Consider the following 144,179-nt stretch of genomic DNA (forward strand, 5'->3'; position numbering starts at 1 on the left):
GCAGGAATGTTAGAAGTAGATGGAATAACAACTTTCCTGGGAGCAGGTATGGGAATCGGTTTTGTTAAGTTAGCTTTATTCACAGTTGGCCCTCCTTTAGTAATTATGGGTTTAGTTATTGATGACGTAGTAGATGGGGATAGAGAAGCAGGATTGGTCAATACCCCACCCGAGGTACTGGTGGTGTCCTGTGACTTTAGTGACAGTATATTGTTTGTATTTTCCAATTCCTTCAAGAGGCGATCTGCTCTAACTTGGTCCAAGATAATTGACCCCTTCCTTTTTGTTTCCCCAGTCTTGACCAGATTGTCTAATCTGTCCAGTCTTTTAAAAATATTATTAAACTAACTGATCATTTGCTTTTCAATCCGGTTAAAAATAGTGTCGACTATAGTTTCTATTATGTTCCCATTCTGTCTAGATAGATTGTAGTTATCACCCATTAATGCTGTTTGGGTCCATATAGTTTTAAAATTCCCGCACTGGTGAGTGGTAGATGCATCAGAAGTACTGCCCATATCAGCGGAATCTTTATCCTCTGTAAGGACAGTTTGTGCCCCTGTGGGTTTATTTTTATTCCACAGACTTTGCGGTGTCGGCTGGTTTTTGTGGAATAGGGGCTGTTTCCTTTTATTAGCACATTGCTTAGTTGTGCCTCTTTTGCGTTTTGCCCTTCCCGTTTTGTTACAACTAGAGTTGGTGTTGTCCAGAGTAATAACATCATCCTGCGAAGCAGTTATGGTGGTAGAAACATTTTCTGTCTGGAGGGAAACTGGAGATGTCACTGTCCGTATGGATTTAGGTATTGCTACCGCTGATGCTGTGGAAGCGGAATCTTGTGCTATATAAGTGACAGTATTTTCATCATCCATAATAGTGGGCACATCAACAAAGGGATGTGATGATTTTACCACTAGAATTTCCGGGTTTATGTGAACGTCTCCATTAGGACAGCTAGTGATACTTGTGAAAGACGTTTTATTATAAGTGGAATGGGAACCCATGGAAAACCTTCTCTCAGTCTCCACTATTTCATTAAAAGCAGAGTCTATCATTGACTCAAAGGAAGTGATGAGGGAGACAGAAGTGTCAATAGCCTTATTTTCAGCATCAGTGATATTACTCTCACTCATTTTGTACTCCAAAGTTAATTCTCACCTTTAATACAGAAGTCAGATATTAGAGGGGTGGCCCGCCCGTCCACTGCAGTCCACTGACGGCCACAGACGGCCCGCCCTTTGCCCGGGCTTTGCTCCGGGCGTCCCGCTCGCGTCCTGCGACGCGGGGGTTCCCGGTCTTTATGGAGGCGTTGGCGCTCTCTGGGCGCGAGCCGCGTCACGCTACACGCGCCGCCGCGAGGCCTGCCGGGATTTGTGGTCTCCCGGAGCGGCGGCGCGGAGTCCGGTGCCTTAGGACTCTTGGCGGTGGCGGCGATGTTTCCTGAGTCTCCCTGGTGCTGTGTCAGCCCTCAACTGACTCTCGGCGGTGGCGGCAAAGGTCAGTGCTTCCCCCCGCTCTGCCGGGGTTCCCGGTCTTTATGGAGGCGTTGGCGCTCTCTGGGCGCGAGCCGCGTCACGCTACACGCGCCGCCGCGAGGCCTGCCGGGATTTGTGGTCTCCCGGAGCGGCGGCGCGGAGTCCGGTGCCTTAGGACTCTTGGCGGTGGCGGCGATGTTTCCTGAGTCTCCCTGGTGCTGTGTCAGCCCTCAACTGACTCTCGGCGGTGGCGGCAAAGGTCAGTGCTTCCCCCCGCTCTGCCGGGGTTCCCGGTCTTTATGGAGGCGTTGGCGCTCTCTGGGCGCGAGCCGCGTCACGCTACACGCGCCGCCGCGAGGCCTGCCGGGATTTGTGGTCTCCCGGAGCGGCGGCGCGGAGTCCGGTGCCTTAGGACTCTTGGCGGTGGCGGCGATGTTTCCTGAGTCTCCCTGGTGCTGTGTCAGCCCTCAACTGACTCTCGGCGGTGGCGGCAAAGGTCAGTGCTTCCCCCCGCTCTGCCGGGGTTCCCGGTCTTTATGGAGGCGTTGGCGCTCTCTGGTCGCGAGCCGCGTCACGCTACACGCGCCACCGCGAGGCCTGCCGGGATTTGTGGTCTCCCGGAGCGGCGGCGCGGAGTCCGGTGCCTTAGGACTCTTGGCGGTGGCGGCGATGTTTCCTGAGTCTCCCTGGTGCTGTGTCAGCCCTCAACTGACTCTCGGCGGTGGCGGCAAAGGTCAGTGCTTCCCCCCGCTCTGCCGGGGTTCCCGGTCTTTATGGAGGCGTTGGCGCTCTCTGGGCGTGAGCCGCGTCACGCTACACGCGCCGCCGCGAGGCCTGCCGGGATTTGTGGTCTCCCGGAGCAGCGGCGCGGAGTCCGGTGCCTTAGGACTCTTGGCGGTGGCGGCGATGTTTCCTGAGTCTCCCTGGTGCTGTGTCAGCCCTCAACTGACTCTCGGCGGTGGCGGCAAAGGTCAGTGCTTCCCCCCGCTCTGCCGGGGTTCCCGGTCTTTATGGAGGCGTTGGCGCTCTCTGGGCGCGAGCCGCGTCACGCTACACGCGCCGCCGCGAGGCCTGCCGGGATTTGTGGTCTCCCGGAGCGGCGGCGCGGAGTCCGGTGCCTTAGGACTCTTGGCGGTGGCGGCGATGTTTCCTGAGTCTCCCTGGTGCTGTGTCAGCCCTCAACTGACTCTCGGCGGTGGCGGCAAAGGTCAGTGCTTCCCCCCGCTCTGCCGGGGTTCCCGGTCTTTATGGAGGCGTTGGTGCTCTCTGGGCGCGAGCCGCGTCACGCTACACGCGCCGCCGCGAGGCCTGCCGGGATTTGTGGTCTCCCGGAGCGGCGGCGCGGAGTCCGGTGCCTTAGGACTCTTGGCGGTGGCGGCGATGTTTCCTGAGTCTCCCTGGTGCTGTGTCAGCCCTCAACTGACTCTCGGCGGTGGCGGCAAATGTCAGTGCTTCCCCCCGCTCTGCCGGGGTTCCCGGTCTTTATGGAGGCGTTGGCGCTCTCTGGGCGCGAGCCGCGTCACGCTACACGCGCCGCCGCGAGGCCTGCCGGGATTTGTGGTCTCCCGGAGCGGCGGCGCGGAGTCCGGTGCCTTAGGACTCTTGGCGGTGGCGGCGATGTTTCCTGAGTCTCCCTGGTGCTGTGTCAGCCCTCAACTGACTCTCGGCGGTGGCGGCAAAGGTCAGTGCTTCCCCCCGCTCTGCCGGGGTTCCCGGTCTTTATGGAGGCGTTGGCGCTCTCTGGGCGCGAGCCGCGTCACGCTACACGCGCCGCCGCGAGGCCTGCCGGGATTTGTGGTCTCCCGGAGCGGCGGCGCGGAGTCCGGTGCCTTAGGACTCTTGGCGGTGGCGGCGATGTTTCCTGAGTCTCCCTGGTGCTGTGTCAGCCCTCAACTGACTCTCGGCGGTGGCGGCAAAGGTCAGTGCTTCCCCCCGCTCTGCCGGGGTTCCCGGTCTTTATGGAGGCGTTGGCGCTCTCTGGGCGCGAGCCGCGTCACGCTACACGCGCCGCCGCGAGGCCTGCCGGGATTTGTGGTCTCCCGGAGCGGCGGCGCGGAGTCCGGTGCCTTAGGACTCTTGGCGGTGGCGGCGATGTTTCCTGAGTCTCCCTGGTGCTGTGTCAGCCCTCAACTGACTCTCGGCGGTGGCGGCAAAGGTCAGTGCTTCCCCCCGCTCTGCCGGGGTTCCCGGTCTTTATGGAGGCATTGGCGCTCTCTGGGCGCGAGCCGCGTCACGCTACACGCGCCGCCGCGAGGCCTGCCGGGATTTGTGGTCTCCCGGAGCGGCGGCGCGGAGTCCGGTGCCTTAGGACTCTTGGCGGTGGCGGCGATGTTTCCTGAGTCTCCCTGGTGCTGTGTCAGCCCTCAACTGACTCTCGGCGGTGGCGGCAAAGGTCAGTGCTTCCCCCCGCTCTGCCGGGGTTCCCGGTCTTTATGGAGGCGTTGGCGCTCTCTGGGCGCGAGCCGCGTCACGCTACACGCGCCGCCGCGAGGCCTGCCGGGATTTGTGGTCTCCCGGAGCGGCGGCGCGGAGTCCGGTGCCTTAGGACTCTTGGCGGTGGCGGCGATGTTTCCTGAGTCTCCCTGGTGCTGTGTCAGCCCTCAACTGACTCTCGGCGGTGGCGGCAAAAGTCAGTGCTTCCCTCATCAAACCTCCTGTGCTGCTGTGTATACACTATTCTTCATGTGGATGTATGGCTATTTCCTCATCGATGTTGTGGCCCCCTAGGTAACAAGTTCATAGTTCTATGATGTATCTGGATTCACATTTCCTGAGTTGTAGTACCCTGTTGCTCTGGTATTGATAGTCACTTGCTCAATTGCAAAGTACTTCAACTTCGAACTGCCTGAGAAGTGATGTGTCTCAAAATGTCATGCTATTGGGTAATGTTGATCATTGTTAGTAATTGCCCTCATGTGTTCAAGAACCCTCTTTATTGCCATGAGTGTGGTGCTCCCTACATATCGGCGATTGCAAGGGCTTTTGATCACATATATACCAAATGAGGAGCTACAAGTTAGGAATTGCTAGATATATCTAGTGCTGTTGTTGATAGTATTGAGGAACTCCTTTTTCATGCCGCTGCTGCGGCAAGCTTTGAAGTGGCCACAAGGAAAAAGCCCTGCAAGTTTATACCTTGGTTGTTCTTACTGGTAGTAATGCCACTGTGTACTAATATGTCTCTCAGACTACATTCCCTTCCTGTAAATGATTCTAGGTCTCTTGGGGATAGAGTTGCCAATAATGGGGTCTATAGTGAACATGTCCCAATTCTTGGACAGAATTTTCTGGATGTCTTTGGAATTACCGTTGAAGGTATGACCCTGGTAACAGACTCATTGTCTTTGTCACTGCTGTTAATACTGTTGTTCTCTAGTGTTGTGGTTCTGCTAACCCCTTTCCCTTTCTTCACAGTTTGGCGGAGTACCCAACCAGGGTAACCTCTTTCCACAAACCTGGCTAGCATGTCATCTTGTTCAGAGAGGAAAGCCCCCTCAGTACTACAGTTCTGTTTAGCTCTCAGGTGTTCCCCACAGGGGATGCTCCACTTGAGGTTGTCGGGGTGACTACTCATGGCATGTAGTAGGCTGTTACCCACAGTAGCTTTTCTGAACAGCCTTGTGTGTATTTCATTTTTAAGAATTTTGACCTTGACATCTAGGAATTCTACTGAGATGTTGCTTATGTTTCTGGTCAGTGTGAGATTGAGATTGTTCTGATTCAATCTTTAAATGAAGTTAGTCACTTCTCTTTCAGTGCCATCCCAGATATCAAACAGGTGTACCTGAGCCATAGAATGACCTGTATGAAATCCTTACTAAAGTTGGTGTCCTTTCTGAACACCTCCTCAGGTTCCCAAAGCTTGGAGCGAAGCATGTCTTCATCGAGGTTCCCAGGATTTCTTTATATATATTGCCATCAAACATGAAGAAATTATTGTTGAGACAGTAACCTATCAACCCTAATATCATATGTGTATGCTCCATGTGCTGTATGGATCACCTAGACTAATATTTGGTGCAAGCATCAATGCCTAGCTCATGTTGGATGATCGTGTACAGGGAGTTCACAACCATGGTAACCAGCAGGAGGTTACATTGCCACTGTATATCCTGAATTCCACTAGGAAATCTTTGGTGCCCTCACGTAAGAAGGTAACGTGAGGGCCTGGTCCCTAAGGAAATGATCCACATACCTTGAGACATTCTCGAGAGAGCTCCCTCTGGATGATACATTGGGTATTAGCATGGGTGAACAGGGTACTCCCTAAAATACTTTCAGGTCTAGAGGAGGGAGTGGCAAACCAACAGCAAGAAATGGGGGGCCTCTATTCTGACCTATATTTCTTTACACATGAGCATTAAAGTTTTTTCAAAATTACATGCAGGATGCTACAAGAAACATGAATTCATTCACTAGTATTTGTGTTTTATTTCTTTCATTTCTTTTCCATTATTTTCATAACAGTTTAGTTTAGTTTTTTCTCATTTTTTAGTGATTATTTTATCAAATTTACAATACAGTGACATGGTAACATATGTACAAATCAGTTTAAAATGCAAGGTTAAATCATGTCTTGACAGAAACCCCTAAACATTACATATGAGGTTACTCTCACTAATACCAACATTCATACATACTCAATCTTTTATACTGATTGTCCTGGCATTACTGACACAACAAACAACAATGGAAAAAGTGAAAAACAAATAATATGTCCTATAATAGACTCCTCAAGATGTTGCTACAACCCGTAGTCTTTAAGTCTTTCTTTTTATTGTGAGGGTTTATAGTCTTTTGTGATGCTTTCCTTTCTTTCTCCAAGGTTTGATTTAATTTTTGTGTGAGGGTCTCTGGTGCGTACGGCCTACGTACGTTTCGGTGATGTCATTACTTTGCTACACCTTCTTCAGGGCCAACATGAAACTGGACAACAGACAGGTGCATACATACTATTAAAACCAGGGGGTTCTCATTATCTGTAATAAGAGCATATGTACCATGATTAGTTTCTGAGCATCTACGAATCAATGCATAATTCGAATGTTTAAATGAACTTAACATGCCATGGGCTAACTTGTGCCAAAGTCAAAAAGTTAGTCGGTGGAAAAAGTACACTAAGCAGCTAAGTACCTTAATTCCCAGAATAAGAGAAAGACTTGTGAAAGTATAGGGAAAGTCCTGTAAGTCCAAGAATTTTTTAAAAATTGGTAGGATAAGAATAATTTGCCTCCATGCTTGCCTGCTAGCGTGTGTATACATGCATGACATGCGGGGTGTTCTAGTGTATACCATCTAAAGGTGAGTCTAAGTGAGTAATAGCTACCTGTGTCTTTGATGAGACTTTCTAGACATTTATAGAGGGATAGTACAGCTGGGCGCTTGTATTCCGGTTCTATGAACGGATATTTAATTCTACAGGTGGGACGCAAACAAACCAGATGAGTTACTTTGCATGTTATTCAATATTTGGATATGGGACTATACGCGACTAGGTTTTTACCTACGAGCTGTTGGTCCACGTTATGCATCTGTGTTTTAAATATTTGGCTGTAACGCTTTCTGTGGCTCCAACCGGTCGGTCGGTACTACTTAGTAGACCTGAAACGAAAATGGAGTCCAGGATCTATCTCGGGTATAGGATAGTGTTCATTGTTTTTTAAGGTAACAAAGAAGGCATGGTGAGTTGGAGCCTATGCATACCACTATGAAGGTATCAAGTGCCATATGGTAAGGTTAACAGAGGGAGGTGTTAATGTTATTAATATCTCTCTGGTGATATATAACAACCATTACCTACTGTTTTTATTCAAATGCTAAATGTGACCATTTAGGTATTTCTATCTTCCTCTTCTGTGATGCGTCTTGCTACTCCTATTGTATACGGACTTATGTTTACTTGTGGCTACAGCTCTCTACACATATGTCTAAGCTATATGGTGGGGTTTCCTAACACCTATTTTTCCTTTCCTGACGCGGTGGTCTAGCTTTATCTCTCACGTGCTTGTATAGCGTATGTCTGTCTACGTGTGGCAGCGCTATGTAATTACGGATTTCTTGCTGGTTAGATATGTAAAAGAGGGCAGGAGTCGGCTAGCTGGCTCGTGGCGGACGGACTCAGTGCATCTGCCGCAGCAGGTCGAACACGCTAACCAAGTAAAAGGAGAGCTTTAGGGGAAGTCGCTTACCTATGAACAAAGATTCGCTCGTCTCCTGGGGGGCGCCTCCGGCCGATGTCTCTGCCACTGACATCCGGCAGCGTTACGTCGTTTGTTTTTATAGCGGTAACTGTGTTTAATTGCTCACAGCCGGAAAAAATGCTGTGGGTGAGTTGAACCGGTCCTATACGTGAACATAGAAATGGGACTCTACTTGAACATAGTAGATAGACACAGAAAAGGGACTCATCAGTGTATGTTATGGGATATTGTAATATGGCGCTCACTGCCTATTGTGTCGACCGCAACTGATTATCAATCTTATTTCTGATGTTTAAGTTGCGAGTTGTTTGTGAGGAGAAACTAATGCCATAATGTTCTCTATTAAAAAAGTGTCCACTAAATTTATTGTGTTGTTTATCGTATTGAGGAATCTGTCAACTACTAATCACTTTATGAAGGGGTGATCAAGAATGATGTTCAATTAATAATCCGTCATGCACAATATCAAGAAGGGGGGATAAAGGATGGCATTCAATTAATAATCCGTCATGCACAATAACAAGAAGTCGTGCGTATTGTCTCTACATAGTGAGACTATGGGAGATGTGGCCAACATGGGCTTTCAAGATAGGTGAGTAATACATACGCTTCTTGTGGGTATGAAAAAATGCCTCATAGGTTGGAAATAATGCCAAAAGATCTAGTCTTATGAATATAGATGTTCTTATTGTTAGCCATGTTCTAAAGAGGTGGACAGAAGTTTTCTCAGCGTATTAGCACAGAAGTTCTCGGTATAATAACACTACTACCAGTTAGACTAGCTATGGGATTCAATCCAGAGGTGTTAAAGCTAGTCTGTGATTATCCAACAGATTTCTTCATTGTGTCCATGACAAACCGTGTCAAGATGGTATATCCAGAAGGTTTCTCGTTGTTTCCTGAATTTTGTCATGTCTTTGCCTGGAGTGTACTGTACTCGTTCGAGAATGTGCCAGCGCATGTTTTTTCTGTATGGCGATATTGGATGTAATGCGTTACCATGGGGGCATTAGTTTTTCTGGTTCTGACCGCTGATTTATGCTCTGAGAGCCTCACTAGAAATTCTCTGGCTGTCTCTCCTATGTAACCTAAACTGCAGGGACATAAGATGAGGTAGATTACATTGGAGGTTTTGCAATTTGTCATTTCTTTAAACTGGCCAGTTTTATTTCTGTAAGACCATGAGTTACCAGAGATGACTTGATCACAAGCATGGCAGGTGCCACATTTATGGTTCCCTTTAGGTAATGGCTTGCCATCAATGGTCCGTTGAGATGATTTGTGTTTTTGTTTCGCCCTGCTGTGGACTAATTTGTCTCTGAGGTTGGGGTTCCTCCTGAACGCGATCAGAGGCTTTCTCCACTCTGTCACGTGATCATGGGTGTTTAAAATTTTCCAATTTTTATTTATAATCTGTCTGATTTTATTGTTGAGAGTAGTGTGATTCAGGACACAGACCAAATTTTGGTTTGAGGCTTTAGCTGTTTGATTTAGGAGGGCATCCCTGTTATAGTATTTCGCTCTTTTGAGTGATTGGCGAACCAATCTTCTGGGGTAACCTCGTTCCAATAAGCTAGCTTGAAGCTTATTGGCATGTGTCATGAAATCTTTGATGTTGGTACAATTTCTCTTTATTCTTAGAAACTCCCCTGGCATATACTGGAGGTTCCTGGTGAGCTAGTTGGCCCCCAGGGACCCCCAGTATTCAAGGGGAATCAGTTCTCCCTCTGCAAACATGCCAGGGGCCTGTGTTGCAGAGAGGTGTAATGAGGCCACGCCCCTTTTTACACCTCTCTGCAACGCAGCTCCCTGGCACATACTGGAGGTTCCTGATGGGCTAGTTGGCCTCCAGGGACCCCAGTATGCAAGGAGACTTAATCCCCCAACTTAGAACGCACTACAGGGTGCGTTTGCACAGTGGTGAAGGTAGGGGGCAGGGCTTGAGGTGATATCTGTGCAAACATGCCCTGTGGCGCGTTTTAAGTTGGGGAATGAATTCCTCTTCAATCCAGAGGTTCCCTAGGGGCCAACTAGTCCAACAGGTACCTCCATTAAGTGCCACAGAGCTGCGTTGCAGCGTGTTGTAAAACGTAGGCGTGCCCTCTGAACACCTGTCTGCAACACAGCTCCCTTGTGCATACTGGAGATACCTGGTGGGCTAGTTGGCTCACAGGGGACCTCAGGATTGAAGAGGAATTAATTCCCCAATCTAAAACGCGCCACAGGGCATGTTTGCACACATGTCACCTCAGGCCCCACCCCCTTCCTTCACTATTGAGCACAATATTCCTCTAAAATCAGCGGAACTACGAATTCCGATGTACTCACCTGTTATCACAGGAGACGTCAGTGCTGCATCTTTGAGCCCAGTGCGGACCCTGAAGAGTAAATCTAAGCGTACTTACCAGTAACTTGTATTTCCTTTCATAGGAATCTATTGTGTGGTTTTCACCAGAAAAGTTTCTAAGTATCTATTTTTGAAATGTACAAATGTTCCTCTACAATCAGCCCAACAACGAATTCCGATTTACTCACCTGTTATCAGGAGAGACCTCAGTGCTGCATCTTTCAGCCCACTACTGATCCTGAAAAATAATTCTAACCATACTTACAGTAACTTGAATATCCTTTAAGCATGGGCGGAAAATCCGTTCCGCTCGCGGATTTTGCGGATTGTCGGTAAATTCGCAATCCGCGAACTCTCGTGAATTTACCGAAAATCCGGAAATTCGCACGCAGCGGATGTTTTTGCTTGGTGATACAATATTGCGGCGTGCGGCGTTCACTTACCGTCATTCAGCGTTTGCCGAGTTGTTTTTCTCGATATTTTGCGAGTGCTGCACCATTTTGGATCTTGCTGCGGGATCCCGTGGGAGTTTGGCGATGTATCGCGAGAGTTCGCAATTGCGAACATGTAGATGCGGCGGGCGGCAACAATCTTGCATTCGTGACATTACAAAATTTGCAATTCTGCAGAAGAAATCCACCAGCAACAGCATAAACCTTCTGAAAATGATGATTTTTATCAGAATAACTCCTCAGGTTGACATTTGCCTGCACTTTTTTGGATTTGAAGCCTTTTTGACTTTCTTTGGATCACTTTTGGATTAGAAATCAACTTTCACAAGTAAGTTTGTTTGGGGCATCACAGTTGCTGTTCTGCAGAAAAACGAGTTTTGCAAAACTGAAAGCACTCAGCAGGTGCAAAAGTTCACTCATCATTAGTAACCATTCCCTGTAGTGCTTCCTGAGGGGCCCCTCCAGAGTTCAGTGTCCTACGTTTGTTTGGGGCATTACAGTTGCTGTTCTGCAGAAAAACGAGTTTTGCAAAACTGAAAGCACTCAGCAGGTGCAAAAGTTCAAACTCATCATTGGTAACCATTCCCTGTAGTGCTTCCTGAGGGGCCCCTCCAGAGTTCAGTTGCCTACTTGCAACTATTCTATGACCCTGCTCTGACCCTCACAGCAGGCTCATAGAATAGCTACAAGTAGGCCACAAAGGTCCTGGGAAAAAAAATTGCACTGCAACAGAAAGCAAATTACAGATAAGGAAGCAGGTGCCAGACAGGAACTTTAAATTCAGTGACACATTAATCAACCCCAAATTAATTCATGTCAGCTGAAGCAGGGCAGGTGTGCTTGCTTTTCCCCCCATAATCTACAGTGATGAATCGGAGGGTGGCAGTGATGTACCAGAGGGTGGCATGGGTGAATCAGTGGGTGGCAGTGGTGAAACAGAGGGTGCTGTGAACCTGTGATGATGAACCAGACATAGAAACAACAAAGTCGCGACCGCTGCGACTTCGCAAATACGCAAATTCGCGAATGCCAAATTCGCAAAATTCGCCCATGCTTAATTTCCTTCCATAGGCTAACATAGACTGGTTTCACTTGAAATTCTTTTAAGTGTGGAGATTTGGAACTTTAAAAAATTCCTTAAAAGTCAGCCGAACTACGAATTCCGATTTACTAACCTGTTATCAGGAGAGACATCAGTGCTGCATCTTTCAGCCCACTACTGATCCTGAAAACTATTTCTAATCGTCGTTACAGTAACTTGAATTTCCTTCCATAGGCTAACATTGACTGGTTTCACTCAGAAATTCTTCTAAGTGTGGAATTTTGGAACCTAAAGAAATTCGTCAAAAATCAGTCGAACTATGAATTCCAATTTACCCACCTGTTATCAGGAGATACCTCAGTGCTGCATCTTTCAGCTCACTACTATTCCTGAAAAGTAAATTTACCTGTACTTTCCTGTAACTTGAATTTCCTTCCATAGGATATCATTGCCTGCTATATAAAATATATATACATTAAAAAAATATTAAATAAAAAAAATTACAATTTCAATATTTTTAAAAACTTTTTTTCAATTTATATTAAAAATATGTAATGTAATTTAAAAAATAAAATATCTAAAAATAAATATTGTAAAACAATGTAGTAAATTAGTATAAAAAAATATAACAATCAATACATTTAAAAATTATCATTTACAAAACCTTTGAAATTCACTGAAAAAACCATAAGTCTCAGCCACGTTATAGTTAAAAATTAGCATTTAAAAAACCTTACAAATTGACTGAAAAAACCATAGGTTTCACACACGTTATAGTTATGAATTAGAATTTAAAAAACCTTAGAAATTCACTGAAAAAACCATAGGTTTCACACAGGTTATAGTTAAAAATTAGCATTTAAAAAAACCTTAGAAATTCACTGAAAAAACCATAGGTTTCACACACCTTATAGTTAAAAATTAGCATTTAATAAACCTTAGAAAGTCACTGAAAAAACTATAGATTTCACACATGTTATAGTTAGCTGGACATTTCACTCATACAAAACCATTGAAATTTCCCTGTTATAGTTAGTTTAGTTAACTATAACTCGCGCGCTCGCAATGCACTGCTGATGACGCCACATATTACATCACTCATGACATGGTCAGTGACATCACTCATGACATCACTCATGACATCTCAAATGACATCACTGATGACATCACTGATTACATCATCCTTGTGAAAGAGTGGCAGACCTCCTCTCACCCTAATATAACCTTTGATACACACATTCAAAAATAGAAAATAAAATTTTCCAAAAAATGGAGATACCAATACCAGTTTCAACAACCTATTCAGTAATTCCAACATCTAGAGCTGGTGACCACAGCTGAAAGAGATGGTCTTATCACTAAACAGGAGGCAGATTTTCTGACTAAGTCTGAAGGAAGAACACCCTATTTTTATACCCTTCCGAAAACCCATAAGAATAGGATAGCGGCCCCCGGAAGACCAATCGTGTCAGGGATTGGGTCTTTGTTAGAACTCCTGTCAAAATATTGTGATTTTTTCCTGAGACCGGTGGTGCAAAGTACCAGTACATACATTAAAGACACCAAGAGTCTGTTAAGTATGCTCCAAACAGTTACCTTGCCAGAAGGTCCATGCTTTCTAGTATCATTAGACATTGAAAGTCTATACACCTGTATACCACAGGATGCTACCATCAAGGTGTTAACTGATGTCCTGGAACAATCAGCATGGAATTATACCACCACTCAAATCTTTGTGGTAGACTGTGCTACTTTGACACTGCAACAATATTTGTTTGAGTACCAAGGCAAAATTTATCTCCAGGCCACAGGTGGAAAAGCACATTTGCCCAGAGTGTGGCCGGTTTATACGTCTTCAATTTTGAGTGTAGACATATTCTTTCACAGTCCAACCCCTTCGCATCGAATGTGACCATGTGGCAGAGGTACATCGATGATGTGCTGGTTATATGGAAGGGGACTGAGGATGCTCTTGTCTCGTTTTTTGATTGGATCAATACATGCGACCCACATCTAAAGTTCACCCATGAGCACGATAGAGAAAAAAAATCATCTTTCTGGATGTGACCATCTCCAAAGTAGGTAGCCAACTACGGACCAAGACTTATCACCAGCCTACAGCTAAGAACAACCTCCTACAATTTTCAAGTTTTCATCTACGCCCCTTAAGGGAGAATCTCCCTTTTGGGCAATACCTACGTCTTCGACGAAATTTTAGTGAGCTGGCTGACTTCAAGGACCAAGCCCGCGACCTGACTGACAAACTGCATCGCAGAGGATATCCAAACCAGCTGCTCAATAAGAGCTGTAAAAGGGCTAAGAATCAACACAGGGAGGCCCGGCTGGAGGAATATCCGAAAGAACCACTTGAAAGTACGCCATTAACGTGCGTTACTACTTACAATTCTATTATCAACTCTGTAAGTAAGTGTATTAACAAACATTGGAAGATCCTCAAAAGAAACCAACATGATTGGGAAAAGCCTCTTTTTGCCTACAAGCGGGTAAGATGTCTGAAGGACTGTTTGGGTACATACACGTCCCAGAAACCACCCTGTAGTGGAAATTCGCACAGTTCTGAACACATGGGGCCTCCCCCGTCACGGGTCATTACCCTTGTGGGGGGTGTAGTATATGCCACAGAACCACTGGTACAAAGTCTTTGAGCTTAGAACCAGGGAAGAAATGGTAATACAGCGGAGCCACACAAATTGTAACTCTAGCAATGTTGTGTACTTAATCATCTGTCCCTGTGAACTCAAATACGTAGGCATGACTACAAGACGGGTCAAACAACGTATCTGCGAACATCGCAGTAATATAAGATGTCAGAAGAACACCACGAAGTTGATGGCTCATTTTCTGCAACATAATCATACGCCTAATGACATGAGGTGGACCATTATAGAACAACTGAATGTGCACAGCAGACCAAAAGGAGGCATATTTGAAATGGAGCAACGGTGGATTTACTGTCTTTCTACGCATCGTCTAGGGCTTAATGATGATATCCCTTGGGGTTCAGCAATGAGAACATAGGGCCGTCTATATATTCATCTAATGGGTTAACAGAACTGTTTCGAGTCCATTGACATGGGATCCCCATTTTTAGATCTATCATTTAGTTACTATTGAGTGAGGAACTACCACCAAGTCCGTTTTTTGTGATACCAAATCCCTACCGTTATGACTTTGTAGGTAGGCTTGACTATACTACCATGATTTCAACTACGAGGTAGTCTTACACCTGACTAAAATGATATTTTGAATGACAAATATGTGGGATAGCTCATTAACTTTTGGGGCTGTTTTTCCCCTTTTTTCTAACTCCCTTTGTTCTAAAACCTGTTAAAATCATCCTGGGTCTACTATCATACTAATTCCAGTTATAATATACACCAATGGGTGTTCGCGCGATCAATAGTGCAAACATTCTTAATAAGATCATTGAATGAACCCTCCATTCCATCTTTATTACGAGATGAGTTTCTTTGTATTATTTGTCACTTGAATTCTTGACAATGGTTAACACTTAATTGACCAGTTAAATACTTCGCTTCGTGCTTTGTTGTCATTTACGGGAGAATAAACAAAGTTATATCGCAATGGAAATGGAAAAAAAACCTGTAAGGAGCTGGGCCCTTTTAAACAATACACGCTGCCGTTGAGTGACGGCAATTGCGTAAAAGCCGGCTCCATGACGGCGACCACTTGACCCGAGATTGAGGCATATTTGCTTCCGCGTTAGACCCCTGTACCATCGTTCGGGCCGCGGAAGTGCATTTAGTAAGTTGCCTGTGGGGAGCCGCCGAGGAAGAAGTAAGCCTTTTACTTTTATTTCTGCCTTTAAAATTACAAGCCATTACAGGGACGATTATTGTAACATCACTAGCGATTGCGGTGATTGTAATTCGGAATAACAATGTCAAAAATGTTGTTCTCTGATGTCTGTTTGAATATACGTTTTTTCTTTCAGAGCTGTAGGCCTTGGAAATTAATATATGACGTCAGCCCGCATAAAAATATCCTGCATACCATCATCCCGCAAAAATCATCTCGCAAGTACCATTAGTCCGCAAACTAAGAGATCGCAAACTTTTAAAACGAATATACCTTTAGCACGCATGCCTTTAAAATGAAAAGGCATGCATGTTAAAGGTATACTTGTTGTAAAAGTAGTAAAAGTAAGTAACAGTACCCTACCCTACCCTACCTTACACTATACTCTAATGTAGTACCCCTGCACCACCCACCCTTGACACACAGTCCATTACCTACATTTACACTATCCAGCACGACCCCCCAACACTACCATAAAGCCCTTTACTACCCTACACAAACACTACAACACTACAATACTACCCTAAACCACTACACCCCAGCATGACCCTACACTACGCAAACAATACAACACTACACTAAACCCTAAAACACTTCACTCAGCATGACCCTACACTTCGCAAATACTACAACACTACCCTAAACCACTATACCCCAGCATGACCCTACACTACACAAACATTACAACACTACCCTAAACCCTAAAACACTACCCCCTGCATGACCCTACACTACACAAACACTACAACACTACCCTAAACCCTAAAATACTACCCCCAGCATAACCCTACACTACACAAACACTACAACACTACCCTAAACCCTAAAACACTACACCCCAGCATGACCCTACACTACACAAACACTACAACACTACCATAACTCCTATAACACTTTCCCCAGCACGACCCTACACTAAACAACCACCACAGCTCTACACTACACTAACACAACACTACACTACACAATCACTACCCCAGCACGACCCCACCCCTATAAAATTAACCCAAACCCACTTACCTCTCTCATCGTCATGGTTTACAATGCAAATGCATTTACCATACATGCCTTTACAACGTATTTGGTTGTAAAGGCATGCGTGATAAAAGCACATGCGTTGTAAAAAAATGCGGGATAATTGTATGCGGGGTCAATGACCTTGCGGCATCATAGTATGCGGCCTGAAAGTCTGCGGGATTAAAAATGCGGGATAATGGCTGCAAACCCTTGGAAATTCTGAGACCACCTTCACCGGGTAAAACCGAGAGTTTACCTCTACATGCACAGACATCCCCAAGGTTAGGGTACGCCTTAGGGTGCATATACCGCCTGGGGAGTTCCTATTTTTTAAAAAAAAATTGGGTCCTGATGAAAGCTTTGTTGAGCTAGTGATTAAAAGCAGAAACATGTCGACCTATACATTCCACAGGATACTTTTGGCTCAAATTTATAGCCAGTAGTGTCCGAATCACTTGTTTTTAATGATCGTGGTCTGACTCTACATTAAAGTTGCTTTGGAGTTCAGTCCGCAATCTTTAAATCCACTTATCCCTCTGAGCACCGCCTAACACGTCCTTTACATACCAGCTCTGCTGTAACTCGGGCGTGGAAGCACACCAAGAGGACATTCGGTCTCCTTGGTGGAACCCTATGATGAAGCATGTCATCAACTATGTTGATGAGTGAGGGTTCTACTTTTTAACAAAAGTTGCTTTTCATTCAGCCATATACCCTGATATTGTGTACTTCCTTTTCTCCTTTGCTCTTTATCTTTATATATTTGGAAACTATATATCCGATCAAGACCAACCTGGGTTGGTTTCTCTTTTATATTTCTCGTCACTCCTTTGTTGTTCTAGAGTTAATAATTGGGGAATAGGAGTGTCCTTTATCCCTACCTCTCTTGTTGTTTGAATATGCATCATTTATCTATACAGCATGTGTATATGAGGAGCAAGTCTAGCTTGGTGCTCTTTACGCCAAAAGAAATCAGTTACTTTGCCTTGAGAAGGATTTGTTGTGTTGCAGATGAAAGATATCATAGCTTGAAAACTGTGGTTAAAATATCTGCAAACATTAGCTGAATCCAAGGTGCAAAGTTCTCCAGCTGTCTTCACTTTGATGTACTTAATATTTGTCTTTGCTTCTCTCAAAAATTCAAGCAGGTCATCCCACGCATACTCCACACAACTGAGCATCATAAACCAAGTAAGTGTACCTTAGTTTCTCAACATGATTTCAGATCACCATGTCAACGATATCAATACTTTTGGTGCCACGTTAGCCAGCCATCAAATTATTCAAGCTGTATTCCAACTTTTATCCTTTCCATGAACTTTGTCAGCAGACTCCTTTGCAGAAAGGTTTTGAAGATGTATTCCTGTCTTTAGTATATGGTTTACAGCATATGAAAGCCCAGACAAGTCACCCTCAAACAGTATATGTATGGATTACACTGGCAAAATCTAGGATCCTCTGAATAGAATCTGGTTGACTGGTATTCAGCTGCTAGCATCTGTATGGGACGGTCATCATAGTGACCACCCTCTCCAGTGAGAAACAGTTGCGGAAAACAGCGACCCTTTAAACATTTCTGCTACATACTAATGGGAGCTCCTCTTGCTTGCTTCATTTGAAACAGATCAATAGCATCACCAAAAATGTCTTTAGAATGCAGAGGATGGATGCTATAGTGTTCATAAAGTTCTTCTGATCTCAGTCGATCCACCTTTTCGATCTGACCACTCAGCTGCAATGTTTTATCCCCCATGTGTGTTGTATCTTGAACAATATAAACATCTGTAAAATAAACATTATTTTGTATCAGATATATTGTTGCTTTTTTACTTATTAACATCCACTAACTCTTTTCATATTTTTTTGCTCTTAATATGGACACAATTTACTAAAATAACAAGTGGATCAGCAAAATCTGTCAGTACCCTTATAGTTTCAATATATAGTGGTGTAATGGCAAGTACACAACTCTACCTTTGAAACCTTTCTGTAGTTCTGTTGACGGTAATAGCTTGGAAAGGATGCATACAATGTAAAATAACTGATTTGTAAACCTTTAAATCTCAAAGTTCTTGTGGAATTGAAACTAATTCTAGCTTGTTATGTACCGTTGTAGTTGACATTTTATTACCCTCTACCTTATCATAGCATTACTTACAAATAATTTGCAGTGTGGACAAATAAAGCTGTTCCTCTACAAATAAGTAAGCAGCAAATTCTTGCCACTTATCTCTGTTCTCATCTTCAATTTTTGTATACACAACAACATTGTGAGTTTGGCTTTTCTAGTGAGTGTGTCGACAACATACACATACAGTTTGTTTTTTCTGAAGAATCTGTGTTAAACTTCCTAATCTTTTCTGTAATATTATCAAAACTAATACCTGTGTCCTCTTCCTCTGCACCTGCACATACCAACCCAAACCCACTTACCTCTCTCATCATCGTGGTTTACAATGCAAATGCATTTACCATACATGCCTTTAAAACGTATTTCGTTGCAAAAGCATGCGTGATAAAAGCACATGCGTTGTAAAAAAATGCGGGATAATGGTATGCGGGGTCAATGACCTTGCGGCATCATAGTATGCAGCCTGAAAGTCTGCGGGATTAAAAATGCGGGATACTGGCTGCAAACCCCTGGAAATTCTACGACCACCTTCACCGGGTAAAACCGTGAGTTTACCTCTACATGCACAGACATCCCCAAGGTTAGGGTACGCCTTAGGGTGCATATACCGCCTGGGGAGTTCCTCTTTTTAAAAGAAATTTGGGTCCTGATGAAAGCTTTGTTGAGCTAGTGATTAAAAGCAGAAACATGTCGACCTATACATTCCACAGGATACTTTTGCCTCAAATTTATAGCCAGTAGTGTCCGAATCACTTGTTTTTAATGATCGTGGTCTGACTCTACATTAAAGTTGCTTTGGAGTTTACTCCGCCATCTTTAAATCCACTTATCCCTCTGAGCAACACCTTACACGTCCTTTACATACCAGCTCCTCTGTAACTCGGGCGTGGAAGCACACCAAGAGGACATTCGGTCTCCTTGGTGGAACCCTATGATGAAGCATGTCATCAACTATGTTGATGAGTGAGGGTTCTACTTTTTAACAAAAGTTGCTTTTCATTCAGCCATATACCCTGATATTGTGTTCTTCCTTTTCTCCTTTGCTCTTTATCTTTATATATTTGGAAACTATATATCCGATCAAGATCATCCTGGGTTGGTTTCTCTTTTATATTTCTCGTCACTCCTTTGTTGTTCTAGAGTTAATAATTGGGGAATAGGAGTGTCCTTTATCCCTACCTCTCTTGTTGTTTGAATATGTATCATTTATCTATACAGCATGTGTATATGAGGAGCAAGTCTAGCTTGGTACTCTTTACGCCAAAAGAAATCAGTTACTTTGCCATGAGAAGGATTTGTTGTGTTGCAGATGAAAGATATCATAGCTTGAAAACTGTGGTTAAAATATCTGCAAACATTAGCTGAATCCAAGGTGCAAAGTTCTCCATCTGTCTTCACTTTGATGTACTTAATATTTGTCTTTGCTTCTCTCAAAAATTCAAGAAGGTCATCCCACGCATACTCCACACAACTGAGCATCATAAACCAAGTAAGTGTACCTAGGTTTCTCAACATCATTTCAGATCACCATGTCAACGATACCAATACTTTTGGTGCCACGTTAGCCAGCCATCATATTATTCAAGCTGTATTCCAACTTTTATCCTTTCCATGAACTTTGTCAGCAAACTCATTTGCAGAAAGGTTTTGAAGATGTATTCCTGTCTTTAGTATATGGTTTACAGCATATGAAAGCCCAGACAAGTCACCCTCAAACAGTATATGTATGGATTACACTGGCAAAATCTAGGATCCTCTGAATAGAATCTGGTTGACTGGTATTCAGCTGCTGGCATCTGTATGGGACGGTCATCATAGTGACCACCCTCTCCAGTGAGAAACAGTTGCGGAAAACAGCGACCCTTTAAACATTTCTGCTACATACTAAGGGGAGCTCCTCTTGCTTGCTTCATTTGAAACAGATCCATATCATCACCAAAAATGTCTTTAGAATGCAGAGGATGGATGCTATAGTGTTCATAAAGTTCTTCTGATCTCAGTCGATCCACCTTTTTGATCTGACCACTCAGCTGCAATGTTTTATCCCCCATGTGTGTTGTATCTTGAACAATATAAACATCTGTAAAATAAACATTATTTTGTATCAGATATATTGTTGCTTTTTTACTTATTAACATCCACTAACTCTTTTCATATTTTTTTGCTCTTAATATGGAGACAATTTATTAAAATAACAAGTGGATCAGCAAAATCTGTCAGTACCCTTATAGTTTCAATATATAGTGGTGTAATGGCAAGTACACAACTCTACCTTTGAAACCTTTCTGTAGTTCTGTTGACGGTAATAGCTTGGAAAGGATGCATACAATGTAAAATAACTGATTTGTAAACCTTTAAATCTCAAAGTTCTTGTGGAATTGAAACTAATTCTAGCTTGTTATGTACCGTTGTAGTTGACATTTTATTACCCTCTACCTTATCATAGCATTACTTACAAATAATTTGCAGTGTGGACAAATAAAGCTGTTCCTCTACAAATAAGTAAGCAGCAAATTCTTGCCACTTATCTCTGTTCTCATCTTCAATTTTTGAATACACAACAACATTGTGAGTTTGGCTTTTCTAGTGAGTGTGTCGACAACATACACATACAGTTTGTTTTTTCTGAAGAATCTGTGTTAAACTTCCTAATCTTTTCTGTAATATTATCAAAACTAATACCTGTGTCCTCTTCCTCTGCACCTGCACATACCAACTCCTCATTTTCTTTGAACTCCTCTTCAGGACTAAAGAAATGAAACAGAACACCTTCACGAATTGTTTCTACCTCTGTTACTGCACCATGCAAAAGAGCTCTATTAATTTCTCCTAAACGTAGGGGAGGAGATTTCACATAGTGAAGCCTCCTAACTAAATATAGCATTTGAGAGTGGTGATGAGCTAAAATTGTAAACTAAGGAAAGGTGCTTTGGCACTCTTTGATAAACTTTCCAGTGAATGTCCCTATAAATGTGTATACTTCCTTACTTTGCATGGTTCTAATCCTTTCAAAATACCAATATTCTGTTTCAGACTTTTGGAGGAAAATATACGAAGGAAAGCTCTCAATACACCAATTGATTCCTGCCGAACACTGCAAATACTGCTACAGTTCCATTTTTACACATGGGCCTGTCTACACCTCCCCTGTACCTTTTCAGCTATCACTTCTTCAATATTCCTTAGTAGCATCTCCTCTTTTACAATGGGAGTACCATCTTTCATTTCATAATATTGTCGCTCCTCCCCTCCTGTGAAAAGCTCATGGGGCTATAGTTTGGTAACATTAGTCTATGTAAACTCTGCTACATGTTTTTTCTTTAATTTGTTTTATTGAGCATTTCACCAGACATCGCAAGATGATTCTTTCCCGCATAGAGACAAAAAAAGGGGCAAAAAGAGCTATAGACATTGCTTCGAATGCTATGAATACCAACCATTAAGCGTTTGTGTTTTATGTTTAATGTGGTTATGTCTTGTAATGTACTGTACATGACAATCAAGGACAGCACGGCACCCACTTGAATCATAAGCTGTCGTGCACATGAGAAAAATATATCACTGAGTAGACCTCCCACGAGTTTGGTGATGTGGTCTTATAATTGTAATATCACTGTAATTAATCCTGTTTTTCTATCCTTTCAGAACTAACTCATATGATCATACCAATTGGGTATTGTATCGGTGCATGTTTTTTATATTCACTAAAATCTGCAAAATTGAGCAGGCAAACCACAAGGTTGTTTTCTAAAATAGAGTGGTACAGGGATCACTTTTTGAGTCTGAATAGCTGCCAGGGGGATGGATTCAAAACATGTAGACTAGGGAGGAGTAGCCTATTGTAGCATACAAACCTTTACTCCCCATTTTTATTAATACTAGCTATAGGGAGTATTACAATTTTGTTTCCACTCAACCAGGTATTTTTTAATCCCACTATATTCACTCAGACCTTTCCACTCTCACATCACACATAGTATCACTTCACTAATAAGTGCTCCCACGTTGTCGTCGGTCATAGCACGCCCTGTCCCGCAGCGGGTGGGACGAACCCGATGATGAAGCATGCTACTAAGGGACCTTTTGGTGAGCGAGGGTTATTTTAGCAAAACAGTGTGTTTTTTCCTATACAGACTTAGGAAAACTGACCAGCTTTCTCAAATACTAAAGAAAGAAGGATAGTACCAATCCTGTAGCTAAGGGTGGACTTTGTTTGTTTTTTCATAACCACTACCTATTGAACCTCTTCACTCCTTTTTCTTGTTTATATCTGTTCTTTTCCTCATAGACAATTATTATCCAGTGTTCTCATTCTGCTCAGAATCAAAAAAAATAGCTTCCTCTTCAGGGCAAATGCCTTATAAACTACAGCAACAACATGTGCCTTTTGTTCTACTGCTTCTCTTCTCCTTTAACACTGCTTCATAGTTCAGATGAGATTCTGAATTACCCTCTTCGAAACATTTTGACTATTTAATTTAAACTGTCTCTGTCTTCTTGTTAAACTATCTGCTTTCTAACATGATTTCTTACTCTTTATGTCACTCACATTTTGTCCTTTCTTAAGCTGATTTGAAACTTTGCTTTGTATTTCTTTGCTTTTGCTCACTTTGCAGTTTTCAACATATTATTTAAAAAAACTTTTTTGTTTTCTTACCACCAGCGCTTATCCCTTTCACCACAGTCTCTGTATTTTGCCCTTTTGTTTTTCACATGTGAGGAGATAGAATCCTTTCTTCTGTTTCTTTCTTCTTTGGTTTTTAATGCCATTGTAATTATCTTGTTTTATGTGGAAGTAAATATCTGCAAAGAGAAAAAACTAATTAGGAAACTTATGTTTTCTTTACCTACTATTAAGTTGCATTTTTAAAGCATTTAACTGACAACTTAAACAGTTATATTACAATGGTATAGCCACTCTACCATCATTAATTTTCATGTTTACATCTGTGTGTCTCTGCCTGTGTTAGCCTATCCATCAGTGTGTGTTTTTCAGTTCCTACCATATGCATCACTGTAATTCGGGGTGTCTGAGCATAAGTGCCAGTGTGTGTTAGAGAGTCTCATTGTATGCATAAATGACTGCGTGTGATACTGTATGGAGAAGTGTGTGAGTGAGTCTGTCAGTATATGTATAAGTGTTACTGTCTGTCATTAGTGTGTGCCGGTGTGTTTCAGTGTCTGAATAAGTGTATGTGTGGTCATGTCACTACATGCCTCAGGGTATACGTGGGCATGATTGTGTATAAATACACTTTGTGCCAGGTTGTAACAGTCTATCCTTAAGTCTGTACCTGAGTGTGTTAGTGTCTGCACAAGTGTGTCCCTATGTGTCTCACTGCATGCATCTACCTGGGTATGTCAGTATATGCATAACTGTCTTCCTGTATACATCAGTTTGTGTTGGGTGTCTTAGTTTATACATGAGTGTGTGCTTCGGTGTATTAGTGTATGCATCAGTGCGTACCTTTGTGTGCTACTATATACATTATAGTGTATCTGAGTATGTCAATGTATGCACCAGTCTATGTCCACCTAAGGCCTACCTTAGAGGTGACTTATATGTAGAAAAAACAGAGTTTATGGCTTAGCAAGGTATTTCAAATGCCTACTCGACCTAGCGTTAAGTGTGCACACACGGAGTGTGCAGTAGCAGGCCTGAAACTTCTTTAAAAGGCTAGTTGTCTACATGGGTGAAGAGCACTATCACTACTTCAGTACACATCTAAATAAATATAGTGGTCCTTCTCTGGGTGTGTCTCTGCACGTTTAAATGACTATTTTGTTAGGTGACAAGCTGTCTTAGTATCTCTATGGGATTCAATGTCTGTATATAACTGCATGTATGGATTACTTAGTAGCTGCATTACTGAGTTTTGGGGGTTTTAACTCTATGTGTAAATGGGTCTCTCACTGCTGGATAGACAAGTGCTGTATTGGGATGTGACTGAATGTGTAAGCGCCTCTGTCTGACTGAGTGGGTGAGTGACTCTATGCTTTTCAGAATATGTTTGTGAGTTGCAGTATGGGTGGGACCCAGGATGTTTAGCTGGGCATATGGATCTGTAAACGTGTGATCTGTGTCCACCTAAGGTTACCAGTTTAGCTGCAGAAACAATGCCACCATCCTGACTGAGATATTACACTAGATGTTACGCCAAATGTGTGATTCAGGCATCTTCTCCACGTTGTGGAAGAAAGTCTTGGTGCTGCCTATTCTCATAAAGCACGCAGTTGGAAAGCAATTATTGCCCAATCTCCTGTCTCCCCTTACCAGCTAAACTAACTGAGAAAGTGCTGAATAGGCAATTGGGCAAATACATTCAGACCAATAACTGTCTACACTCTACTCAGTTCAGTCTCTGTGCTGAGTATAGCCGGAGGCGGCCCTTATCAATGCCTCTGTGAAGATTAGGAATGTTCTAAACCAAGGCGGAAGGGCCGCCCTTATTCTGCTTTATCTATCAGCAGCCTTTGATACAGTCAATTTTGGGCTGCTGGTGGATCACTTGAGAGGGACAGAGGTGTCAGGAACGGCCTGGAAATTGTTGAACTCTTTTCTGAAAAACCGGGAACAAATAGTCATTTTGGGGGACATCTCCTTCTCTGCCTTCTCTATTCCTTGTGGGGTCCCGCAGGGATCGTCGCACATCCTGACACTTTTAATGTATAAGTTAAACCACTTGTGGAGCTCGTAAAATCCTTATATTTTTTCTTAACATCATATGCAGATGACACTCAAATTGTTGTGTCTCTGGGTCCAGGGGACTCAGGAAGTGACTACATATTCAATGATTGCATGCAGGAAGTGTTATTTTATTAGCTCACTAACATTTTCTGATCAAGCCAATGCAGTTACATCATCAGAATATTATACACTCAAGTTGTTGAAAAGGATTTTGCCATTTATTCCTGCCCATTTGCAGAAACGCGCTGCTACCTTGTTGAAGTCAAAGATTGATTACTGAAATGGACTATATCTTGATGCTTGTCAGCATGTTTTAAACAAGTTGCAAGTAATGCAAAACTCAGCAGCCTGGCTCTTGTTCAAAATTCCCAAATTCAGTCCATCTCTGGATTGTGAAGACTTGCATGGTAAATGAACATGTGGTAACAAGGTGGTTGTTGTTTTGCCCGTGTTGTAAAGTCATGCCTGGTAAAAGCCTGCGTGGTTCCATCATACAACTCAACCCTACTCTTCCATCCATTCTGTCTGTCAAAGTCTTCTGTCTCCAGTCCTCTATGTGGCTCCTCACTTTCTCTCCTTAATTCTCACTACTCCCTATCTTTGAATACTCTCTTGGTTTCTATTCACTCTGCTCCACCTGTATTTGACTTACAGGAAACGACTGAACGAAGATCGGCTGACTGTAGCAGAGTGGGAACAATATTTCTGGACCCATGTAGAATTGTATTTTTCATATTGCATTGTGTTATTTGGTGTTTCTTTCTTGTAAGGTGTCACACTATGATATATCGCTCAATAAATCAGTACGTATTATATAATACCCAGTCCAATTTACAATGGGGGAAGTATATATACATACGTGGGGTCAGATTTGCTATTCTATCTCCAGTCCCCCTTACAGTGGGAAAAGGGCAATGCGAATATATTGAGATGGGATCAGATTTCATATTGTAACTCCAATCTAACAATAAATGTACAATGTGTATTTATTTTGGTTTGGGGCAGATTTACTATTGAAAATGCCAGCCACAAACACTGGAAAAAAGTGCATGAACCGGGGCCCATATCTAGATGGCTCTGCACAGACCTGAGCACCTATCATTTTGAGCTTGATGTGTCTAAAGATCAAATATATAGCTCATAATTTCTCTAGTTAAGGCAATAGCTTGAAATACAATAAATTGGAAAATGTAAGCAGGTATTTCCTCTCGCTTTTTTCACTTGCACTGTCTAAAGTTCATGCATTAACTCAGAGAAATTTCAAGTAATATTTTTTAACTTTAGACATCTCACACGTAGAAAGACATGCACAAAAATCACTCTGTGCGATATGTGGTGGTGAATGTAATCATATTTATAGCATTAAAAAATACATTACATTATTTCTAGGAAGCATTTGAGAGTGTACCGTAAATTCCATCTCTTCCAAAGCTATTTTGATAGCCTTTCAATAAAACACATACAAAGGGGTTAGCTTTCTATACAATTAATGGAAAGATTGTATTTATAATCATTATAAATACCAAACAAACAGTGCAGTACAGATTGTGAAATCAAAAGATAAAAAGTTATGACGCAATACATATTGTGCAACCATACGTCATACACAGGCCAGTGGGATCTCGCGGGCCATTCCAGTCCCACCATTTATTTCGTTCAATGGTGTGTAGTCTGTGTGAGTCTCCCAGAGTCCTAAATGTGTCCAGAGGTTTACAGTCCAAGCCATCCCAGTCACAACATATTCTCAACTACAAAAAGGAGAGCTAGTATATTATGTTTGCAGTTCAGGTGCAGTGACTATCTGGGTCTCAAACCCCTCTCCCTTACAGCTTTGTGGGAGTTGCATTCAATCGGGCCACTAAGAAGAAAGGACATCATTCAACACATTATGTGTGGGCGCCAGTCTTCCTTCTGCAAAAAGAATGACCTAAGTGTGTTCCATATCCTTGTGCCCCGAGGTGGCGGGTTGGAGTCTTGTGTATATTTCTTACTGCTCATTACAGACACGAAAGTCTTGAAATTAATCTTTCTTAAGAAGGTTTCATGGCCAACCACAACATATGACTACTCTGCTCCAGGCCAAATACAATACTATGGCGATAAATCTTCTGACAGAGTTGTGTGGAAGTTTATCATACCCACTAGCAGACTAAGGGCCCGATGTAGGTCGGCCGGTAACGGCCGAAAATCGGTATTTTCGGCCGTTACCGATCGGTAAATAGGCGAATGGTATGTAGGGGGCATTATTTTACCGATGCGGTAAAATTACCGATTCGGTAATTTTACCGAATCGGTAAAATAAGTAATCGGTAAATTTACCGATTCAGAGCCACCCATATGTAGCTGGGACTCTTCAGAGTCCCAGGAGCCTTAACGAATCGGTATTTTACCATCAAATCCAATTTGATGGTAAAATACCGATTCCGGTGTGCATGCACATGTGTGCATGCACACCTATGCCATGTGACAGGCAGACCTGCCCTTAGGGCAGGTATGCCTGCCACATGGCACCCGTGCCTGTTTTGGGGGTGCCAGAGGGTGTCAAAGTGACACCCCCTGCACCCTTGTGTGAATCGGTATTTACCGATTCGGTAAATACCGAATCGGTAATGCCCATTCATTCCTATGGGCTTCAAAGCCCATAGGAATGAATGGGCATTACCGATTCGGTATTTACCGAATCGGTAAATACCGAATTCATCCGATTCGGTATTCCAGCACATCTGGAATACCTACATGTCAGACCCATAGATTTACCGATTTTAAATTACCGAATCGGTACAATTCGGTAATTTAAAATCGGTAAATCTTTCCTACCTACATCTAGCCCTAGGTTCCTGTGAGCAACCATTTGTGATATGCAATTGAAGACCTGTCACCAGTACTCTGATACTGGAGCACAGGTCCAAGCCATAACTAAGACATTGACATGTTCTCCAGCATACCTTGCTCAGGTCTATTTTAGTTTGTTTTTCTGGGGTATAGTTTGTTTTTCTGGGGTATAGTAGTCTCAACACAGATATTTATAGTGAAGAAACTAGTGTCTATGATTAGGAGGAATAGGCATAGTTTGCAGTCAGCAATATTACCACATCTTATCTGAGATCGATTCCCAAGTCTGTGTCAAACTGCCCCTACTTTTCTTAAGTTCGAGATATGGTTGCACAGCCTAGAGATCAATCTGGTATTGTCGTGGGATCTTTTAACTTTAGTTAATGGCATGCGCTTCTGTGATTTGGCTGGGAACCCAGCATCCCATATCAGGCCATCTACCACAGCCTGCAAAATGGGAAGGTGTCTAAAATGGAGACCCTTCCTCATGACAAGAGCTAGTCTAGTCTAATGAATTCACCTTCAATATGTCATTTCCGCCAGGCCAACCTTGGAGAGTGTATCCATCACTCTGTGTTCTCTTCTCAGTGGTAATGTAGGATTATTGGCCAATGGCAATGAAGGTTATCATAGGAATGGCAATCCTGCGCTTATGAGTTCTGAAGATACACACAGGGGTGTGGCCACTGAACATATCTCCTTTCTAGTTTGGGGTACGCCCATGTTCATTATGATCAGTGAGAATTACAGATTGGTCCCTCTCAAGAACAAGGTAGGGGATTTTTGGTTCAGGATGATACCAGTAGGGGTGGTAATGACCCTGTGCCACAACATAATAAGCATCCAAATCTAGCACCTGAAAGCGTCATGTCCCACAAGGAAGAACTAGAGATTCCCAACTTATTTTAGGCTGCTTCTCAGACCATATTAACCTAATTAGTTGGAATCTCAGTATATCAAAAAACAGTTCTGCTTAATGGTATGAGGATATACCATATAGCTAAAGAGGAGATGGGTTGTGGACTCCCCCTTCCAGCCGTCACCTACCCAGACGGACCTTGGGCAGATTTTCCCCTCATCTCAACGTCCTATCTTCCTCCTACCCCTTTACTCTATCCCCTTACCCTTCCTTACTCCTTTCACCTTGTCCTCTATGTTCTTTAAATACTTTTCTTGATACTTATGTAACTTTTAACTGATGTAAATTGCAACATTATTGTCCCTCATGTAAAGCGCTCTGATTCCATCAGGTCTAGCCAGCGCTATGTAATAACTCATTAATTAAATTTGATCCCATGTAGTACTCTTTCTCTCTTTGTCTACCTCCCTAGCTCCTAGCTCCTTTCCACTCTCCCCTGAATCTCTCACCTTGCCTGCTAGACTGCCTAGCCCCCTGTCCTTTGTGCCCATTGACTAAGCACTCCTTCTTCCCTTGTTGGGGAAAGATCCAATATCTATATTCTGGCGTCTCAGCGTACCCGCTGAGAGAATCCACTGCGCCAAGGGAGCCACTCACAGCTGAGGTATGGTATGGCACCCCTTGCCAAAGCACTCCCTCTCCCCTTTTTGGGGAAGGGTCCAGTATGTAGGCCTTGGAGTCTCAGACACCCCTCTGAGAGAGTCCAGTGTGTAAAGGGAGCCTCCCGCAACAGAGATTGGAAAGTGATACCACTTCCCCTGGGATCACAGCTTACTGGACTTTGGACGTTGCTTTAACTCATCTACCAGTTTGTGTCCCCGTCGCCCTTCCCCTCCTCTTTCCATGCGGTGTCCTTCACCCTCCCCTCCTCTTTCCCATCTTCATTACCTGTCTACTTCCCCTGCTCCTTCCACACTCCCCTGAATCTTTCCCCTTGCCTGATTTTCCCCTTACGTATTTGTGCATATTGTTTATCTTGACCTTACAAGTAACTATGTTGCCATGCTCTAATAACTGTGTAACCTTTGTAACGATGTAACCTGTAACTATCATCTGATGCACATGTAAAGCGCTCTGATACCTCCGAGTCTAGCCAGCGCTATATTAAACCTTTAAAACAACCAAAACAAAACAAAGGGATACAGAAACCTGTAGGGCAATCATCTTTATGGGTGCTAATTTGCCCAACATGGGCAGGCAAAGTCAGATTCAGGCGTTGATATCCTATGTCATTCTCTCAATGGCTAGAACATATTTCAGCTGGAGAAGTTCCCTTGTGTCTCGGTGCAATTCCAACCCCAAACATCTAACTGAGTGTTCCACTCAATGGACCAGGAACTCCATCACAGGCCTTTGTGTGCAATCGGTAAATGGGAATAACTGAGCCTCTTCCCAGTTTACAGTCATTCCAGAAAATCTGCAGAACCTTATCACCTCTCTAATTAGAGGTGAACGGTTTTCCCCATGGTCCCTGACAAACAGATGAATATCATCAAAGTATATGGCATGAAAAACATGTCCCACATGGAAGATCAGGCCCCTGGGAACATGATGTTCTTGCACATGTCTGGCAAGCGGTTTTATAGCTAATATACAAAGCAGGTGGGAAAACATGCACTCCTGTCTTGTTTCCCTGACTATCTCAAAAGCTTGCAAAGTTATCCCATTAGTGCACACTCCTGCCACTGGTTTTGTGTACAAGAGCATCAGGAGCTTAAGGAAAGAGTCTAACCTACCAAATTGAGCCAGTGTGGGCCTTAATACAGGGAGCTGAATGCATTTGCGCGTCAAAGAAGCATAATAGAAAAGACCATCCATAAGTTGAGCACCATTGATGTATGTAGGACAAAGCCCAGTTATTATTTTTATTATTTAAGAATTTGTAAAGTGCGACACCTACTCCACAGAGCGTTACATAACTAAGTTGCAACTATGATCCCTAAATAACAGAGCTTTTAAAAAGCCGAACCAAAGGGCTAGGTTTTAAGCAGTCTCCTAAAGATCAGAATGTCCCTGGAAGAACGGGGCTGAACTAGGGGGGCATTCCGCTCCCTGACAGCCAGATAGGAGAGGAGCTACCCCCCCACTTTTTGCATCTGTAATGAGGAATTACTACCAGCAAGGAGTTGGATGACCAAAGAGACCGAGCTGGTTGGTAAGGTTTGAATCTGTTTGACAAATACTGAGGGGCTTTGTGGAAAAAATCTATCTCTGTGTGCCAGGACCAGATCTTTGATTCTCACACATTCTTTTATAGACAACCAGTGTCGTTCCTTTAAGCCTGGTTGAATGTGGGTTCTCCTGAGGAGGTGTGGTCAGAGCCTGGAAGCAACATTATACACCAGCTGTAATCTATCTCCAGGAGATAGCAAGATAGGGCCCTGTAGAGAGATTTTGTATAATCCAGCCTTGAGGTAATCAAGGATCACTGTTTTCTGCTGCAGGAGCGGGAGGAGGTAGAGGAGCTTTTTAAACATTTTTAGAAGCCCATATTAGGTGCCTACTACCGCCACCACCTGGGGGGGGGGGGGGGCGATTGAAGCAGTAGTATCGAATTTTACCACAAGATTACGCGCTACTGTGGTAGGGGGAGGTGGTAGGTAGACATCCTTGTGCCAATGGTCATTGTCCCAGCTGGGCGCGAGGACACCAAAGAGGAGAAGTTCTGTCTTGTTTGTATTACATTGGAGGACACTATCGCGCATCCACTGAAATACAGAAGTCAGGCAGGCCTGAAAGCTAGGCAGTGCATTAGGTGAATATCTGTCAAAGGTGAGGAGCAGTTGTGTATTGTTTGCTTAAGAAATTGCTTGTATTCCAAAAGATTCTATTATGGGTGCCAAAGGGGTCTTATACACATTAAACAATGTGTGGCTTAGTGCAGATCCTCGAAGGACACCATAGATCAGTGGTTTAGGATCAGAGGCAGATGGGGTCATCCAGACTGACATGGACCTGTCTGGTAAAAAGGAACGCAGCCATGCCGAAGCAGAACCACAGAGACCTATGACTTCAAGGCAGTGCAGGAGACAGGGACAAAAGCTGCAGATTACACTAGAGATACTAGCATTTCCATCAGCCTGGATACTCTATTCACCAATACCTTAGCAAGGATCTTGCTACTGAGGTTTAGTAATGTAAAAGGTTCATAGGAAGTGCACCTGCTGGGGTCTTTGCAGGGCTTAGGAAGTACTATTATAATAGCCTCTCACATCGAGGGTTGTTAAATCCTTCTACCAAGGGCTTCCTCAAAAACCTTAAGCAAGTGGGATGCTAAAATATGCTTGAAGGCTTTATACAATTTACCAGGAAAGCCATCAGAGCCAGGAGCCTTCCCTCCCACCAGTTCCTCTGTGACTCATTTAACCTAATCTAGAGTTATGGGTTCCTTCAGAAATAATGTATAGCAATTGTCAAGCCATACTAAGCTTATGTCATCAATATAACTTTCTATATGTTTAGCCTGCTCCGTGATATGCTGTGTGAACAGGTGTTTATAAAAGTCAACAAGTTGTAGGACAATGTCCTCGCTAGCAGAGACTGTTCTGCCAAGCTTGGTAGTGAACTCTACAATGTATCTACATTGATGATCCTACTATAGCAACCATGCCAACATTTTGCCTAGTCACGCACCTTTGACAAACTGTCTGGATGAGTATATTGTCCCAGATGCACCACCTCTCTATCCACCAAATCTCAATATATCTGTAGGAGGGAATGATTTGCTTTTATAAACTGTGTCTGGGATATCAAGATTGTCCATTTTCCAGCTTCATAGCTTCTGGATCTAGGTTTGAAAGCTTGTAACGTATGTCTGTCAAAATACTTGAATATGTAGCAATGTCTACAACCTTAGTATAGGCCTTCAAGACTTCCTTTAGCTTTAGATTCTACTGACGTCTCATTTAGTTGAAAGTATTCAACTATGGCTGTCTGGAGATCCTTTTTAAATATCGGATCTAGAAGGGCTTTGGTGGGAAACCTCCACTGTGAAATTTACAAAATAGGTGGTGGCACTCACAGTGACAAAAACACTGGGGAGTCGTCCAATAGTAGGCGGAATTTGTACAACATGTCCTTTACCCATGTATATATATTTCAAGTAAGGAGTCAGTTATATGAGCTATACTCATCATAGATTTATGCAGGAATGAGTAAAAATAGAACTCAAAATAGATTTTCTCTTGCTGCATACAACTAGGCTAAACTTGACAATTATTAGTTAATCTAGGACTATCTTGGATTGTGATTTGTAAGTGTTGGTGCCATTGGATCTGTCCGGGGTCGTGTTCATGACCAGGTTAAATTCCCTTACCCGGATCAGGGTTTCCACCTCAATGTTTCTTAATAGGGCATATAGTCTTCAAGAAATGCCTGTGGTGTCTACGCTGGGCGCGTATGCATACACTAGTATGGTTACCATATAGTGAGGCATACCTGTTAGTGTGATGCATTGCCTGTTTATTGGCTAATCAAGCTGAAGTCTATGTGACCTCATATAAGGATACAAACTTCCCTATAATATGACATGAATGAGGAGCAACACCTGTGTATGCCCCACTTCCTAGCAAGCATGGTTGCATTTGTTGGGGATAGGTGCTTCTCTTGCAATATTGCCAGGCGTATTTTGTGTCTATCTAAATTTACATTCACTCTCCTAATTTTCTGTGTAGAGTTTAGTCCCTGGTCATTCCAAGTAGAAAATGTCAATGTTTTATCAACTATTGTAAGGATATGAATAAACTCGATTTTTCTTATCATCATTGTAATTGAAAGCTGCCGCATGCGCACTCACATGTACTGTAGCTTGCACCTCACAACATATAGGATCTCTTTGAAACATTTATTCGACCTCCTTTTTACACCAGATTACCAAACTTCCAGTGCCATGGTTCTTATCCAATAAATCCACAAAACATAAGTGAGACTATACTATTGAAAGATGCCTAAAGGCACACTGTGACAGCAGTCTACCCCTCTTACATACAAATAAGTATAACACAGAGGCACAAAAGAATCAACATTTGTTAGTCACCTTGCAGTCAATGCCCTAACCAAGCTCGAGGAGTACATGATTTTGTGTGTATTATGTAGTTCTATCACCTCAGATGAGTAAGCCATCACAACTCGATCATTGTAATTTGTATGTTCCAAGTCAAGATCAGAATAAGCGAACCATTTCAGTTTACAGACATCTCCTCCACACTGCTGACACTGCCTATGTTCCTCGTGGACATTACAATTCTGTTGTGGTTCATTTGAATTGAGGTATCTCCTAAAGGTCTTTGGGGCTTTGGATGCGGATGAAAAGAGTGGATCTTGTCTTCCAGTTCAAAATGAAGTCTTGCTGGGTATCACATCTCATACTTACACAGTGGGTGCGCAAGGTCAGTTTCAAGTGCAATCATGAAATCTGGATAAATGGAGATCTCTGCACCCTCTTACTTCAGTGGTCCATGTTCATGAGCCAATCATGGACATTAGGTATCCACGTGATGCTAGACCATAGGGAAGGCCCAGGTGAAGGTCTGGGGCCCTGAACCAGTGTGCATGAAAATGACTCCTTTCCAAAGAGCATTATAAGGGACAACTCTATGTACACATCAGATTTTCCCATGTTGGTGCACACTGACATTCCCAAAATACTTACTGAGTTATGGGGGAGCATGCCGTGAGGTCCTCATTCCTTGCCGTGATTGCACTGACCATTTTTTCAAACTTGACCATTTTCCTGGTGGCTGTCTTGGAGCTTCCAGATCTTCAGCATGCTCTTCTGCCTATTGACCTTTTCCGGTAGTCAGGTGAGGCATGATTTAACGGAATCAATTTTTTGATCAATGGATGTCAGGCTTGTTTTAAAATCCGATAAGATCATGTCTACGCTGCTGCTCTGTCCAGGGATCCCCACTTCATTCCTCCCCATTTTCATGGCAGGTGAGGGAGATTGCTAGCACAGAGCCCTGTGATGATCAAATGCCGACTTGCTTTGTTTGGGGTCTATCTTGCCAATTTAAAAAAAAGAGGGAAGGGCACAGCCACCCTTTAGAATACTGTGCTCACCCTATTATGGCTGCTCAAATGACACTGGGACACGAGGACCAAAGATCCCAGCCTGATGTGCCCTCTTGGTTGACCTGCAATGATACATATATGGCATACTTTGCACCAAGCTCACTGTGCATTAGAGATAGTCTTGCATTTTGAGTAGCAATTATGTCCCAAAAAAGGAAGTCTTTTAAATGATATGCCTGTGTTGTCAACTTCAAGAAGTTCACTAAGCAGTATGTGGCCATCTTGGCTGCTTGGTAGACCACACCCATCTAAATCTTGACATAATGAAGGAAATACATAGATTTTTGCAGTACTCATTGACAAATGTTCTGATTGTCAATGACCTTCTCCCACAGTTTGGGGTCACTGCCCATGCACAGATGCCTCCAAAGAGGCAATGACCATTGAAAAAACATTTACCTTCTGCTTGTTGCGGTTGTTCCTTCCATTTTTCATGATCAGTTGAGGATATTCTATTTTGCAATGCCCACTCAGGAGACTAAGATCACAACCCACAACTGAAATAAAGATTAAGATGACCACTATTATATTTCACGCTGGAGAAAACCCTTCACCCTGTCACTTCCCATCCTAGAAAGGAAGTTACTCAAATGCTTGGTTTAACATTGCAAAGGGTCTAGTCTGCTCAAACACAAAGCAGAATATGACTTAATTTATGCGAACAAGAAGACCAAAGGGACAGAGGTCACCTCAATTAATTCAGTGATCAATGTGAAACAACAAAGGAACATAAAGGCCTACATACATTTTGTGTAAATTCTGTTGGAAAATATTTTAATGTACAAATATTGTATCTTCCATACGTAGCCACGACACATGCAGACTGCAATATTTAATACAAATATTTTTTAAGATTGAAATCTCATTAAATAAAAAAAGTCTACAAAACACAGTACTCCTGTTTAACCAAAAGCTATATGTTTAATATTGATGCATACAAAAAGTCAGAGGGAACCTGCCACCATAGAACAAGGTATGCCTCTGATACCCTTCTCTTTGCAGCAAGTGAAGGGATATAAGTTGCTGCAGTGAGGTGACCATATAAGCCAGCTAGAAGAATGTTCCATGCAGAGGAGAAGGCGGCGGGGAAGGGTCAGTTTCTACGTTTCTGGACTGGTATAAGTGCAGCAAAGACAGCACTGTTTCCCTTCTGTGCTGACAATGCTACCAACTGTCAGCAGACCTCCCTTTAAATCTGGAAAGCATGCTTTGTCTCTTTACAGCATTTGTTCTAGGAATATGTATGACATCAGTGTTGTAAGATAAGCAGGAAAAGAAGATCTTAGTGACATCATTACAAGATATACTGGGAATAGCAGAGGGTCAGAATGTCTTCTTCTGATCACTTTGATTTCACTTTCATTCTCAAAAAAACCAGGAAAGTGGTACTCAAAGTTGTTCGATGTGCCCTAAACGGTATGTTCCAATCTAAGCATTTGTCGAAGATCAGACAATCGAATATTAAAATGTAGGGAGCTAAACACTCCACCCCACTGCTTTTATTTACTGGTAACCCATTGATTTTCTGCATGCTCTGTTAGAACCTGAAAAACTGAGCTTAGAGACATAATTAAGAAGAACTGAAAAGAGTGGGACTGACTGAGTTACTGTTCTTATGTAAGGCATATCCCTAAAAGAGCAAATACAGTCTTCTTTGCCAAAAGCCACCGAATACACACCTGGCACTTAATCAAATGTTAACCAAATCACATTTAATGATAACATTTCATCCATAAAGCAACTTGTGGTTTAAAACCTGGACTCCTGTATCTGGATAGTGGCAGAGGCTTGTTGCATGGCCTCTTAAACTCCACCCTGCTCTTCTAAGGGCATCCTAGAAGCAGCAGCACAACTCATCCAGAGCCTGAAGAAATGTGACATCCCGCTCATATTGATGAAATTCCACCAGCTCCCCTTTATATGAAAAGCCATCACAAACAGCACCCCGCATATCTGGCTAAAACAGTCACCATCTCCTGAGGTTTTTGTAACAAACACAGGCAGAATAACATCAGACTAGAGGAAAAGAACTGCCAAAAATAAATAACAAGGCTGAGGACCTTCCAGTACCACCCTAACCCTGCTTTAATTTAGGAAATCACTGGAGATGCAGCCCTTGAAAGATCATAGCATCGCAGTGCAGTACCAATCTATTTCAGTTCCCACAACCCAGCTCACTTGTTAACTTTCAACTCTGTGCACTGTTGACCTTTGGTAATATACACACTATAGTCATACCACATTTATACATTCCTACATAAAGTATGTCACTTCTGTACAGCACAGCAATACAGTGACAATTCAGTACAAAGATGATGAAGGTTTCCTGTGACATGAATAAAAAGAATGAAAGAACTTCTAAAAATGCATTCTGCAAACACAAGCAGCATAAAAGTTTTAGAATTATGCCAACATGCAGCCTGCCTCTCTCAACTGGGAAACATTAAAGACTCTTTAAAGATACTTTGTTTGCCTCAGCTATTTCTCATATAAATATTTAATATTTCTCTCCAAATTATATACTTAAGCTAAATAGACATTATTATGTACATACATGGTTCTTGCATGCATGTCCGTGGATGTAAATTTAAGGAAAATTCCTGCCAACATAAAGGCAATCTAAAGCATTCCACAACACTGTTTACCTAGTTTTGTCACTCCCTGTGCCTTTCCTGCTGTATATCAAAATGGCAATAGTGTGAAAGTTTACCCTTATAATTCCACATTAAACAATATTCCTCAGCATCAGTACCCACTTTGAGCATTTTCAAGTGGCGGAAATCTTCGGCCATACAAACATGGGTTCTGAGGGCTGGTGGTGAATGTGTGGAGTGTTCAATTGCAATCTTAGTGACCTCCCACATCTAACACTAAAATCCAATTTTAACCCAACAAACTTAGAGACAGGTGTCTTCCCAATTCAAAGCTGAACTTTCAGCAATCAGATGATAGTTTGGCATTCTCTTTCCCAGCTTTGAAGAGAACCTCAAACGTTATATGTAAATGCCAGCAGACCTGTCAAGCAGAATGTGACAATCGAGCTGGTTGTTACACTCTATGATAAAAATGATGCCCATGGCCCCACCCTAGTGGTTACTCTAAACCAGTTCTGGGGAGCTCTTGCTTCCATTGGAGTTGGTGCCTTGCTGACTGGAAGGACAAAGGGGGAGGCAGCCGTAGATGTGAGCTGCATCTTGCTGTGACAGAGGAGATCTTTTCTAAGTGCGGCAATGGTCTGGGTACAGATGCAGGCCATCCTGTCATGGGAACGGCACCACCTCTCCGCAACCAAAGCCCATTTACCCTGTTTGTGAAGCATTTAACTCTTCACCACATGGGAGCCATCAAGCTATCAGGTGACAGTTGAATACTTACAGAAAGGCACCAGAGTCTTTAGGTAGGCAAATCTAAATATTCTACAGTATCTTTTCTGTACTAGATGAAATTGAAAATTTCTCAAGTGTTTACCAATCTGAAATGAGCATTATAAAACGTTATAATGTAATCCAGCATTTCCCTATGGAAGCAGTGAGCCTTTGTTAATGTGAAAATAGCTTTTAGGCTTTTTTACTTTGAGGACACGTGTAATATTACACTTCTTAAATGCTCTACTTCTAATTACCATGCATCCTACCCTATTGTCAATAGGGCCTTCTTTGAGGTGACATTGATATTTAAAATAAAAAACAGTTTAGACCTGGCAAAAGCGGTTATTTTGATAGGTCGAATTGGCAGTTTACAATTGCAGAGCCAGGCTCCAGTGGTAGGCCTGACGACATGCTTTACTCTGCCACTGCAGTGGTAGGCACAACAGGTGTTGTATCCCACTTTTGACATTTAATTTATGCCCATGGGTACACTTACTGCCAAATATTAGGGATTTATAGGTAAATTAAATTAGGCAATTAGGTGTATAGCAATTTTAATCTGTTGAAAGGAGGTGTACAAGTACTTTACATCTGGTTAGCAGGGGGAAAGTGCATAGAGTTCTAAAGCCTGCAAAAATATAATTAATCAAAAAGCCAAAGAAAATTCAGGGTGACACTGCAGAAAGGTTCAATTTCTATCACCTTCTCTATATATTGTCTTGTAAACATAAAAGCGACAATGTCTAATGCAAAGATTCTATTATTAGTGAAAGAAGATTCTGATTCTTATTTTCAATGCAAACCATTCTTTCAATGTCATTCAAATATTTTGATCCTATATTTACATCATACCAACCTTCAAAGGCTCAGATATACTCCCATTGCACAAAATCCATTACTCAGTATATTATCCCAGTTTTTCACTAACGAAAAAGGATCTTACAATCAGTCCAAAACTTATTACTGATAATGCATAGCTTAACATGGTATTCCATTGCACAAGTAATACTTAAGCACATGCAAGGGTTCTAAATATCAAGTCAACAAGAAAAATGTGCTTTATTTACAGATTAGAATTATAGCATCTTGAGACGGTTTCAGCAAACAAATTGCATGCATTGATCTTTGTCCTGTGTAATATCATGTCGCGAAAAAAGTTATTTTTTAATGTCTTTACAAAGGGAAACATCCTTTACAACAAAACTTTTACAACACAGTGCTTTTACAACGCAGCTTTTACAACAAAAACCATTACAACGCATTGCACTGGGGGGTGCTCTAGGATAGGGAATAGTTTTAATTTACTATCCAACACCTTCCCTACTATCCACGGGGACTGGAGTTGGAATAGTAAATTAAACTATTCACTATCCAGCACACCAAAGCGCTATGCGTTGTAAAAGCATGCGTTGTAAAAACTGCGTTGTAACAGTATGCGTGGTAAAAGCATGCGTTGTAATGTCATACATCCCTTTACAAATCAATTAAAATAGGTATGTTGTCAAATGTGTCAGGTCTGCAAGCATATTTTTGTCTTCAGCCTGCTTTTCGAGGAAGAGACATAATCACACTTTGAAAAATACATTTTAAAGTGCTATTGTAAAATATAATGTGGTAAGTATCCGGGCCATTACATTAATGGATCAACATCAGAAACCTATTAAGTGCATAGTCTTCTTGTGATTGGTTTGTGATTTTCAGGAACAAAATAGGCTCCGATTATGAGTGCGATAACGTTTTCTGACCCCTGTGCAAAACCAAGTTTGCAGAAGGTCAGGAATTCTGAGTTGAGAGGAGTCTAGCTCTCTGAGTTATTACTGGGTATGATAAAAACCACAACCTGCGGACAAACCTATCATGTTTCAAAAGTGAAAAGAGCATGGTATGTACTGTGACATAAAATATTCCTAAACCAGGATAGTCATGTTTTATCAGGTGCAATATTTTACATTTTCCCTGCAGAGCATTCACAATCATGGCCTTAGGAAAAGACATGGAAAAATTATTAGAAGGTCATTGAACTATTATGTTAAGTAACATCTATACTTTAAAGTGCTATTGTAAAATATAATGTGGTAAGTATCCGGGCCATTACATTAATGGATCAACATCAGAAACCTATTAAGTGCATAGTCTTCTTGTGATTGGTTTGTGATTTTCAGGAACATAATAGGCTCCCATTATGAGTGCGATAACGTTTTCTGACCCCTGTGCAAACCCAAGTTTGCAGAAGGTCAGGAATTCTGAGTTGAGAGAAGTCTAGCTCTCTGAGTTATTACTGGGTATGATAAAAACCACAACCTGCGGACAAACCTATCATGTTTCAAAAGTGAAAAGAGCATGGTATGTACTGTGACATAAAATATTCCTAAACCAGGATAGTCATGTTTTATCAGGTGCAATAATTTAAATTTTCCCTCCAGAGCATTCACAATCATGGCCTTAGGAATAGACGTGGAAAGATTATTAGAAGGTCATTGAACTATTATGTTAAGTAACATCTATACTTGTTATTATCCTAAAACTTTAAGGGGCTTCCATACCTGCTCCTTGGGCCCAAGGTACGTCACTTTTTTCCATATTACAAGTGACACACTGGCAGTTCAAGGGGCTTATAACTAAGCCCCTCAGTTTCTCCAAGCTGGAAGATGCTAGTATTAATTCTATTTTAATTGGATTTGAAGAAAATATATTCATTTCAGCATATTAGACTTTTGTAGAACCATTTCATGAAAATCCAGCAAAGGTCTCCCAAATGCTTATTGGCTCTGCAACTATGATATATTTTATATGATTGTAATGTGGCCTTGGAAGAGGATCTTTTCTTGTTTCAGTGGTCGCTTGGTACAGTTGGATCTCTCTGGATGCATTCTCTATTATGTTCACTTTAATAATACAAGGGCTTTAAAGGTGGGTCAGGTTTTTCACCTCCCCACTTTACTTGCTTCAATGTGATCAGTGGGTCATGTGTTTTGTTTACAGTTTATATCAGTATTTTCCATTTCCGGTGACTGAACCATGTCTATTCTTTGTCTAATTACTGGTGTACTCTCAGTGGTAGTTTATTTTCAGAAATCTGTCTGAAAGTGCTGCTGCAGTGATAGAACCTTCTCTGAGTTCATAATGTGGAGATCCCATAAAAAGAGAACATTGGAGCAAGGAAGACCTATCCAACTGCATGGTGAATACTCTCAAATTTCCTAAACGTTCATGGCTTATTGAAGAAAGGTGTGGCTAGGATTTTGGACGATGCTGCCCCCAGGGTACTAAGATGCAGGACTATCACACTCTCAAACACAAAATCCTCAGGGAACATGATTCCGGCACACTACTTGTTCTGAAGCTGCCAGAGTTGCTGAGATACTGAGGCATCATTTCTCTGGGTACATTGAAATCCGCTACCCTCCAAGTGCTCTGTCTGACTTTGGGAGTGCCCCAGTGTTAAAAAATGGATGCTACATTTGCTCATCTTTTTTTATTTTACATTATTTACTTGTAAAGTGCATTAGGAACCCCAGTGAGTCTTCAGGGTCTAACAACAGCTGTGACCAGAAAGCATACAGAGATAATTAGATGTTACTTTTTAAAGAAAAAACAAACTCTTAAGAAATTTCCTAAAAGCCAGATGATTAGCTGAGGAAAAGGAACATGCAGTTCTTGGCAGTCTGAGCTGAAAAAAGCACCCACCTAATGACTCCTTTTTATAGCAAGGGATCAAAAGGATTGCAGCTGAAGAGGACAGAAAAATATTTTTGGTTTGTGTATTTGAAATTTCACATGCAGGTTAAGCTAATTGATGAAATTCCAGTTGAGTAAGACAAACATTTTTTACCAGGTTTCCTTTGCCAGTAGAAAGTCAGTGTAGCTGTCAGGGTAGTTTGACCAGAAAAGGAGAGATATGTATACATATCTGCAGCCCTAGTATTGTGTGTACGGCTCAATTCTGGATCAGCCAAATCCCTTATAACAGACATTTTGACAAGCTCAGATAAGTATACTGCAGTAATCGAGCCTTGACAACACTATTATTTGGAAGACTGTAGGAAAGTCCTTTTTGGACATGGATGGCCCTCACTTTTTGTCAGGTACTGCATCACCGCGCCTACCTAACTGTTAGATACTACAACTCCCATGAACCTTTGCTGGGGGGAAGTATATGGGTGGTGGTGACAGGAAAGAAGTTGCACGTAATTCTGAGTCCGTTTCTGGTTTTGCTTCGTGTTGTGGAAGATCGGGCTGTTAGCGTCGTGCTGTTGCTGCTCGCTGTTGGGAACCTTCCAAGTCTGCACGCCCGCTGTTTGTGAGGTACTGTAAAGAGAGCGCCGCTGGGAGTGTCTTACTCGCGCGCTCTCTCTCCCTTTGTGTTTTGAGTCTTTGTTCCGAGGATACGCATCGGCTGATGCGTGCCGATATCGAGACCTGCTGAGCCGGGTTTCTGTTTATACGGAACTACGCGGCGGCTGCTGCTAGTTACCGTTTAGGTCTTCTTTAGATCTAGAAAGTTTGCCGAGGATGGGGATAAGGATTCTCCCTGTGTGTTTCTTTCTGTAGCTTCAACGACCGGAGTAGTGTGGTGGTCACATCTACCTATTACCGGTGAAAGGAATTGTTTAATCCATAATTAAGTAGAGGAACGTAGTGGTGGTCGCAACCACACGTTACCGTTACTTCAGTAACAAGGAGAAAGTATAAGTGTACACCAACGAGGTTTCTTCTTGGTTTTGGCGAATGTATTACAATCATTAACTGTGAAATGAACAGTACCTGATCGAGTGCCAACAGAGCAATTACTCTACTAACTCTTTTAAGGTTTTTTGAGCTAATGACAAGTGAAATTGCTTAAGAAAAACTTAGAGGAACTTGTCGTTCAAAAGGGGTCAATTTACAAAGTTCAACTCCTCATTATAGGGTGTGTATCCTAAAAGGGTTTTCTTTCTGAGTTGCAAGACTGTTTGGTGTTTCTTGTGATAACCTGTGTGTTTCATTGCAGGAAATTGGACTGGTATTCTTTTATGCAAGTGGAGAAATGTGTACAGCCTCTTAAGGTATTCAGTGTTTTAGCGAGAATTATTGAGAGAGAGTAGTAGTTTGATTGGTGTTCTAAATTCTATGCTCTGTCATTTCAGATCCCTTGTCCCTGCTGACCCCTACCCGTCCCCGGTTTCTTTTCAATATTTATCCCTCACCTGATGGTTCGAACCCCCTGTGTACTACTTCAGGGAGTTGGTAACATCATGAGGTGGACCCCTTTGTTCATCAATCGGATCCTGTGGAGCGGGCCCTGACAGAATTACGTGCCCATGTTAAATGCTCCACCTGATATGATTGTTGGATAAACATGGCTACCCTAGAGGAAGTGTTGCAGGCTCTTGTGTTAGTACAACAGGAGTTGGTAGCCTCTAGAGCAGGAGCTACGGCTTTAAGGGAAAGAGTAGATAGGTTGACTGGCAATCCCTTTGATGCGGCTACTCTTAATCCCAGAATACAAGTTACGGTACCCCCACCTATACCTTTGGCAAGCCCTGAGAGATATTCGGGGGATTCATCTAAGACACAGATTTTCCTTACGCAAATAATGATTAAGCATGGGCGAATTTTGCGAATCTCGCGTTCGCGAATTTTGCGGATTTGCGAACTCGCAATCCGCAAAATCCGCGAATTCTCGCGAATTTTTTTTTTTTTGTGTTTGCGCGGGTTTCTGCCAGTTCGCGAGGGTTTTGTACAATTTCGCAAATTGCGAACCTACCTGTCGGGTCGCAAGTTTCGCGAACTTGTTGTTTCTACGTGTCCAGCCTGTTTGGGACAGTCTTCTTCATCACTGCCACTCTCTGTCACCACTGCCACTCTCTGACTACTCATGCCACCCTCTGGCCCACCCATGCCACCCTCTGTTTCATCACAGCACCCTCTGGTTGTCCAGGCAGTGTACATTATTGTGGCAACGCAAGCACACCTTCCCTGCCTCAAGTGACCTGAATTAATTTGGGGCTGATTAATGTGTCACAGAATATTTTTTTAGCTGGCACCTGCTTCCTTAGTGCTTCCTGATTAGTGATCTTTTGCACTTGCTAAGTGCTTTCATTGTTGCAAAATTAGTTACAACACCTGCCCTGCCCCAACTGACAATAATGAATTAGGGGCTGATTAATGGATTTGAACTTCCAGCCTGGCTCCTGCTTGTCTCCCTTAGCTGTAATTCAGGACCTTTGTGGCATATGTGTAACTATTCTGAGGTTCAGAGCAGGGTCACATAATAGTTGCAACTGGCAACTGAACTCTGGAGGGGCCCCTCAGGAAGCACTACAGGAAATGGCTACTAATGATGAGCCTGAACTTTTGAACCTGGTAAGTAGTTTCAGTTTTGCTAAGGTCGTATTTCTGCAATTTTGCACTTATTCGCGGGGCGCGAAGTTGTACTGGGAAGCCGCGAACTCACGCGAACAGTGCGAGCAGTGCGAGCAAAATCCGCTGCTCGCGGATTTGCGGATTTTGCGGGAGATTCGCGAATCTCGCGGATTGCGAATTTACCGAAAATCCGCAAAATCCGCGAGCGAAACGGATTTTCCGCCCATGCTTAATAATGATGCATTTTTCTTGCAAACCAGCATCTTTTCCCAACCACCATTCAAGGGTAGCGTTTGCCATCTCTTACATGATAGGAGATGCCGCCAGTTGGGCTGTTCCGTTGGTAAGGAGAGATGACGCTATACTTTCGGATTGGGGGGCTTTTAGAGCCGAGTTTGAGAGGGTGTTTGATAGGAGGGCTACTGCATTTAGTGCTGACAAAGAATTGCTTGAGTTAAGACAGGGACGTAATGAACTGATTACCTATTTGACGTCCTTTAACAGGTTGGTGGCAGAGTCATCATGGCCAGAAGAAAAACAGATGTCCATGTACTACCAAGGGCTGCGGGATGGGATGAAAGATGTCATAGCCCAAATAGATCCCCAACCCACTACATGTGCTGGGATGATCAGCCTTTCTTTACCGCTCGATGGCAGGATGTCAGAGAGATCAGGGGACAGGAGAAGATGGGACAGAGGACCTCCTAGGCCAGAGTATATCAGTAAGAAGGGGCCATCGGGAGTAGGGGAAAGCCTTGAACCTATGGAGATAGGAGCTGTGAGGGCACCCTTAACCAGAGAAGAGAGAGAGACCCGCAGAACCCAGGGGCTGTGCATGTATTGCGGGAAGAAAGGTCATTATGTAAGGGAATGTCCTATTAAGCCCAAAACTGCAGGGAGTTGGGTTAAGAAAAGATTAGCTGTCTCTAGTACCGAAATTGACAGAGAAATAAAAGATGACAGGTGTTAGACGGTTTAGTACTCAGACCGGTGGTAGCGATGCCTAGTTCAATGCAGAATTGTTTCAACTCACGATGGCTGTATTCTTCCAATTTCTCCATCTGGAATTTCTCGGTAGATCCGCTTTCTTTGGTTGTCATTGTGGTTTCGTCGTGGGGTGAGCTACTCTCTGTACGATTACGCGTTGATTCGGATCGTGCCGCTGGCCACCAATGTTAGACGGACCTGGAGGGTCGGCCGAGGACAAGGGGAGAGGTCTCCGCGGAGAGCCGTCTCCAGCGATCGTACAGACGAGTAACTTCCCCCCCACAGATGTACACCACACAAAGATAAGGTTTAACGTTCTTTATAAGCAGCCTTTAAGTGCGGTAGAATGGTACAAGGAGGTCTGGACTCAGGGGTCCCCTCGGTTCTAGTCTCTGGGATGGGAAAAGGGGGTAGCGGGACAGTCTTGTTACCAATCTGGTAGATGCGATGATAAGATGGATAGCTGACAATCCTCGAGCTCGGCGTTCTAGATGGTCGGGCCACGGCGGAGCCAGCAGGTCCCGAGATGATCGAAGGTAGCGACGGTCCGCGGCGGCGCCAGCAGGTCCCGGTGAAGGTGGTGGTTACAACGGTCCGCGGCAGCGCCAGCAGGTCCCGACGAGGATGAAGGTTTCAGAAGGTTGCGGCAGCGCCAGCAGGCAAGACAATAGTTCGCAAGGCAGGACTACGGCAGCGCCAGTAGTCCGTCAAGGATGAGTTCTTCACTGCGTCTCTCGACTCCAGGATACAACTGCCTTCCTGCTCTGGAGCTGCCCCAGTTATAGGTCTGGCGCCCTTTGATGTCCGGACCCTCGCACTTGGAGGTCGGGAGGTCCGGGATCAGGGAGTCCAGACACCCAGCAGGGGGGTGGAGCCAGCGCCCGGGGGAGCTGGGGGTGATCGGCACCGGGCAGGGGAGAGCCATCAACACTTCTTTCTCCCATTGATCTGCCAAGTGGGCCGTTCACCTCCTGGGTGGATAGTGGTGCCGGGATGTCGGGGCCTGGCCAGGCCCAGGGTTAGGGTCGATCTGAGGCCACGCGGCCTCGTGGTGCAGTGTCCAAGATGGCGGCGGGGCCGGGCGAGGGAGCCGGTAGTGATTCAGCCCCATGATGCAGAGATGTCCGGGGGCAGGAGTCCCGTATGAGACGGGGTGCGGGTTGCTTCTGTGGGTAACACCTGGAGGGCCGGGGCTCGGGCCCTGTCATGCGGGGAGGGAGCAAGCCCTTCACGTGGCCTGTCCAACAACAGGGGTGACCAAACTCAGTTGAAACTCCCTTCCTTGGTTTGTGAGGTTCTTCAGGATTCCTTATCTCACATCGTATTGTCCATGTGTCTGGAGAGTCAGCGGGTGGTTCATCAGGTGTTGGTGATGATTGACTCAGGGGCCACGGGCAATTTTATCGATAGTGAGTTGGTGACATTACTGAATCTGAAACAGATCCCCAGACAACACCCTGAAGAAGTGTGGGCGGTAGATGGGAAACCCTTGAAATCTGGGTTGATTACAGAACAGACAGAAGAGGTTTTGCTGGTTGCAGAACTGCCAGAAGGGGAACATCGAGACAGTTTGGTCTTAAATATAATTGAGGCCCCACAATATGAGGTTATTCTGAGCATGCCCTGGCTTTCATATCATAACCCCGATATTGATTGGAAGGAGAAAAGGCTAAGGTTCCCATCACCAGAATGTCAAACACATATGACTGTACATCAAGTCACTCAGGCGGGAGAGCTTTCTACTCCTTTTCAGGTGGCTACTGCTGCAGAAAAGGAAGTAACATTACCATATGAATACCAGTCGTTTGCAGATGTCTTTAGCGAACAACTAGCCAACGAGATACCTCCTCATCGTACATATGACTGTTGCATCGATTTGGTTGAAGGAGCTCTGATGCCCACCTGTCGTGTATATGCATTGTCAGTGCCTGAAACCAAGCACCTCAAAGAGTATTTGACTCATTACCAGGCTATAGGCTTTATCCGTCCTTCCAAGTCCCCGGGAGCTTCTCCTTTATTTTTCATAGCTAAAGCAAATGGAGAATTGAGGGCTTGTGTTGATTATAGAATGCTGAACAAAAACACTGTTCATAACAGGTATCCCCTCCCCCTCATTCCTGTGCTGCTAGACCAAGTACGAAAGGCCTGTATTTGTACCAAGTTGGATCTACGGGGTGCATATCACCTAGTGAGAATGAGGGAAGGTGATGAATGGAAGACGGCTTTTAAAACATGTTACGGATTGTTCGAATATACCGTCATGCCTTTTGGACTATGTAACGCCCCGGCAGCATTCCAATACTTTCTAAATGATGTGTTGAGGGACCTGGTAGATATCAGTGTGGTTGTCTATATTGATGATATCCTGATCTATTCCGGTGATGTAGTTATCCATCAAGAACATGTAACACAGGTTCTACAAAGGCTGAGAGAGAACAAATTGTATTGTAAGCTCAGTAAATGCGAGTTTGGTGTGAATACTGTGGAGTTTCTAGGAGCCATGCTCTGTCTTGATGGGTTACAAATGGCTGAACGAAAAGTGCAAGCAGTACAGTCCTGGCCCACACCGAAAACAGTGAAAGACATCCAATGTTTTCTGGGTTTTGCGAACTATTACAGGAGATTCATAGATGGATTTTCGCATATAGCAGCACCTCTTTCTCGTCTTCTTCGAAAAGGGGTGGGGTTTTGCTGGTCGCAGCAAGCCGAAGCTGATTTTGTTCATCTAAAGAGCGCGTTTGTTACCGCGCCCATTTTGGCACACCCACAACCGGAGTTGCCGTATATTGTAGAGGCAGACGCCTCGTATGAGGCAGTAGGGGCTATCTTGTCCCAGAGACATACACAAACAGGACAACTCCACCCTGTGGCGTACCTATCAAAAAAGTCAAGTCAGGCCGAAAGAAATTATACGATAGCGGAAAAAGAACTACTTGCTATTAAAAAGGCCTTCCAGGAATGGAGACAGTACCTTTGGGGGGCCTTGTATCCTGTGACCGTGTTTTCAGACCATCGCAATCTGCAATATATGCGAACAGCTAGACATTTGTCCCAGAGGCAGATGAGGTGGATGCTATGTTTTGCGGAATACAATTTCCTCCTTACTTTCCGTCCAGGCGCAGAAAACAGAAAGGCGGATACTTTGTCCCGCCTAGGGGATACAATGGCGGAAAAGGCTGAACCGCCAATGGAGGCCATTATCGAACCCAACAAGGTGATATGTGTGCTCAATGCGGATGTATTCCTGGAGACAATCAAAGGACAAAAGACCGAGGCGGTTTGGAGGCTGTGGAGTAGCAAAGACACAGGACGATCCTTTGTTCATGGTCTGCCTTTCGTAATGAACAAACTATTCTTGCCTACCATGGAAAGCAGAAAAAAGGCTTTCGAGTGGTGTCACTCTTCGCCCATGTCTGGTCATCAAGGTATAAAGAAAACAGTGCTTTTGGTTCAGAGACAGTTCTGGTGGGATACTCTGTTCAGAGACGTGTCTCTATGGGTGGGTCAATGTGAGGAATGTGCACGTGCAAAGTCCTTACAGTGTCAGAGCAAGGGGAAACTTATGCCTTTACCCACACCAAAGAAGCCATGGCAAAGCATCAGCATGGATTTTATCACAGGGTTGCCTTCTGATCATGGCCTTACAGCTGTGCTAGTGGTGGTGGATAGCCTCACGAAAATGGGTCATTTTATACCATGCAGAAATCTCCCCACGGCTGGTCAAACAGCACAGCTGCTCCTGTCTAACGTTTTCCGTTTCCATGGAATCCCTGAAGTCATTATATCGGACAGGGGTCCTCAGTTCATTGCAAGCTTTTGGAAGTCATGGTGTTTGGCCTTAAACATCAAAGCCTCTTTGTCAACCAGTTTCCATCCCCAGACGGATGGCCAGACTGAACGGCTCAATCAGACTCTGAAAAAATATCTACGTTGCTATGCTGTTGAGGCTCAAGACTCCTGGGTGTCCTTGTTATGGCTGGCTGAATTTGCCTACAATAATGCGTGGCATAGTTCATTGGGGGTGTCTCCCTTTTACGCCAACTATGGATTTGATGCCCGAACACTGCCCATAACCATTCCTGGGGATGTGGGTAATCAGCCTTCTGTATTGAGTCAGGTCCGCCGTTGACATACGATCCAAAAGAAGGTGTCTAAGCATTTGGTCCAAGCTAAACAAGACTACAAAAAATGGGCTGACAAGCATCGAGGTGTGGGACCTGTTTACAGAGTGGGGGACAGAGTGTGGTTGTCCACCAAGAACATCAGGTTTAAACTCTGTTAGGTGTTCCATCCTAGATACATTGGTCCGTATGTTGTTTTGAAACAAGTCAACCCTGTGGCCTATAAACTGAAACTTCCCGCTTCTCTTCGTATCCATCCTGTGTTTCACTGCAGTTTGTTAAAACCGGCTTTGACTGCGCGAAGGCGGGCTCCTCCTCCGGTGCAGTGCGATGATGGTCTGGAGTATGTGGTACGCTGCATAAAGGATTCTAAACGTCGCAGAGGCACGTTGTGGTACTTAGTGGCCTGGAAGGGTTACTCTGCGGAGGACGACTCCTGGGAACCATCCACGAATGTGCATGCTCCTGTTGCTGTCAGATCGTTTCATCGTAGGTTCCCTGCCTAGCCTGGGCCTAGGAGGCGCTAGGTGAGGGGGCATACTGTCAGGTTCTGCATCACCACGCCTACCTAACTGTTAGATACTACAACTCCCATGAACCTTTGCTGGGGGGAAGTATATGGGTGGTGGTGACAGGAAGGAAGTTGCACATAATTCTGAGTCCGTTTTTGGTTTTGCTTCGTGTTGTGGAAGATCGGGCTGTTAGCGTCGTGCTGTTGCTGCTCGCTGTTGGGAACCTTCCAAGTCTGCACGCCCGCTGTTTGTGAGGTACTGTAAAGAGAGCGCCGCTGGGAGTGTCTTACTCGCGCGCTCTCTCTCCCTTTGTGTTTTGAGTCTTTGTTCCGAGGATACGCATCGGCTGATGCGTGCCGATATCGAGACCTGCTGAGCCGGGTTTCTGTTTATACGGAACTACGCGGCGCCTGCTGCTAGTTACCGTTTAGGTCTTCTTTAGATCTAGAAAGTTTGCCGAGGACGGGGATAAGGATTCTCCCTGTGTGTTTCTTTCTGTAGCTTCAACGACCGGAGTAGTGTGGTGGTCATATCTACCTATTACCGGCGAAAGGAATTGTTTAATCCATAATTAAGTAGCGGAACGTAGTGGTGGTCGCAACCACACGTTACCGTTACTTCAGTAACAAGGAGAAAGTATAAGTGTACACCAACGAGGTTTCTTCTCGGTTTTGGCGAATGTATTACAATCATTAACTGTGAAATGAACAGTACCTGATCGAGTGCCAACAGAGCAATTACTCTACTAACTCTTTTAAGGTTTTTTGAGCTAATGACAAGTGAAATTACTTAAGAATAACTAAGAGGAACTTGTCGTTCAAAAGGGGTCAATTTACAAAGTTCAACTCCTCATTATAGGGTGTGTATCCTAAAAGGGTTTTCTTTCTGAGTTGCAAGACTGTTTGGTGTTTCTTATGATAACCTGTGTGATTCATTGCAGGAAATTGGACTGGTATTCTTTTATGCAAGTGGAGGAATGTGTACAGCCTCTTAAGATATTCAGTGTTTTAGCGAGAATTATTGAGAGAGAGTAGTAGTTTGATTGGTGTTCTAAATTCTATGCTCTGTCATTTCAGATCCCTTGTCCCTGCTGACCCCTACCCGTCCCCGGTCTCTTTTCATTATTTATCCCTCACCTGATGGTTCAAACCCCCTGTGTACTACTACAGGGCGTTGGTAACATCAGGAGGTGGACCCCTTTGTTCATCAATCGGATCCTGTGGAGCGGGCCCTGACACTTTTTGCATGATATCTGATGTAATTTCGAACTGCAAGTGAACTGGGTCCCTGCTAATCATTTACCCAGTGCCAGATCTCCTTCCCTAAAGCTGTACCATGATTGGCACACCTGTAAGTCCCTTTGAGATCTCAGTGTCAGTTGATTATCTCATATGGCCAGTTGATTCTTTACAACAGAGACAGAAACAGCTGAGAACTGTTTATTAAACCAGAGATTGTGGGATCAAGCAAGGATGAGAATTTCTGTTATATCCATGTTTAACCTAAGAGAATTTTCTGCTATCCATAAAGCAACTGTGACAAGACAAAAACATCTCATTGACACAGTCCTGTCATGTGGTTACACTAGGCCCGGTTAGGAAACACCATTTTACATGCTCACATTTTTAAGTAGCCTTCTCTACCTGAATGAATGAATGAATAAATTATTTGTATTTATATCGTACAGTTACTTAAAACCATTTCCAATACAACTTACATACAATTTAAAAAGAAAGTTTAAGCAACCATTATAAAAAGAAAAACATTTACATGCAGCACTATCAAAACATAGGAAAAGGGTAAGTCTGTACATTAGTAAATGGCGAGAAACTGCCAGATCAACATTTTTGCAAAATTTCAAATAAGTTCTGAAATGTAATTGTTAAAATGACAGCTTCACCGACTGGTTGGTGGAGACAAATTATTTATTAATCCAAATTGTCTTTCATATTGCCTGGCCCCTCTTCTTCCATAAGCCTAATTTGGAGCTCGGCCATGTATCTCCAAAATCTGGCCAAGTCCGATGGTAGAGTGCAGGAAAAATGTACAGAGACGGCTTCTTTCACTGTTCGAACCCCATTACGCAGCCATATTTGTTTTAAAAGATTCTGACGGGGCTGAAGCATACCGGAACAGCAAAAAATCAAGTGTAGCAGAGATTCATGTTTATAGTTACAGATTCTACATCTGATTTTATGTTCAAGGGACATCCACCCGGGGTTTAATTCTTTGATTTGGAGGGGCACTAGTATGGCCAATATAATGTTTTTGAGTGCTTTCCTTCCCAGAGCTTGATTAAGATAGGGCTGGATTTAATGCCCTATATATGATGTTAGCAGCCCTGGTGGCCCTCTTCCTGTTACATATTCCGCTAGGTCGTTTATGTTGGACAGTTGGAAACATTGTTTATTAATTGCGTTTTTAATGGCCAGATAGTTTATTGACCCTTCCTGCCAATTTTCAATTCCCTAACCCAACATTTCCATCGCTTTTTCCTTATAACCTTGCCACTGGTTGTTTGTCCCTACATAGATTGGCTTCAGCATGCTCTTTAAGCTTCCGGCTGGGGCTGCTAAGACTTGATAGTAGTACTTTGCTTGCGTTCCCAAGCATTCCTTGCTTTGTTGCCTTAGACTGAATTCCAAATGAATTAGGCTATTGCAGGTATATTTGGGAAGTTTAAAAATGCGTTTGTATGCCAGGCATTGTGCTTTGTCCAACATTGCGTCCATTTTGCCTGGAAATGCCTGCTGTGCATAACCCGCAGTTGCCCTAATTTTAGCTTGTTTTACTTTTCTGATAGGGGCTGACGCTGGACTATGCATTACCTCATTTAATTTGCATAGCGAAAAAGTTGTTGACTGTGCTCTGGCCTTCGTTTTGTGCAGATGTAATGTTGCTTTACCTGTTTCACTTAGCCAGCACCCGAGATAGTTTTACAGTCTTGTGGTACTGATGATTTCCTTGTCCACATGCCATTTCAATAAAGCTTTTTAGGAAAATGGCCAAATATTTCGTTTTTGGAGGGTTTACTATAAGTTTGTTATTTTCCTTATACTTATTGAGGGTGTCTAGGCCTCTTTGTAGCCCGATTTTTGTGTGATTCTTTACCACTAAGTTGTCTACATATTGTAATATTTGCAGTTTGCTGGCATTATGAAGCTTCTTGTCCAAATCGGTGGTGTATAAACTAAACAATGTGGGGGCAAGTACACATCCCTGTTTTAATCTGCGGTTTGTCGGGCACTACTTCGTTGTGATGTTTTCTGCTAGCTTCACTTTGATCCAGGTGTTGCTATATAATGAGATATTAGAATTGAGGAGACCTGCTGGGATATGCCAAATACTCAATTTTTCCCAGAGCTTATGTCCAGGTACCCCGTCAAAGGCAGCTGAGTAGTCAACAAAGCATGCAAAGACTGCTTTATTATTTTTGCAGTTTGCTTGCTGGCTTAAATATGACATGGCCACAATGTTATCAGTTGTGGAGCAACCTTTACGAAATCCAGTCTAGTAGTGGGGGAGGATTTAGTTCTCTTTAATCCATCTATTTAGTTCCTTCAGCAAGGTGCTAGCATAGGTTTTTCCTTCAATGTCCAAGAGTGGCAATTCATCTATAATTTGTTGGGTCTGTATTATCCCCTCTCTTGAAAATTGGATGTAAAAAAGACCCTGGCCACAAATCTGGAACGTTTGCTTTCAGTCTACTTTTGATGAACAGTTTAGATAACATTTTTCCACAATAAACTCGATCTTATCTAAAGATAGCTCCTGGGAATCCATTGGGCCCTAGTGCCCCATCTATTCTTATCCTTTTTATTACTTGTTTGACTGCGGTACAGTCTTGATCATTACCAAAGGATTCCACTGGGGTTTCCGCATCTATGTCTGCACTATACGAGGAACAGACCTCGGAGCTTTCAGGGTCTATGGAAACTGCTTTCTCAATATAGATTGAAGCGACGTGTCTCAGCCTATCAACTTCACCTTTCTCCAGGTTTGCAATGAATTGCCAGAGCTGGCATTCTTTATGTGGTTTTGAGAGCTCATGTATTGTTACCCAATCTTTCTCTAATTTATCTTGTTTAAGAGACCATAACAAATCTCTGCGCTTTTGAGATAAGTCTTTACACCTCTCCCTTGTTTCTTGGTTTCCTGCAATTTTTTGTACTCTATTTGCCCTCTTTAGTTTACCTATTATTGTGGTTAGTTTTATGTAGTTTTGTCTGAATCGTGAGGTGTACATTGTAGTACCAAGTAGGCTGACTTTGTGGTCATTAACAAATATAGCTTTTAGAGCTCCAATCCACCTTGTCCAAATTTCCATATTAGGTTGATTTTCCCGGATACTTCTCTTTGCACTCTTGTTTTTCTTTCCAAACGTTAAACCACCTTACTTGGTGCTTATTCCATTTTAGCCTGCTAACTAGTGTGTGTTCTTCAATGCCTGTTGAATGGGATACTACCGCTGCTTGTTCCTGCATTGAAATGCCAAAGTTTAGTTCCACCTGGAATAGTTTGTGGTCACTAGTTTCATGTGTTTTGACTTCAAAGTTGACGATTTTCTGGATGAGCAGGTTGCACAGAAAGATCTAGTCAATTGTGGAACAGTTCTTAAATGTGGCAGTACCAGAGAGCTTAAAGTCCAGACTTTTCCAGGTTTCACTGGCAGATTTTAGGCCATAATTTTTTGGGAAAGAGTTGAAAACCCTTTCAGAGCTGGTTAGACCCAACCTGTCATTCTGATATGTTCCCATGTGGTGCAGATTAAAGTCTCCTACAACTACTTTAGCCAAGAGCACATTAGAGTGCAAGATTTCCTTTAATAGGGTTATGATATTTTCAGTGGCATCCAATTTTTTCTGACCATGTGCGTTTAGGTATAGGTTTATAACTAGGATTGGGGCACTATCTTTTCTATCCCTTTCACCGTCTATTACGTGTGCCTGTAACACATTCGACTCGATTTTTACCCTTTTGACTGTCATCGGTTTTAGATGTTTTACGTAAATCGAGGTACCCCCGAAGGTTTACCAAACCGGTTGTTTTTGGTTGCTAGTTTATGAAAGCCGGCATAGCCTTCGAAGTGTACGTAATCTGTGGCCCAGGTCTCTTGTAGGCATACAATGTCTCCTTCCTGCAGTATTTTTTGTGGCAGTTTCCTATTTAAGTGCTTTACGTATTCCTGCCTCATTCCAAGAGATGATTTTGAGATTGGAAAGTGATTTGTGGTTAATGTAGGGTATGATGGACGTTTCTGATGTTACAGGTTTTATGCTGGGAATCCCTTGTTGATTCCATGGAGTGTCTAATGTGACCACTTGGACATCAGGAATATTGAGTGCCTCCTAGTGACTCTCACCTTATCCTATTGAATTGATCGTTCGTTTGCATTTTGGGTAGCCCATCATCTTTTACAATCCTACTTATGGTCATGTCCTCCTGTCTCCTAACTGATATGGTTAATTTCTTGTAATTTTTGTTCACATGTATTTTTGATGTCCCTCGGAGTATCCCTTGTGAGTACTCTTTACTGTTCATTATACAGTTTGTTGTGTTTGCCGGCTCCTGTAGAATAGATGGGTACTTTTCTTGTTCTGGTGTACTTACACCAATGCCCCAATTTAAAGATATATTTTTCTCTGAGCACAGCTTCAGTCATGTGTTGGTTTAGCCAGGTTACTATGGTGTCTTCTTTACTGATATCGTCATCTTTTGATTCAAATTGATCACAAACTATATCCTCACTTTTTATGTGGGACAGTGAGGGTATGTGTTGACGGAGCCATAGTAAATTTTCCCTGTTCAGTATATCATGTCTCCCCTTTGATATATACTGTGGATGAAGATTTGGTTTAAACCTATTTCTGACGTGGATGGAAGTTGATATTATACCTGACGGAGGTTTGGGGTATGTTGTTTCTTTGTACTGTATCTCGCCTGATGCGTTGTCAAAATTACTAAGCACGTTTTTTTGATTTTTTGATCCTTCTCCCATTGTTTTCTTATGCAACCCATAGTCAGATTTATCCTTCATAGACTCACTTGTTATATGTGCAATTTTCGTTGTTGTACTACCGTTTTCAGTGGGTGTTAAGACCTGAAGCGTTGGTGGATTTGATATAACCTATACCGATCTGTAAGATCATCTTCACCCATAACAGACTCATATGTTATTTGTGCAATTTTCTTTCATCCGTGATGTCATGAGTGATGTCACTGACCATGTCATGAGTGATGTAATATGTGACACCATCAGCAGTGAATTGCGGGCGTGCGAGTTATAGTTAGCTCAACTAACTATAACAGGCGAATTTCTCTGGTGTTATATTAGTCAAATGTTAATTCCTAACTATAATGTCTGTAAAAACCTAAGGTTTTTTCAATGAATCTCAAAGTTTTTTTTAAATGTTAATTTCATATTTTAATGTTTACTTTAAAAATTATGTAATATTTTATATCTTCCCCAAAAAATATGTATATTTTTTTTGAGGGGGGAGAAACCTGCACTCCCATACCGGTAGCGTTCCAAGCTCCATCACCACACATATCCTATCTGCCATTTTGCTAAACTTGTAAATAATGCACATTTCATATCCAACGGGTTCATGACACCACGTCCTGCCTAACATCATATACGCATAAAGTCACCCCAGGTGCTACTTTGGTATCTGACGGGTACGCAGTACCAAGCCACGCATTACGTCATGTACGTATGGGGTCGCGCCCGCTGCGCTTTGTATATGCGATGAGTACACGCTACCAGGCCCTGTGTTACATCACAGACTTATAGTATCACGCCGGGTACGCCATTCCCTTTTTTTTGTCTTAAAAGTATATCTAAAAAACTTTAAACAGTATATGAGAGCACGCGAAAATCTGAATTATTTTAAACATTCATATATTTCTAACTGTAATAAACTTATATTATGATAAATATATTTTGTCAAAATTGAATCGGGTTTGGCCTCCTTGCGTGCTCGGTGCACGATCGCCATGTGACCTTAAAAAAAAGCATTTGATCGGTTCATAACTTTTTCCATTGTAACAGTTGGACGACCCCACCCATTTTACTCATTCTCTCTACAGCGTTTGATGAGAGACACCTCTTCTGCTTAGAGAGATTTTTTGAAAAGTGTTTTCCTCTATACACATATCTTATACTACACACAGCAAGCAACAATCATCTTGATCAATATTCATGCTCTGTACATTAGCCTTCCATGTGTGATTGCCATGCATCTCAAACGTTTCATCAAAAAACAAATACATGTTACACGATGCCCCTGGTGTGTGTGTGTGCACATTATTGTGCTGCCTTTCGGCCTGGGTATTGGTGGCTCTAAGGAGTATCATCAGCCACGGGCAGACTGCACATCCTAGATCACATGTAACAAACAGTAAACAGTAATGTATAGATTTATATAGCTGTACGCTCTGTTGTCAGGCTTTACCAGTATAGTAGTGTGTCATGTGTAAGATTTTCAGATTCACATTTACCGTACATTGCTTGACTGTAATGAGTTATCACTGTGTATGACATAACCTCACTGCTGATCCTCCCTCGATCCGAGCACATTCACGTGTGTGCCCTTTGCGATAGCAACACTTTCAATAAGACCGCACACCATTAACATGCGTGACTGCGCATATCCACAACCTTGACCAAGACATGTAATGTTCACCATTCAATCTTTTCAAACACCATCTCAATAACGATGGTTTCCGCCCTCCCAACACATGCTACACTAATCTAAATTGCACACTCTGTGAGGTCAAAACTACAAAAGAAACACACATAAGTACAATTCCTGGCCAGACAGGAACTGAACAACGCCCAGGTCCCCAGAGTAATTATTCACACCCCTATGCTGGCCTGGCGTACGCAAGCCCAGCCCACTTTGCGTACGTATAAATAGGATAACCACGACACCACACGTCCCTCTTCTTCCACACGACCTCAAATGATATGCCCCATTCACCTCGCATATCACAATGCCCAATAAAAAAAAGAAATGGATCCATGAGGTGTACACCATACTGGCAATCAACATGGGCTCTAAATTGTGAGCCCTACTGCCCGTCGCCTACGAAAGGGTTCCATGAGGTGTACACTCTCCTGCAATCAACACTCCATCTGAATTGTGAGCACTGCTGCCCGTAGTGTTTGCTCACACAACAATGACAGCAGCTAAGCAGAGCGGCCTGGGTGCACAGGGCCTCCAATTGAGTGTGGTGCTGCGGGAGGTGTGGGGTGCTTCAACCTGGCTGCTCAGGTGTGAATAAATGAAATTGTAGTGCGTAATGATGTGATCTCTGAACTCATTCAGTCGCATCTCTGTCTCATTTTAAAGACCTGCTGGACCGTACTGTAGGCCTGAGCCAGAGGGCAGAGCTGCCCTACAGACACCTCTTGAGCACGGTGCTGTGGGAGGGGTGGGATGCATCAGCCAGAGTGTGCATGTGTGAATAAGCAATAGTGCCATGTGTTATGATGTGGTCTCTCACCTCATTCAGTCACATTGGTCTCATTTTAAGGACCTGCTGGACCGTACTGTAGGCCTGAGCCAGCGGGCAGCTCTGCCCTACAGACACATGGCATTGGCTTTTAGGACACTGTAGTGAGCTCCTTACTAAGTGTACATGCACACAGGCTCCCGCCACTGCATTACACACGCACATTATGCTTCTAGCATGTGCTCTGTTCCTTTGTGGGACACCCCCGCGCCGCACGGCCACCAGCTGCTGCGTGTGTTCCCCTCTGCCTGCCTTCTGCCTCGCCGCCGGCCTCGCTGACGCCGTGGTCGCTCCCCTCTGGTTTCCCAGTTGTTTTGCCCTAAATTTGTGCTTGTCTGTTTCTGCCGTCTGCGCGCGTATTTTGCTGTTTTTCCTTGTTTTGCCCTAAATTTGTGCTTGTCTGTTTCTGCCGTCTGCTCGCGTATTTTGCTGTTTTTATTTGTTTTGCCCGTAATTTGTGCTTGTCTGTTTCTGCCGTCTGCTCGCGTATTTTGCTGTTTTTCCTTGTTTTGCCCTAAATTTGTGCTTGTCTGTTTCTGCCGTCTGCTCGCGTATTTTGCTGTTTTTCCTTGTTTTGCCCTAAATTTGTGCTTGTCTGTTTCTGCCGTCTGCTCGCGTATTTTGCTGTTTTTCCTTGTTTTGCCCTAAATTTGTGCTTGTCTGTTTCTGCCGTCTGCTCGCGTATTTTGCTGTTTTTCCTTGTTTTGCCCGTAATTTGTGCTTGTCTGTTTCTGCCGTCTGCTCGCGTATTTTGCCGTTTTTATTTGTTTTGCCCTAAATTTGTGCCTGTTAATTTCTTTGTATCCCCTGTGCCGTGTCCTGTTTCCTTCCTGATTGGCCGCCTACCTCGCCGCCCTCCGCTCTCGCTTCCCGCCACCGACATTGGCCCCGCCCCTTTTTCTCTTCTGTTCCCTCCCCGCTCCCGCCTCCCAGCTGCTCCGCCCACCCGCGCACTTCGCCTTAAATGGCGACCGTGCGGACGCGCAGCGGTCACGCGCAGCGGGCGCGCCGATTGTGCGCCGAAGGCGCGCCAAAGGTAAGCCCGTCTACGCCCGTCCGCGACCGGATCGCGACCAGCGCCAGGACCCCTGGCCCACGAAGACCCCGACCGACCCGCCTGACGTACTCCGCCGCCACCCTCACCGCTCTCAACACCGGCCGACTCCCAGAATGCCATCAAGCCTCTCCACAACGTACCCACGGACCCTTCAGCTGCCACGCCTGCAAGTTCACCTGCATCCGGACCTGCCTCGCACCAGCACCCACCAAGCCGAACACCAGCAGTACCCACCTCAAGTGCATCCTGCTCAACACCCGCTCCATCCACAGACATGCCATCGAACTCTGGAACCTCCTCGACACCACAGCTCCAGACGTTGCCTTCCTCACGGAGACCTGGATGAACGCCTCTTCAGCTCCCGACATCGCCATCGCCATCCCAGAGGGCTACAAGATCGTCCGGAGGGACCGAAACGCCAACCAGATGGGAGGAGGCATCGCCATCATCCACAGGAGCACCATCCGTCTCACGACCAGCACCGACAACTCCCTGACCACCGCCGAACACCTGCATTTCCAGATCCACACCAACCCGAACACCACCCTCAGAGGCACCCTGATCTACCGACCCCCTGGACCACGCACACAATTCAGCGAGGACATCGCCGACTTCGTCAGCCCACATGCCCTCCCCTCCGCTGACTACATCCTCCTGGGAGACCTCAACTTCCATCTGGAGAACAACAACGACCGCAACACCAGCACCCTGCTCGACAACCTCACCAACCTGGGACTCAAGCAACTGGTGTCCACCCCCACCCACCTCGCCGGACACACACTCGACGCTGTCTTCTCATCCAGCAAGGACATCAACTTCAGCCACACCACAGAGCTTCAATGGACGGACCACAGCTGCGTCCACTTCACCTTCAAGAAAACAACGACCCACCACCACCAGCAACAGACCGCCCGCAGAAGCTGGAACAAGATCACAGCAGACCAGCTCGCCACCTCCCTGAGCCAGCACCCTCCTGCCAGCTCAGCGAACCCCAGCCAGGCCGCCGACAACCTCACGAAGTGGATCAGCAACTGCGCGGACGAACTCGCCCCACTGAGGACCCCGCCCAGCAGACCCGGCAGCAAGAAAGCCCCATGGTTCACCGACGAACTCAAGAGCTCCAAGAAGAACTGCCGAGCCCTCGAGAAAGTCTGGAGAAGGGAACCGACACCGGACAACAGGACCTCCTTCAAACTTGCCACCCGGAAACACCACCAGCTGATCCGCGCCGCCAAGAAAACAGCATTCAAGGACCGGTTGGACAACAACGCACACAACTGCAAGGAACTCTTCAACATCGTCAAAGAGCTTTCCAACCCCAGCGCAGGAAACAACGACATCACCCCATCGCAAGACCTCTGCAACTCCCTGGCTTCATACTTCCACAACAAGATCGCGGACATACACAACAGCTTCAACAACCAACCAACGCACACCATGACCGAACAACCACCCCCCACCACCACCCTCCACGCCTGGACCCCGATCAGCACCGAAGACACCATCCGCACGATGAACTCCATCCACTCCGGATCACCGACCGACCCCTGCCCTCACCACGTCTTCAACAAAGCCGACGCTGTCATCGCACCCCACCTGCGAGACATCATCAACACATCCCTCGACACCACCATCTTCCCCGAGAGCTGGAAACACGCCGAACTCAGCGCCCTACTCAAGAAACCAACAGCGGACCCCACCGACCTCAAGAATTACCGCCCCATCTCGCTCCTCCCGTTTCCAGCCAAAGTCATCGAGAAGACCGTCAACAAGCAGATGGCCGCTTTCCTCGAGACGAACGGATCCCTCGACCCCTCACAGTCCGGCTTCCGAGCCAACCACAGCACCGAGACCGCCCTCATCGCCGCCACCGACGACATCCGAGCCCTGATGGACAATGGAGAAACAGCGGCCCTCATCCTCCTAGACCTCTCCGCGGCATTCGACACGGTCTGCCACCGCACCCTAGTACGGCGCCTCAGCAACGTCGGAATCCAGGACAAGGCGCTGGAGTGGATCACCTCCTTCCTCGACGGGAGAACACAGAGAGTCCGCCTACCACCGTACAAGTCAGAGGCCACCGAAGTCATCTGCGGCGTCCCCCAAGGATCATCTCTGAGCCCCACCCTCTTCAACGTCTACATGAGCCCCCTCGCGGCCATCGTACGCAAACACAACCTCAGCATAATCTCCTACGCCGACGACACCCAGCTGATCCTCTCCCTGACCAACGACCCCGCCGCCGCCAGAGCCAACCTGCACGAAGGGATGAAAGAGGTAGCCGAGTGGATGACGACCAGCCGCCTGAAACTGAACTCGGACAAGACGGAGGTCCTCATCCTGGGCTCCTCTCCCTCCGCCTGGGACGACTCCTGGTGGCCTCCCGCCCTGGGCACCGCACCCAAACCGACAGACCATGCACGCAACCTGGGCTTCATCCTGGACTCCTCCCTCTCCATGACCAGGCAAGTCAACAACGTCTCCTCGGCATGCTTCAACATCCTACGCATGCTACGGAAGATCTTCTGGTGGATCCCCACCGAGACCAGGAAGACCGTCACCCAGGCCCTCGTCACCAGCCGACTGGACTACGGCAACGCCCTCTACGCCGGGACCACCGCCAAGCTCCAGAAGAGACTCCAGCGGATCCAGAACGCCTCAGCCAGACTCATCCTCGACATCCCACGAACCAGCCACATCTCCGGACATCTGCGAGACCTTCACTGGCTCCCCGTCAACAAAAGAATCACCTTCCGCCTCCTCACCCACGCACACAAAGCCCTACACGACCAAGGCCCGAGCTACCTCAACAGCCGAGTCAACTTCTACGCTCCCAACCGCCACCTCCGATCAGCCAACCACGCCCTCGCCGCCGTCCCCCGCATCCGAAGAGCGACTACAGGAGGAAGGTCCTTCTCCCACCTGGCCGCCAAGACCTGGAACTCCCTCCCGACCGACCTGCGCCTGACCCAAGACCACCTCTCCTTCAGGAAGAAGCTGAAGACCTGGCTGTTCGAGCAGTAGCGGCTCCCCCCCCCCCAGCGCCTTGAGACCCCACGGGTATGTAGCGCGCTTTATAAGTGTCACTGATTGATTGATTGATTTGTATGTGAACGTTGGTATAACATATAATAATTTGACCTTGTGTATTCTTGTTCACTCCAACTCCTCTTTGAACCACGATTACCACTAACAGTTGGTAGATCGTACTTTAAAAACGAAGGATGCACTCAACTCCTATTTTCTATCAAGCTTGAAATAAACCTTCATTTATCTCCAGACGTTTCCACCTTTAAAATATTTCTCCTTTTTCAGACATTCCATTGATTGCCTCAAGAAGGGCGGACCGGGAGCTGACCCCACAATCATGCCCTGGCATTCTGACACCTTCCATCATGGTATCAAGACACCGCGCACGACCGGAGACCCGGTCTAACGCAGAAATGTACCGCAGACTAGGAGCTCGCACCAACACGTCATGGGACACACCAGTGGTGACAAGTGAACAGTGAAGCCTCGATGTTGAAGACCTACAATTGAGCACAGTGCGGGGGAAGGGGCTGGGGTGCAGCACCCTGGGTGAACAGGTGCATGCAAGCAATTTTCCCGCAGCTAATAATGTAGGACAATATTATCAAAGAACGGAAATAACATTATCACCACTTTAGCAGCAGGAAACTGCTGCTAAAGTGGCGATAAGGGGTTGATAATATGCCCTTGTGAATTCCCAAAGAAGCCCAGGTTCTGGTGTGAACCTGGGCTTCTTTGGGAATTCACAAGGGCATATTATCAACCCCTTATCGCTGCTTTAGAGGCAGTTTCCTGCCACTAAAGTGGTGATAATGCTATCACCCTTCCTTGATAATATGGCCCATAATCTCTGACCTCATGTATTTAATCTTAAGGATTTGCTGAATCACACTCTTTTTCGCGGACCCATCGTCCTAGACAAACGGGTGACGGGAGGGTAAACACTTATGGCTGGGTGCAATAGGCCGACGCTCTGACTGCTCCTCCCTCTCTTCTTTTGACTCTCCCTCCCCTTCTCCCTTCCACCGAGTCCCCCTCCCTTCCATTCTCACTATGGTCCTTTCATTTGGGCTACCTTTCTTTACCTCTTCCACATAGCTCACATACTTATGTTTCATTTTTGTCTTGCAGGTTTTCTACACTGCTTCCACTGGAGTCCAACCCCTGTTTTTTTATTATACTGTTTCTTTTATTAAGGTTACATTTCTATTTATTTGTGTTTTAATAAAGGTTACTTTTTTTTCAATAAATAACTGAATGCATAGGTCTTCTTTTTCTGACAACACTTGTTTATTATTTATTGTGAAAATCATCTGTTTATAGGAGATTTTAAGGACAAAATTATTTAATATTAGAGTGCACCTACCAAACATAATATACCTGACTATTAGGCTAATGAAGCCTGGGTAATTGTACAACTGAAGAGTTCTATGAGTGTATCACTTTATTACACCATAAGTACTGCCCGTTTGATTACAGAACAAATAAGGCACTGCCTAAGACCACCAAGATTTCAGGGACTGCAGAGGCCCACCCTGCATATTTAAATAAAGACCCGGAGTGTGGCGATCCCCGGACTTCAGTTGGACTCGAACCCCCCGAACAATTAGTAAACAATACCCGGGAAGGTGGCGCTCCCCTAGACTGCAAAAGTCTCTGTGCCCTTCAGCGCCTAATTTACATGTGACATTAAGATCCCTAGTCCTACAGAGACCCTTCAATATAATAATTGGATTGGCCACAAAACATTACCCACAAGGGGCCACATTTACAAGAACGGGTGACACCCCGCTTTTTTTGTTGTTGTTCTTTTCTCTCCATTTTACCATCCGCATCTCCTATATTACAGTGATGCGAGGTTTTCCCCCTCTCGCTTCAAGTAGTCGAACAAGTATTTGCTGTCACAAGGGTGGAAGCAATGCACCACCCTCTATTAGCAAACACAAATATCCCGCGAACGCACACCCCGGGACATTGTATGAGCTGCGCCTGAGAGGTCGCCCTCCCTAGGACCATGATGCATTTGTTAGTATAAACGCATGCTAACACTACTTGCACATGTGTAGTACAGCAACCAGAATGTTGTGTAGAAGCAGAGGAAGCACAAAATCTAAAAATATAAATCCTAACAGAAGTCGGATGACATAGTTCAATGAGCCGACGACCCTGGCATGAGTAGAAACAGCTACACGAAGAAAACGGGTCTTAAGCACAACGCAAACAATTTTGAAATATTGGTGAGTGGTGCCTTCTTTTTACCTTCTCCCGCTCGTCGCCAAATTTATGTAGTGAAGAGACAGACAGCAGTGGATCCAATAAGTAGATTTATTACAAGAAAACAAGACACCTGAAATAACCATCAAAAGGAGCAGATTGCAAAACAACCGTCTAATCCAGCACCGTGTACAAAGTCTGCAAGGTTCCCTTCATGACAGCCCTACATTATAACATTACATACTTAGGGCCTTATTTATGAGGCTGTGCATCACTTTTACGCCGCCGGTACCTCACTTTTTGTGACACACCAGCGGCGTAGAAAATGTGCCTTGTTGCACCATATTTACAAAGGGACGCATTTAGGTAGATGCGTCACTTTGTAAATCCATGTGCCACCTTATACCTGCACTAAGTAAAATGTATGCGGGGAGGCGTTCCGACACAAGAAAGGGTTGTAGAAGTGATGCAGTGAAATCCATACGATTTCACTGTGCCACTTCTAGAACAAAATGCGTCAATATCTTAGGCCTGCCTCACGGCAGGCGTAAGACTGACGCAGGCCCTAAACATGGGGCTTTCCCCATGTGAAAGGACACATTGCTGGAGTTGGGTCACTTTTGTGACACACTCCAGCAATGCGTCACTTTTGCGCCATACAGATACCTCAGAAATAATGACGTATCTGTAATGCCTTAAGACATGATGCATCATACAGTAAATATGATGCATCAATCATGTCACAACTACCTATGGTCGACAGAAGGTAGCTATAGTTAGGACCTATTTTCCATAGGAAATACTCAACATTCTATTTGGAATAACTTTGGTGCCGGTTGACGAATCTTCGTGAAATTTTCAAAACTGGTGGAGCGCTTGGGTCCGCTCCTATCCTGAAAGTCTTGGGGTGATTCATGAAGCGGGTGCTGAGAAAAAAGGGGGGTCCTAAAACATGTTTTCCCCATGCAATTTTCCATAGGTACCATTCATCGCGGCTACAGCCCGAACGGCTGAATGGAATTACACCAAATTTGGCAAAGTTGTGATCCTTGGTTCAGACTCATGCCTTTTGCTTATATGGTGTAAATCTGTTCAGTAGTTCCTGAGAAAATTACAATTAAAAGTACATATATATATCTGTGACCATGGTGGATGCGTGGATTATAAGCGCACCGTCCCGATCAAGCGCAGAATGCTGATTGGCTGTCAAGTGGTTATCAACATTCAAAACCAGGAAGTGTTGGCAGCCATTTTGTGCCTCGGTAGAAGCGAGGATCTAGAAATTAGTGGAATAAGTGTTTAAAACGTATAAAGGGGGCAGGTAAGGAATATTTTGACCCTCTAGACCTATTTAGGGGGTCCCACAAGAACCCCTAGGGCTCAAAAAAGATTATTTTTTGGGGGGAAAACGCAGACATGTGTTCTGGGTGCATGGCTCCGCCATGTGCTTGTTTAAAAATTAGCTACCTGGGAAGGATCAATCCTTTGGTCTAAAATATCGCATTTGATGCGGGGGTAGAGAAAAAAGGGGGGTCCTAAAACATATTTTCCCCATGCAATTTTAAATAGGAACCATTCATTGCGGCTACAGCCTGAACGGTTGAATGGAATTATACCAAATTTGGCAAAGAGGTATTCCTCGGTTCAGACTCGTGCATTTTGCTTAAATGGTGTAAATACGTTCCATAGTTTCTGAGAAAATTACAAGTAAAAGTACATATATATTTATGGCCTCAGTGGATGCGCGTATCTTGCACGCACTGTAAACACACCGTCCCGATCACGAGCTGAATGCTAATTGGCTGTCAAGTGGTTGTCAACATTCAAAGCCAGGAAGTGTTGGCAGCCGTTTTGTGCCTCGGTAGAAGCGAGGGTCTAGAGGTTAGTGGAACAAGTGTTCAAAATGTATAAAGGGGGCAGGTAAGCAATATTTTGACCCTCTAGACCTGCTCAGGGGTTCCACAGGGATCCCTAGGGCCCCCCAAATTTTTTTTTTGTTTTGATAAAACTGAGAAATGTGCGCTGGGTGCATGGATCCGCCGTAAAAAAAATAGAAACAAAGCGCTGGCTCCTATGCGTTTTTTAAAAATTAGCTACTTGGGATGGTCAAATCTCAGGGTCCAAAATATTACATTTGATGGTGGTCCAGAGGGGCTGTAGTATGCTGCTCAGCCAGGATGTGTGTAGTTTAGAATGTTGAATACCACAGGGGCCCATAGCCCGGGGACCGCCATTCCTCGGTGCTACAAAATAACTGGGTGAGGGAACTCAAAGGTCCGTCTAAGCCCTGGGGAATACCACCCTCCGGGGCTTTTTATATTTTGGGAGGGGCCACCTGGTCTCCATTCTGGAGCAGTGAAAAGCTTTGGGGAACACTACCCCACAGGAGCTGGACACTGCTGTTTGCTATGGCAGGGCGGGAGTCGAGGTTCTCGCTGTTATATCTGAGGGAATATTAACATGTGCCATTTTTAACAGGAAGATGTTTTTGGAACTCAAAAGCCATGAAGGGCCTGGAGCATATCCTGGATAAAACACTAAAAGATCTTCATAACTGGCAAGGGGCCGAATTAAGTTTCTTTGAGGATTTCATGAAGGAGGTCACTCTAGCCGCAAGAAAATCCAATCTAACCACAAAAAAGACCATACTCCCCAGATCGGGCATCCTCCTAAATAAGGAAATAAATAAGCTGGTGAGGGAACAATATTTGTCCAGATCCCCCGAAATATACCGCAAAATAGTCCTCTTAAAAAGAAGGAGACGCAGGGCCAAGATTAAAATAAAAAAAGAAAAAGAGGATTCTTTATGGATCAATTTGTGTGAGGCCGTAGTTAACGGTCACGCAAGATTATTCTGGTCTCTAATCGGGGAGGGCTGTGGAACAAGAGTCAGTCCCCATCCAACCCCCATATCTGAACAAAGCTGGGTCAATTACATTGCCAATTTATATGCTAGTAATGGGCTGGTGGCCGAGTATTGGGGAATCCTGTAATGATAGCAATTTTCTAATAGATTTCCCTTCTGAAAAAATTATCGAACTGGCCATAAAGTAACTGTGCCCTTCTGGCGCTATGGGGCCAGACGAGCTCCCGGTATCCGTTTTGAAACAGGACTCACTCGTCTGGAGAAAAATTCTTTTTCTCATATTTAAGTTTTGCTTCTTGAGTAAATATGTCCCCTTGTCCTGGAAAGGGAGCATATTGGTCCCATTGTTTAAGAAAGGCGATAGGAATGTACCCGCCAAATCGCCTTGCTCGATGCAATTGGTAAAGCCTTTTCTAAATGTCTCCTATACTTGATTAATGATTGGGTTGATAGGAGTCACATATTACCTTTAGTACAGACAGGTTTTCGTAAGGGACATGGCACTCTGGACAACCTTTCCGCTCTTCAGATAATCTCTGATAAATATGTAAGGGTTCGTGGGGGAAGAGTCTTTGCGGCGTTTATAGATTTCTCCACAGCGTTCGACAAAGTGGATCGGCCCTTGCTGTGGAGAAAATTAGCCGCTCTAGGTATGCCTCTTCTCCTGTTAGATTTGGTTAAGGCTCTTCATTCGGACACATGCTGCCAAGTCCTTCAAGGAGGGGAAAGGGGGTTGTCCCAAGTCATTCCTTCCATCAACGGATTAAAGCAAGGCTGTCTTATGGCTCCCCTGCTTTTTTCCTTGTACATCTCAGATCTCCCTATGTCTTTATCTGCTTGTGATGGTATCGCCCCAATATTGGGGGGTACTGTAATTTCCTTTTTACTATATGCGGACGATATCCTTATATTGGACTTAACGCCCAAAGGGTTAAATAATCGTCCGCACACTCTGCACCTCTTTGCAGAATCCCATTACTTGAAGATAAATGCAGCTAAAAGTAAAATTATGTGTATCTCAGGGAGGAAAAAAAAAAACAAAATATGAGAACTTTGGTTGGTCAGTAGGAGGTCATAAGCTGGAGGTGGTAAAGTCTTATGTCTTCCTGGGGAAAATAATATCTGATAACCTAAGTGACAAGGCCCACATTGATAATAATACCTGGAAGGCCCTCTCTCAGGGTAAAAGCTTGAGTGCATTATACTCTGCCACAGGGAGAAGACATTTATCTTATCTGCTAGAGGTCTTTCGGGCGAAAATCCCGTCATCCCTCTTGTACGGAATCAAAATAGTCGATCTAGGGCAATGGGGTTTTTTACACATTGCAGAAGGGAAAATTCTACGGTTTTTAGCCTCTATTAACACCGCCTGCACAGTGGCATCCCTGAGACTTGAGTTTGGCATCCGTAGTAGTTGGGTGCAGGGCTTGGCAGGGTTAGTGCGTTGGCTAGCCAGTTTAGCTAGAGGGGAAGTGGGGACGCTGAGATACTTAATGAAGACTGAATTTCTGGGCACCCTAAGTGAGTTCTCCTTATTTGTAAAGAACTTCAGAAGGGCTGTTGCCCTTCTACAATTGGAGGAGAGTACGCTTTTTACTTTGTCTGCCAACCAGTTAAAATCACTCTTGAAACAGGCCTCATGGGATCTCAGTTTTAGGTTGGACAGGGAGTCCATTCTTGCAAAGAAGGGAGTCACTCCCCTTACTGATACTTGCGTTTTAAAACATATGCAACCCTATGTCGCCTGGAACCTATCCCACGGCATACAGCGGTTTTGGCTTCTCCTGAGGCAGGATCTGCTACCTTTAAATAATCTTATGGCTAGGTCGTATGGTTGTTCGGCAATCTGTAATTTCTATAATTTGTTTACCCAGGACTGTATACACGTTCTCTTTATATGTCCTGTACTTCAATCATCTCGGCGTAAGTGGCTGAGACAAATATGCTTGAAATTAAACATTCTTACTGCCAACTCCTTTTTACATGCTTTATATAATCCTCCCAGTGAAATGTTCTGTTTTAGCATTTTTAACTTTTTTTTAAAGTTTTTTAGATATTTATTAGAGGGTCTTTATTAACTGTGTTGAGCTGATTGTCTTGTATTTTGGTAAAATGTGTAAATGTCTTTTGCATTTGAACGTGTACTTTGTATTATGTATCTTTTTATGTGGACCTCTTTGGAGTTCCAAAACATAATAAATAAACTTGACTTGGTGTGCCATTTTCCCGCAATTTTAACAAAAAAAGCCAAAAATGCAGTGAAAATTATATTACCCTATTTACTAGTGACGCAACGATGCAATAATGCATGTTAGTAGCCAGTTTGCTAAGGGGTCGCCTAGTATCTCCAATGAGTTGCAAAGTAGGTGTTCTCAGTGGGGAAGGTAAGTTTTTTTACAAGAATATAAAAAGGAAGAGGGAGGTATGACAACAGCATTGTGTTTACAAGGCGGCCCTGGATTTGAGGACCAATAGGAATACTCTCGCTAATTGCGGTTTATGTCGGATCCTAACATGTGTTCTGAAGTAGACTTAAACATGTTTAATATGCGAGGTGGATTGATATGTTAAGTGCACAGTCTTGAATTACCAACGTTTTCACTTGCGAACATTAATTTTTGCTGTAATTCTCGCAATATTGGGGGTATATTTACAAGAACAGCATTAAAATTATCGTCACTTTAGTGTTAGGAAAGTGTTGTTAAATTTGATGTGGTTTCCTGGAAGCGTAAGCGGAGTGGGCTGGACTAAGGTATGCCAGTGCTGCGCGAGGCTGTGAGCCATGATTCCGGAGCTATGGGGGTGGTTCCATCGACAGCTATTTGAGAAATCAACTGATTCGGGTGTACGTCTTGTAGTGCTGACGTCACCCGGGTCTTAAATGCAAATGTGTCATTATATCTGTAAAGTACCACAGCATAGCCAACATGGAAGGTACAGGGTATCACTGACCCTATTTTCATCCATAGATGCACACATAAAAGATGGTGGACAATCGTATTTCTGAGAATATGAATGTTTGTTGTACATTCAGTGGAGAGTTCTAGCTGTAGTAATACAGGTCTATGAAAGCTTTAGGATGTAGTTTTTGGCACATGAAGGGCAGCTAATATATATACGTATGTGGTCATTCAGGTACACTGTCGAACTTGGTGCTGGAAATGAGTGTTCGAGCCTCTGAGTCATGCCCACATCCTGTTATTGAAGAGAAATTACGTAATCTACACCTGCATTAAAATGTACTGTAAATACGGTGCTAATGTAAATTGCTGATATAGTTTTAGGTCGACTTCGCGCTATATAAATATGCACACACTCACTTTTTTCTCCCTAAACACTATTTTCTATTCAAATCTTTTTTAAAGTGTTGGCCCAAATTCTTATTAATATAAGATATAAGAGGGCATGATTTACTTTCAGATAAAGTAGAATAGAAGTGCTATTACAAACACTCCCTCACTACTTCATCTTTCTTTTTTGTTTTTTGTACATTTCTTTTCAATTACTCTTTATGAAAACACTGACAATAATATTTTTTTACATGTTTACTGCTTGCAACAATAAACCTCCAGTTCTTCATGAGTGAAAATAGTTCACAAAACTACACAATATACATACTGATAACCCCATTTTCAAACTAGAAGAAAAATAGCATAACTTGATCATTTTTTTTGATTTGTACATATTTCAAACCTGTTTTTCTGCATCTTTGTAGTATTTTCAATTTGCGACGATAATACATGAACTGTTCTTACGTCATTTTTGTTTCTAAAGTACAATTAAACTTTTACACACTATATTTAGAAAGTATAATAATATACTTGCATTTGAAAAATATATAAAGCATAAACTTATACTATTAATTTACCTCTCTTTAAAATGATTTCCTCCTTCCGTCGACATACATCCAACTCCTTTGGAGAGAGCATAATATTTTATATATTACAATATACATTAAATTTATGTTCCCTCTGAGGAAATGGACGATAAACTGAGGATGAATCAGACAATCATAAACTTTATCTTGCTCGTAGTTTGGTCACCCGTAATTAAATCACAGACTCTAAGGTAATCATCCCACGGGTATGTTTTATATACGTTTTGGTTATTGAAGTCACTATGGAACCAATTTAGTGCTCCTCCCATTTTTGTCATGTTTTTCAGTTGACACGGGCTCACATTTCCACTGTTTAACTTGCACACGTGTTTTTGTAAAAGTGAAACTTGTTAAAGTTTTAGTTTCATTTTATATCCTCATACGTATTTGCTCTTTCTTTTTCTTTTAATTCTTTCTCTCACCTATTATACGAGTAATACAATAAATATCTTTGTATTTATTTCTTAAAACAAGTATATTTATTGGTTACTGTGTGCAGTTTCTGTCCACAGTTTTAATGCACTTCCCCATCCAAAACCCCTATTATCCTTAGGTTTTTTAAAACGTTGCATATATATATTTTTTTCCGAGTATTAATATAAATACATTATTGTTGATGTGCGAGTTCCTTCCCTTATACACAGTTGATTGCCACATCTCTGAACATCTGGAGGTACCTGGTTGGCTATTTGGCCCCCAGGGATCCGCAGGATTGAGGAGGAATTAATTCTCTAACTTAAAACGTGCCACAGGGCGGGTATGCAGACATGTCACCTAAGGCCACATCCACTTCTTTGACCACTGTACCCGCTGCGGGTTTTAAGTTGGGGAATTAATTCTCTTTCAATACTGAGGGTTTCTGAGGGCCAAATAGCCCAATATGTATCTCCAGTAGAGGAGATGCTTTGCAGATAGGTGTTCAGAGGCCACGTCCCTTTTTATACCTCTCTGCAACACAGCTCTGTGGCGCTTATTGTAGGTACCTGGTGGGTACTTTGACCCTAGGGAACCCCTAAAATCAGCTGAACTACGAATTCCGATGTACTCACCTGTTATCAGGAGATACCTCAGTGCTGCATCTTTGAGCCCAGTACTGACCCTGAAAAGTAATTGTAACTGTACTTACCAGTAACTTGAATTTCCTTCATAGGCTAACATTGACTGGTTTCACTTGGAAATTCTTCTAAGTGTGAAGTTTTCGAACTTTAAAATATTCACCTAAAATCATTTGAATAACGAATTCCAATTTACACACCTGTTATCAGGAGAGAACCCAGTGCTGCATCTTGTAGCCCAGCACTGACCCTGAAAAGTAATTCTAAGCGTACTTACCAGTAACTTGTATTTCTTTCCATAGGAATCCACGGTCTGGTTTTCACAAGTAAAGATTCTAAGCGTCGATTTTCACAAACTACAAATATTCCATAAAAATCGCCGGTATAACTTAAACACATTCTTTAACTGTTTACAGGAGATGCACCAGTGCTAGATACAGTATCCACCACTGAGTAAGAAAAAGTAGCGATAACACCACTTACTTACAATATAATATCTAAAAATAAATAGTTTAAAAAAGTGTAGTAAATCAGTTTAAAAAAATAAATATAACAATTAATACATTTAAAAATTGTTATTTACAAAACCTTTGAAATTCTCTGTAAAAAACATAGGTTTCAGACATGTTATAGTTAGGAATTAGCATTTAAAAAATCTTAGAAATTCACTGAAAAAAAAACATAGGTTTTAGGGGTGTTGTAGTTAGCTGGAAATTTCACTCATACAAAACCATTGAAATTCCTTCATTATAGTTAGTTCTGCTAACTATAACGCATGTGCCCGCAATCCACTGCTGATGATGTCACATATTACATCATTCATGACATAGTCAGTGACATCACTGATGACATCGCTGATGACATCACTGATGATATCATCCATGTGACAATTAGATACACCTTATTATACACCAGTATAACCTTTTATCACTCACTGTAAACTAAAGAGTACCATATTTGAATCCATTGACACAGCAATACAAGTATCTAAAAACCCACTCAGTGATTCCTATATCAACACACACATCTAATCAGTTACTTATAGATTCCCTCATATATGCTAACAAAGATCAACAGAACAATATCAGTCATCCTACTCACTTTTGCAAACAATGTATCATATTTACATTTACTCAGCGAAACACATACAAATAACACTTTATTTATTCATATAGATAGTAACTCATACTTAGTGTGTTATGAAATCATTATTACAAATATACAGTTATCTATACAGTTACTCATGCAATCAATGAGTCTTATGTATACTTATTCATATACAAAAACTGTCACATACACTGCGTTTTTTTCTAGTTTGTGGGACATGTACCATTGAAAGATATATTCGCTTATCAACACACCCATAAATATATTCACTCACCAAAACATCTGTTTCCACATGCAGTCTTAACCTCATATACCCACTGAATCAACTATTCGCACATCTTTGGGCAGTCACACACACCCCACCGAACCACACACACATGCACTCTGTCAGTTGTTGTATATAAATAAGTATACATAAGACTCAATGATTGTGTGAGTGACTGTATGGATAACTTTATACTTGTAATAATGATTTTATAATTCACTAAGTATGACTTACTATCTAAATGTATAGATGAAGTTGTGTTTGTATTAGTGTGTAGCTAAGTAAATATGTAAGTATGATCCATTGTTTGCATAAGTGAGTAGGATGACTTCATATGTGAATAGGATGTGTGCTGGTGTGTAATGTCGATTTAGGTGTATAAGTATTTTTGATAGTGTTCTATTGTTCATTGACAGCATGTATGAGTGAATCTACAGGTAAGTGATTAGATGTGTGTATACATCTATGAATCATTGAGTGGGTTTTTAGATACTTGTATTGCTGTAACAATGGATTCAAATATCATATTTTACAAAGAGTGATGAAAGATTTTACTAGTGTATGAAAAGGTGTATGTGATTGTCACGTGGATGATGTCATTAGTGATGTCATCAGTGATGTCATTTGAGATGTCATCAGTGATGTCACTGACCTTGTCATGAATGATGTAATATGTGACATCATCAGCAGTGGATTGCGGGTGCGCGATATATAGTTAGTACAACTAACTATATAGGAGCAATTTCAATGGTTTTGTATGAGTGAAATGTCCAGCTAACTATAACACCTCTAAAACGTATAGTTTTTTGAGTGAATTTTAAAGGTTTTTAAAATGCTAATTCCTAACTATATAAGGCCTGAAACCTATGGTTTTTTCAGTGAATTTCAAAGGTTTTTTAAATGCTAATTCCTAACTATATAAGTCCTGAAACCTATGGTTTTTTCAGTGAATTTGCAAGGTTACACATCTCTGCAACACAGCCCACGTGCATGTTTAAAGAGGGGGAACTAATTCCCATTGCATACTGGGGGCCCCTGGGGGCCCCTGGGGGCCAACTAGCCCACCTGGAACCTCCAGTGTGCACCAGGGGGCTGCATTGCAGAGATGTAATGAGGCTTTGCCCATTGTTACACCTCTCCGCAACGCAGCCCCCTGGCGCGTTTGCAGAGGGGGAACTAATTCCCCTTGCATACTAGGGGTCCATGGGGGCCAACTAGCCCACCAGGAGCCTCCAGTATGTGCCAGGGGGCTGCATTGCAGAGAGGTGTAATGAAGACACACCCTTTTTAACACCTCTCTGCAACGCAGCCCCCGTGCAAGTTTGAAGAGGGGGAACTAAGTCTCCTTGCATACTAGGGGTCCCTGGGGGCCAACTAGCCCACCTGGAACCTCCAGTATGCGCCAGGGAGCTGCATTGCACAGAGTACGGTGGAGTACCCCGATCCCCCCGGGAAGCCATTTTGGGCGGGAGGCGAGTCTCGGCTGGTATGCCCGAAGCGGCGTAGCCGGGGCGCGCCCTTTCACGCCCAAGAGAGGGTTGTCCTAGACACCGACACCGCTAGCCATGCCCCGGAGGCGGATTGGAGGTGGGTCCACGCCCGCCCGAAGAAGGATAAAAGGAGCGACAAGCCAAGGAAGCATCCTCTTGTTCCTGTGCTCTGAAGCTGCACCTCCCCGTTGCACGTGAGCTCGAGACGGAACGAAGAGCCAATTTTGAGAATTTAATTTTCGTGTTTCTTCTTTCAGCGAGTTCGGGCTTCCTGACCTAGGACCTTGAGGAGTATACGTGGACGATGCCTAGCAAGAAGGTCGGAAAGAGGGTCGGGACCGATCAGATGCTGCGTATGCTGATGAAAGACATGGCTGACATGAAGAAGCAGATGGCGGCAATGAATGGTGCGGGGGGGCCAAAGAGAGTCATCGGACCAGCATTGCCGGGAGTGGTCCCTAACGGGAGAGGTAGAAGGGCCAAGAGGGGAGCGTCGGGTGGGGAGGCCCCGGTTCCCGAAGCACCTCCAACGCACCCGGTCACCCCGATCGAGGCCCCGACTCCGGTCCCGAACGCGGGGCAACCAATCCCTGTGGTGGTCACTCCTGCGAACGGGGAGGATATGCCTCCTGAGCTGGCCGCCCAGTTGGCGGCATGGTTGGGCAAGGAGAACGAGGGGGCCACGGCTGAAGAAGCCAGGTCGATAATGAAGCAGTTGCGGCAATCGAAAGATGCTGCGAAGGTACCTTGTCCTTTTGTTTCCCCGCAGACTCCCGTGGAACAACCAGTATCGGGCGTGGGTTCGGCAGGGACTACGGTCACAGCTACCGGTTCAGGTAAGCAGCCATTGCCGATGGCGGTGGAGGGATCGGTTCCTTCAAGGAGGGAAAAAGTTGTTCAGCATATCCCGATTGAGGTAAAAGAAAGGATATGGGCGGATAAATATGTGAACATGTTTTCCTTGTTGACCGATCACTATGAGATTGAGCATGTAAAAAATCAAAAAGAGTTTTTGCATCCTAGTGTATGGCGCGCAAAGATGGCCAGTTTAAGAGTGGACGAATCGATAGGCAATTGGGGCCGAGCGTTTGGAATGTTCACTGCAATTATGGGGGAACGTAGGCCCGAAGTGTTGGTGGAATTAGCCGTGTATCAGACACGTGTCATGGAATTTTATGAAACGTATGGGGGTAGTCAATGGTTTTGTTATGATAGCATATTTCGTAAGTCCAAGGAGCACGACTCATGCCTGACGTGGGATTGTTTCGACTCCATTTCCTGGCAAAAATGGAAAAGTCAGGCACGGCGAAGTCGCCATCTTTAGGGGGAAATGTGGTTGAGTCTTCCCGCCATTCGTCAGGGGCGCCCTTTCGGGCGGTATCAAGCAGTGATCAGAACACAAGGAATAATGGCAACTCAGGTAAAAAAGGGGTGTGCTGGAGCTTTAACAGAGGCAAATGTACTAGGCCACAGGGGTCTTGCAGGTTCAGGCATGAATGTGCAGTGTGCGGGCAGTCCTCGCACCCCGAGACTAGGTGCAGAGCCAAGACTGGTGATACGGGAGGTAGAGGAGGCGCCAAACAGGTCTGAAATTGTCCGAGGGGCGCCTCTACCTACCCCGGTTGACATCATTGCACTGATCCCTTGGCTGAACGAATACCCGGATCATATCTCCGCTGGGGTGTTGCGAGATGGTTTTTCGTATGGTTTCCGCATCCCGGCGGGGGATTTTCAGGGTAAAGCTCAATGTAGGAACCAACTATCGGTTCAGCAGAATACGGAGGTGGTACAAGCAAAGATTGGGAAGGAGGTGGCCCGAGGTCGGGTTGCTGGACCTTATGATATGCCGCCAGTTGCTAATTTTGTTTGTTCGCCTCTGGGAGTGGTTCCCAAAAAGGATCCAGGGGAATTCAGGTTGATACATAATTTGTCAGCTCCAAGGGGTCTTTCGGTGAACGATGCGATTGATCCGGGAGTTTATTCGGTGCGGTACGCATCTTTTGATGAGGCCGTCACCATTTTGAATCGCCTGGGGCCCGGAGCGCTGATGGCTAAATCAGACATCGAGTCGGCGTTCCGGTTGCTCCCGGTACACTCCTAGATGATCAGCGTCTCCTTGGTTTCATGTTTCAGGGACGCTATTACATGGATAAATGTATGCCAATGGGTTGCTCCATTTCTTGTGCGTATTTTGAGAGATTCAGTAGTTTTTTGCAATGGGCGTTCACAAGAACAACTGGGTTTACACATGTTATGCATTATCTTGACAATTTTCTGTTTCTGGGGGCAGCCGGGGACACGGAATGTGCGCAGGCTTTGAATGAATTTTGTGATCTCATGAGACGCTTCGGCGTACCATTGGCACCAGGTAAGACTGTGGGGCCGTCTACTTCGCTCGAGTTTCTTGGAATAGAGCTCGATTCTGAAGAGGGGTGCTTCCGTTTGCCCAAGGAAAAGGTAATGAAATTTAAGGCCTCGCTTGAAACATGTATTAGCGAGACGAAAGTGAATTTGCATCAGTTGCAGCAGGCTGTGGGTCAGCTGAATTTTGCCCTTAGAGTGATACCTATGGCTCGCCCCATTTCCCGCTCTATTGCTCAAGCCATGGTTGGCCTTAAAGAAAGGCACCACCGCACAAGGCTCTCGGCAGAGGTTCGCCAGGACATGCGCATATGGTTGGCATTCCTGGCGGATTTCAACGGTCGTGTCGTGTGGAACAAACCAGCGGTTTCCTCCGAGGAGCTGGGGTTGTGGACAGACTCGGCAGGGAGTGTGGGCTTTGGCGCCATCTTGGGTAATCATTGGTCAGCACGAACATGGCCGGCATGGTGGCACGAGAGTGGGCTCACTGGTAACATTGGTTTTCTCGAACTGTTCCCTATTCTGGTGGCCTTAAAAACATGGCCTGAGGGCTTTCATGATCGCTCTGTGGTGTTCTGGTCTGATAATATGACCGTGGTTGAGTGTATCAATAGTCAGGCAGCCCGCTGCAAATGGATCTTGAGATTGCTGAAGGAAATTGTCCTGCTATGTATAAGACTAAACGTCCACTTTAGGGCAAGACATGTGCCAGGGGTATTAAATCAGGCAGCTGATGCGCTTTCTCGTTCCCGTATGCAGGCCTTCTGGGGTTTTCTGCCCTCAGCGGACCCGGTGGCGGCACCATTTCCCGAAGCTCTCTGGTCTCTCAGTGCCCCGGACTACAAGACCTCATGGGAGAGAGTCTAGCACCCAGGACAAGGAAGGCATATGAAGGGGCGTTCCGTTCCTATTGGTCCTTTTTGGGTTCAGCTAGGGGGGAGCTGTGGGGCCAAGAGGAGTATGTCCTGAAATTTTTGTTATCATTACATCAGGCAGGCAAATCAGTGGCTACGGCCAATAGGCACCGGGCCGCCATTTCTTTCATGGCACGGGCTCATGGCATCCAGGACCCCACAGCGTCTTTTCTGGTACAAAAAGCGCTGCGTGGGTGGCAACGCCTTGAGGGTCGCAGAGTGGATGAGAGGCACCCGATAGGTCTGGAAAGGTTGGCCCTGTTACTATCCGTACTCCCTGCGACATGTTCATCTCAATCAGAGACAGTGCTATTCCGGGCCGCTTTTGCATTAGCATTCCATGGGGCTATGCGGGTAAGCGAACTGGTAGCAAGGAACAAGCGGGATACGGGGGGAGGTCTGTGCCGAGAGCACATTCAAATTAAGGGGGAGACAATGGTGGTCTCATTTGCCAGGTCCAAGACCGATCAGGGAGCGATCGGGGACAGCGTAGTAGTCCAGCGGATTCCGGGATCTCCCATGTGCCCGGTAGCATGCGTTGAGGAGTATTTGGCGCAGAGGGCGGCATCATGGGGGGGAAGCTTGCTGAGGCACGCCGACGCCACCCCACTGACTAGGTTTCAGTTCCAGCGGGTGCTAACAATGGCAATCGCAGCTGCGGGCTTGAACCCGTGCGAGTTTGGGACCCATTCCTTCCGGATAGGGGCAGCTACAGAGGCTACAGCCAGGGGTCTGAGTGTGGAAAAAGTGAAACAGTTGGGGCGTTGGTCCTCGAATTGTTATAAAAGGTATGTGCGGTTGCACATGTTGTGAAGCTAATGTCATGCACTCACGCTTCTTGTTTTTTGTTTGGTTTACAGTTTCGCGAGCTTACGAGGCGGGGCGGACTGTGCAGTCGACCCGACACCTGGGAACCAGCGGTCAAAGATCACCGGCTGAGGAAAGAGTGGTGTGGGTCGTGGGCCACTCATACGTGAGGCGTGCGGCAGACGTATTCAAAGCAGGTGACATGATTCACATGGCTGGGGAATACGGGTACAGGGTGACCTTCTACGGAAGGGGCGGGCTCTGTATTGACCAGTTCCAAACTTTTATGGAGGGTTTGTTAGGGCGGACAAGGTCACCGCCATCTGTAATCATAGTGCATCTTGGGGGCAATGATTTGGTGACCACTGGTCGACGAGTACTTCTCGAGTTGATACTGTCCACAGTAAGTTGGTTGGCGAGAAGGGTTCCGGGGTGCACGATTGCATGGTCCCATATGATTCCACGGAAGGTGTGGCGGGGGCTAATTCTGTGTCTGCTATAAATCATTCGGTGAAGAAAGTGAATAACAAACTTGGTAGATTGTTCCGTACAAGTACATTGCATTCTATTCCTCATGGATGTATCAGGGGGGACCATATGTATCTAGAGGATGGGGTCCATTTGTCCCGGGTGGGGAATACTTTACTCAAAGGAGACCTCGTAGCTTGGTTAAAGAGTTTGCAGCCATGACCTTTAAGTAGGAGTTTTTGTGGGGGGTCCGGATAGCCGGTCAACTATCCGGCCTGTGGCGGTAAGGTCATGATCGGTGAGCAGTAATTGGAAGATCCCTAGAGGTGGGGCGTCACCCATTATGGATGGGAGCGCCCGGGGGGAGGCGGCCATTGGCCCCTCAAACGGGGAGGCGGTCCCCTCTAAGGATGGGGACGCCGAAAGGGAAGGCGGCCATAGGCCCCTCCCTGGGGAGGAGGGGCTACGGGCCCCTCCTGGGAATTTCCCGGGGCCAGGACGTCTGCGACGGCAGATGTGGTAAGTTGTGTGGGGTGGGAGTCGGGTCTACGCTACCTTCTAGACACCTCACACGAGTCCTCGGACGACCACTAAGATGGCGTCGAGTTAAACAGGGGCCCCCGCTAAGACAAGGGAAATTGGAAGTAGGCACAGAGGTACAGTCCTCTGTGCGACCGCCCTTCACAAGTGAGGGGGGAGTTCTGGTATTAGGGATCTGACACCGGTTACGACCTTGCCGTTGGCCCGTAATGTTAGGATGTACAATTTCAATTTTGAGAAATGCATTTGCAGGATGTTTAGTATCGGCTAGGAGAACCTTTGTATTAGAGATGTGTTAAGGTCAGCCAAGAACATCGTAATGAGTAAATGAAATTGTACATGATATGAAACTGTTATTTTAATGTTTTAACTTTGTTTCATATTTTAATAAATACGGCCGGGAGGGTAACTCCCTCCCGCCTTCCAAAAGTTCAGAACCGTTTCCGTTTTCCCATGTTTGGGGATTGTGTTGAGAGGGGGTGGCGGGTATCTCAGCCATATGGAAAGGGGTGACCACTCGGTCCCCCCGAACATATGGTGGAGTACCCCGATCCCCCCGGGAAGCCATTTTGGGCGGGAGGCGAGTCTCGGCTGGTATGCCCGAAGCGGCGTAGCCGGGGCGCGCCCTTTCCCGCCCAAGAGAGGGTTGTCCTAGACACCGACACCGCTAGCCACGCCCCAGAGGCAGATTGGAGGTGGGTCCACGCCCGCCCGAAGAAGGATAAAAGGAGCGACAAGCCAAGGAAGCATCCTCTTGTTCCTGTGCTCTGAAGCTGCACCTCCCCGTTGCACGTGAGCTAGAGACGGAACGAAGAGCCAATTTTGACCCACCCACCAGCCCCTGATGACAGCGATTTGTTTGAATAAAGTCGAGTGACGTGATATTGTTTCTCTTACAGGTTGTTCTGAATAAAAGTTGGTAATTTGGTATGTAATAAAGTTGATAATTTTTCTTTTCAGTATGTTTTTTTTTTCAGCAAAAGTAGTTGCACCAGAGTTGAACAGTGATGCTCGGTAAAGGTTATACTTGGAATTGCTTAAGTATAATTGTCTTTTCTTCTCTTTAGTCTTAGATTGTCGTATTTATTTTGGTCGGGCGGTAAGGTCATGATCGGTGAGCAGTAATTGGAAGATCCCTAGAGGTGGGGCGTCACCCATTATGGATGGGAGCGCCCGGGGGGAGGCGGCCATTGGCCCCTCAAACGGGGAGGCGGTCCCCTCTAAGGATGGGGACGCCGAAAGGGAAGGCGGCCATAGGCCCCTCCCTGGGGAGGAGGGGCTACGGGCCCCTCCTGGGAATTTCCCGGGGCCAGGACGTCTGCGACGGCAGATGTGGTAAGTTGTGTGGGGTGGGAGGGGGGTCTACGCTACCTTCTAGACACCTCACACGAGTCCTCGGACGACCACTAAGATGGCGTCGAGATAAACAGGGGCCCCCGCTAAGACAAGGGAAATTGGAAGTAGGCACAGAGGTACAGTCCTCTGTGCGACCGCCCTTCACAAGTGAGGGGGGAGTTCTGGTATTAGGGATCTGACACCGGTTACGACCTTGCCGTTGGCCCGTAATGTTAGGATGTACAATTTCAATTTTGAGAAATGCATTTGCAGGATGTTTAGTATCGGCTAGGAGAACCTTTGTATTAGAGATGTGTTAAGGTCAGCCAAGAACATCGTAATGTGTAAATGAAATTGTACATGATATGAAACTGTTATTTTAATGTTTTAACTTTGTTTCATATTTTAATAAATACGGCCGGGAGGGTAACTCCCTCCCGCCTTCCAAAAGTTCAGAACCGTTTCCGTTTTCCCATGTTTGGGGATTGTGTTGAGAGGGGGTGGCGGGTATCTCAGCCATATAAGGCTATGACCCTTTTTACACCTCTCTGCAACGCAAGCCACTGGCGCGTTTGCAGAGGTGAGACTAATTCCCCTTACATACTGGGGGTCCCTGGGTCATATCTTATCATATCTTTTTAGGAAAATAAAAGCATTTGAATATACACTAAGATTCAGCGCTTCAATAAAGACTCCAAGTGATATGATTTGATTGGACTTATTGTGCAAGTGGTGCTGTGCCAAACTTTGGAATATTCTCCACTACTCTCTACCACTTACTCTCTACTACTCCAATACTCTCTAATACTCACTCTCTACTACTCATTCTCTACTACTCTCTCTCTACTACTCACTCCCTACTACTCACTATCTACTACTCCCTACTACTCACTCTCTACTACTCTCTACTACTCACTCTCTGCTACTCTCTCTCTACTACTCACTCTTTACTACTCACTCTCTACTACTCTCTACTACTCACTCTCTACTTCTCACTCTCTACTACTCACTCTCCACTACTCTCTACTACTCACTCTACTACTCTACTACTCACTCTCTACTACTCTCTACTACTCACTCTCTACTACTCTCTCTCTACTACTCTCTACTACTCACTCTCTACTACTCTCTACTATTCTCTCTCTCTGATACTCACTCTCTACTCCTCTCTACTACTCACTCTCTACTACTCACTCTCCACTACTCACTCTTTACTACTCTCTACTACTCACTCTCTACTCACTCTCTACTACTCACTCTCTACTACTCACTCCCTACTACTCTCTACTACTCACTCTAATATTCACTCTACTACTCTCTACTACTCACTCTCTGCTACTCTCTCTCAACTCTCTATTACTCACTTTCTACTCTCTACCTCTCTCTCTACTAGTCTCTACCTCTCTACCTCTACCTCTCTACCTCTACCTCTCTACCTCTACCACTCTACCTCTCTCTACACGCACACATATACACATTTATATATGCATATATATGCATATGCATTTATATTACCTACTGGTGGTTGCCAGTAGGTAGTTATAGTTAGGATTTTTTTCAATGTTAAATCTCAAAATTCTATTTGAAATAACTTTGGCGCCAGTTGACGAATCTGCCTGAACATTTCCTCAAAATGGCCTCGTCGAGCTCCGGTCCTTCCCTGAAAATTTGGGGGGGATGCGTCAAGCGGGGGCCGAGATAAAAGGGGGTTCCCAAAACGTGTTGTCCCCATGTTAATTTCCATAGGGCGGTCGACCTCACTTTTAGCCCGAACGGCTGAATGGATTTTCACCAAACTTGGCAAAATTGTAGGGACTGGTAGCCCAATGTGCCTTTGCTATGTCTCAAGATATGTGCTTCATTGGATTTTGAGTAATTTAGGTTAAAAAAATATATATATCTATGGCAGCGCCCCGGTACGCGCTCCGGGGAGCGCTCCGGGCGCGCCACGCGACTTGCGCGCAGAAAGCTGATTGGTTCTTGGGTGTCTGTAAACATTCTTAATAGTCCGGAGCGGCCGCCATCTTGTCTCTCGGTAAGATCGAGAGACAAGAGGTGGCAGCGCCTCACGGACAACGCGTGATCGCATCTGTACCTTCGCCACCTTGCGCTCTCTCACGCCCACCGAGCCGGATGGCTGCAGGCTCTCCAGGATGGCGACGTGCCTGCGGCTGGCCTCCGGCGTCATCTCTCACCTGGGCTCCCACCTTCTCTGCTGGACTTCTTGACTTTTGCTCTGTCCTGACCGACACTTTGCTGCTGTTTTCGGACAGTTTCTCTGGACTCTGGCCCCCCACCATGCCCCTGGCCTTAGCCCTCTCCCTGTGGATGATCCTCAAATGTTTCCTCCCTGTTGTGCTTCCCCTTCTCTTCATGCCCTTGCATCCCTCCCACCCTCCCTTTGTGCTGTGGCTGCATCCACACTTATGGAACTCTGCTTTTGTCTTGTTGTGGTGACTCTAGTTAATGGTATCTGCTTTAGACCTTGCACCATATACCATGCCTATGTGACTCTTGGAGCTTATCCAGTCATATCCCCTCCCTATGTGTGTAGAGATGACTCTAATCACTGGTGTATGCAGTAGACCTTTGACCGATTGCAATAATGCTAAGCTTTGGTATTTGCTGAAGTCCTTACACCTTATACCACCCCTATGCGTCTCCTAGAGTTTGGCCAGTCATATCCCTTCCTATGTGTACGTAGTTGACTCTTATCACTAGTATTTGCAGTGGACCTATGTATTCTCTACCACCCCATGTGACCCTTAGAGTGTTTCCAGTCATATCCCTCCTGTGTAGTTAGAAGATAGCTCTAATGACTAATATGTTTCCAGTCATATCCCTCCTGTGTAGTTAGAAGATAGCTCTAATGACTAATATCCTATGTGATTCTTAGTTTGTATCCATGTGTATCCCCTCCCTGTGTTTAGAGCTATAGCTACAACGACTAGTCGCCTGTGTGACTGTTGGAATATAGCCAGGTATCCCTCCCCTGTGTGTTTAGAGTTATAGCTGTAACGACTAGTCGCCGGTGTGACTGTTGGAATATAGCCAGGTGTATCCCTTCCCCCGTGTGAAGAGATAACCCTATTCATTAGAACAAAAAGAAACGTGTTCTTGAACTGTGTAACGTAACTGATTCTATGTAAAGTGCCTTGATAACATGTAACGGAACTGGTGCTATGTAAAGCGCTTGGATAACCTAATCGGTTCAAGTTCCTGAAATGTGTAACGTAACTGATTCTATGTAAACTGCTGTGATAACATGTAACGGAACTGGTGCTATGTAAAGCGCTCTGATAACCTAATCGGTTCAAGTTCGCGCTATAGAAAACTCTAAAAATAAAACAATAACGAAAGGGGAAATGAATAAAAGGGGGCAGGGTAGACAACCCCTGACCCCCTAGATTTGAAGTGGGTGGCTGAAAAGGCCCATATAAAGCACACAAAAAAAAAAATTAATTTTCGCGGGTTTAGCGCTCGGTACGCGAACCGGGCAGCGCTCTGGGAAGCGGAACAAAGAGAAAAAAAGAAAGACAGGGTGTAAAAATTTTAGCAATTTTGTTATAAATGGAAGGTAGTTCTGAAAAGAACTGTTTTTTTATTCTTTTTCTTCTTTTTTTTAAATTAATTTTCGGAACAATTTTTTGATTTTTTTTTGATTTTTGAAAATTATTTTGATTTTTTTTGTGTTTTTTTAGGGGACATAACAAAAAAGCAGGGTTTGAACATGTCTCAACAGGAGCAAAAACTAAATAAAAAGGATTCATTGTTTTCTCTTCTTGTTGCATTTATGATTTTCTCCAGCTCGGTTAATCAAAGTAATACTCTTTTCTCCATAAGAAATAGTTCCTCCACAATATATACAAACTATTTTGTAGTTTTCAAAAGGACTTTGAATATTGTGGACCATTTCTCGGCCTTCTGGTCCGGCGAATGATGTTTGTCCACTGTAGGTGCTGGGGATGACATTTGGGGGGTTGGCAGCAAGATCCCTTACTTGTGCTTGGGAAAGATTATTAGGATGCCACTGCTCCATGTGGCGAATCATTGTATGATTCCCAAACCTGTATTTCTTGTTGGGGTTGCCACGAGAAGTACATGTTTACATATCAAACAAGACACCTGGGGTGCATTGACCTTCTTTTGTCCAGGTGGAATTTTAAAAAATTGCCATATGTAGTGCTCTTTAATATGGCTTGGTGTTTCTGGCAGGAACTGCTGCCTTACTTGCTCTTCCTCCTCCTCCTCTTCATCCTCATTATCTTCCTCTCTACCAAAGTCCAGTGTTGGAGGTGGTCCTTTTGGTGGTGGTGGTGGTTGCTGAGAAGCACCAGCTGCAGCTATTACAGAAGCCATTGTTAAAAACAGGTCTTGCTCTCTGGAGGTAGAAAGTAAGAATGAGTTAAAAAGGTGGGGGCTTTCATCATTTTGAAAAAAAAATGTTCTGAACCAATGAAAAGTGTTATTTTCAGGTCACATGACCTATTACGCTTACGTTACGCGCCCCACGCTGCGCCCCAGAGCGCTTCCGGGGCGTTGTGCGTCGTGCTCTGTAGCGCTCCGGAGCTCTTCCGGGTGCGATAATGCAGCGCATCATAAGACGCATCGCGCGGCTACGCGATAGGTCACACTTACGCGACACGTCACAATGTTGTTTTCGATCGCGTCAGTTGCGCTAACGGAACGTTTCCCTGGTTGTTAACCGGGGCGCGATCCAAAGTTACGCTAATGGGGCGCACCCCGGGGCACGCACCGGAAGCGTTCCAAAGCAAAAATTAAAAAAAAAAAAACTTTCATACATCCCAAAAAAATATTAAATACATAGAAAAAATAGTATTCACACAGTTTAGTTACTATCCAATATATTTAGTGACACACTACAAATTAGTCAAATAAACAGTCAATCACACTGCTACTAAATCCTCCATCCAGACACTTATACATCCACTTATTCTTCAATGCGGATTGCTATATATATATATATATTCAATGAAAAAACGATTGGTTTTAGACCATATATAGATAGGAATTAGCATTTAAAAAACCTTTAAAGTTGATATTTTACTCACACAAAACCATTGAAATATGCATAGAAAATATAGTATTCATTATAAAGAAGAATATATTTTACAGCTATAGATATTTGCTATTAAAAAACCATTGAAATTCACTAAAAAAAACATAGGTTTGAGACCATATATAGTTAGGAATTTGCATTTACAAAACCTTGAAAATTCACTGAAAAAACTAAAGGTTTCCCACCAGTTATAGTTAGGAATTAGCAGTTAAAAAACCTATGAAATTCACTGAAAAAACAATAGGTTTCACACCAGTTATAGTTAGGAATTAGCATTTAAAAAACCTATTAAATTCACAAAAAAACCCATAGGTTTCACACCAGTTATAGTTAGCTGGAAATTTTACTGACATAAAACCATTGAAATTCCACGTTATAGTTAGTTGGACTCACTATAACTTTCGCGTGTAATGCACTGCTGATGATGTCACATATTACATCACTCATGACATGGTCAGTGACATCACTCATGACATCACTGATGACACCATCCAGTGAATGTGTGTCTTTCTGATAAATAAATATGTTTTATATATGTATATGTAAAGGTCGATGGAAGAATAAATGTTTAAATAAGTGTCTAATTGGATGTTTTTTAAAAAAAAAATTGGTTGGTTAACTGGCTTATTAAGTGTATCTTAGTGAATACATATATTAGCGAGTAATGTTTAATTATTGAAATGTATGTATCAGCGTTTCACTTTGTGTATAAGTGGCTGCATGGGTTTGTTACTGACTCACTGTTTGTATGTGTTTTTAAGACAGCATGTGTGCAGGACTGAATGGGTGGATGAGTGTGTATATGTGTGTGTTAGTGAGTGAATGACTGTCTCACTATTGTCTTTATCAGTAACGACATATGTTTTAATCTAGTATATGTGAGTATTGATGTATAAAAGTGAGTATATGTGAGAGTGAGAGATTGTAAGAGTTCCTGTTTAAATAAGTATGTGTTTCTATAAGTGATTGTTTAAGAGAGTGAGTATGTGTAAGTTTCCTTAGAAGTAAGGTGGTAGTGTGTGTATAGCTGTATATGCAAATTAATAGATGCTCAATAGTTTATTTGCATGTGTGATTATATGTGTGAGTAACTTTTGGATGACTGTCGGTGTGTAATAGGATGTATAGGTGTTTCACTACATATGATGAGTGAATATATGTATGAGTGACTATGTAGGTCTGTTGGTGAATGAGTGGATGTGTATATAGATGGTGGTATTACTGAATTGGTTGTTGTAACTGGTATGGGTATCACCACTTTTTTGGAAAATGTTAGTTTCTATTTTTGAATATATGTTTCAAGGGTTACTTTACAGTGAAAGGAGGTCTGTCACTCTGTCATAAGGATGGTGTCATCAGTGATGTCATGAGTGATGTCACTGACCATGTCATGAGTGATGTAATATGTGACATCATCAGCAGTGCATTACACGCGCAAGTTATAGTGAGTCCATCTAACTATAACGTGGGAATTTCAATGGTTTTATGCGAGTAAAACTTCCAGCTAACTATAACTGGTGTGAAACCTATGGTTTTTTCAGTGAATATATATATATATGTTATAGTTAGCTGGACATTTCACTCATACAAAACCATTGAAATTCCCCCGTTATAGTTAGTTCATCTAACTATAACTTGTGCGCCCGCAATGCACTGCTGATGACGTCACATATTACATCACTCATGACATGGTCAGTGACATTACCCATGACATCACTGATGACATTTCAAGTGACATCACTGATGACATCATCCTTGTGGCAGACCTCCTCTCACCGTAATATAACCTTTGATACACACATTGAAAAATAGAAACTAAAAGATACCAATACCAGTTACAACAACCTATTCAAGGTTTTTTAAATGCTAACTCCTAACTACAACGAGGCTGAAACCTATGGTTTTTTCAGTTAATTTCAAAGGTTTTGTAAATGATAATTTTTAAATGTATTTATTATTCTATTTCTTTCTTTTTATACTAATTTCCTACATTTTTATAATAATTATTTTTAGTTCTTTCATTTTTTAAGTTACATTATATGTTTTTAGTGTAAAATAATGAAATAACAAAATTCAAAAATAATGTTTGTATTACTTTTATTTTTTTTTCAATATATTAAAATTAAATTCTATATATTTTCTTTTTCCAATTTTTATTTGGGTAAGTGTACAGTGATCGCACCATCCTTTGTACGGGTAACCGTACTCTGCGTGTATGTTTTGAATATGTTTTGACGTTACGCATCGCATCGGCGCTTCCGCGTGACATCATGTACGTTTGTATGACGCCCCGTACGCATACTGCGCGAACGTTTCTAATTGTTTAAAAAGATATATTTATGTATTTAATGTTAATAATAAGGGAAGACATTATCTGGGATAATCATGAAAATAGTTTTTTTTAACTTTTAATAAGCGTATATTACTTTTAAAAGCAATCACGCAAATCGCGGAAGTACCTTGTCCGTATGCACACCGTAAGGGCACCCTACGCGTACGCATAGCCATGTGACTTTAAAAGAACAGATTTCATGGTTCATAACACTTCCCATTCCAACTGTTGAAAGACCTCACCCATTTTAATCCTTCTTCTTTGACTTTCTCAGGAGAAGCATCTCTTCTGTGGAGCTCGTCATTTTGGAAACCAACTTCAATATGGCAGCACATGTGAAATCCTCTTCTGAGCACTCATCAGAGGAGGAATTTGTTGCAGAGCAGCCTCAGGAAAAAAGGAAAGAGGCCCTCATTTGGAAAATGTTCACCATTCCTGAAGGACAAAAAAAGGTGAATGCCCAATAAGTCACATGTATAATCTGTGAAACTACTCTCTGCAGAGGTGCCCCCAGCAAAAATATTTTTATTTGGAATAGCAAGTATGGTGCACCTTGTTAAAAATCTGCACCCTTGTAATTACGCAAGAGCTTGCTCTCAAAGGCTGCGGGACAACCCTACACCTGCTACTCCCAGCACTTCTACTGCACCACCACCGCAAGCAAGCTGTCCACACCAGGATATCCGTCCAGATTTTGCGGATCTAATCATACATTGCAAGTTTTGCAATGAGGTTCTCTGTTATGGAGAACAGTCTATTGACTCGATTACTGGAGGAAACAGGAGCACCGTTGCTCATGTCGTTAATTTTTATTTTTATTTGATCTTGTTGGACACTTTTTTGGTTGCAGTTTCTTTTTTTTGTTTAAAAAAAAAACTGTTCAAAAAATAAAAAAAAATACAAAACCAAAAAGACAAAAAAAAACAGTTATTTTCAGAACTACCTTCACTGGTAAAAAAAGAACTATATTTCTATGATAGTGTGTACATTTTGTTTGAATGAATGTGTAGTGCATAAATGAATGAATGAATACATTAGTAATGTATGGTGAAAGTGAAAGTACAGAACTATAAGGAAGTGCTACAGCATAAATCTTTAAGGTGTTTACTTATAGTATACTGTAGTACTTCCGAAGCACTTGAATGTAACATATGTGCATAAATATGTTACAAGTCTATGCTTCCCTTTGCACTGCTGGGGAAGCTGCCTCAGTGAATTTGTGTTAGGGGCAGATTTACAACCCACTTGTGCCTCTTTTACACCACCGTTGCATCACTTTTGTGATGCAGCGGTGGTGCAAAAGATGCGCCATGGTGTGTGGTATTTACAATGTGATGCATCTGGGAGGTGCGTCACATTTTAAATTCCTGTACCAGAAGGAGGCATTCCTACGCGGTGGGCGTTCCGGCGCAGGCACACCTCCTAAAGTGGCTGAGTGAAATCTACAAGATTTCACTTTGTCACTTTTGGGCTCATGCTGCGTCAAAACCCTGCACTTGCTTGAAGCAGGTGTAAGTATTGACACAGCATTCTGAGCATAGGGCTCCCAGAGCATTGCTGGAGATGCGTTGCACTTGCAACGCGACTCAAGCAATGCGCCGCCTTTACGGCACAGATGTATCACATATCTGTGCCGTTTTTGCCCCATGGTGCACCGAATTGTAAATATGGCACATCCATGGTGGTGGTGTCATGGTGCACAATACCTGGCATATCCCTGGGGATGTGCCAGTTATTGTATATTTGCCCATTAGTGTTTTAATGTAGTGAATGAATTACTACATACTGATGAATCAGTCACATTGCATAGATAAGCACATTCTGCTGAATGGCTCACTACAATACTAAAACAGCAGTGACAGAGTGTTTGCTGGAAGTGTAAATATACAGACTGGGGAATTGAAGTCATAGAATACAAGTTTGCAGGTGCATAGAAGACTGCATGCATAGTCTATATGGGTTTGAAGCAGTCCATGCCCTAAGGCCTACTTTGCTGCATGAGCACTTAGGTACTGACTGGATGATTACAGTTCTGCAAGGAGAGTGCCTAACTGAATTTATAACAGCTTTAGTTTTAGCACAGTGCCTAGATAAGGACATACTGCTGAATGGCTCAGTACAATACTGAATCAGCAGTGCAGAGTGTTTGCTGGAAGTGTAAGGGTACAGATTGGGCAATTGAAGGTATAAAATACAAGTTTGCAGGTGCATAGAAGACTGCATGCATAGTCTATAGGGGTTTGAAGCAGTCCATGGCCTAAGGCTTACTTTGCTCCATGACTACTAGGGTACTGACTAGATGATTACATTTCTGCAAGGAGAGTGCCTTACCGACTTTATAAGAGCTTCAGTTTTAACACAATACATAGATAAGCATATACAGTTGAATGGCTCCGTACAATAGTGAAACAGCAGTGACAGAGTGTTTGCTGGAAGTGTAAGGTTACAGACTGGGAAATTGAAGGTATAAAAAACAAGTTTGCAGGTGCATAGCAGACTGCAAGCATATTCTATAGGGGTTTTAAGCAGTCCATGGCCCAAGGCCTACTTTGGTCCATGAGTACTTGGGTACTGAATGAATGATTACAATTCTACAAAGAGAGTGCCTGACTGAATTTATAACAGCTTCAGTTTTAGCACAGTGCATAGATAAGCACATACTGCTGAATGCCTCACTACAATACTGAAACAGCAGAGGCAGAGTGTTTGGAGGAAGTGTAAGAATACAGACTGGTCAATTGAAGGTTTAAAAGACAGGTTTACAGATGCATAGAAGAGTGCATGCATACTGTATAGGGATTTGAAGAAGTCCATGTCCTAAGACCGACTTTACTGCATGAGTACTTGGGTACTAACTGAATGAATACAGGTCTGCAAGGAGGGTATCTAGCTGAATGTATTACAGCTTCACTTTTAGCACAGTGCATAGATAAGTAAATACTGCTGAATGCCTCACTACAATACTGAAACAGCAGTGACAGGGTGTTTAGTGTAAGTGTAAGGATGCACACCACAGAATTGAAGGTATATAAGATAAGTATGCAGGTATATACCAGACTTCATGCATAGTCCATAGGGATTTCACGCAAGTCATGCCCTCAGACCCACTTTGCATATTTTGAATCAATAAAATATTGTAAAGAATGTATAAGTGGATCTATAAGTGCTTCACTTTTAGTACAGTGAATACATCATTAGATAGTGCTCAAACCTTTATTATTATTTAACAATAAATGTAGTCTTCTAACATATCATAATTTAACAGAGCTACTAAAGAAGTTCATCAGGTATTTCATTGACATCAATTTCCTGGTTAACAATTTTGGAATTTATATGTTCGACAAATTCGATATAATCCAATGCTTTCACAAAATCGTTATCAAAGCTTTCATCTTGGAAATCACAGCTCATATCTGCAGCACTAATTTATTGTTCTTCACTCTCGCTACTTGTGAGAGGTACGTTTAGTTCTTCTATGAGACTGTTCGTAATTTCCAAAGTGTCCTCGGTATTGTTCTGTTCGCCTTCCATAATTAATATGTTATGTTGTAGGTCCTTGTACAAAAACATAAACACTTCATTTTATCAGTTTTCTTAATACATAATACAAAAATAGCTTTATTAACTATTTTGGCTTTACATAAAATTCCAACATTAGACTTTTAATACTTTATAAGGTTATATAAATATCATTACTTATAAGGATATCCTGTTCTTAAGTTTTCTTACATTTTTAAATCAGTCACTCCTTATGACTATAGGAAAAGACTCAGGCTGTTATAGTAAAATGCAGTACAAAAAATGTAGAATATGTCTATTCACTTTACCCATTCCAAACTAGTTAATGTGTTTTTAGTCAAATGCAAGGAATACTGTTGGTTGTCCAGAATAACACTGTGTATCTGTGTATATTTAGGTACCATTATCACACTAGTTTTTGAATACTTCATGTGTTTTCACACACATCAATTCTTAAAGACCCATCCATTACTCACCTTTTAACATAATAGGAAAGTAGTGATTCCTTATATAAGTCAAAAATACTCACAGCAACAGATATAGAACACCACTTCAACACAAAGTATTGTGTATGATGAGGACATATTTACATAGAGAAGAAAAACTACACACCGTAACTTATCCTGTCCTTCTAAACATAAAAGAATATTTGAAAACACTCTCTGTGACATATTTTATGTAGAATAATTTGATCTCTTTTAATCCTAAAACTCTCTGGTCTCTACTAGTCAAGCATGTATTCAATACCATACTGGCATGTTGCAGAAAGCTGTTCTGAATCTATGTTCCATTTTAAAAATCTCTATAATAAAAGTCTTCGGCATTTTTTAATATATGTTCAAAGATAGTAGGTCCTCAGGTACACTCAGTATATATGTTAACTTTCTTAAATGTGTTTAAAAAATACAAACCATCTTTGCACAGATATGTACTACACCCATCTCTTGTTCCTTCAGCTCTGTAGAAGCACATCCCATTGACCATTTTTTATAATTACTTATACTTACCTTAAGAATAATAAATAATAAAAAAAAGTATACATTATAAATTTAGCATCTGTGGAAGACAAGAAAAAATACAGTTGCAATACATATTTTACAACTCAAAATAATTTGTAAAGCATTTCATTTGCCTTTTTTGCTGTTCTCAGAATATTTTGAATTTCACTAGAAACAGTGAGTTCAATATTACTCATCACATAACAGCAGGCAAAAAAAGACAATCAATGAGATTATCTTAAAAAAACCATTCAACATTCTCAATAACAATCTAAAAAATAGAAATAAAACATATGTTAAATGTTTTTTCTAAGAGCAATTTCTTTCGTAAATATGAGACATCTCAAACAATCATAAAATAACAAAACATTATGATTAATTTTCATACACTGTAAATAATGTTACTTACAAATATATGCTGACAAGATATACAACAAAAAGTCCTTAATGGTTTTAGATACTTTTCCTCATGGCCAAAAAGTATGTGTCGAATCCTTAGTAAGTGCCTTCTGTGAATACCGAAATGAGTAAGTGCATTCTGTGAATACCAAAATAGTAGTACGTTTAGGATTGAGTCTTAAGTTCATTCTGTGAATCGGACCCAATATTTTCATTTGAGAGCAAATTGGAAAGTAATGGTCTCTGTAAAGCTTGTTTGCCATGTTCTGTCACTTTTCCAATTCTTATATCTTGAAGAATAGTTCCATAATCAGCATCATTTGACTGTCGCATATTTGTAATAAGTTCCTCATACTCAAAATATGGCCAAATGTTAACATTTCCAATGCTTCTGGTATCTTCATGCACCAGTGTTTTAAACACTGGTTGTCCTTTTACAGGAGTAAGTTGTAGTAGATCTCCAAAAACTATGACGTGTTTTCCTCCAAATAATACGTCATACTCTGTTTTAAGAATTTGCTGCTTTCTTAAATGCACAAAGGCAAGCATTACGTTTGATACCATGCTTATCTGATAATTAATGAGAAGTTTAATTTTCTTCAAGACTCTTGAAACTTCACAACAAGCTTCTCCAGATAGCTTGTGGTATTCCAATGTGCTTTCATGCTCTTCTGGTAGCATTAATAAACGATGTAAAGTAATTCCTTTAATATTGTGTGCTGCCAACCCAGTTGGAGCAGTGATAACACAAGACAAATGCGACTCAGTTGTTTTCTGTAGATAAGTTGTGATTACTTTCATTAAAAAACTTTTTCTTGTTCCAGCATGTATGTATAGGCATTTATATAGCGCACTACTTACCCGGAGGGTCCCAAGGCGCTTCGACCGCTGCGAAACCCTTCCTGGCTTCCCTGAGAGATGGTCCCTTAATGGGTATCTCCAGGGTGAGACCAGGCATCCCCGGCGGTCTGGTGGGGCCGTTAGTGAAGATGAGGCAAGCTAATGCCCAGAGTTGCCGAGTGTGATCGCTGATCAGAGTGGGCACCGAGGCGAGAGAATTATCGAGTCCGCTGACCCTGGTCCAGAAACCTGCCGCGCCGGGAATCGAACCCTGGTCCCGGGCCGTCCTCTGCTCTCGGGTCTGCCGCCTCTAACCAGTGAGCCACACTACTTCACTCACATGTATTCGGATAGGTTGAAATGATGATGAGCAAGAGAACTTTTTCTTTTTATGAAGTAATGCGTGGTCAATCTGTTCTCTCACTTGGTCATATATTTGTTTCTGCTCAACATTTAGTTGTTCTTCCAAGTTTCCCAAGTTTGTTACATCTTCTTGAGCTTGATACATTGCTGTTTCCACCTCATCCATGGCAATTGCTGCTTCATTTCTAACAATTTGTTCTCCTAGTGGATCCTGACTCAATGGAGCAGAAGTTTGACTGTCATGAGAACTGTCTCCAGCAATCTCAGCTGCAATTGTAGCTTCTTGCTCAATATCGTCGTTCAACATTTTCACATAACTAGCAAAAACAGGACATTGTATAGTATCTTTAGTTGCATTGAACGAATCTTCATAGCTCTCAAAATCTCCAAGTAATTCCAATTCTGAACACCACAGCTTGAAGAGTTGCAAATGAGCTAAATAGTAAAATTCCCTTTTGTCAGGAGTTTCGCAACTCAGTTTACGGTGATTAATCAAATGTCCTTTTGTTTGCTTCACCAAACATCCTTCAGAACCAATCACAGCATATATACCATTATTGATGTTTTCTGTAATATTCTGTTTAAAAATATCTTTTTGCAGCACTTCATAGAGACAAATGTTCTCAAGATGATGACTTCTATTTGGATGTATCCAACATATTTGTTTTCACAATATCTGTACTTTCTGGCGGTTTTTCAGCTAAATATTCAATTTCTTGTACAGATTTAAGTACTCAATTTTGTGTTGCAGCAAGACCTAGACTCACCCAAATGATTCTTCTAGATTTGGAGTATAGACTTGCAGATGATAAGCGATCAATGAGATAACATCTTAAAACTGTAACTATATAATTTCTTACTTAGACTCTTCTTGTGTGAAATCTCTTCCCACATTTCCTTCAATACCGTCTTTTCTGATGTTACATATCGAGCAACAGCAATGGAATTGTCTGCAACGTATTGTATGTCCATGTTAGCATTCCACATGGACAAATTAACTGGGTTGCAGTCATTTATGTATTTTGACTCTTCATTTCTTTTTGGAGACTTTCTTGTGATATTATGTCACAAAGATAACATAAAACTGTTCATTCTTCCTTTCGATATTACAGGATGTGGAAATCCAAAACGACATTTGGTGTAGAATTTGTCCTTAGATTTGTACTTTCGACAACAGTATTTCCCACAGCGATGGCTTTGGAATCGTAAGACTTGTTGTCTTAAGTCCTTTTCTTCAGTGCTTTTGGGTATAGCACATGTAGCATATTCTTCAATAAAAGACAACACAGTATCATCCGAATCTGTTCCAAATTTGGGGGCATCTTTGATCCATATTAGCTTATGTATGTGAGGAGCACCTCTCGCTTGATACTGCTTTCTCCAAAAGAAATCCAGAACCTCTTTTTTTCTATGATTGAAATACCTGCATTCATTAACTGGATCCAAACAGCACAATTCTCCAGGTGTCTTGTATTCAATATTTACTATATTTGGATTTGCCTCTCGAAGAAATTGAAGTAAATCATCCCAAGCATATTCAGCACAGCTTAGAGTAAGGAACCATGTAGGAGTTCCTAAGTTCCTTGGCATACATTTAAGTTCTCCATGTCAACAGTACCAGTACTCATTAGTACCACGCTGACATGCCATGAGATTAATCAGCTGAGATTCCAAAACATTATCTTTCTGCTGTACTTTATCCATAAATTCCTTTTCGAAACATTTTGAAGATGTACACCTGTTTTCAATATGTGGTTGACTGCATAAGAAAGTCCAGACAAGTCACTCTCAAACAAAAGATGAAAAAAATACGGAATACATTGTCGAAATCTTGGATCTTCTGCATACAATCTTGATGTCCGGTATTCAGATGCAGGAATCTGCACAGGTCGGTCATCATATCGTCCTCCTTTTCCTGTAGGAAACAACTGAGGGAAACAACGAGCTTCCAAGCTTTCTTCCCATACACTAATGGGACTTCCCTTTGCTTCTTTCATTCGGAATAACTCAATAGTATTCCCAATCACTTCTTTAGAGTGAAGTGAATGAACACTGTAATGTTCATTGATTTCTTCAGTTCTGGACACATCCACTTTTTCAATTTGTCCGGAAGACTAGTCACTATCTTCTACAGTTATTTCTTCTTCTCCCACATACACATTTTTATAGTATTGATTATTTTTTACCAGATACAACGTTGCCTTTTTCACTTTCCTAACATCCACTAATTCTTGCCAGATTTTCTTACTCTTAGTAGGAACGCCATTACAATAATAAATAAAGGTTCATCTTCTACATTTTCTACTTTAATTGTTTTAATATTTTTCTTTAAATCTAGAGGCAAAAATACAACTCTTCCCTTTAATCCTCTCTGTAAATCTGAAGGAGGCAATTTCCCTGTCTTAGGCTTCATACGAATAATAGCCTGAAATGGATGCACACATTGAATAAGAATAGACTCATAGGTATTTAAATCCATCAGTTCAGAAGGAATATTTACCAACTCAAAATTATTATGCAAAGCTCTAGCAGGCATTTTGTTCTCGTCTAATTTGTTATAACAATATTTATAAATACGCTGATCAGAAACTAAATCAAAACAATTCTCTACCAACAAATAAGTTGCAAATTCCTTCCACTCATCATTATTTTTTGTTCACTTTTTAAATACAGATCAACAGTCCTGGTCTGATTTTTATAATGAGTTCTTCGACAACAAATACAAGAATAATTTGGCCTTTCACCTGAAATCACCTTAAACTTTGTAATTTCTTGCACAACATTTTCAGTACTACAATGTTGTACATTCTCTTCCACATTTCCTTCCATTAATGTATCAGTTTCTGCACTGTGTTCCTCAGGACCAAAGTAAATAACCTGAATTTCATCACAAACGTTCATTACATCTGATACAGATCCACACTGTTCACCTTTTTTAACATTAGTGCAGGACTTTTTGCATAATACAATGTTCTGAATAATTTCCTCATTTGAATATGATGTACTGCTAGCATCCTGAAATGGTGAAAAACATTCAACATACTTTTTTAGAAATACAAGCCAGAGACTGACCTTGCAAACCAGTATTTTCTCTCACTCTGCAAGGGTCTAGTTCTTGCAACATCTTAATCTTTTGTTTAACACTTTTCTTAGTATACTCACGTAAGAAATTGCCTAAAAATCAATAGATTCGTGCCGTACACTGCAAATACTACTGCAATTCCAAGTGTACACTGGAGCTTTAGGACGTATCCCTAAAACTTCATCAGCTAACACCTCTTCTGCATTTTTGGGAACAATTCTCTCTTTCTCAATAGGACAACCATTTCTAACCTCATAAGCTCGACCACTGGTGTCAACTGCATGCAACAAATTATTACTCTGAAAATAACTCTCTTCATTAAAAAAGGCTCAGACTTGAACTATGTTTCCTTTCACCCCCCAAAAAAATCAAAAAAATTACTTCTGTTAATTACTCTTCTCCACTTGCTTTTGGCCTTCATTAAATGGATTGCCTCATCTAGTGATAGAATTCTATTGATTACTAAAAAAAACAACTTCTTTTTCAATTCAAAAGCCTTCTCAACTATATTTTCTATACGTTTCTTCTTCTTAAAAAATGCTGTTTTTCTTTTACATTTCTTCATTTCCTTCATCAAATTTAAAACAACTCTATAATAAAACATTCTTTTTCTGATTTCCTGAAATTGATTCTTCCTCCTTTTACTATACAGTGTTTGTTTTGAAGATAATTTCCCATCATTTTTCTTTTTTGTCTTGTTTTTCTTTTTTGTTGCAGATACACTGTTTGTATTTTTCACATTGTCCAAAGTACTCCTAATGTTTGATAACTTCTTCAAAAAAACTTTTGTTGTCTTCCCAGGAGTTTTTTTTTTTTTTGTTCACACATTGTTGTTCAGGTAAATCTTGTAGATGACTTCTCTTTAAATAATAAGCTTTATTATGTTGTTTCATCTTTTCACTTTTTGAAGGCATGATGGATTTCTTTTAGTGATGATAAATAGAATCTGTTATAAAAAATATATATAACATTATAAAAATAAATATATTAAATATACTATTCTATTACTAAATAAATACAATGTAAAATGACTAAGTATAAAAAACAACTGTGTAACTGATAATAGAAGTGCATACATACTGCATAAAACTTTCAAGAACTACATCTGGAAGAAGAATACCTTAATGAATGTATCAGTAGTTGAACTTTTTGGCAGTGAATGGATTAATACATGCTACAAAATGCATCACTAGAACAGTACAAGGGGAAACACATACTATAACAGCAGAACTGAAGGTATAAAAGACAAGTTTGCAGGTGTATAGAAGACTGCATGCATAGTGCATAGGGGTTTGAAGCAGTCCATGGCCGAAGGCCTACTTCAATGCATCAGTACTTGGGTACTGACTAAATAATTACAGTTCTGTAAGGAGATTGCATGACTGAATTTATAAGTGCTTCATTGTTAGTGCAGTGAATGGATTACCACAGACTGCTAAATTGATCACTACAGTACTGCAAGAACAGGCACAGAATGTTTGGTGGAAGTATAAGCATACAGAGTGGAGAATTGAAGATATAAAGCACAAGTGTACAGGTTGATAAAAGAATACATATATACTTGATAGGGGTTTGAAACAGTCCATGGCCTAAGGCCTACTGCACTGCATCAGTATTTGGGTACTGACTAAATGATTACAAATCTGTAAGAAGAGTGCCTGACTGAATTTATAAGTGCTTGAGTATTAGTACAGTGAAATGACTATCATAGACTGCTAAATAGGTCAGTACAGTAGTGCAAGAACAGTCACAGAGTGTTTGGTGGAAGGATAGCAATACAGAATGAAGAATTGAATATGTGAAACACAAGTGTGCAGGTGGATAGAAGAATGCATATATACTGGATAGGGGTTTAAAGCAGGTCATCTCCTAAGGAATGAGTATTAGTGCAGTGAAAGGACTATCACAGACTGCTAAATAGGTCACAACAGTAGTGCAAGAACAGTCACAGAGTGTTTGGTGAAAGGATAAAAATACAGAATGGAGGATTGAGGATGTGAAACACAAGAGTGCACATGGATAGAAGAATGCATATATACTAGATAAGGGATTGAAGCAGCACATCTGCTAAGGCCTACTTCACTGCATCCATACTTGAGTTCTGACTAAATGATTACACTTCTGTAAGAAGAGTGCCTGACTGAATTTATAAGTGCTTCAGTGTATGAGGACAGACGAGGAGTATCAGGAAAGATGGGAGAATATGAAGAGAGAGGGGGGAGAATGAGGAAAGAGAGGGGAGTATAAGGAGACACATGTGTGTATAAGGAGAGAGGGGTGTGTATGAGGAAAGAGGGTGGAGTATGAGGCGAGAGTGGGAGTATGAGGAGAGGACGGAGTATGAGGAAAGGGGGACAAATAAGGAGACAGGGTGGAATAACAGGAGAGAGGGGGGATTATGCGAACAGGGATGAGTATTAGGAGAGAGAGCGGAGAATGAGGAGACAGGGGGAATATCAGGAGAGAAGGGGAGTATGAGGAGAGAGAAGGAGAGTGTGAAGAGAGAGAGAGAAGTATATGGAAAGAGGGACAAGTATTAGGAGAAAGGGGGAGTATAAGTAAAGAGGAGTGTGTATGAGGAGAGAGGAGGGAGTATGAGGAGGAGGAGAATGTGGAGAAAAGAGAAATATAAGGAGAGAGGGTTTGCATGAGGAGAGAGGGGGTAGTATGAGGAGAGGAGGGATTATAAGGAGAGGGGGAGTACGAGGAGAGAGGGGGAGTATGAGAAAAGGAGGAAATGTGAGGAGAGAGGAGAGTATGAGGAGAGGGGGGAGTATGAGAAGAGAGGGGGAGTATAAGGAGAGGGGGGAGTAAGAGGAGAGGGGGGAGTATGAGGGTAGAGGGGGAGTATGAGGAGAGAAGGGGATTATGAGGGCAGAGGGAGGGGTATGAAGAGATGGGGAAGTATGCAGAGTGAGGGGGTATATGTGGAGAGAGGGGCAAGTATGAGGAGAGAGGAGGAGTATAAGAAGAGAGGGGGAAGTATGAAGAGAGAGGAGAGAGAATGTGGAGAGAGGGGAGCATGTGGAGATGGGGGAATATGAGGAGATGGGGGAGTATGAGGAGAGAGGGACAAGTAAGATGAGAGAGGGGGAAGTATTAGAAGAGGAGAGAGTATGAGGAGAGATAGGGGAGTATCAGTAGAGAGGAAGGAGTATAAGCAGAGAAAGGGGGAGTGTGAGGGGAGAGGGGGTAGAATGAGGAGAGAGAGGAGACGTATGAAGGGAGAGGCAGAGTATATGGATAGAGGTACGAGCATGAGGAGAAAAGAGGAGTATAAGGAGAGAGGGGTGTGTATAAGGATAGAGGGGAGAGTATGAGAAGAGCGGGAGGAGAATGTAGAGAAAAGGGGAGTATAAGGAGGGAGGGGTTGTATGAGGAGAGAGGGAGTACTATGAGGTGAAAGGGAGGAGTATCAGGAGATGGAGGAGTATGAGGAGTGAAGGGGGTATGAGGAGAGAGGGGGGAATATGACGAGAGGGGGAAATATGAGGAGACGGGGAGTATGAGGGGAGAGGGTGAGTATGAGGAAAGGGGAGAGTATAAGAAGAGAGGGGGAATATGAGGAGAAAGGTGGGGGTATGAGGAGAGAAGGGGTTTTGTGGAGACGGGGTGTATGAGGAGAACGAGAAATAGGAGGAGATGGGGGAGTATAAGGAGACGGTGGAGTATGAGGGGAGAGGGAGATTATGAGGAGAGTAGAGTACAAGGAGAGAGAGGAGGAGTGTGAGGAGAGTGGGGGAGTATGACGAGAGAGAAGAGGAGAGAGGAGGAATATGAAGAGAGAGGAGGGAATATGTGGAAGAGGGGTGGGTATGAGAAGAAAAGAGGAGTATAAGGAAAGAGGGGTGTGTGTAAGCAGAGAGGGGTGTGTGTAAGCAGAGAGGGGAGAGTATGAGAGAGGAGGGAGAATGTGGAGATAAAGGGAGCATAAAAGGAGCATAAGGAGAGAGGGGGAGTATGAGGACAGAGGGTGGAGTATGAGGAAAGAGGGAGGAGTATGAGCAGATGGGGGAATATGAGCAGTGAAGGGGGTATGAGGAGAGAGGGAGGAGTATGACGAGAGGAGGAAATATAAGGAGAGGGGGAGTATGAAGAGACGAGGAGTATGAGGGGAGAGCGTGAGTATGAAGAGAGGGGAGAGTAAAAGGAGAGAGGGGGAAGTATGAGAAGAGAGGTGGGAGTATAAGGAGAGAAGGGAGAGTATGAGGAGAGAGAGGGGGAGTGTGAGGAGAGAGGGGAAGTATAAGGAGAGAGGGGTGTGTATGAGAAGAGAGGAGAGAATATGAGGAGAGAGGGGGAGAATAAGGAAAGAGGGGAAAATCAGGAGAGAGGGGGGAGTATAAGGAGAGAGAGGGAGAGTGTGAGGAGAGAGGGGGGAGTATGAAGAGAGAGAAGAGTATGAGGAGAGAAGGGGGGTATGAGGAGAGGGGAGAGTATGAGGGGAGAGGAGCAGTATGAGGAGATGACTGAGTATGAGGAGAGAGAGGGGATTATGAGGAGAGAGGAAGGAGTATAAAGAGATGGGGAAGTATGAGAAGTAAGGGGGGTATGATGAGAGAGGGAGGACTAAGAGGAGAGAGGACGGAGTATGAGGACAGGTGGGAGTATGAGGAGAGGGGAGAGTATGAAGGGAGAGGAGTATGAGGAGAGGACTGAGTATGAGGAGAGAGAGGAGATTATGAGGAGAGAGGAAGGAGTACGAAGAGATGGGTAAGTGTGAGAAGTGAGGGGGGTATGAGGAGAGAGGAAGGAGTAAGAGGAGAGAGGACGGAGTATGAAGACAGGGGGTAGTATGAGGAGAAAGGGGGAATATGATGAGAGAGGGGGGAGTATGAGAACCGAGAGGGGGAGTATGAGGAGAAAGGGGAATATGAGGGGAAAGGGAGTATGAGGAGAGTGGGAAGAGTGAGGAGAGAGAGGGAAATATGAGGAGAGGGGGGAGTATGAGGAGAGAGATGGGAATATCAGGTGAGAGGAGGGAGTATAAAAAGAAAGAGGGAGAGTATGAGGAGAGAGGTGGGAATATGGAAAAAGAGGGGCAAGTATGACGAGAAAAGAGGAGTACAAGGAGAGGGGTGTGCATGAGAAGAGAAGGGAGAGTATGAGAAGACAGGGGGGAGAATGTGGAGAAAAGGGGCGTATGAGAAGAGAGGGGGTACTATGAGGAGAGAGGGCGGAGTATGAGGAGATGGAGAGTATGAGGAGTGAAGGGGTATGAGGAGAGAGGTGGCAGTATGAGGAGAGAAGGAAGAGTATGAGGAGAGAGAGGGGGAGTGTGAGGAAAGAAGGAAGTATAAGGAGAGAAGGGTGTGTATGAGGAGAGAGGGGGAGTATGACTAGAGAGGGGGAGATTATAGAAAAAGTATAATTCCTAAATGTACACAGTGTGATTCTAGACAAAAAATATGAGACCATGCATTTTACCAAAACAAATTTACTATTCTAAAACGGTTAAGTGACTGCACACATTCCATGTATATAACTACTACATTTCAGTGGACAACCCTGACTCATTTTGCAAATACATATGCAATTTGCTGCATTATTTTTGCCAACATTTCATCAACAAAGTGACACAATAGAACAACAAAGAGGTGCAAGGGGCTTGTAAATATGCCCCAGAGTGTATGCAGCAGTGTATGTATACTGACTGGGGAATTGTTATGGGGGAGGTATGAGGAGACAGGGAGGAGTAAGAGGAGAGAGGAGGGAGTATGAAGAGAACGGGAGCATGAGAAGAGAGGGGGAGAATGAGGAGAGAGGAGGAATATGAGGCGAGGCAGGGGAGTATGAGCACAGAGAGGGGACGTATGAGGACAGGGGGGAATATGAGGAAAAGGAGGAGTATGAGGAGAAAGGGAGGAGTAAGAGGAAAGAGAGGAGAGTATGATGACAGGGGGAGTATAAGGAGAGAGAGGGGAGAATAAGGAGAGAGGAGGAATATAAGGAGAGAGCAGGGAGTGTGAGGACATAGAGGGAGAGTATGAGGACAGTGGGGAATATGAGGAGGAGGGGGAGTATGAGGAGAGGGGGAGTATGAGGACAGGGGGGAGTATGAGGAGAGAGAGTGAGTGTGAGGAGAGAGGGGGGAGTATGTGGAAAGAGGGATGATTATGTAGAGAAAGGGGGACTATAAGCAGAGAGGAGTGTGCATGAGGAGAGAGGAGGGAGTATGAGGAGAGAGAGGGAAGAATATGGAGAAAATAGGAATATAAGGAGAGAATGGGTGTATAAGGGGGGTAGTATGAGGAAACAGTAAGAACTATGAGGAGAGAGGGGAATATGTGGCGAGGCAGGGGAGTATGAACACAGAGAGGGGACGTATGAGGACGGGGGGAATATGAGGAAAAGGAGGGGTATGAGGAGAAAGGAAGGAGTAAGAGGAAAGAGAGGAGAGTATGATGACAGGGGGAGTATAAGGAGAGAGAGGGGAGAATAAGGAGAGGGGAGAAATATAAGGAGAGAGCAGGGAGTGTGAGGACAGAGAGGGAGAGTATGAGGACAGTGGGGAATATAAGGAGGAGGGGGAGTATGAGGAGAGGGGGAGTATGAGGACAGGGGGAGTATGAGGAGAGAGAATGAGTGTGAGGAGAGAGGGGGGAGTATGTGGAAAGAGGGGTGATTATGAAGAGAAAGGGGGACTATAAGCAGAGAGGAGTGTGCATGAGGAGAGAGGAGGGAGTATGAGGAGAGAGAGGGAAGAATATGGAGAAAATAGGAATGTAAGGAGAGAATGGGTGTATAAGGGGGGTAGTATGAGGAAACAGTAAGAACTATGAGGAGAGAGGGGAATTTGTGGAGAGGGGGTAGTATAAGAAAAAGACGGAATATGAAGAGAGAGGGGAGTATGAGGGGAGATGGGGAGTATGGGGAGAGGAGGGAATATGAGGAGTGGGGTAAGTATGAGGAGAGGGGGCGTATGAGGGGAGAGGAGGAGTATGAGAAGAGTAGTGAGTATAAGGAGAGAGAGGGGATTATGAGAAGAGAGGGAGGAATATGAAGAGATGGGAGAAGTATGAGAAGTGAGGGGGTATGAGGAGAGAGGGAGGAGTAAGAGGAGAAAGGAGGGAGTATGAAGACCGGAAGGAGTATGAGGAGAGACGGGGAGAATGAGAACAGAGAGGGGGAGAATGAGGAGAGGGGGGAATATGAGGAGAAAATGAGTATGATGAGAGAGGGAAGAGTGAGAGGAGAGAGAGGGAAATACGAGGAGAGGTGGGAGTATGAGGAGAGAGAGGGGAATATCAGGTGACAGGAGGGGGTATAAGGAAAGAGAGGGGGAATGTGAGGAGAGAGGGGCGAGTATGAGGAGAGAGGAGGAGTATAAGAAGAGAGGGGGAAGTATGAAGAGAGAGGAGAGAGAATGTGGAGAGAGGGGGAGCATGTGGAGATGGGGGAATATGAGGAGATGGGGGAGTATGAGGAGAGAGGGACAAGTAAGATGAGAGAGGGGGAAGTATTAGAAGAGGAGAGAGTATGAGGAGAGATAGGGGAGTATCAGTAGAGAGGAAGGAGTATAAGCAGAGAAAGGGGGAGTGTGAGGGGAGAGGGGGTAGAATGAGGAGAGAGAGGAGACGTATGAAGGAGAGGCAGAGTATATGGATAGAGGTACGAGCATGAGGAGAAAAGAGGAGTATAAGGAGAGAGGGGTGTGTATAAGGATAGAGGGGAGAGTATGAGAAGAGCGGGAGGAGAATGTGGAGAAAAGGGGAGTATAAGGAGGGAGGGGTTGTATGAGGAGAGAGGGAGTACTATGTGGTGAAAGGGAGGAGTATCAGGAGATGGAGGAGTATGAGGAGTGAAGGGGGTATGAGGAGAAAGGGGGGAATATGACGAGAGGGGGAAATATGAGGAGACGGGGAGTATGAGGGGAGAGGGTGAGTATGAGGAAAGGGGAGAGTATAAGAAGAGAGGGGGAATATGAGGAGAAAGGTGGGGGTATGAGGAGAGAAGGGGTTTTGTGGAGACGGGGTGTATGAGGAGAACGAGAAATAGGAGGAGAGGGGGGAGTATAAGGAGACGGTGGAGTATGAGGGGAGAGGGAGATTATGAGGAGATTAGAGTACAAGGAGAGAGAGGAGGAGTGTGAGGAGAGTGGGGGAGTATGACGAGAGAGAAGAGGAGAGAGGAGGAATATGAAGAGAGAGGAGGGAATATGTGGAAGAGGGGTGGGTATGAGAAGAAAAGAGGAGTATAAGGAAAGAGGGGTGTGTGTAAGCAGAGAGGGGTGTGTGTAAGCAGAGAGGGGAGAGTATGAGAGAGGAGGGAGAATGTGGAGATAAAAGGAGCATAAAAGGAGCATAAGGAGAGAGGGGGAGTATGAGGACAGAGGGTGGAGTATGAGGAAAGAGGGAGGAGTATGAGCAGATGGGGGAATATGAGCAGTGAAGGGGGTATGAGGAGAGAGGGAGGAGTATGACGAGAGGAGGAAATATAAGGAGAGGGGGAGTATGAAGAGACGAGGAGTATGAGGGGAGAGCGTGAGTATGAAGAGAGGGGAGAGTATAAGGAGAGAGGGGGAAGTATGAGAAGAGAGGTGGGAGTATAAGGAGAGAAGGGAGAGTATGAGGAGAGAGAGGGGGAGTGTGAGGAGAGAGGGGAAGTATAAGGAGAGAGGGGTGTGTATGAGAAGAGAGGAGAGAATATGAGGAGAGAGGGGGAGAATAAGGAAAGAGGGGAAAATCAGGAGAGAGGGGGGAGTATAAGGAGAGAGAGGGAGAGTGTGAGGAGAGAGGGGGGGAGTATGAAGAGAGAGAAGAGTATGAGGAGAGAAGGGGGGGTATGAGGAGAGGGGAGAGTATGAGGGGAGAGGAGCAGTATGAGGAGATGACTGAGTATGAGGAGAGAGAGGGGATTATGAGGAGAGAGGAAGGAGTATAAAGAGATGGGGAAGTATGAGAAGTAAGGGGGGTATGATGAGAGAGGGAGGACTAAGAGGAGAGAGGACGGAGTATGAGGACAGGTGGGAGTATGAGGAGAGGGGAGAGTATGAAGGGAGAGGAGTATGAGGAGAGGACTGAGTATGAGGAGAGAGAGGAGATTATGAGGAGAGAGGAAGGAGTACGAAGAGATGGGTAAGTGTGAGAAGTGAGGGGGGTATGAGGAGAGAGGGAGGAGTAAGAGGAGAGAGGACGGAGTATGAAGACAGGGGGTAGTATGAGGAGAAAGGGGGAATATGACGAGAGAGGGGGGAGTATGAGAACCGAGAGGGGGAGTATGAGGAGAAAGGGGAATATGAGGGGAAAGGGAGTATGAGGAGAGTGGGAAGAGTGAGGAGAGAGAGGGAAATATGAGGAGAGGGGGGAGTATGAGGAGAGAGATGGGAATATCAGGTGAGAGGAGGGAGTATAAAAAGAGAGAGGGAGAGTATGAGGAGAGAGGTGGGAATATGGAAAAAGAGGGGCAAGTATGACGAGAAAAGAGGAGTACAAGGAGAGGGGTGTGCATGAGAAGAGAAGGGAGAGTATGAGAAGACAGGGGGGAGAATGTGGAGAAAAGGGGCGTATGAGAAGAGAGGGGGTACTATGAGGAGAGAGGGCGGAGTATGAGGAGATGGAGAGTATGAGGAGTGAAGGGGTATGAGGAGAGAGGTGGCAGTATGAGGAGAGAAGGAAGAGTATGAGGAGAGAGAGGGGGAGTGTGAGGAAAGAAGGAAGTATACGGAGAGAAGGGTGTGTATGAGGAGAGAGGGGGAGTATGACTAGAGAGGGGGAGATTATAGAAAAAGTATAATTCCTAAATGTACACAGTGTGATTCTAGACAAAAAATATGAGACCATGCATTTTACCAAAACAAATTTACTATTCTAAAACGGTTAAGTGACTGCACACATTCCATGTATATAACTACTACATTTCAGTGGACAACCCTGACTCATTTTGCAAATACATATGCAATTTGCTGCATTATTTTTGCCAACATTTCATCAACAAAGTGACACAATAGAACAACAAAGAGGTGCAAGGGGCTTGTAAATATGCCCCAGAGTGTATGCAGCAGTGTATGTATACTGACTGGGGAATTGTTATGGGGGAGGTATGAGGAGACAGGGAGGAGTAAGAGGAGAGAGGAGGGAGTATGAAGAGAACGGGAGCATGAGAAGAGAGGGGGAGAATGAGGAGAGAGGAGGAATATGAGGCGAGGCAGGGGAGTATGAGCACAGAGAGGGGACGTATGAGGACAGGGGGGAATATGAGGAAAAGGAGGAGTATGAGGAGAAAGGGAGGAGTAAGAGGAAAGAGAGGAGAGTATGATGACAGGGGGAGTATAAGGAGAGAGAGGGGAGAATAAGGAGAGAGGAGGAATATAAGGAGAGAGCAGGGAGTGTGAGGACAGAGAGGGAGAGTATGAGGACAGTGGGGAATATGAGGAGGAGGGGGAGTATGAGGAGAGGGGGAGTATGAGGACAGGGGGGAGTATGAGGAGAGAGAGTGAGTGTGAGGAGAGAGGGGGGAGTATGTGGAAAGAGGGATGATTATGTAGACAAAGGGGGACTATAAGCAGAGAGGAGTGTGCATGAGGAGAGAGGAGGGAGTATGAGGAGAGAGAGGGAAGAATATGGAGAAAATAGGAATATAAGGAGAGAATGGGTGTATAAGGGGGGTAGTATGAGGAAACAGTAAGAACTATGAGGAGAGAGGGGAATATGTGGCGAGGCAGGGGAGTATGAACACAGAGAGGGGACGTATGAGGACAGGGGGGAATATGAGGAAAAGGAGGGGTATGAGGAGAAAGGAAGGAGTAAGAGGAAAGAGAGGAGAGTATGATGACAGGGGGAGTATAAGGAGAGAGAGGGGAGAATAAGGAGAGGGGAGGAATATAAGGAGAGAGCAGGGAGTGTGAGGACAGAGAGGGAGAGTATGAGGACAGTGGGGAATATAAGGAGGAGGGGGAGTATGAGGAGAGGGGGAGTATGAGGACAGGGGGAGTATGAGGAGAGAGAGTGAGTGTGAGGAGAGAGGGGGAGTATGTGGAAAGAGGGGTGATTATGAAGAGGAAGGGGGACTATAAGCAGAGAGGAGTGTGCATGAGGAGAGAGGAGGGAGTATGAGGAGAGAGAGGGAAGAATATGGAGAAAATAGGAATGTAAGGAGAGAATGGGTGTATAAGGGGGGTAGTATGAGGAAACAGTAAGCACTATGAGGAGAGAGGGGAATTTGTGGAGAGGGGGTAGTATAAGAAAAAGACGGAATATGAAGAGAGAGGGGAGTATGAGGGGAGATGGGGAGTATGGGGAGAGGAGGGAATATGAGGAGTGGGGTAAGTATGAGGAGAGGGGGCGTATGAGGGGAGAGGAGGAGTATGAGAAGAGTAGTGAGTATAAGGAGAGAGAGGGGATTATGAGAAGAGAGGGAGGAATATGAAGAGATGGGAGAAGTATGAGAAGTGAGGGGGTATGAGGAGAGAGGGAGGAGTAAGAGGAGAGAGGAGGGAGTATGAAGACCGGAAGGAGTATGAGGAGAGACGGGGAGAATGAGAACAGAGAGGGGGAGAATGAGGAGAGGGGGAATATGAGGAGAAAATGAGTATGATGAGAGAGGGAAGAGTAAGAGGAGAGAGATGGAAATACGAGGAGAGGTGGGAGTATGAGGAGAGAGAGGGGAATATCAGGTGACAGGAGGGGGTATAAGGAAAGAGAGGGGGAATGTGAGGAGAGAGGGGCGAGTATGAGGAGAGAGAGGAGGAATATGAGGAGAGAGGGGGGAGTATGGAAAAAGAGGAGCAGGTATGAAGAGAAAAGAGGAGTATAAGGAGAGAGGGGTGTGTATGAGGAGAGAAGAGAGAGTGTGAGAAGAGAGGGGGAGAATGTGGAGAAAAGGGGAGTATAAGAAGAGAAGGGGTGTATTAGGAGAGAGGGAGTACTATGAGGAGAGAGGGAGGAGTATGAGGAGATGGAGGAGATGGAGGAGTATTAGGAGTGAAGTGGGTATGAGGAGAGAGGTGGGCATATGAGGAGAGAAGGAAGAGTATGAGGAGAGAGAGGGGGAGTGTGAGGAGAGAGTGGAAGTATAAGGAGAGAGAGGGAGAGTGTGAGGAGAGAGGGGGAGTATGAGGAGAGAGAGAGGTATTAGGAGAGAAGGGGGAGTATGAGGAGAGGGGAGAGGAGGAGTATGAGGAGAGGACTGAGTATGAGGAGAGAGAGGGGATTATGAGGAGAGAGGACGAAGTAAGAAGAGATGGGGAAGTATGAGAAGTGATGGGGTATGAGGAGAGAGGGAGGAGTGAGAGGAGAGAGGAGGGAGTAAGAGGACAGGGGGAGTATGAGGAGAGGGGAGAGTATGAGGGGAGAGGAGTATGAGGAGAGGACTGAGTATGAGGAGAGAGAAGGGATTATGAGGAGAGAGGAAGGAGTATGAAGAGATGGGGGAAGTATGAGAAGTGAGGGGGGTATGAGGATAGAGGGAGTAAGAGAAGAGAGAACAGAGAGGGAGAGTGTGAGGACAGTGGGGAATATGAGGAGAAGGGAAAGTATGAGGAGAGCGGGAGGACTAAGAGGAGAGAGGGGGGAGTATGAGGACGGGGAGTATGAGGACAGGGTGAGTATGAGGAGAGAGAGGGAGAGTGTGAGGAGAGAGGGGGAGTATGTGGAAAGAGGGGCGATTATGAAGCGAAAAGGGGAGCATAAGCAGAGAGGAGTGTGTATGAGGAGAGAGGTGGGAGTATGAGGAGAGAGAGGGAAGAATATGGTGATAAGAGGAATATAAGAAGAGAATGGGTGTATAAGGAGAGATGCGGTAGTATGAGTAGACAGTAGGAAGTATGAGGAGAGGAGGGAAATATGAGGAGAGGGGGAAGTATGAGGAGAGGGGCAGTATGAGGGGAGAAGAGGAATATGAGAAGAAGAGTGAGTATGAGGAGAGAGAGGGGATTATGAGAAGAGAGGGAGGAGTATGGAGAGATGGGAGAAGTATGAGAAGTGAGGGGGTATGAGGAGAGAGGGAGGAGCATGAGGAGAGAGGAGGGAGTATGAAGACAGGGGAGTATGAGAAAAGAGAGGGGGAGTATGAGGAGAGGGGGGAATATGAGCAGAAAAGGAGTATGAGGAGAGAGGGAAGAGTAAGAGGAGAGAGGGCGATATATGAGGAGAGAGGGAGTATGAGGAGAGAGAGGGAGAGTGTGAGGAGAGAGAGGGGAGTATGAGGAGAGAGAGAGGAATATGAGGAGGGGGGGGAAGTATGTGGAAAGAGGGGCAAGTATGAGGAGAAAGGGGGAGTATAAGAAGAGAGGAGTGTGTATGAGGAGAGAGGAGGGAGTATGGGGATAGAGGGGTAAGAATGTGGAGAAAAGAGGATTATAAGGAGAGAAGGGGTGTATAAGAAGAGAGGGGGTAGTATGATGAGACAGTAAGAAGTATGAGGAGAGGGGGAATAGGAGGAGAGGGGGAGTATGAGGAAAAGAGGGAATATGAAGAGAGGGGGGAGTATGAAGGGAGAGGGGGCGTCCGAGGAGACAAGGGAATATGAGGAGAGGGGGGAATATGAGGAGAAGAAGGAGTATGAAGGGAGAGGGGGAGTATGAGGAGAGGAGTGAGTATAAGGAGATAGGGGGATTATGAGGAAAGAGGGAGCAGTATGAAGAGATGGGGAAATATGAGGAGTGAGGGGGTATGAGGAGAGAGGAAGGACCAAGAGGAGGCAGGAGGGAGTATGAGAACAGGGGGGAGTATGAGGAGAGAGGGGGAGAATCAGAGAGAGAGAGAGAGAGAGAATATGAGGAGAGAGGGGGTAGTATGAGGACAGAGAGGGGGCGTATGAGGAGAGGGGGGAATATGAGGAGAAAAGGAGTATGAAGAGAGAGGGAAGAGTAAAAGGAGAGAGAGGCAAGTTTAAGTTCAAGTTCAAGAATTTATATAGCGCACTACTCACCCAGAGGGTCTCAAGGCGCTTGGGGATGGGGTGCATTATTTATCGAATAGCCAGGTTTTAAGTTCTTTTCTGAAGGAGATGTGGTTCTGTGTAAGGCGGAGGTGGGTGAGGAGTGGGTTCCAGGTCTTGGCCGCCAAGTAGGAGATGGATCTACCTCCCATGGTGGATCTTTGGATGCGCGGAATTGCGGCGAGGCCTTGATCGGAGGATCTTAATTGGCGGGTGGGTGTGTAGAAGGATAGTCGAGTGTTGAGGCATTCGGGCCCTAGCTTGTAGAGGGCCTTGTGTGCGTGGGTGAGGAGACGGAATGTTATTCTCTTGTTGACGGGGAGCCAGTGGAGGTGTTTCAGGTGGCCGGTAATGTGATTTTGGCGAGGGATGTCCAGAATTAGTCTCGCTGATGCGTTTTGGATACATTGGAGTTTTTTCAGTAATTTGGCTGTAATTCCGGCGTAGAGGGTGTTTCCGTAGTCCAGTCGACTCCTGACTAGTGCGTGGGTGACAGTTTTTCTTGTCTCGGAGGGGATCCAACGGAAGATTTTTTTGAGCATACGAAGTACGTTGAAGCAGGAGGATGAGACGACGTTGACTTGTCTGGTCATCGAGAGTGAGGAATCTAGGATGAAGCCCAGGTTGCGTGCGTGATCTGTGGGTGTGGGTGCTGTGCCCAGAGCCGAAGGCCACCATGAGTCGTCCCAGGCAGAGGGGGATGATCCTAGGATGAGCACCTCCGTTTTGTCTGAGTTAAGTTTAAGGCGGCTGGTTTTCATCCATTCGGCAACTTCTTTCATACCTTCGTGAAGATTGGTTTTGGTGGAGTTAGGGTCTTTGGTGAGGGAAAGGATCAGCTGGGTGTCGTCAGCGTAGGAGATGATGTTAAGGTTGTGTTGACACGCGATGGATGCGAGTGGACTCATGTAAATGTTGAAGAGGGTGGGACTGAGTGATGATCCTTGTGGTACACCGCAAATGACTTCGGTAGCCTCTGATTTGAATGGGGGAAGTCGTACTCTCTGGGTTCTTCCGGGGAGGAAGGAGACGATCCAGTCCAACGCTTTTCCTTGTATTCCGATATTGTTGAGGCGTTGTATGAGGGTGCTATGACAGACTGTGTCGAAGGCGGCGGAGAGGTCGAGTAGAATGAGTAGAGGGGGAATATGAGGAGAGAGAGGAATATCAGGAGACAGGAGGGAGTATAAGGAGAGAGGGGGGTGTGAGGAGAGAGGGGGAGTATGAGGAGAGAGAGGAGGACTATTTGGAGAGAGGGGGTATGTGAAAAGAGGGGTGTGTACAAGAAGAGAAGGGAGAGTATAAAAAGAGAGGGGGAGAATGTGGACAAAACAAGAGTATAAGAAGAGAGAGGGTATATGAGGAGAGAGGGAGGAGTATGAGGAGAAGGGAGAGTATGAGGAAAGAAGGGGGTATGAAGAGAGAGGGGGGAGTATAAAGAAAGGCGAAATATGAGGAGAGGGGGGAGTATAAGGAGAGGGAGGACTATGAGGGGAAAGTGGGAGTATGAGGATAGTGGACAGTATGAGGAGAGAGAAGGGACTTTGAGGAAAGAGGTGGGAGTATAAGGAGAGAAGGGAGAGTATAAGGAGAGAGAGGGGGAGTGTGAGGAGAGAGGGGAAGTATAAGGAGAGAGAGGTGTGTATGAGGAAAGAGGGGGGAGTATGAGGAGAAAGAGGGGAGAAAGTAAAAAAAGGGGCAAATATAATTGCTAAATGAACACAAACGCACAGTGTGATTCTAGATAAACAATATAAGAACTTGCATTTTCCTAAAACACATTTACTATTCTCGAAACGCTGAAGTGACTGCACACATTCCATTGATATAACTAATATATTTCAGTGAACAACCCTAACTCATTTTGCAAATTCATAAGCAATGTTCTGCATTGTTTTTGCCAACATTACATCAAAAAAGTGACACAATAGAACAACAAAAAGGCGCAAGGGGCTTGTAAATCTGCCCCAGAGTGTATGCAGAAGTGTATGTATACTGCCTGGGAAATTGTACATTTAGAACACAAGTCTGATTCTAGACAAACAACACTACTAATTACTCTTGAAGGGCTAATACAATGCACACATTACAGAAATATAATTATTGCATTTTACTGTACAACCATGAGTCATTTTGGAAATACAAAACCAATAGCCGGTTTTTAATTCTATCAAAACCAGAAAAAAGTATAGCTTTATAAGCACTTATGTATCTGAAAACACAAAACATGTAAAAATGCCTCTCTCACAACAATTCCTAAATGCACACAGACTCACAGTGTGATTCTGGACAAAAAATATCACACCTTGCATTTTACCAAAACACATTCACTAGTCTAGAAACAGTTAAGTGACTGCACACATTCCATGTATATAACTACTACATTTTAGTGGTCAATCCTGACTCATTTTACAAATACATAAGCAAATTGATGCATGTTTTGTGCCAACATTACATCAAAAAAGTGACACAATACAACAAAGAGGCAAAAGGGGCTTGTAAATGTGCACCAGAGTGTATGCAGCAGTGTATGTATACTAACTGGGAAATTGTAGATTTAAAACACAAGTCTGATTCTAGGCAAAAACATAGTTAATTACTCTTGAAGGGCTAATATGAGTGCACACATTACAGAAATATAATTACTGCATTTTACTGTACAACCATGAGTATTTTGCAAATACATAAACAATTTGCTGCATTATCTGTGCAATAATTGCATCAAAAAAGTAATGCAATGGCAGCACAAAGACGCACAAGAGGCTTATAGATATATATCCCAGAGAATTTACAGTAGTGTATGTATACTGACTGGAAAATTGTAGATTTAGAACACAAGCCTAATTCTAAACAAGCAACACTATTAACTACTCTACAACTGAAAAGGGGACTGCACACATTGTACAGTTTTTAGTACTGCACTTCATTGCACAAAGCTGACTCACTACACACAATAACTTACCAAATGGTTTTATCACAATAGTTATCCAAATGCACACAAACTCAGAATGTGATTCTACACACTTTAGAAGAATAAACACATTACTCTTTTAAAAACAAAATACACCACATAAATTCCCTTACAAGCTATCAACTCACCTTTCAAATTGATTTGTAGATTAAGAAGAATGTCACTCACACAGCAGATATTCTTATAAAGAATCCATCTACTTCAGGGTTCACAGCAAAACCAGAAAATGGCACATTTTCCCTCTCAATTTACACATATATACATGTTAATAACAAATCAAATTGCTTCACACATTAATTCAAAACCAAACACACATTTCTATTGGTTGAACATTTGAACCCTTTCCAACTAACTATGAACCCTACCCCCAACAGATCATGCAAAAGACAACTGTCCACAGAGGTCAAAAGTTCAGCACACTGTAAAACACTCCTCATCAACAAGATTACACTCTGCAAAAGGTACTTACTTATAATTACCAATAAAGAGAAAAACTCTTGTTAGAACCAACCAACATCTAAACACATATGCTTGATAGATATCTGTAAAACATATTTTTTTAATTCTTTTTTTCTTGCTTAGATATGCATACGGGACGACTAAGAAACCTCGCACCGTACGTCTTACGGCCGCGCTTGGTACGCGTCCTGTAAATTTAACGTTAAAAAAAATAGCCCCTATCACTAATTTTATTATCCCCGGGGACCCCATTCCCCGGGGCTAAATTAAAACGTTAGGGACTGTGGGGGGAGCCCCAACGCCCCCACGGTCCCAGCCGGCTCCCCGCCTCCTTCGGGAGCCGGCATTGCTTTTCGTCAGAGAGAACAGCTTACATGCTGCTCCCCCTGACGAAAAGCAATATGCTTTCGTATTTACAAGATAGACCTGCTCTCTCTTCCAAATAGGAAAGCAGTTTGCTATGGTAGGGCGCGGGAACCGCGAGGCTCCCGCCTTACCATAGCAAACAGCACCCCGGGACACTGCAGGAGCCGGCCATGGGGGGTGGTGGTCCCCAGGGCCCCCACAAGGCTCCAGGAGGGGGGCCGTGTGACCCCCTCCCAACATTTAAAAGCCCTGGGGGGTGGTGGTCCCCGGGGCTAGGTGGTCCGTTACGGACCCCCCTTTTTTGAATATTAGAGCCCCAGGGAGGTGGCGATCCCCGGTGCTGCGGGGGACCGTGAGCCCCCCGCATACATATCATTAAAGCCCCAGGGGTAGCAGTTCCCGGGGCTGGGGGCCCCTCTGGGCCCCCCATTAAAAATAAAACCATTGCCTCCAGGGGCTAATTAACAATAAAGCGGGCTTTGTTTTTTTTTTCTTTTTCACGGCATACGCGTACCCTACCTGTATTCCGTGATTTAAAAAAAAAAAAAAGATTTTGACCTTGGGGATCATTGTGAAACCCCCTGAGCAGCCCTATGGGGTCAGGAAGTCCTATAGCAGGAAGTCCTATAGCAAACAGCAATGTCCCTGGGGTAGGCACCCCGGGACACTGCAGGAGCCGGCCCTGGGGGAGGCGGTCCCCAGGGCCACCACAAGGCTCCAGGAGGGGGCAGCGCGACCCCCCTCCCAACATTTAAAAGACCTGGGGGGTGGTGGTCACCTATTTTGAATATTAGAGCCCCAGAGAAGAGGCGGTCCCCGGCTCATGTGGGGGGGGCTTGAGCCCCCCACACAGCTTTTTTTTAAAAACACATTTTTAAAAAGAAGCCTAGGGGGGTGGCTGTCCCCGGTGCTGCAGGGGGGCCGTGAGCCCCTCGCATACATAGCATTAAAGCCCCAGGGGTAGTGGTCCCTGGCGCTGGGGGGGCCCTCTGGGCCCCCCATTATAAATAAAAACATTGCCCCCGGGATTTGGCCCCCCAGTTGGCTAATTAACTATAAAGCGGGCTTGAGGGATTTTTTTGTTTTTCACGGCGTACGCGTACCCTAAGCGTATTTCGTGATTTTAAAAAAAATGAAAGATTTTGACCTTGGAGATCATTGTGAAACCCCCTGAGCAGCCCTAAGGGGTTAGGAGGTCCAATAGCAAATTGCAAACTTTTCCTGTCAATCTACACACTCAATCTACACACATATACAAATAAATAACAAATCACATTTATTCCCACATTAAATCAAAACGAAACACACTTTTCTATTGCTTGAACTTTTGAACTGTTTTCAGCTGACAAAACTTTCAACCCTATCCCAATTCCGCATTCTGCCTGTTACCATAGAAACACTTCAGGGAACACTTAACTAAGCACACAGGTGAAAAGTTCATTAAACAATGTTGCAAATCAAAACAGGAAGTCTGCTTGACTTCTCAATATACCAGCTTATCTTAAGTAACATTCTTTTCTATCACTTTTTGTTAACCAATAAATATCAGGCTTTTAAAAAACTGAAAATTGCACCCTAGTTTTTTGTGTTAAATGTTTTCAAACAACCAATCATTTCTTTGCTTTCTTCATCTTCATCTTATTTTTCAAACTGCCATTTAATTTACAGAGACCATCTAAGTGCAACCAGACCTCTCTTCAAGATGCTTAGAGTGTGGATTGTGGGACACAGCTATATTTTCTGGAGTCAAAGGTACGCAGAACACAAAGGATTTCACAAAGACCTAGGTTTACCAAATGTAGACATTAAATGGATTGGACAGTGAGGGTTAAAGTGGCACCAATTGATACCATTGGTGAAATTCTTTTTGCATCTCCAACACCCTGACCTCATAATTGTTCCTTGTGGTGGCAATGACCTTGGCTCTTTGACTAGGGTAGGTCTGGAAATGGTTATGAAGGACACCTTTACAGAACTGATGTCACTTTTCCCCCAAACTACCTTTGTCTATTCTAATATATGCCAAAGGCAGAATTGGAACTGGTCCAATCAATTTTGTCCACAGATTGAGAAAGCTAGGATACATGTGAAAAAATCTGTTTCTGCTTTTCTTCGAGACTATAGAATGGGGTCCATTTACAACAACAATCTGTGTTTTAATATGCATGGCATCTATAGAAGAGATGGTGTATATTTTACAGATGAGGGGAACAGAGTCTTCCTCTTGAACTTTAGACTCTGTATTGGTACTTACCTGTAGGCACTAAAATCTCCTAATAAACACAAGGGCTCTTTTTAGATCCACTCAACATCTAAACACATAAACTTGATAAATATCTATTTTACTTGCTTAGGTACGCGTACGGGACGACTTAGGAACCTCATACCATAAGTTGTACGGCCACGCTTGGTATGCGTACTGTAAATTTACCATTACAAAAATAGCCCCTATCACTCATTTTTATATCCCCATCCTACCCCATCCTACGGGGCTCAAATAAAATGTTAGGGACCATGGGGGAGCCCCAACGCCCCCACGGTCCCAGCCGCCTCCCCGCGTCCTTCAGGAGCCGGCATTGCTTTTCGTCAGAGAAACGAGCTTACATGCTGATCCCCCTGACGAAAAGCAATATGCTTTCCCATTTTCAAGAGAGAGCAGGTTAACTTGCTCTCTCTTCCCAATAGGAAAGGAGTTTGCTATGGTAGTGCGGGAACCGCGAGGCTCCCGCCCTACCATAGCAAACAGCTGTGTCCCTGGAGTAAGCACCCCGGGGCACTGCAGGAGCCGGGCCTGGGGGGTGGCAGTCCCCAGGGCCACCACAAGGCTCCAGGAGGGGGGCCGCGCTGCCCCCTCCCAACATTTAAAAGCCCCTGGGGTGTGGTGGTAGTCCCCGGGGCTTGGGGGTCCGTTACGGACCCCCTATTTTGAATTTTAGAGCCCCGGGGAGGTGGCGGTCCCGGGGCTCTAAAATTCCCAGGTTTCATTTTTTTTTTTTAAAAGAAGCCCCGTGGGACGACGGTACCCGGGGCTGCGGGGGGCTGTGAGCCCCCCGCATACATATCATTAAAGCCCCAGGAGTGGTGGTCCCCGGGGCTGGGGGGCCCCTCTGGGCCCTGCATTATAAATAAAAATATTGCCCCTGGGATTTGGCCCCCGGGAGCTAATTAACAATGAATCAAGCTTCTTTTTTTTCTTTTTCACGACGTACGCATACACTACTCGTACCCCGCAATTTTTTTTTTTAAATAATTTTTTTGGGGCCTTCGGGGTCCTTGTGCCCTAAGCAGGCCTAAGCAGGCCTCGGAGGTATTATTATTATTATTATTTGGAATTTTATATTGCGCACGTTTACCCTCGGGCATCCCAGAGCTTGTTCAAGACTCCAGGGGCTAGAGTGGAAAGGAAGCATTAAGCGGGGAACAGGTGGGTCTTGAGTAGTTTCCGGAACCGCATAGTACAAGTCTCTGCACGTAGATTCAAAGGAAGCGCATTCCACAAATTGGCCACGTTCACTGAGAATCTTCTGCCGCCCGTCTGACCGTTTGTAACAGATATTTATGATCCGAGCGCATGGTGTTTCTACCCTGCCCCCTTTGCGCCTTTTGCACTCTTGTTTTCAATTTACTTGTGCGTCGGTTTCACTGAGAGACAAGATGGCTGCCAACACTTCCTGGATTGGAATGTTGACAGACAGTTAACAGCCAATTAGGATGCAGCTCGTGCTCGTAATGGTACACGTACTGTCCTCGGACGGTACGCGTATGGTACAACTTCGCAAATATATCTATGTTTTTACTTTTGATTTTCTAAGAAACTACTGAACTGATTTACACCATTTAACAAAACGCGTAATCTGCTAAACAAGCTCTACATTTTTGCCAAATTTGGTGTAATTCCGTTCAGCAGTTCGGGCTGTAGCCTCACTTTAAAGTCCCTATGGAAAATTGCATGGGGAAACCATGTTTTGGGACCCCCTTTTTTCTCGGCCCCCGCTTGACGAATCACCCCAAAAAGTTCACAGAAGGAGCGGAGCGGAGCGCCTCATCTTCTTTGCGAATTTAGCGAAGATTCGTCAACCGGCGCCAAAGGTATTACAGATAGAATGTTGCAGATTACCTAATGAAACTAGGTCCTAACTATAACTACCTACTGGCGACCGCCAGTAGGCAATATATATATATATATATATATATATATATATATATATATATATATATATATATATATATATATATATATATATATATATATATATATATATCAAGAGGTCTCTGCTTGTAACGGTTTTAACCACAGGAATCACGGACCACCACACAGCATTACGAGTGTTACCAGGTAAGTTTATTATACTTGTACAGGTTTTAATGGCACAACGCGTTTCGGGCAGGAACTGCCCTTGATCACATAGCGGACATGCAGTAATGGTCACCTTTAAATAATACAACACTCCTTTCTCATTAGTGGAATCACCACGTGACCCTGATAATAGACAGTGAAGACATACTTTGAAAAATAAAGTGCTCTATGTCGACTGGGTTGAAGCACTGCTTATCTGTGACAAAAGATGCAGATTGAAGCACATTAAAAGATACCCACAATTATATGTGTCAGTAACTTACTCCAATATTTCCGCGTAAATGCGTGGAAATGTGCAAATAGGCTAGCAGCATTAATATGACCATGATGATAAGGCACGTAATATATACAACATTTGACGTAAATAACATATTGACCTATATAAATATGTTAAAATCACTATGATAAAACCCAGTATAAAAACCAAATAAATATTTCTATATTACATGTGCAAAAATATGCATGGGTTTATGTGCAAATGTCGCTAGTTAGTTGTGCAAATGGTTTCCCTGCTTAAATGCAGAACCAGTGGTGCAAATGCTGCTGCCTCCCTGAGGTTTATTCTGGATGTTACTGCGGTATTATATGTGCAACTGCCGTCATTACACAGTAAAGTGCTAGTGCTTGGATAATTTTATAGATTAAGTTCAGTCCCGCTCCCGGGACAGACATACTGCTTTTCGATTATCCATGAATCTTTATAACCCTAGTGTAAAAAGTGCTAAGTGTTGATAGTGCATAAGTTTAGTGCTAGTTAGGTGATATTAAAAAATTCTTAGATTGAATGAGGAGAAATAGTAACATATGTAATAAACCATTCTTTTATGCTTCTGTTAATGGTTGATAGGGTAGTCACTGTGATGTACTGTAGTACCAAAATGCCGATGGATTAACATGGATGTATGACATGTGTGACATACTACAGAAAGGTATGCATATCCTCTCTGTCGTTAAGGCCGTTAGGAGACTTGCTATTTCGATTTAGAATATATCTAGTTTCTAATTGTCTCAATGCCTTGTCTCTGTCCCCGCCTCTTTTCTGTGCCGGTGCCATGTCAATCACAAAATAAGATAAACAATTGACATCTTTATTATGACTGATCTTGAAGTGTCTGGCTACCGGGTATGCGGGGTCGCAATTGATGATGGCACGGATGTGTTGAAGTATTCGCATATATATACAGGGTTCTTCGTGCTGCCTACGTATCTTAGTCCGCAGGTACAGATAAGAACGTATACGGCATATTCTGTGCGACAGTCAAATTTACCCCTGATGGTTTGTTCCTGAGTTTTAAATGGGGTTTTGTAACTTGTGGTATTAGCTCCAAAGTTACAAGCACGACATGTCGTACATTTACGGAAACCATTTGTGACTGGTAGCCACGTTTGAATAGTCGAAGTCTCTGTGGTGGTTTTCTGAGACAAAAGTGTGGCCATGTTATATATATATATATATATATATATATATATATATATATATATATATATATATATATATATATATATATATATATATATATATATATATATTCCAGTCCTAGATTTGGGTGTTAGCCTAACATTTCGAAGTTGTGCCCTTAATTAGGAAGCGTCCATCGAAATCCAGAGCAGGGGGGGAGGGGGATTCCTGCTCTTGCTTGTAGCATTTACGGGAACCAAAGGAGGGAGGAACACAGCAAGGTCGGTAACACGTCGCAATTGCACTTGAAACATATTATGATGTATTTTGACCAAGAGCTGCTGGCGATGTAGCCGCTGACTCATTCTTTTCAGTGGTACTCGGAGCGCCTCTGAACTGCTGCAGTGGCCGCGTTACCGGGGCAGTGCTTTGTTGACAGCTGGCAGACTGATGCCGCTTGGCTTTGTTCAATGAAGATTAACGTGGGGGGTTGGGCGGTAGGAGGGGGGGAGTCGTGCTCGTAGAGATACATGATGATTAACATCTGTTTCGGTTTGTAGATGATACCATTGAATGGTAAGTGGCTGAAAGTCGACTCTCGGCGCTTTCTTGCCAAAGTCTGTGTTGGTAAAAGGGCTCAGCAAGTTTTACCTATGTATTTTCATTTGGTAAAGCGCTGCTAGCTTTACCTAAATCGTGTTATGCGCTTTACATATAGAAATGAAAGGTAAAAAAGTAATATACTGTTGAGTTTAATTCCTTTGTCGATTAATTAATATTTGTGTCTTCTCTTGCTCATCCGGTGCTATTGATTGCTTTCCTTTGCTGGTAGACCTTCTATTTTTCTGTGTTATGGAGATTTGTGAACTGGCTATGAAGGGGCTCATTTCTTTCATGATGGGCTAATTTGAATTTAACACTGCCGTTGTTATATGGTTGTAAATTCTGTGTTTCAATGAATTTTGATACGATTACGCTGGAATTTAATTTGTTTAATATTTTATCCTATTTATGATGGCATTGAATTCAGCTTGTATTTTAAATTGTATTTATATAATAACTGTGTGTGTTTTTTATGTGGACCTCTTTATAGATCCAAATTCTTAATAAAATTGAATTGAGTGTAAGTGAACAGTTACAGTAGCAAATGTAACGAATGTGAAACTAGTGGGTATGGCCGGCCTTGGGCATGGGTGATGAGGGCCAGGACGCCTAGATTTAGAGTGGTGTATATTGAGCTGACCTAGGTAACTTTTTTTCTGTCCACCAGTGCCTCCATTTTCTCTAAACATTTTGTTTCTCTTCGTTAGTCTTCCTACATCCCCTCATCCAATCTCTTCCCCCACGCCCCTTGGGTGGCCTCTCGCCTGTAATTGATTTATTTATTTAATGCGATTTTATATAGCGCGAACATTACCCGAAGGTGTCAGAGCCCTTTGCAAAAGAACCAATTGCGTTACATAAGGACTTTGGATTACGCAAGTTACATAAGAGATACAAACAGGAAACATTTGCAAATGTACAAGTTGTAAAGTCACACAACGAAGAGATACACACAAAAAAAAAATGCAAATGTACAAGTTGCAAAGTCACTCAAGGAAGACATACAAACGGATGAACTCTAAACTCATAGGAATGGTAGTAAGTACAAAGGTCTACTACATATACTAGTGGTTAGAGTTATACATAAATAGTTAGCATCCTAATAGGTGATTCAGGTGAAGGGGGGATTTGCCTTCACTGAGGTAACCAGCCTCCTGAGCTGAAAACACAAAAGGCCCCTTTAACCCCTTGGCCGCAGCGGTAATTCTACCGCGGGCCGGGGGCGCACGGCGGGACCATGCTCGTGACGGAACCACTCCGTCACGAGCCACGGGCGCACTGTGCTCATGACGGAGTGGTTCCGTCACGGCCCTGCCCACTCATTAATTCCATCGCGCAGGCACGGAATTGCTGCAGCGTGGGCGGCCCCGCAATGAAGGAACCACTCCGTCATTAGCACAGCACGCACGTGGCTCGTGACGGAGTGGTTCCGTCACGAGCACGGAACGGGTTAAGATCCACAACAGCAGCAAGGAGGGGAGAGATTGCCAGTAGTGGTGACCTTCAGTAACTCTCATTACAAGAGAGCAGCATGGCTCCTAGGGATCTTCTGTTAAGGTTGCTGGCTACAGCTAGAATAGCATCAAATAATATTTCACTCAATGAATAATTGACATTTGTTAATCACAGTAGAGTGTCCTGGTTCCCAGGGTTGGCCTTTAGCTTGGCGAGCTGGGTCCATTCTCAGAGCCCAGACCTTAATGGGCGCAGTAGTAGCCTGCAGCCGTCTCCCACAAACCTGCCTTTAAAGAAATATGTAGTAAATATCAGTGATGTCACTGACCATGTCATGAATGATGTAATATGTGACATCATCAGCATTGGATTGTGGATGCGCGAAATATATAGTTAGTGCAACTAACTATATGTTGAATTTCATTGGTTTTATATCAATAAAATGTCCTGCTAACTATATAGGAGGAATTTCAATGGTTTTTTATATGTTAATTCCTAACTATATAAGGCCTGAAACCTATGGTTTTTTCAGTGAATTTTCAAGGTTTTTAAAATGCTAATTCCTAACTATATAAGGCCTAAAACCTATGGTTTTTTCAGTGAATATATATATATATATATATATATATATATATATATATATATGTATATATATATATATATATATATATATATATATATATATATATATATATATATATATATATATATATTACCTACTGGCGGTCGCCAGTAGGTATATATAGTTAGGATTTTTTCTCTATGGGATTTTTGAAAATTCTATGTCTAATAACTTTGGCGTTTGTGGACGGAATTGGCTGAAATTTTCAGGAAAATGGAACATTTTGTTTCTGAGCAGCCCCTGCCAATTTGGGGGGGTTTCATCAAGGGGGGGCCGAGAAAAAAGGGGGGTCCCAAAACGCGTTTTTCCCATGTTAATTTCCATAGGGCGGTTGGCCTCACTTTTAGCTCGAACGGCTGAATGGATTTGCACGAAACTTGGCAAAATTGTAGGGACTGTTAGCCCGATGTGCCTTTGCTAGGTCTCAATATATGTGCTCCAGTGGATTTTGAGTAATTTAGGTTCAAAAAAAGATATATATCTGGGCGGAGCCTAACCACACATCTGATCTGATTGGCTGTCAGCACTTCATCCAAGAAGTGTTGGCAGCCATCTTGGGACCAATATACATGATAGCACCTCATTAAAAAGCATTGTAGTTAATAGAGGGTTTTAGGACTTTAGTTACATTATAAATCATTTGTTGATGGTACCATACTCGTTTTAGGAATTGTGGTGGGTTCAAAGGTGATTTTACCACGTGAAAAAACCTTCTGCTGTGATATCATGAATATTGTTTGAAAGAAAACTAATATCTCATGATTTTCCCACAGTGGTTTGGAAGGGGATCTATAAGCTAAACTGAAAGCATATTTTCTGTAAATTCACATTATCTTTCTCAGTCATGTGAAAATGAAGTCTGACATTCTCAGTAAAACATGTACATCCAACAAGGACAGAGACTGTCAGTTGATTCCTTTGTGTTCTACTGCAGCCTCCTAGAGTGTTCTAAAGAACAACTAGAGTGCTAACAGTCCTAATTATTACAAAGGTATGGCACACCTGAAGCCATCTTGATTGGAATAAAGTGGTAACTCTTAAAACATTTAATTTAAAAAGAAACAACATGAGGGGGTATATTTTGCCATAGAAAGTATGATTAGTGCTGCAGAATGAAAAATTAGGGCACATTTTGAGTGACTTCTCAAATCCTTTTCTATTTCATTAAAACATTCTGACATGCAGTCTCCCAAAATGGCCACCAGAGAAAAAAGAGCCCAAATGTAGCCCAAATATCACCCAGATGTAGCCCAAGTATAGCCCAATGACAGAATGTCCCAGAGTGTTCTAAAGAACAACTAGAGCGCTAACAGTCCTACTTAATACAAAGGTATAGCACACCTGGAGCCATCGTGATTGGAATAAAGTGGTAACTCTTAAAACATTTAATTTAAAAAGGAACAAAATGAGGGGGTATATTATGCAATAGAAGGTATTATTAGTGCCGCAGAAAGAAAAATTAGGGCACATTTTGAGTGACTTTTCAAATCCTCTTCTATTTTATTAAAAAATTCTGACATGCAGTCTCCCAAAATGGCCACCAGAGACAAAAGAGCCCAAATGTAGCCCAAATATCACCCAGATGTAGCCCAAGTATAGCCCAATGACAGAATGTCCCAGAGTGTTCTAAAGAACAACTAGAGCGCTAACAGTCCTACTTATTACAAAGGTATGGCACACCTGAAGCCATCTTGATTGGAATAAAGTGGTAACTCTTAAAACATTTAATTTAAAAAGGAACAAAATGAGGGGGTATATTTTGCCATATGAATTATGATTAGTGCTGCAGAAAGAAAAATTAGGGCACATTTTGAGTGACTTCTCAAACCCTCTTCAATTTCATTAAAAAATTCTGACATACAGTCTCCCAAGATGGCCACCAGAGACAAAAGAGCCTAAATGTAGCCCAAATATCACCCAGATGTACCCCAAGTATAGCCCAATGACAGAATGTCCCAGAGTGTTCTAAAGAACAACTAGAGCGCTAACAGTCTTACTTATGACAAAAGTATGGCACACCAGAAGCCATCTTGATTGGAATGAAGTGGTAAGTCTGAAAACACTCAATTTAAAAAGGAACAACATGAGGGGGTTAATTTTGCCATAGAAAGTATGATTAGTGCTTCAGAAAGAAAAATTAGGGATCATTTTGAGTGACTTCTCAAATCCTCTTCTATTTCATTAAAAAAATTCTGACATGCAGACTGAAACATGCACTTTGAATACCAGCAGCAGACGTCCCTGGTGAGCAGTAGCTTTACTACAGTGATCTAATGTGCAACTAGAGTGCTAACATTCAGAATTTATGGCAAATGTGTGACACATCTGAATGCCTTCTTGATGGAACCAAAGTAAACAAGCATTGAAAATGCAATGGATCTCGCCCTCGTTTAAGTTAAAGCCATTCTGTTTGTAATGAGGTGGCTTTTTAGCTTTGCTTTTATTAGTGTTTTTTCAACTTTCATGTAAATAACATGCATCTGTATGCATATAAGTATATCTATGCATGCATTTATGTTTGTATTTATATAGATATACAGATGATATATGTTTATATATGTATGTATATATATATATATTCACTGAAAAAACCATAGGCTATAGACCATATATAGTTAGGAATTAGCATTTACAAAACCTTGAAAATTCACTGAAAAAAACCATAGGTTATAGACCATATATAGTTAGGAATTAGCATTTACAAAACCTTGAAAATTCACTGAAAAAACCATAGGTTATAGACCATATATAGTTAGGAATTTGCATTTACAAAACCTTATTTTACTCACACAAAACCATTGAAATTCCATATATAGTTAGTTGCACTAACTATATATCGCGCACCCGCAATCCACTGCTGATGATGTCACATATTACATCATTCATGACATGGTCAGTGACATCACTGATGACATCACTGATGGCATCTCAAATGACATCACTGATGACATCACTGATGACAACATCCAGTGACTGTATGTTTCTGTAAAGTTAAAATATGTCTTACATATTGAAGAATGAGTGGATGTATAAGTGTCTGGATGAAGGATTTAGTAGGTGCAAGACTGACTGTATGAGTGAGTGATTAAATGTGTCTCACTTAAGCATGAGCGAATTTTGCGGATCTCGCGTTCGCGAATTTTGCGGATTTGCGGATTCGCAATCCGCAAAATCCGCGAATTTCCGCGAATTTGCGGATTTTTTTTTTTTTTGTGTTTGCGCGGGTTTCTGCCAGTTCGCGAGGGTTTTGTACAATGTCGCAAATTGCGAACTTACCTGTCGGGTCGCAAGTTTCGCGAACTTGTTGTTTCTACGTGTCCAGCCTGTTTGGGACACTCTTCTTCATCACTGCCACTCTCTGTCACCACTGCCACTCTCTGACTACTCATGCCACCCTCTGGCCCACCCATGCCACCCTCTGTTTCATCACAGCACCCTCTGGTTGTCCAGTCAGTGTACATTATTGTGGCAACAAGCACACCTTCCCTGCCTCAAGTGACCTGAATTAATTTGGGGCTGATTAATGTGTCACAGAATATTTTTTTAGCTGGCACCTGCTTCCTTAGTGCTTCCTGATTAGTGATCTTTTGAACTTGCTAAGTGCTTTCATTGTTGCAAAATTAGTTACAACACCTGCCCTGCCCCAACTGACAATAATGAATTAGGGGCTGAATAATGGATTTGAACCTCCAGCCTGGCTCCTGCTTGTCTCCCTTAGCTGTAATTCAGGACCTTTGTGGCATATATGTAACTATTCTGAGGTTCAGAGCAGGGTCACATAATAGTTGCAACCTGCAACTGAACTCTGGAGGGGCCCCTCAGGAAGCACTACAGAAAATGGCTACTAATGATGAGCCTGAACTTTTGAACCTGGTAAGTAGTTACTTTCAGTTTTGCTAAGAGCGTATTTCTGCAATTTTGCACTTATTCGCACTTATTCGCGGGGCGCGAACTCACGCGAACAGTGCGAGCAGTGCGAGCCAAATCCGCTGCTCGCGGATTTGCGGATTTTGCGGGAGATTCGCGAATCTCGCGGATTGCGGATTTCCCGAAAATCCGCAAAATCCGCGAGCGGAACGGATTTTCCGCCCACCCCTAGTCTCACTGAGTGCATGGGTTAGTGACTAAACTGTCTTAATTTGTGCATCATTATGTCTGTTGTTCTGTAAACTGTTGCATGTGTTGATAAGTAGCTATATGAGTAACTATATGGGTTATTGATTGGTTGCCCAAGTATTTGTATGGGAGACTGAGTGTGTGTGTGGGTGGCTGGGAGGTGTATGACTCTGTGCATAGATGTGTGAGCAGTTGATTCACTAGATGTATGGTTTCAAAAGTGCATGTGGAAACAGCTGTATGGGCGGTTGACTGTGTGCATGAGTGTATTGGTGAGTGAATGGATATCTCAGTGCTACATGTCAAAGTAAGTACATATGTAAAACACAGTACATGTGAGAGTTGACATATATAAATAACTGTGCATAAGAGCCAGTGAATGTGTGAGTGGCTGTATGGATCATTGTGAACTTGTATCAGGGATTGTATAAGAGAGTAAATATGTGTTAGTATATGTTTGAATAAGTAAAGTTTGTATAACTGTATAGTTGAGGAAATGGAGGTGTGATTGATTCTTTGCATGACTGACTAGGTGTGTGAGTAACTCCATGGATGAGTGACAGTCTGTGAGTGTCTGTTTACACTGATTGTATCTAAGGTTATATTAGAGTCTGAAGAGGTTCATCGTATTATCACATGAATGATATCATCAGTGATGTGATCAGTAATGTCAAATGAGATGTCATCACTGATGTCATTTGAGATGTCATCAGTGATGTCATTTGAGATGTCATCAGTGATGTCATCAGTGATGTCACTGACCATGTCATGAATGATGTAATATGTGACATCATCAGCAGTGGATTGCGGGTGCGCGATATATAGTTAGTGCAACTAACTATATATGGAATTTCAATGGTTTTGTGTGAGTAAAATAAGGTTTTGTAAATGCAAATTCCTAACTGTATATGGTCTATAACCTATGGTTTTTTCAGTGAATATATATATATATATATATATATATATATATATATATATATATATATATATATATATATATATATATATATATATATATATATATATATATATATATATATATATATAAAAAATGTGCCCACCTTTAACAGTTTTACACCATATATGTCTACCACGCATGCCTTTGGGTTGTAATGGCATGCATGGTAAATCTATTTGCATGGGAAAAGCGAGTTTTGTAGTGTTAGGTCATTGTAAAGGCATTGGCATAGAAATACCTGCGTTGTAATGGCACGCATGGTATTAGTACGTGTGATAACATAATACATTTATTAAATAGTACATCCAGGACAGAATAGTTGAACAATGCCTAAATCTCTATTAAATAGCACACATGCCTGGATGACCATACAATCATATAAAAAGTCCATGCCAGCAGCCTACCTGGAACTCGCATTCTCATCACATATCAAACATAAATACCTTTGCCTAAGGATGGGGAACCTGCCGACCAATGCCGATCAACCCAATTGGAGAACCCCAGTGACCAAGGAGTGCGACCTATGTGGCGCAGCAAAACAAGATTTCATTCACTTGATCTGCATTTGTCCCGCACTGGACCAGGAACGCAGGAACAGGCTAAAAGCGAAGTTTGTACAATATGGTATTCGCACTTGTCGTTCCGCGATCATACAAGTCCTGTGTTCCAGAGACCCACAGTTGATCTGCAGAGCAGTTAAATTCATCACCATCTTTGAGGAAAAGAGAGGAACTTTGGTAAAGATCCAATCCATACCCTGAACATATAATACTTGTGTAACCATTCCCTCTGTAACTGTCTCCTGAACTTTAAACGTCATCTTTTTTTACTTGATTTTAACTTCTAATTCTGTATGTACCTCCAGTTTAGTTTTATTACTCCTTGTTCTTAATATTACGGCATTTTATTTTTTGTAATGGTTTTTACTAACTATACAAATAAAGAAATTCACAGTTCTATTAAATAGCAGGAAACTATAGCAAGGCAAAAAAAGGATTCAGTCCACTTGTCGTTTATCGACTTATGAAGTGCTTTTGACCTTGTAAACCACTCCAAGCTGTGGAAATTGATGGGTAACATGGGAGTGGAGTTTGAACTGCTGATACTTATCACTGACTCCACCAAGACCCTACAGTGAGAGTACATTAGGGCTCCCAAGGAGAGTGTTCTCCCTACTTTATTTTTTCAACGGATGTCAGACAGGGATGTATCCTGGCCACAGACCTCTTTCTGCTCTATAAAAAGTACGATTAGAAAATTCCTGGTTGAAAGAGGAGCCACTAAGAGAACAGACATTAAAATGTTGGAAAGTGCCTACAATTAAAATTGGCTAGCAGCTTGACTAGTGTATTATGGAGCGTAGCTACCGTCAGGTGCAGAAGATGTAGTGGCACGCGAACGATTGCAGCATAAAGCAAATAATCCAGGAGCCTGACCTAGCGAGGGGATAATTCTGAAAAGGGATTCCATCACCAACCCCTGGAGCCTGCCTGCAGTGTCCCCCTCCCGCCGCTGCATCTGACCACGAGAAGCGGCCGCCGAGCGGAGGGGGGCACCCAAACTACAACCCCCAACAGCCTTTGCGGCGCCACACGCGACTCCATCGCGCCAGGCGGCGCATAAAGGCAGCGTCACCCCGGCCGAGCGGGTGACGCGAACGATTGCAGCATAAAGCGAATAATCCAGGAGCCTGACCTAGCGAGGGGATAATTCTGAAAGGGGATTCCATCACCAACCCCTGAAGCCTGCCTGCAGTGTCCCCCTCCCGCCGCTGCATCTGACCACGAGAAGCGGCCGCCGAGCGGAGGGGGGCACCCAAACTACAACCCCCAACAGCCTTTGCGGCGCCACACGCCGACTCCATCGTGCCAGGCAGCGCATAAAGGCAGCGTCACCCCGGCCGAGCGGGTGACGCGAACGATTGCAGCATAAAGCAAATAATCCAGGAGCCTGACCTAGCGAGGGGATAATTCTGAAAGGGGATTCCATCACCAACCCCTGGAGCCTGCCTGCAGTGTCCCCCTCCCGCCGCCGCATCTGACCACGAGAAGCGGCCGCCGAGCGGAAGGGGGCACTAAACTACAACCCCCAACAGCCTTTGTGGCGCCACAAGCCGACTCCATCGCGCCAGGCGGCGCATAAAGGCAGCATCACCCCCGCGTCGCGGGAGCGCGCGGGAGTGCGCCGGGCAAAGCCCGGGCAAAGGGCGGGCCCGAGGAGGCCGGGACGGGCCACCCCCTTAACCTCTGCAGTGAAGACACCCTGTCACAAGGTATCAAACGCACTCAACACACGCTGTGAGGATATACAACCATTGCCTGAAGATGACGAAAGCGCAGAAAACCCCAATGGCAACGAGATCCACAACGAGACTAAAATCCGTGAGTACACCATTACCAACTATAACTGCCATTGATATAATGCTGCAAAAAACTATCAGCGTAGTGGCGGACGCTATCCAGGACACAGAGAGACGTCTCTCCTTGACACCAGACATGTGCTTTCCAAACTTGTCTTTACATACCACTAATAATACACACATCATGGACGATACCTCTAACTCTCAAGAATCTCTATTAATGCAATCTTTTACAGACCTGCCAAGTTCGCACATCAAGGATACAACATCAAAATACCTGCTTACATGTCCTTCAGCGATTGCAAATGAGAGTAGTCCCTCGATTCTAACTAACTGTGGTAATAATACAAATTGTTTGCATATATCTTCTACAGACTCTGAGGTCCAGCTAATTGAGAGACATACATCTGCCAATCAAATTGCACCGACGCCAACGCCTGATCAAATAAGTAATAAAAAGTGTACTAAGAAAAAACGTAAGACCAAACATCTTATGAAAAAAACCAATCACCTTGCAGGCAAACCGAAACGCTCAATTAAAGATATGTGGCAGAAACTGACACAGGGGAACCCCACTGACAATACTTTAATAAGGCCCCCCCTCACTCCCTCTCATGACCCGTCTTTGTCTCGTAATCATAATATCAACATGGAGAGCATCCAGGTCAACGAGCAGACAGGGCATATAGTCCAGATATCCTCCATGAAAACGCCATCCCTGTCTGAAATTGAAACACTAATCAAATCCCTTTTACAACCCATTAGTAATCGGATAGTCAACATAGAGAAGGCCTTAGGAAAATTCGAAAGAGCACAAAACGAAGTCTCTTCTGGCATCCTCAAAATGCTTAAATTGTCTAACACAACCTCTACCTTTGTGCCAGCAAGCACAACTCTTAATGTAAACAACTTGAAAACTGTAAACAACAATATCAGTAATTCAGCGATTAGTATTGATAAACAGGATACAACACAGAAACAGGGTCCGCCAATCACAACTAACCCTCCTCCAACTCTACAAGTAGTATCTACCCCAGTCCAGACAGTAGTCAAACCTACAAATAATACGCAGATCGCACCCATTTCTGAGGAAGCTGACGACAGCGAATGGGCCGTGGAGGGTTACCCCTCGGACACAGCCATAGCAAATAATGAAATATTAAGGCATCCCATTATACCACCCACGAACATTTCCAATAAGGCACCAGGGACAACTCAGCCTAGACCTAGGATGACAAGACCAGCCACCCATATAAATCTTCCACCCGAGTCTAACGCCTACACAATAGTTATGATTGGGGTACCCAAGTTAACTGACAACAGGAGGGAAACCTATGTGGAACTAAAGAACAAGGTCATGCAATGGCTAACCACCCACAGACCACTTCCCTCCCACATAACAGGGACCATCTCTCACGTGAGGAGAGTAGATTGGGTGGGCACAAGATATAAATCAACTGAGGGAGACTGTATTGTGATCAGCTTCAAAGACAGAGGAGCTGCTAAATTTATCGCCAATTGGATGAGTACCTCCACAAACAGTCTGATTCGCACAATGGGTTTAAGCTATTTCTATCCACGTAACCATGATGGTCAAAGGCATAATCCCAAATGCTCTTATGGCTACGAGGGGCCCTTGGCGCCTCAACCTCATTCCCAAACACGGGTTCCCCCCTCGGCTTCTAATCAGGGGTTGACTCTGGACTTAGAATTGCAACGATATGCCCATTCTTGGGAAGGTAGAACCTATAACTATCCATCTCATTCAATGTATGAGAAACTAGAACCTGTTCATTATCCATACAAACAAGATTTTACAAAATCGTACCTGGCCCATAACCAATACGAGATCCCAATTTCAAACAGATATGATGCCCTGTACACTTACGATTATCTGGATGAGGTGGATTGACTGCCATCTGTCCCGCCCTCTAGTTCCTTAACTGGCCAGTTAAACCCAGATGTACCTCTCAATTTAATAAATATTGATAAATCAGTGAGTATCCATGCTTCCCCTAGCGCAGCACTAGATATCTCTAAAATAGAGCTGACAGCATTTAGCCCCGAAAGCTTCTCTTCACAACGTGCACCTATCCCTGTTCCCCTTGACCCACGCACTCCCTCCATTATTACACCTTCCAATTTTCCAGAAAGTAACAGAAACCATCTGACAGTTACTAAAAGTCACTCTAACTTAAACCTGCACCCACCCCTCTACACGACCTTAGAGCCAGTGAAAGATCATAATGACCCTAACTCTATCAAAATTCTATCGTGGAATATCGCAGGCTTGGCCGCTAAAGCTAACGACCAGATGTGGGTAGCCTTTGTCAGAAATTACACCAAATTGTGCTTCCAGGAAACTTGGCTCACTGATAATAATGTTTTTATTGAGGGGTTCCAAAGCTTCTTTGTCCCTGCATCTCCATCACCCAGTGGAAGGGCTAAGGGGGGACTGGCAACATTCATCAGCCTCTCTCTGGTCTTACAGATAAATAACAAGCAATCGGACAACAGGAATATTCAGATCCTGGAGCTTAGGAAGGGCAAAAAAACATTAACCCTGGTCAATTTTTACAACTCCGTAACGCCACTAGGTGAATGTAATATTACCAAACTTTATAACTACATACACGACAATTTGGCAAAACTACCACGGAATAAAATAATCGTTGGTGACTTTAACGCGCATATCTGTGGACATCCGACAAAGTCAACCTTGGGCTCTCTGGGTTGTGGCAACAGGTCAGGCCTTCACTTTGCGCACTGCCCACGAGGCTCCAACATGAACAATTTAATAGATGGCCTGGATTTGAGAATTGCAATGTCCCTGAAAGATGACTCCTTCATCTTTGAAATACCAACCTACAAAGGCTCAGAGCAAGGATCTTTTATAGACCATATACTCCTTTCTGTCGACATGGCAAACTCAGCTATAAATTTCAACATTCACGAAAGCATTTACAGCGACCATAATCCAATTTCAGTGGAAGTAGAAAACGGACCCTTTGAACTCCGCAAAAACCGCAAAGACCCGAGTGTCTTAAAATTAATCAATGGAAACCGCCGCTTAAAATGGACTTCAATTAACAGTGACGCTCTGCTCGAATCCGTTAAAATGAGCTGTGAACAAGAACTTACCCTCTGCGCCTCCAACACCACACCTTCTGATCTCATATTATCTGCTTTTGCTGTGATAACTCGAAGAGTTGATCAATTACTCTCAGTACCATCGAAGGGACCAATTGACCAACAGCCAAGATGGTTTGACCACACCTGCTCAGTAGCCAGTCGACAACTGAAAACGGCTCTCAAGAACAAACCAAGGGATTCCGCATTAATTAAAATCTTGCGCTCCGAATACAAATCTGCCTTGGCATCCCGCAAAAAGGTCATAAAGGCGAACATCTGGGAGTCTTTACTTGACCCATCAATCCTGGGCAATAGCTCCAAGTTTTGGAGCATAATCAACAAGCCGATGTTCGACGACCCTAATGCTGCTAGTCTCGGAACTGTCATACCTGAAAACGAGTGGATTTCTCATTTTAGCCTAATTTTTAAGAGTGACGATCCCCGGCCGATACAAGCTCCTAAACCTCCCGAAGAAGCTCCTCTGCTTTTCACAGTTAAGGAAGTGGAAAGGGGGATCCGTTGTTTAACCAGCAATAAGGCCCCGGGTCCAGATGGCCTTCCCCCAGACTTATTCAAATCCAATGTCTCCTTCTGGGCCCCAATCCTTACGGCGGTTGTCAACGCTGGAGCTGCCACCGGGGCCCCAAAGTCTTGGGGAGCCTCAACTATTGTACCCGTTTACAAGAAAGGAGACAGAAGCAATGCAGCATGCTATAGGCCAATCTCCTTGATAAACTCAGTCGCAAAGGTTGTTGGAGGGATCATTTTAAACAGGCTGACCGTATGGGCCAAAAACAACAAAGTTATTTCACCCGTGCAATACGGTTTTAGACCAGGGCACTCAACAATAACTCAATGCCTGAATCTATATTTAATCAGTGGCAAATACACCCTGGCTAGAAATGGAACATTAAGCATGGCCTTTATGGACCTTTTATCGGCCTTCGATTGCGTTGACAGAAGTAAACTCTGGGACGTCTTGTTGAAAATGGGGGTTGAAAAAAATCTGATTAACTTTCTGGCCGACCTCCACAGCGATACACGAGCAAATGTGCGGTACACCAAAGACTTAAAAGTAACCAGAGACTTCTAAATAAAGCGGGGGGTTAGGCAGGGCTGTATTTTAGCGCCATTTCTTTTTAATTTATATATAAACGGTTTAGAGGAGCACCTTTTAAAAACAAATACGGACTACCCATATATAGGGAAAAGGGGCGTCCCTGTTCTGCTCTACGCTGATGACGTCGTCCTTATTTCCAGAACTGCACTTGGCCTTCAGATTTTATTAGATTCTTTTTTCCAATTCATGAACTCACGAGGCCTGTGTATCAACAATGCCAAGTCATTCGTTATGAAGGTAGGACCTGGATCTAAAAAGTCCTACCCATTCTCCGTTAATGGGGAAAAAATACCTACTACAACAACCTTCTCATATCTTGGTGTATTGTTTGACCATAAACTCACATGGGGACCCGCATTAAGGAAAAAGAGAGGAGATCTAACAAGGACCAATTCTGCAATAATTGACTTTGCTCGCAAAATGGGTAACACCCCAGTGGTTGCTTTGATGAAACTATATCAAGCCAAAAGTATATCTGTCGCCTGCTATGGGAGTGATCTTTGGGGCTTCTTACTAGTGGCTGATCTTGTAACCACCGAAAACAACTTTTTAAAACAAGTTTTATGCCTACCGAAGAGCACGGCTAATTTCTCCACTCATGAGGAACTGGGCATGCCCCATTTAGAGGACAAAATTGCTGTAAACCCCCTGTTGTGCTGGCTAAATTGTTGGTTGAACAACAAAATACCTTTCACCCAAAACATTTTACTTGAAGAACTCAACTGGGAAGGTAAATTCAAGATACCTTGGATAAAATATATTCGAAATTGCCTTCAAGATCTGGGTAGGCTGGACCTCTTCCTAACGCCACAGCAAGTATCTAAGCGCGACGTAACATCTGTAAAGGACACTTTTTTGATGGCCCGGCAGCTGGCCAGGGAAGAGTCCGAACTGAAGAAGGGTAGTGTGATGAGTCATGCTTTAACTAAATCATGTATACAAATTGAACCATACCTATCCTGGTCCATCCCCAGATATGAGCGCTTCTTATTGACTAGATTTCGCTTTGATTTATTTCACCTGATGCTAGCCGTGCCCAGTGGAGCTCATAGGGTTGCCAGCTTGCGACTGCGACAATAAGTCTCCGCAAGACCTGGCACACTTTTTATTTATATGCTCCTACTATACGTTACCGCGAAAAATGTTCTTAAAACCTCTTTTTAAAAAATTTAACTTTGTGCAAATAAGGCCTGCACTAATTTATCTTAAAATGCTGCACTGTGAAAGCACTTTATTTACATGCAATTTTCTAAAAACAGCCCTGAAATTCAGAAAAAGTATGGAAGGTTAGCCTCTATCTGAATTGCACTATTTAAGTATACAAGTCTCTGATAAACAGCATATTCACATTTGCTTGAGCTACCATAGGCTACCTCGTGACCCGCCGTTTTAAATTGAATTGATTTTTTAACCAATGAACTGTTTACATACGTATTTTATCTCTGTACTTTTATGACTGAATTTACTTACAGTCGAATAAAGAAATTTTGAATTGAATTGAATAGTGGCACCGAAATCCACTGCATCCCCTTCATAGTAGTCTTTGACTATAGTATGAAGAGGTGGGAGGGAGGGCCATGCTACACCACTGAACAAGATAAATCAGAAGTCTGCAAGAGACTGGTTGATAATAACGTGGGACTGTGAAAATCTGCCCGCATTACTTATTCCTAAAGAATAACGTTCGTGCACACTTCTTACCCAGTTGTCTTTGTGAACAGCTATAGAATCAGACACTTTGAATGCTTTGGTACATCAGACCACCCCACACACAGTATTAACAGTCTCCATTCACTTGACCTCACGACAGGCCCAAGGAACTCTGCCTCATTAACTACTTAAGGTCTGAAACGAACTCTGCGGACTTTCACAGAGTTGTTATTTAACTCCGTGGAATTCTGCATAGTGCAACTCTGTGACCTCTGTCCACCACCAACATTTTGTCTAGTACATGGTAGCTAAAAAATGTAAAAATCTATTAAATATATAAAAATAAAAAGAAAATCTACTATGTCATATTCACGATTAAAAGTAGGAGCTCATACTAAGTGCAGTCAAAACAATATGGTACTACCACAGTATTTGATATTTGATATTTGTGGGGTATTTCTAGAGCGCAGCGTTCGCTCCGGAGGGAGCATCTTGGCGCTGAAGATCCTGTAAAAGCCAGTCCAAGAGGGTTAGATGGCTGCTTTGGAGTAATCGTCAGGGAGAGTAAAAATCCAGGTCTTGAGAAGCTTTCTAAAAGGTTTTTCCTGGGTAAGTTGTCTAAGGGTTTTAGGCAGTTTATTCCAACAGTACTCCACAAAATGTTTCAAAACTATATAAACAGTACGACACTGTATTTACACTTTTAGATTGCTTGCTAGTCGCCAAGGGTTTTCACTAGTACTATCTTAATGACTGCAAAGTCTCACTCATAAAAAGATAGGACTGTTCTATCTTTTTATGTGTGAAGACTCCAGTTGTAACCATACAGTGCGTAAAATACCTTTGTGGTAAGGAAACAGTTATAAACTTACACAAAAATGTGTTTACCGTTGTGAATCACACTGCAAATTTTAAAACTACTGAAACAATTTAAATCTACTACTAAAAAGGAAACTTTATGCCCCTCCTGCCTGCTCTCTATGGTCCACTGAGCTGCCTATTTTACTCCTGTCTACCCTGTGCAGTTTGTTGGACAAACAATGCTTCTCCCACCTGCCCAGTATGCTCAGCGTACTGCCCTTATCCCTGCCACCTCATACCTGCCTGTCCGATTCTATGCCCCTATCCCCTACCCCCTGCCCTCCATGGTCCATTGTTCTGCTACTGCTCCTCATACCTGACCTGCATGGTCTGTTGTGCTACCCTAGCCCCTTCTTTCTGACCTGCATGGTCAGCTTGCTGCCCCGCACCTTCACCCTGCCCTCTGTTGCTTGATTTCAACCTCTCCCCCAACCTTCTACCCTCCATGGTCCTTTGAGAATGCCTCACTCACTTCCTCTTGCCCACCACAGTCCATTGTACTGCTTGCTAACCATTCAGCCTGCCATACATGGTGTGTTGTGCTGTCACTGCCCCTTCCACCTGCCCTGCATGGTCAGCTTGAGTTCCTGTCCCTGCCCTCCATTTTCTGTGTATGTGCCCCTCTCCACCTACATATTGCCTGCCTTGGTCCATTGAGCTGACTTTGAGCCTCCTGCCTGCACTGTGTGGTCTGTTGTGCTGCCACTGTGCCTCCCTCCTTCCCTGTGTAGCCAGCTTGTAGCCACTGTCACCTCTCCACTGCCCTCTATTGTCTTAGTCTGTGCCTATACCCTCTCCCTCCTGCCCTCTATGGTCCACTGGACTGCCACTCCCCCTGCTGTTTGCCCTGAATGGTCTGTTGTTCTTCCACTGTATTTCCCACCTGCCTTGTGTGGTCAGCTTGTTGCCTGTGCCCCCTCTTCCCTCCGCTCCTTTGTCTGAATCCGTGCACATGGTAGAGCAAGGACTTCAAATAAATATTTGTTTCATGGCATAATTCGTACGAACTCCGAAGTCCCCACTTGGGCTAGGTTGATAGACCTTTGTAGAAGATGAGTTTAATCAGAAGCTGCAACTCAAATCAATTCAGTATCACAGTTTCAATTTTAATCTCTGGGATTAAATGATGAGTTTTGGTGTGAGTTTTCAAGGTCTTATAACATTTTTTAAGCAAGTGTTTTTTATTAATATATTCTCGAAATGGGCAATCAATTAATCATTATTACAATAGAGAACAAACGCATAAAGTTCGCTCCATATAAGTAAATCTCTATTCTAAGTCTAAAAAATTCTGGAAATTTACCTTTTAGTCCCCAGAAAGAGTTCTAAATCGAGAGGGGGAAGCATAACTCTTTAAGCAATTCTTAATCACTAACCACATATCATATATAGAGGTTTAAGAAACTCAGTAGTGTCTCAGAGCAGCATAGATTCAGGCAAGTGAAATGAATGAGTCTCTCTGAGTAAATCAGAGAAATGTCTCCGCAAACAGTCTTGAAAGGGTCTGCAGAATTTTCTTACACCACTCCAGGAACACGCTCTAATATAATATTTCAATAACTATCACTAAGGTAAAATGTTGCATTTGTCTGTCCTCTCAGCAAATCATTGTGCTTTGTCATCATCGGAACAGGAAAGCTTCTGTCATCTAAGTAGTTCAGGCCAAAACGCTACAATGTGCTAAAATGAAACATTTTATAAACATTGTGCAAGTTGGGGTTAGGTTCCCCCTGTTCATTTCTACTACAAGATAAAATAGTTCATGGTTAGTTCTCTACATCACACAGATGAAATCATGCAAATTCACACACATTCTAAATTGTGAATTTAACTCATGAAGAAACATTTTAGAGAAATTAACACACCCAATTTAATACACTATTGTATTATTTGATAATATATCCATGGCAGGGTGGAAATGTTATATTGTCTGTTAGTTCATATTTAGTTCAGCATTTTTGTATCATTGAAAGTCTCACATCTTTCATTGCTAACATTCCTAACCTTAGGTCAGAGAAAAGCAAAATTTAAAAAATTTATTCAGACATCTATCTAACACTTTTTGCATACATGAAAGCATAGCCTCTCACTTTCCCTTTTAAATGTGACTTTTTTTATTTTGAGGCCTACACATTATTGTGACATGTTAATTGCATTCATTTTTTTATTGATAAAGATCTAGCACCCCATCCCTTCCCTTCTGCCCTCCATAGTCTGTTGACGTACTGCTGACCCCTCCCACTGGCATTCCACGGTCTATGGCACCACACTGCTCTTCCTGCTGGCCCTGCATGCTCAGTTTGCTGCCCCTACCACCTTGCTCTTTCTGTCTATGGTCTATTGTGCTGCCACTACACCTGGAGCCTTCCCTACATGGCCAGTTTGCTTCCCTGTGACCTACCTCTTGCCCTCTATTGTCTGAGTCTGTGTGTCTACCCCATCCCTTCTACCCTCCTTGACATTGTGCTGCCAATGCGCTTTCCTCCTGCGCCCCATGGATCATTGTGCTTCTATAGTCTCTCTTGCCTATCATGCATGGTTGGCTTGCTTCCCTTGCTCATTCCCCCCGCCTCCACATTGTCTGTTGTTCTCCCACTGCATGAACCATGAGTTCTGCAGGGTCTGTTGTGCTGCCACTGCCCTTCCTGCCTGCGCAGCGGGGTCAGGTTACTGCCTCTGCCCTATTCCCTGCCCTCTGTATTCTCAGTCCATGCCCATACCCCATTCCTCCCCAGGGTGACCTAATGACCAACCAGATTGTTAATATTCTTTAGTTATGATACAAGAATGACAAACCTGAAATTATCTTGATGGAATAAAACTGTAAAACCGGTGCTACTTTTTTTCCTGTAAAAATACACAAAACAAGAGGGTTTTTTCTCATAGGCTTTATGGGTAGTGCTTTAGAAAGCTAAAATAAGGACACATTTTTTGAGTTCTCAAACAGCAACAAAGGGTTTTTAAACTAGTTGTTATTTATATGTTTGAATCCAATTGATCACTTGAATATTTCTTGCTCAAGTTACTTAAGCATTTTGCACTCTTCTGTCATTGGGCTATATTTTGGCTTCTGGACCAGCAGCGAACTGAGAAGGGACTCCAAGTTCCAGCAGTCCATTTGCCAAGAGGCATCCCTGTAAACCTGCAAGGTGGGGGAGGACCCTCGTAGCGCTGACACCTTTCCCACCATGCGGGATCAGCTGTAAACTGAGTAGGGACTTCAAGTCCCAGCAGTCCAGACACCAGGAGGAGTCCCTGCAAACCTGCAAGGAGGACCCCCATAGTGCTACTAAGTCCTGACACCTTTCCCAAACCCTGGTTGGGACCATTCGCGCCCATCAGAACCCGGAAAAAAAGGATGTGCTGGAAATATCTCACATGTGTTGGACTGTGGACTAGCGTATATCCAGGTAAAACTCTAATGATATATCGTGGTTGGTCCTGGCTTTTAGTACTCACTTTACTGGTAATAATGGGAAAGAGGAAAAATGTGTGGTGCAGCTCTGCCCCCACACCATCAATAAAAGATGCCTCCATTGATCGGATGCTAGTGAGGGCCATGGGGTGGATTGGTACCAAATTCGCCCTCTCTGAAAGAAGACTCTCACGGGGCTTGTGGGCGATTACACCAGTTCCTAACCATGAGAGGCCTGTGGTGCCCACTGCTGCTCGACGGGCACTTCATTCTCCTCCAACCTTATAAGAATTGGTCATGTATGAGCCGCCCAGTAATAAGGATGCTTTTGATGCTTCTGCTGTTGATCTTAACTTGCTGCCTGCCAAGACTGCATCTGTCTCTACTAAATCGTAGGAGGCCATCCATAGTAGAGGCAAAGTCCTTTTAAACACAGGCCAAGTCAGCCACCACTGTAATTTAGTCGCCTTCCTCTTCTACACCAGTGGTGGGAGCATCCAGGTCCTACCTCTCGGTCCAGCTGGGAGGGGGCCAATTCTGTGACGCATGCTGTAAGAAATGTAAGGAACTGTTGAGGAGAGAGCTATCCCCATTTTTAGAGCAGCTTAATAGACTGGAGCATCTAATGGATGTACCTTGCAGGCGAACTGGCCACCCGGGCAATCTGATTCCTTATGTCCAAGCTCAAGTACTATGGGGCCAACAAAACCTTTCCGGGGTGGCTGTGCCCCCAATTCTGGTGCTTCTACAACAATTGAGTTTTGTGTTGGGAGCCTGCCAGGGTCTCTGGAACCTGCTGCACTTGTTTTGAGGGGGGTGGAGATGTCCAACATGTGCTGCCCCTTCAAGTAAGTTTACTTCACACGCTGATTAGGGCAGCCCAAGACCAACGCACGACCGAGAGAGACTGCTCCCCGCAAAGCCTATTTGTCCCATCCCTCAATAAACGTACTACCTGCTACATGCCCATATGTAGCCATCCTCATCTTGTTGACCCGCTGCTTTGTGGACAGACTGAGACCAACAAAGAACTGACCAACAAAGTCTTACACTTGCTATCATGCAACTGACACTTTCCCAACATGATAGCCAAGGGCTTTTTGTTGACCAGGAGGGAGGGCTGGATTTGTCCAGGATCTGTTGTCTCAGAGGGGGACTGTGTCAATATTCATTTTAACTCTCCCTCCCAAATGCAAAGCCTCTTGTTTAGCCCTCTCTGTATGGAAAGTGTGAAGAGTAGCATGTTTGTGGTGCTGCTAGGTTTCTTTTACAGACCCCCCGATTTCCCCCGAGACATAGTCAGACAATTAATCTGCACCTGCATAAAAACTCAGGCTGTGTGTGGGGGCCTGGGTGGGGTGATAATCAGTTCGGGCAGCTATTGCACACCAATTCAATCCTCTTGGTAACCAAAGGAGGGATCAGAGTGCTGACAATGAGATTCAGTAGGCGCTGCAGGATACTGTTTCCCAGTTCTGATTGAGGGTTTCAGTTCACATTCTACTCCCAAATCACTTTGATGTTCTCTCATGTGTAGACTGACTCATGGAAGGTGATGAGGGGGGCTCTCGCACATTGATAACTATGCCACATA

Source organism: Lissotriton vulgaris, chromosome 12 (genome assembly GCF_964263255.1).
Source record: "Lissotriton vulgaris chromosome 12, aLisVul1.2, whole genome shotgun sequence".
In the NCBI taxonomy this organism is placed as follows: Eukaryota; Metazoa; Chordata; class Amphibia; order Caudata; family Salamandridae; genus Lissotriton; species Lissotriton vulgaris.